Below are 127,406 nucleotides of genomic sequence, written 5' to 3'. Positions count from 1 at the left end.
ATGTAAACACCACCATAGACACAGACAACCATTCACACCTACGGTCAATTTAGAGTCACCAGTTAACCTAACCTCCATGTCTTTGGACTGTGGGGGAAACCGGAGCACCCGGGGGAAACCCACGGGGAGAACATGCAAACTCCGCACAGAAAGGCCCTCGCCGGCCACGGGGCTCGAACCCGGACCTTCTTGCTGTGAGGCGACAGCGCTAACCACTACACCACCGTGCCGCCCTGCATAAATTACTTCTGGGTAATTTGTGCTTATGAAGTCTACATTGACACCAAACTGATCCCTCTTCTAATGACCATCACTTGGCTATAATTATGAAATGGTCCTCAAGAGAATTCAAACGAGTGGAGAGTTTCACAAATATATAGCGTACCGGTCAAAAGTTTGAACACACCTAATTCATTGGTTTTTCTTTATTAATTAAGGCACTTCATGTCTTACGGTAATGATAGACTGTCATTTCTCTTTACCTAGTTGAGTGGGTCTTGACATAATATGGATTATGACAGGAATAGGGCTATTTACCGTGTTATTATTTGCTGTTTGATGGTCTCAAACACATTAGAGAGGCAAGCAATTCCAGGAATTAACTTTTGACAAGGCACAACTATGAACTGACTATTAAGTGACCTACCTCATGAAGTTGGTTAAAATAAACACCAATACTGTGTAAAGCTGTCAAGGAAAAATGATGGCTACTTTGAAGAATTTAAAATATGAAACTTTTTGTGTTTTTTTTTCACCTTTTTTTGTTTGTTTACCACAAAAATATACAGCTCTCGAAAAAATTAAGAGACCGCTTCAATTTTTTCTTAAATCAGCATCTCTCTCTCTCTCTCTCTCTCTCTCTCCATATATATATATATATATATATATATATATATATATATATATATATATATATGGCAGCCATGTCATTCCGGTGATTTCCAACTTGTTTTACTGAATTAGGTACTGATTAGTTGATCACCTGAACCAAAGCTTATTTAATGAGGAAAAGTATGAAAAGCACTGCTGTGGTCATCACTATCCTCTTGCAATAGGACCAGTTTGGATAACAGAAATAGTGCTAGGACTACCATAATTTAATTGGGATACAAAAACGTCTATTCATCATGCCAAAAGAGTTAAAAAGAAAAGCTTTGAGTGAGAAGAAGGGTTTGATTCTGGCTTTACTGGCAGATGGATACAGGGAGCATCAGGTTGCTTCCATCCTCAGAATTTAAACGATGACAGTTCATAAGAACAGGGTCAAGTAGCAGACACTGGGGATAACAAAACTACAGATGATCTGGATGATCGTCGACTCCTTCGAATGTCACGCAACAACCGTAGGATGACATCAAGTGACCTGCAAAAAGAATGGCAAATGGTGGCTGGGGTTAAGTGCACGGCAAGGACTGTTTGAAACAGGCTTCTCCAGGTGGGGTTGAAGTCATGCAAAGCCAGACAAGAAGCCCTTCATCAATGAGAAACCAAAAAGATCCAGGCTGAGGGTTTGCTAAAAACCATACAGATTGGACTGGAGAGGATTGGAGACTCTTCTGAGTTCAATTTTCAGCTTTTCCCATCACCTGGTCGCCTAATGGATAGACAGAGACCTGGAGAGGCCTACAACCAACAGTGTCTCGCACCTATTGTGAAATTTGGTGGAGGATCAGTGATAATCTGGGGGTGCTTCAGCAAGGCTGGAAAGGAGCAGGTTTTTGTTTGTGAAGGACACATGAATCACCCCATGTTCAAGGTTATCCTGGAAGAAAACATGCTTCCTTCTGCTCTGACAATGTTCCCTAACTCTGAGGATTGGGTTTTCCAGCAGGACAATCAAGGTGTGGATGGAGGACAAGAAGATCAAGACCCTGTCATGGCCAGCCCAATCTCCAGACCTGAGCACCATTGAAAACCTCTGGAATGTGATCAAGAGGAAGATGGATGGTCACAAGCCATCAAACAAAGCTGAGCCTGATTTAATTTTTGCACCAGGAGTGGCATAAAGTCACCCAAGAGCAATGTGAAAGACAGGTGGGGAGCATGCCAAGACGCATAAAAGCTGTAATTTAAAAGTCAGGGTGATTCCACCAAATGTTGATTTCTAAACTCATCCTAAGTTGAATCAGTATTGTATTGTTTAAAATTGAATATGAGCTTGATTTCTATGCATTATTCAAGGTCGGAAAACACAATCTTTTTTTTGTTTGTTTGTTTTTTGATCAGTTATTTTCTGCAATTAAATGCTCTAAGTGACAAAATTTAAGTGGAATTTCAATAATTTATGGTATAAAACAAAAAAAGTTCATGTTCCTCAAACACGTACCTATAAATAGTAAAACCAGAGCAACTGATTTTTGCAGTGGTATCTTAGTATTTCCAGAGCTGTATGTTCAATATGTTATTTCATAGTTTTGATGTCTTCAGTATCGTTCTACAATGTAGAAAAGTCAAAATGTGAATAACTAACTGGTGTATACTGATACGGTCCACTACGTGGCCAAAAATATGTAATAGACTGGTACCAAAATTCAAAAAAGTGCTTATTTAAGGAGTTAAAGGCATTTTTGAGACAAAGTCGGCAAACAGTCTTATTTTGTCAATTTGGGTGTGCCGAATTCAAATCTGCAATATGCCGAGCTCTATCTGACCTCTGTTGACCTCTAGAGGTCATTGAACTTTGGGCCTGTAAATGTCTCAGCTGAACCCAGTTTCTCAGCTTTCTAAGGAATGAAATGTACTAAAATGATTCATGAAGTTAGCAAATGGCCTTGTTTGTTAAATGTTTGGGTGCTGAATTCATTTTTCATTTGTAAAACGACATATGACCTCTGATAACCTCAAGGTCATTAAACTTGGCCTATAGGCCATGCATTTAACGGCATTTTTAAACTGACTTTACTCCCCCAAAAAGAATATGAACAGACAAAAAACAAATAGAAAGGAACAAATACAACATTAAATGCCAGTCCATGTACATGTGACTTACTTTTCACAATGAGAATGCCTAGGCGATCACCTTACATAACATTGCATTACATTTAGCGGTTATTGTTTATACAAAGCTACTGAAAAAAGGACAGATTCAGCAGCATACACAATGTGGGGGCATACAGGGTATACAGGTTAATCAGGGTTAGTATATATGAGAGTTTTTTTCTTTGTTGTTTGTTTTTTGTAAAGGCTTTACCCCGTTTAAAACAAAACAACAAAGAAAAAAACTCTCATATATACTAACCCTGATTAACCTGTATACCCTGTATGCCCCCACATTTTGTATGCTGCTGAATCTGTCCTTTTTTCAGGAGCTTTGTATAAACAATAACCGCTAAATGTAATGCAATGTTATGTAAGGTGATCGCCTAGGCATTCTCATTGTGAAAAGTAAGTCACATGTACATGGACTGGCATTTAATGTTGTATTTGTTCCTTTCTATTTGTTTTTTGTCTGTTCATATTCTTTTTGGGGGAGTAAAGTCAGTTTAAAAATGCCGTTAAATGCATGGCCTATAGGCCAAGTTTAATGACCTTGAGGTTATCAGAGGTCATATGTCGTTTTACAAATGAAAAATGAATTCAGCACCCAAACATTTAACAAACAAGGCCATTTGCTAACTTCATGAATCATTTTAGTACATTTCATTCCTTAGAAAGCTGAGAAACTGGGTTCAGCTGAGACGTTTACAGGCCCAAAGTTCAATGACCTCTAGAGGTCAACAGAGGTCAGATAGAGCTCGGCATATTGCAGATTTGAATTCGGCACACCCAAATTGACAAAATAAGACTGTTTGCCGACTTTGTCTCAAAAATGCCTTTGGGTGTCACAATTCTGGATTTTGGTACCAGTCTATAACCATCATAGCCATAGGTGATTTTTTTCACAAAGGTGATTCTATTTACAGCAGTACACATTTGATCTTTTTGAAGAAGATCCAATGTGAAGTACACTTCAAAATAAATGGAGCAGAAGCCTTGTGCCAGGAGGGAAGCCACAAGCAGCAAAGAAAAGAAAAGAGGAAAACCAAGCTTGTCACGAAGTCCATCACTCCGACTGGAAGCAGTATGGAAAGCCTCTGCTGAACGACGGCCAACCGAAGACGTCAGCACTGACATGATGGAGTACGTGCCAAATTACGATGATCGTAAAGAAGCAACCAGACGTAAATTGCCAAAGTGCACTGGGAAAACAGGTGTACTGTGAGAAGCGCAAGCTACACCAGAAAGTTAAAAAAGTTGGTTTGATCAAAATAAATTATCATTAAATCTGTCTAAAACAAAAATCATGTTATTTAATACCGGTAATTATAAAATAAATAAAGCAATAAATGTACAGGTAGATGGTGTTGATATTGAAAGAGTTTCTAATAATACATTTCTTGGGGTAATAATAGATGATAGAACTACTTGGAAATCACATATAAAATACATACTAATTAAACTATCAAGAAGCATATCTGTGTTGAGTATACAGTGCCTTGAAAAAGTATTCATACCCCTTGAACATTTTCATATTTTTTCACCTTACAACCACGAACTTAAAAGTTTTTTATTGATATTTTATGTGATAGACCAACACAGAGTAGCACATAATTGTGAAGTGAAACGAAAATGATAAATGGTCTTCAAAATTTTAAACAAATAAGGATCTGAAAAATGTGGTGTGCATTAGTATTCAGCCCCCTGTACTCTGATACCTCTAAATACAATCCAGTGCAATCAATTGCCTTCAGAAGTCATCTAATTCGTTAATAGAGTCCTACTGTGTGTAATTTACTCTCAGCATAAATACACTTGTTCTGTGAAGGCCTCAGTGGTTTGTTAGAGAACACTGAAGAACGAACAGCATCATGAAGACCAAAGAACTCCCCAGACAGGTCAGGGATAAAGTTCTGGAGAAGTTTAAAGCAGGGTTAGGTTATAAAAAAATATCCCAAGCTCTGAACATCTCAAGAAGCACTGTTCAATCCATCATTCAAAAATGGAAAAAGTATGGCACAACTGCAAACCTACCAAGACATGGCCGTCCACCTAAACCGACAGAGCGAGCAAGGAGAGCACTGGTCAGAGAAGCAGCCAAGAGGCCCATGATCACTCTGGAGGAGCTGCAGAAATCCACAGCTCAGGTGGGAGAATCTGTGCACAGGACAACTATAAGTCGTACACTCCACAGATCTGGCCTTTTTGGAAGAGTGGCAAGAAGAAAGCCATTGTTGAAAGACAGGCATAAGAAGCCATGTAGGGGACATAGCAAACATGTGGAAGAAGGTGCTTTGGTCAGATGAGACCAAAGTTGAACTTTTTGGCCTAAATGCAAAGCGCTATGTGTGGCGGAAAACTAACTAAAACTAACACTGCTCATCACCCTGCACACACCATCCCCACTGTGAAACATGGTGGTAGCAGCATCATGCTATGGGGATGCTTTTCTTCAGCAGGGACAGGGAAGCTGGTCAGAGTTGATGGGAAGATGGATGGAGCTAAATACAGGGCAATCCTGGAAGAAAACCTGTTGGAGGCTGCAAAAGACTTGAGACTGGGAAGGAGATTCACCTTCCAGCAAGACAATGACCCTAAACATACAGCCAGAGCTACAATGGAATGGTTTAGATCAAAGAATATTCATGTGTTAGAATGGCCCAGTCAAAGTCCAGACCTAAATCCCATTGAGCATCTGTGGCAAGGCTTGAAAATTGCTGTTCACAGACGCTCTCCATCCAATCTGGCTGAGCTTGAGCTATTTTGCAAAGAAGAATGGGCAAAAATTTCAGTGTCTAGATGTGCAAAGCTGGTAGAGACATACCACAAAAGACTTGCAGCTGTAATTGCAGCAAAAGGTGGCTCTACAAAGTATTGACGCAGGGGGGCTGAATACTAATGCACATCACATTTTTCAGATCTTTATTTGTTTAAAATTTTGATGACCATTTATCATTTTCGTTTCACTTCACAATTATGTGCTACTCTGTGTTGGTCTATCACATAAAATCTCAATAAAAAACTTTTAAGTTCGTGGTTGTAAGGTGGAAAAATGTGAAAAAGTTCAAGGGGTATGAATACTTTTGCAAGGCACTGTATATACACATACATTTTATATATATATATATATATATATATATATATATGTGTGTACTGGGCGGCACGGTGGTATAGTGGTTAGCGCTGTCGCCTCACAGCAAGAAGGTCCAGGTTCGAGCCCCGTGGCCGGCAAGGGCCTTTCTGTGCTGAGTTTGCATGTTCTCCCCGTGTCCGCGTGGGTTTCCTCCGGGTGCTCCGGTTTCCTCCACAGTCCAAAGACATGCAGGTTAGGTTAACTGGTGACTCTAAATTGACTGTAGGTGTGAATGTGAGTGTGAATGGTTGTCTGTGTCTATGTGTCAGCCCTGTGATGACCTGGCGACTTGTCCAGGGTGTACCCCGCCTTTCGCCTGTAGTCAGCTGGGATAGGCTCCAGCTTGTCTGTGACCCTGTAGAACAGGATAAAGCGGCTAGAGATAATGAGATGAGATATATATGTACCCATACCCACATATATACACTTATATTATCAATAGAATGTTATTGTAATTCCATAATTACGTATTATGAATAAATGAAGACCATTTATCATTTTCGTTTCACTTCACAATTATGTGCTACTCTGTGTTGGTCTATCACATAAAATCTCAATAAAAAACTTTTCAGTTTGTGGTTGTAAGGTGGAAAAATGTGAAAAAGTTCAAGGGGTATGAATACTTTTGCAAGGCACTGTATATGCATATGCATAATTGTATATAATATATCTGCATATTATGTGCAGGGTGATGAGCAGTGTTAGTTTTAGTTAGTTTTCCACCACACATAGCGCTTTACATTTAGGCCAAAAAGTTCAACTTTGGTCTCATCTGACCAAAGCACCTTCTTCCACATGTTTGCTGTGTCCCCTACATGGCTTCTTATGCCTGTCTTTCAACAATGGCTTTCTTCTTGCCACTCTTCCAAAAAGGCCAAATCTGTGGAGTGTACGACTTATAGTTGTCCTGTGCACAGATTCTCCCACCTGAGCTGTGGATTTCTGCAGCTCCTCCAGAGTGATCATGGGCCTCTTGGCTGCTTCTCTGACCAGTGCTCTCCTTGCTCGCTCTGTCGGTTTAGGTGGACGGCCATGTCTTGGTAGGTTTGCAGTTGTGCCATACTTTTTCCATTTTTGAATGATGGATTGAACAGTGCTTCTTGAGATGTTCAGAGCTTGGGATATTTTTTTTTATAACCTAACCCTGCTTTAAACTTCTCCAGGACTTTATCCCTGACATGTCTGGTGAGTTCTTTGGTCTTCATGATGCTGTTTGTTCTTCAGTGTTCTCTAACAAACCACTGAGGCCTTCACAGAACAAGTGTATTTATGCTGAGAGTAAATTACACACAGTAGGACTCTTAACTAATTAGATAACTTCTGAAGGCAATTGATTGCACTGGATTGTATTTAGAGGTATCAGAGTACAGGGAGCTGAATACTAATGCACACCACATTTTTCAGATTTTTATTTGTTTAAAATTTTGAAGACCATTTATCATTTTCGTTTCACTTCACAATTATGTGCTACTCTGTGTTGGTCTATCACATAACATCTCAATAAAAAACTTTTAAGTTCGTGGTTGTAAGGTGGAAAAATATGAAAAAGTTCAAGGGGTACGAATACTTTTCCAAGGCACTGTATATGCATATGCATAATTGTATATAATATATCTGCATAATATGCATAACTAGACCAGACAATTCCCCGGGGGAAATTGTGAGAGGATGCAGTGCGCGAAGCAATCCGGTCACGCATGTTTGCTGGCCGTGAATGTGTGACCTGCTATGAAGCTGTGTGACCTGCATTGTGTGACCTGCATTGTGAAGCTACAATGCCATGATTTGTGTGCGTGCTTGAGACAGCAGCCCCCCCTCTCTGCTCCCTTACTGGCCCCAGTCGGCATGGCGACAGGCCTGAACAGGAGAGTTAAGACACACACACAAGATTTTGTCAGGTGTCTGCTGTTTTTTTGCTAAGGAGCAGGCCTCGAACAACGACAAATAACTCGACAACGAAAGCAGCTATTCACAAAATTCTTTCACAGTGAGCGCTAGAAGGGTCTCCTGAATAAACTGATGTAATTTTTTGTCTGTAGTGTTAAAAATGAGTGACTTTTCTGTCACGTTTATAATGGGTCAATGAGCTAAGACACACAAGGTCTTGAGTTTTCTGCTGTTTTTTACTAAGGAGCAGGCCTCGAACAACGACAAATAACTCGACAACAAAAGCAGCTATTCACAAAATTCTTTCACAGTGAGCGCTAAAAGGGTCTCCTGAATAAACTGATGTAATTTTTTGTCTGTAGTGTTAAAAATAAGGACACTAGAGCGAGTTAAAAATGAGTGACTTTTCTGTCACGTTTATAATGGGTGTCAATGAGCTAAGACACACAAGGTCTTGAGTTTTCTGCTGTTTTTTTACTAAGGAGCAGGCCTCGAACAATGGCAAATAACTCGACAACGAAAGCAGCTATTCACAAAATTCTTTCACAGTGAGCGCTAGAAGGGTCTCCTGAATAAACTGATGTAATTTTTTTGTCTGTAGTGTTAAAAATGAGGACACTAGAGCGAGTTAAAAATGAGTGACTTCTGTCACGTTTATAGTCTTGAGTTTTCTGCTGTTTTTTACTAAGGAGCAGGCCTCGAACAATGACAAATAACTCGACAACGAAAGCAGCTATTCACAAAATTCTTTCACAGTGAGCGCTAGAAGGGTCTCCTGAATAAACTGATGTAATTTTTTGCCTGTAGTGTTAAAAATGAGGACACTAGAGTGAGTTAAAAATGAGTGACTTTTCTGTCACGTTTATAATGGGTGTCAATGAGCTAAGACACACAAGGTCTTGAGTTTTCTGCTGTTTTTTTACTAAGGAGCAGGCCTCGAACAATGACAAATAACTCGACAACGAAAGCAGCTATTCACAAACTTCTTTCACAGTGAGCACTAGAAGGGTCTCCTGAATAAACTGATGTAATTTTTTGTCTGTAGTGTTAAAAATGAGGACACTAGAGCGAGTTAAAAATGAGTGACTTTTCTGCCACGTTTATAGTCTTGAGTTTTCTGCTGTTTTTTACTAAGGAGCAGGCCTCGAACAATGACAAATAACTCGACAACGAAAGCAGCTATTCACAAAATTCTTTCACAGTGAGCGCTAGAAGGGTCTCTTGAATAAACTGATATAATTTTTTTGTCTGTAGTGTTAAAACTGAGGACACTAGAGCGAGTTAAAAATGAGTGACTTTTCTGTCACGTTTATAATGGGTGTCAATGAGGCCTCTCGGCTGCCCTCTTCTCAGTTTGAGGCTTCTCATTCAAAAACTGTAAATCCTATCGTTTAGGTAGACACATTGTGTGAATCAGGACAAGTTTTACTACTACTTTTGAGAAAATCATGTCTGTAGAGTGAAATTTGTGGCTGAAAACACAGTTTAAGCGAGAAAGTTTGAGCTTTTTTTTCAAGCTCTCTCCACTCTAAGTTAACGAGCTTCACTGGTGTGTAATGCAATAGACACCCATTCAAAAGCCGGATTTTCTCCCGGAACCCACATGGCGTTTGAGCCGGGACTGATCCGAAAGTGTAGAACCTAGCAGAAAAGTTGAATGCCAGATCCACAGAGGAGAAGTTTTCCTACGTTGTAGAGTTTGAATCACGTCTCTAGGTGAAAGCATACCAGAGCAGCGGACGTTTGAAAAACGTTGAAAAAGTGCTTTTTTTTCAATTAATTCCATAGAAATGAAAGGGGTTTTTTGGACGATTTTTTTCGCGACTACGTTGCAAAAAAATCGTATTCTGTAGAGAAAAGTAATAGCATAGCGAGTCCGATCGAGCCGCACGTTTTGATATATTGTTTGTCTGTGTGCGACGTACGGTTATTGAGTTATTCGAAATCGAAATTTGCGTAGGAATAAGAAGAAGAAGAAGAAGAAGAAGAAACACGTAGAAGAACAATAGTTGCAGTGCTTTGCACTGCAACCTATGGGCTCCCCTAGGGGAGCCCATAGGTTGCTGTGCTGCAGCACTGCATCCTAATTATGATATGGGTGTCTGTGTACGTATGGATGCGTATAGTTATAGGTAGGTGTATATGTATGTACTGTATATATGTATTGTATGTGTGTATATATGCATAAGTATCTGTATATATGATTTGATTTGATCGATATTATACCATGTTGGTATGTCTTGGTATGTTGGTATGTTTTCTTTTTTGTTTGTTGCTTTTGTTTTCTTTTGTATATATAGTTTATTATGGCGGAAAGTGACGTTTGATTAATGGTGGTATAGAGGGTTAGGATTTGATAAGTTATTACTTCTTCCTAATCCTTTCTGAACATCATGTTACTGCCTTGTGGCTGCACTATTCTGTTTGTTTATGACGGTGTTTTGATTTATTGCATTTTTAAATTTTTTTTTAATATCTTCTTTACTGTTCAGAATAAAGCAATCAATCAATCAATCAATCAATCAATCAATCAATCAATCAATCAATACACTATTGCTTTGTTCACAAAGAAATTGTTTCATGGCAGCCCATAGACAATGACTCCGAGATATGGACAGGAATTCCTCAACAATATTATAGAGTTACAGACAAGGATAAAAAAAACTAGACCGGACAATTCCCCAGGGGAAATTGTGGGAGGATGCAGTGCGCGAAGCAATTCGGTCACGCATGTTTGCTGGCCGTGAATGTGTGACCTGCAATGATGTTTCAATGTGATGATTATGTGTGTGATTGAGACAGCAGCCCCCCCCCCCCGTCACTCACTGCTCCCAGTCGGCATGGCGACGGGCCTGAGAAAGCACAGAGTGACACATAATCTTGTCAATTTTTGGCTGATTTTTGCTCAGGATCAGGCCTCGAACAATGACAAATAACTCGACACCGAAATCAGCTATTCACAAAATTATTTCACAGTGAGCGCTAGAAGGGTCTCCTGAATAAACTGATGTAATTTTTTGTCTGTAGTGTTAAAAATGACGACAGTAGACCGAGTTAAAAATGAGTGACTTTTCTGTCACGTGTATAATGGGTTTCAATGAGGCCATTTGGCTGCCCTATTCTCAGTTTGAGGCTTCTCATTAAAAAACTGTAAATCCTATCGTTTAGGTAGACACATTGTGTGAATCAGGACAAGTTTTACTACTACTTTTGAGAAAATCATGTCTGTAGAGTGAAATTTGTGGCTGAAAACACAGTTTAAGCGAGAAAGTTTGAGCTTTTTTTTCAACCTCTCTCCACTGTAAGTTAACGAGCTTCACTGGTGTGTAACGCAATAGACACCCATTCAAAAGCCGGATTTTCTCCCGGAACCCACATGGCATTTGAGCCGGGACTGATCCGAAAGTGTAGAACCTAGCAGAAAAGTTGAATGCCAGATCCACAGAGGAGAAGTTTTCCTACGTTTTAGAGTTTGAATCACGTCTCTAGGTGAAAGCATGCCAGAGCAGCGGATGTTTGAAAAACGTTGAAAAAGTGCTTTTTTTTCAATTAATTCCATAGAAATGAATGGAGGTTTTTCCGACGATTTTTTCGCGACTATGTCACGAAAAAATCGTATTCTGTAGAGAAAAGTAATAGTATAGCGAGTCCGATCGAGCCGCACGTTTTGATATATTGTTTGTCTGTGTGCGACGTACGGTTGTGTGACCTGCTATGAAGCTACAATGCCATGATTTATGTGTGTGCTTGAGACAGCCACCCCCTCCCCTCTGTGCTCGCTTACTGAAGCCAGTCGGCATGGTGACGGGCCTGAGCAGGTTAAGACACACACACAAGATTTTGTCAGGTGTCTGCTGTATTTTGCTAAGGACCAGGCCTCGAACAACGACAAATAACTCGTGAATGAAAGCAGCTATTCACAAAATTCTTTCACAGTGAGCGCTAGAAGGGTCTCCTGAATCAACTGATGTAATTTTTTGTCTGTAGTGTTAAAAATGATGACACTAGAACGAGTTAAAAATGAGTGACTTTTCTTTCACGTTTATAATGGGTGTCAATGAGGCCTGTCGGCTGCCCTCTTCTCAGTTTGAGGCTTCTCATTCAAAAACTGTAAATCCTATCGTTTAGGTAGACACATTGTGTGAATCAGGACAAGTTTTACTACTACTTTTGAGAAAATCATGTCTATAGAGTGAAATTTGTGGCTGAAAACACAGTTTAAGCGAGAAAGTTTGAGCTTTTTTTCAAGCTGTCTTCACTCTAAGATAACGACCTTCACTGGTGTGTAATGCAATAGACACCCATTCAAAAGCCGGATTTTCTCCCGGAACCCACATGGCGTTTGAGCCGGGACTGATCCGAAAGTGTAGAACCTAGCAGAAAAGTTGAATGCCAGATCCACAGAGGAGAAGTTTTCCTACGTTTTAGAGTTTGAATCACGTACAGAATCGTATTCTGTAGAGAAAAGTAATAGCATAGCGAGTCCGATCGAGCCGCACGTTTTGATATATTGTTTGTCTGTGTGCGACGTACAGTTATTGAGTTAATCGAAATCGAAATTTGCGTAGGAGGAAGAAGAATACAGAAGAAGAAGAAGAAGAAGAGGAAACACGTAGAAGAACAATAGTTGCAGTGCTTTGCACTGCATCCTAATAAATAAGTGAAGCTCTGGAACGACTGTGCACTACTTCAACACAAGTTTTGTGTTTTTTAAAAGTTGTCCAACTTTTTTTTTTGTTCCACAAATGGGGAAAAACAACAATTCTGTTTTTACAGCAACACTTTGCAATTGTTAAAGCTAGACGGCCTTTCGATTTCATAAAATCTGTGAAATTTTGTTCCCTCTGAAATTTGGTCATTGTGATATATGTTTATTTCTGTAATATATCACAAAATATCAGGCCATTCTGTGGCTTGGAAGTTATTTAATTTGAGGGGATTCCCGAGCAAATAATGTCCATGAACACGCTCGCTTCATGCAGTCAAGCAGACAGAGGAAGTCCGGTGTGCGCATGCGGAGGTTTACCATCTTATTATTTTCCTTTTTTTTTATTTTTCGTTCGGGTTTTACGACAGCTGGCATCCAGTGTTGCATTACTGCCATCTACAAGTTTACCTTGACCGTGCACTGACAGTTGCTAAACGAACAACTGATCACACCGAGGTGCTCGCTGACCGCCAATATTTATGAGTTTGGTCCTGCGTTTCCTTTCCTTCCCTTCATATATAACCAATGGCGGCTGGTGAAAAAAATTCTTGGTGGGGCTGGTGTGGCAATCGATTTCCCTGCCTAGTCCAGTATAAGCATTCAAATGAACAGTCAGAAAATGACAACAATTCCACAATAATAATTTAATTTCCTTCTCAAAATCAGCAGTTTCATAGATAAAGTAAATTAACAATTTACAGCTATATTAGGCTCCATTTATGCTTTGGAAAGGAACGATATCAAATACAATACAGTATTCAAGTTCTTGAGAGAAGTTTACAGCAAGGGTATGATTTCAGCTGAACCTATACAAATCAACAGTGTGTGTGCATGTGTGTGAGAGAGTGAGTGTGTGTGTGTGAATGAGTGAGTGATTGAGGGGGGGAAGGTTTCTAAGGTGAGTGTGGGACTGAGTGATTGTCTCATCTCATCTCATTATCTCTAGCCGCTTTATCCTTCTACAGGGTCGCAGGCAAGCTGGAGCCTATCCCAGCTGACTACGGGCGAAAGGCGGGGTACACCCTGGACAAGTCGCCAGGTCATCACAGGGCTGACACATAGACACAGACAACCATTCACACTCACATTCACACCTACGGTCAATTTAGAGTCACCAGTTAACCTAACCTGCATGTCTTTGGACTGTGGGGGAAACCGGAGCACGCGGAGGAAACCCACGCGGACACGGGGAGAACATGCAAACTCTGCACAGAAAGACCCTCGCCGGCCACGGGGCTCGAACCCGGACCTTTCTTGCTGTGAGACGACAGCGCTAACCACTACACCACCGTGCCGCCCCTGAGTGATTGTCTCATCTCATCTCATCATCTCTAGCCGCTTTATCCTTCTACAGGGTCGCAGGCAAGCTGGAGCCTATCCCAGCTGACTACGGGCGAAAGGCGGGGTATACCCTGGACAAGTCGCCAGGTCATCACAGGGCTGACACACAGACAACCATTCACACTCACGGTCAATTTAGAGTCACCAGTTAACCTAACCTGCATGTCTTTGGACTGTGGGGGAAACCGGAGCACCCGGAGGAAACCCACGCGGACACGGGGAGAACATGCAAACTCCACACAGAAAGGCCCTCGCCAGCCCCGGGGCTTGAACCCAGGACCTTCTTGCTGTGAGGCGACAGCGCTAACCCTGAGTGATTGTACTGTATGAAAAGAAATAGAAAGAGAGAGAGGTGGTGTGTGTGTGTGTGTGTGATTCTAAGGTGAGTGTAAGATTTCTGTGAGAGAGTGACTATGAAATGAGGTGTGTGTGTTCTGAGCTAGGTGTATTTCTGTGAAACGAGAGAGAGAGAGGGAGTGAAACACAGTGTTGACACTCTTGTTGTGAATATAAACTATGACAAGAAAGATGTGTGATTATCTCATCTCATTATCTCTAGCCGCTTTATCCTGTTCTACAGGGTCGCAGGCAAGCTGGAGCCTATCCCAGCTGACTACGGGCGAAAGGCGGGGTACACCCTGGACAAGTCGCCAGGTCATCACAGGGCTGACACATGAACACAGACAACCATTCACACTCACATTCACACCTACAGTCAATTTAGAGTCACCAGTTAACCTAACCTGCATCTCTTTGGACTGTGGGGGAAACCAGAGCACCCGGAGGAAACCCACGTGGACACAGGGAGAACATGCAAACTCTACACAGAAAGGCCCTTGCCGGCCACGGGGCTCAAACCTGGACCTTCTTGCTGTGAGGCGACAGCGCTAACCACTACACCACCGTGCTGCCCCTGTGTGATTATTGTCCAGTATAAACCAAAAGTCTAGTTTTGAACATCACCTCTAACCAAAGACAGACAGAGAGAGAGAGCTACATTTTCTGTAGCAGGGGCGAAATTTTCAGCGCCCCAAAACCATTAAATTCAGCAATGCTGATTGACCAAATATTTATTATTTTTTCCCTAGCAACCATACATGATTGGCTATTTCACTGCACTTCTGGGGCGCTTTGACGAGCGCCCAAGAAGAGAAATGATACGAGTCTGTCGGTGGAAATTCACTGTTGAATGAGAGTCAGTTGGTGGAAATGTTGTTTAAATAATTCAGATTGGATGTAGGCACACACTATTAAGTAAAACTGACATTGATAATAAAATTTGTAAAAAAAAAAATATATATATATTTTATATTTTTTCCCCTCCACATCTGGGAGGGCGGCGCCCGAGCACCCCCAATGGGCCAGCCACCACTGTATGTAACATAACGTCTTTTTATTTTTTTCGCGGTGCGGTTTCCATCAAATCCTGTGCTCTGATTGGCTGGCGAGCGGGTCCGTGTACGGACCCTGGTTACAGACCTCTGGCAACTCGCTCGTTCACAACAACAACAAACATAGTAGAATTTTTTGTCAACATTTATCTTTTTTTTTGAATAAGATTTATTTATAGGATTATCAAAAATCTTAACAATGTTTGCCAGCATTTCTCAGGAGAATAGCATTAATTTTACAGCATGGATAGCGATAACGACAGTGTTCACAGCGAAAGCGAGTTTTACTACCCTGAGGAAGAAGAAATAAAGTAAAACATTTCAGGAGAAAGCTAAAAACCTCTAACTTGCTAACGCCAAGCAAGAACATGGCTGAATCCTGAATGACTCAATTTTGTATAAATAGGGGACTACATAGGCGGCAAAATGTAGTTTTTTTCCTGCCATGGAAGTGCACTTGTATACCGAGGAGGAAGCCATTTGCATTACAGCCGTGAATGAGGATTCAAAATGGCGGCTCGGCTCGGTTTTCCCTTTCGGGCGCTCTCGTTTTCTGTTAGAATTTGGTAAAGAAAAAAATAAATATATTACAACCCCGATTCCAAAAAAAGTTGAGACAAAGTACAAATTGTAAATAAAAACGGAATGCAATAATTTACAAATCTCAAAAACTGATATTGTATTCACAATAGAACATAGACAACATATCAAATGTCGAAAGTGAGACATTTTGAAATTTCATGCCAAATATTGGCTCATTTGAAATTTCATGACAGCAACACATCTCAAAAAAGTTGGGACAGGGGCAATAAGAGGCTGGAAAAGTTGAAGGTACAAAAAAGGAACAGCTGGAGGACCAAACTGCAACTCATTAGGTCAATTGGCAATAGGTCATTAACATGACTGGGTATTAAAAGAGCATCTTGGAGTGGCAGTGGCTCTCAGAAGTAAAGATGGGAAGAGGATCACCAATCCCCCTAATTCTGCGCCGACAAATAGTGGAGCAATATCAGAAAGGAGTTCGACAGTGTCAAATTGCAAAGAGTTTGAACATATCATCATCTACAGTGCATAATATCATCAAAAGATTCAGAGAACCTGGAAGAATCTCTGTGCGTAAGGGTCAAGGCCGGAAAACCATACTGGGTGCCTGTGATCTTCGGGCCCTTAGACGGCACTGCATCACATACAGGCATGCTTCTGTATTGGAAATCACAAAATGGGCTCAGGAATATTTCCAGAGAACATTATCTGTGAACACAATTCACCGTGCCATCCGCCGTTGCCAGCTAAAACTCTATAGTTCAAAGAAGAAGCCGTATCTAAACATGATCCAGAAGTGCAGACGTCTTCTCTGGGCCAAGGCTCATTTAAAATGGACTGTGGCAAAGTGGAAAACTGTTCTGTGGTCAGACGAATCAAAATTTGAAGTTCTTTATGGAAATCAGGGACGCCGTGTCATTCGGACAAAAGAGGAGAAGGATGACTCAAGTTGTTATCAGCACTCAGTTCAGAAGCCTGCATCTCTGATGGTATGGGGTTGCATTAGTGCGTGTGGCATGGGCAGCTTACACATCTGGAAAGACACCATCAATGCTGAAAGGTATATCCAGGTTCTAGAGTAACATATGCTCCCGTCCAGACGACGTCTCTTTCAGGGAAGACCTTGCATTTTCCAACATGACAATGCCAAACCACATACTGCATCAATTACAGCATCATGGCTGCGTAGAAGAAGGGTCCGGGTACTGAACTGGCCAGCCTGCAGTCCAGATCTTTCACCCATAGAAAACATTTGGCGCATCATAAAATGGAAGATACGACAAAAAAGACCTAAGACAGTTGAGCAACTAGAATCCTACATTAGACAAGAATGGGTTAACATTCCTATCCCTAAGCTTGAGCAACTTGTCTCCTCAGTCCCCAGACGTTTACAGACTGTTGTAAAGAGAAAAGGGGATGTCTCACAGTGGTAAACATGGCCTTGTCCCAATTTTTTTGAGATGTGTTGTTGTCATGAAATTTAAAATCACCTAATTTTTCTCTTTAAATGATACATTTTCTCAGTTTAAACATTTGATATGTCATCTTCTATTCTGAATAAAATATGGAATTTTGAAACTTCCACATCATTGCATTCCGTTTTTATTTACAATTTGTACTTTGTCCCAACTTTTTTGGAATCGGGGTTGTATTAACCAGCTTAAGGTCGATCCGTATCGTGAAATACAGTGACCTCGGTCAGTACTTTCACGACCTCGGTCACGGTATTTCACGATACGGACCTCCCAGCTGGCAAATAACATGTATTTCTTCTCGCTTTCCGTTACTGTAGTCGGTCTTTCACGGTTCATTCGCATCCTCCATTTTTCTCTCCTGTTTCAAATTTGTATCCCATAATGCCTTGCGCGAACAGAAAAAGCCCACTATGTCTAGGGTTGCCACCATTCAGAAATGAAAATAAGGGATGCTCACCACGGCTCCTTGGGGCCATGACCACCACGGGCACGACTCCTATGGGGTGGGGTGCCCGCAGCAGTGGTATGTTTTATTTTGTAGGTGTTTTTAGTAAAGGGGTGATCAAGAAAGCAATTACTCATACTTAAAGCTTGAAATGCTTTATTGCCAATGCTGTAAAAATGTATAATGTACAAGTGGGCAACAATGAACTTTTAAAATATAATCTAAATATATTAAGAACTTAATATCACTGTAAATGTAAGTGCATAACTGTTCTTAGTGTAGGGACTCTCTTTGTGAACCTTGGGGACATTTTTACTTAGAGAGGAAAAAAGAGAACAAAAAACAAAAACACAGCAAACATGTATGTCTGCTTATTCAAGAATGCAGAAAACAAGAAAGTGCAAAACATTACTCCTTCCCTCAACAGTCCTGAGTTCATCAGGAACTGTTGTGTTTCTCTTGTCTGTGCAGTAGACCAGATTTAAACAGTCAACAGATTTCCCTCACTTCTTGACAACTCTGTCATCCTTTTTAACACGTCCAGTCGGACGGATGAATGATCATTAATTCAAACAAACAATCAATCAAACAAACAACAATCCCATAATGTCCCATACCGTATCACTCTCAGGAGATGATTGGGGTATAAAGAACTGTGACACTGACGCTTGTGTCCTCTGTGTTCTTACATATCTGCAGTGTTGCTCTCCTGACGAATGCTGTCTAATGTCAGACAGCCCACCGTACGCCACTGAAAACACTCGCCGACAGACTTTACAGTTTACTCTGTAGTCGTCTCCACTCACGCTGTCCAGCCAAGGATGTGCCTCTTCCCATTCACGTGTGTATTTTTGTAAGCGTTTACGCTTTTGAGGACGTGGTGGAGTCCCGGGTGCAGCAGACATTTTTAAAAGGCCCGGGTTTTTTGAGCAGTGCCGGTGCGTGTTTGTCTCTAGGCAACCGTGACAGCTCCACACGCAGTGACGCAGGCAGCCAGGCAATGTAGTATTTCCTGTTTTATTTTGTTCATTATTGTTAGATTTAGTGTTGATATGTGTGAAACAGACGTGTATTGGACATTTATGAAAATACGGAACAAATCGCGTCCCGTATCGGTTCAATACGGGACACAAAATTTAATTAGCAAATAAAGGACAATTCCGTATTTTATGGGACGGGTGGCAACCCTAACTACGTCATGCATGACATAGTATCTTGAATTAGGTCATGGTGAAGCAAGAGAAAATAGCGGAGAATTTACAGCCACATGGCCCTAAATTCATTAATTGTTCTATTTTTAAAAAAAAAATACAATTGTAAGTCTACGATTCGAATTGAGTAGCTTTCGGTCCACTGAGAAAAAATAACTGGGTGTCAGGGAAAATTCTTTTTATGACCTACACTTGAAAAATCTGAAAGGCAGTCTAGCTTTAAAGTGCCATTCCACCATTGGATGTATTTTTTTTGGCATAAAATACAATATATTTTATGACAACATGACTAGACAGAGAAATCTTTTAGCTTCAAAATGATATATCAAACATCATTTTTTGACAACGACAAGTATATTAATTTTGCGACCAAAGTCACCTACCCTTTTAATTTCCGCGCGGTCGTGAAACGTGATGTCATCGGCAGGTTCCCCTTCTTGTGTACCACGTCACGTGTGACGTGGCACAGATTATCAGCAATGGCGGATAGAACGCGATTGTCAGCTTTGGAAAAGAAGCGAAGGAAAATGGCAAGTGATGCCCAAAGGAGACGGTCGATGGTGAATATCGGCACAGCAATCGACAAGTGGAAATCGCATTCTATCCGCCATTGCTGATAATCTGTGCGTACACAAGAAGGGGAACCTGCCGATGACATCACGTTTCACTACCGCGCGGAAATTAAAAGGGTAGGTGACTTTGGTCGCAAAATTAATATACTTGTCGTTGTCAAAAAATTATGTTTGATATATCATTTTGAAGGCGGCACGGTGGTGTAGTGGTTAGCGCTGTCGCCTCACAGCAAGAAGGTCCTGGGTTCGAGCCCTGGGGCCGGCGAGGGCCTTTCTGTGTGGAGTTTGCATGTTCTCCCCGTGTCCGCGTGGGTTTCCTCCGGGTGCTCCGGTTTCCCCCACAGTCCAAAGACATGCAGGTTAGGTTAACTGGTGACTCTAAATTGACCGTAGGTGTGAATGTGAGTGTGAATGGTTGTCTGTGTCTATGTGTCAGCCCTGTGATGACCTGGCGACTTGTCCAGGGTGTACCCCGCCTTTCGCCCGTAGTCAGCTGGGATAGGCTCCAGCTTGCCTGCGACCCTGTAGAAGGATAAAGCGGCTAGAGATAATGAGATGAGATGAGATATCATTTTGAAGCTAAAAGATTTCTCTGTCTAGTCTCATCTCATTATCTCTAGCCGCTTTATCCTTCTAGAGGGTCGCAGGCAAGCTGGAGCCTATCCCAGCTGACTACGGGCGAAAGGCGGGGTACACCCAGGACAAGTCGCCAGGTCATCACAGGGCTGACACATAGACACACAACCATTCACACTCACACCTACGGTCAATTTAGAGTCACCAGTTAACCTAACCTGCATGTCTTTGGACTGTGGGGGAAACCGGAGCACCCGGAGGAAACCCACGCGGACACGGGGAGAACATGCAAACTCCACACAGAAAGGCCCTCGCCGGCCCCGGGGCTCGAACCCAGGACCTTATTGCTGTGAGGCGACAGCGCTAACCACTACACCACCGTGCCGCCCCTCTGTCTAGTCATGTTGTCATAAAATATATTGTATTTTATGCCAAAGAATACATCCAATGGTGGAATGGCACTTTAAGGCCAGAGTTTCCATTGAGAGTTAGAAAAACAAGAATAAAAATATATTTGAAGGTTTTTCCCCCCTGGGCCTTGTACTTTAGTGTATTCTAGACAGGAAAACAACAGGCTTTTTTTTTTTCCATCACTGGAACATGATTAAGGTCTGAATTTAGGGTTAGACTCGTGTACCATGTTTTAATATGACTTCTGTCTGAGACTTGTGCAAAAAAGGAACCATGTTTCAGTCAGGAAATGAATTCAAATTCGTTGTTTACCACAAAGATTGTTTATTTAGGCATTTAGCTTTCAGTCGACTTCCTGTCAGTGCAGTCGCTCGCGAGTGGGCGGAGCCTCTGTTTGTCGTCATCACACTCGCCCTCCCACCGATCATCTGGTGCTGATGATGGTGACGAGGATCCGAGTGATGCTGCTGATGCTGCTGATGGTGATGAAGCCAACTGTAAAGCAAAGAGCGGAGATGATGCCAGTGACGCTCGAGTTCTCTCTGGTGCTCATGTAATTGTGTTTTTGAACAATAATAAGCGATGGAGGGCATTTCATCTTCCCAGCCTGAGCATCTCGTGCTGTTAGTGAGTAAGCTGAAGGAAGTGTTCGACATGTGTGATGAAGATGAAGACGGATTTATTCGAGTTGAACACTTCGTGCGTCTCGGAAGGCAGTTCGGTCAAACGGATGAGGAGGTAAAACTGCCTTCTTCTGACTTATATAGTCTTCATCATATATCTCGGCTGTTCTATGTTCTGTTACTCTTTGTGATCTATGTTGGTTTTGTGTTGTCACACTTATTAGTAATAATGGTTATCATCATTACAGATGTGTGTGTGTGTGTGTGTGTGTGTGTGTGTGGTCTCAGTCAAACAGGTTGGCATTACTCATTTTTGCCATGCATCATTTTATTCACCCAGCCAAATGGATTAGACATGATGCTGCATGTGTGACACAAATTTTCTTGCCCTCATTCTCCTGAATGATTGATGGATTGCTGTTTTCCTCTTGTTGATTATTTGCTCGCTGATTATTTGCACGAGCCTGATCAGTGATTAAATACATGATGACGATAAGGTGATTAATTGTATGTGGTTATATAAATCATCATCATCATCATATTATTATTATTATTATTATTATTATTATTAGAGTGACGGCTACAATTATCGACACCTGAACCATCTTTTGGCTATTGCAAAAGTAGAAAAGACTTTCAGTACGTAAATTGTGCATGAACAATTACTCAAACTTCCACTGGAAAAAACCCCAGTTGATTCTCGATTACTTGGCGTATCAGATCACGTGACACCGTTCCACAATTATCGATTATTTATAAAAATAAAAATAAAAATCAGTATGTGGTATTAAGTTAACAAAACATAGTTTTTATTTAAAATTTATTTTACATAGACTTATATTTAGTACAAAATATCTCATCTCATCTCATTATCTCTAGCCGCTTTATCCTGTTCTACAGGGTCGCAGGCAAGCTGGAGCCTATCCCAGCTGACTACGGACGAGAGGCGGGGTACACCCTGGACAAGTCGCCAGGTCATCACAGGGCTGACACATAGACACAGACAACCATTCACACTCACACCTACGGTCAATTTAGAGTCACCAGTTAACCTAACCTGCATGTCTTTGGACTGTGGGGGAAACCGGAGCACCCGGAGGAAACCCACGCGGACAACATGCAAACTCTGCACAGAAAGGCCCTCGCCGGCCACGGGGCTTGAACCCGGACCTTCTTGCTGTGAGGCGACAGCGCTAACCACTACACCACCACTACGCCCCTAGTACAAAATATCTTTTATATAAATATATCAGCAGTGGCACGGTGGTGTACCGGTTAGCGCTGTCATCTCACAGCAAGAAGATCCTGGGTTTGAGCCCAGTGGCTGACGAGGGCCTTTCTGTGTGGACTTTGCATGTTGTCTGCGTGGGTTTCCTCCGGGTGCTCCGGTTTCCCCCACAGTCCAAAGACATGCAGGTTAGGCTAATTGGTGTCTCTAAATTGACCGTAGGTGTGAATGTGAGTGTGAATGGTTGTCGGTGTCTCTCTGTCAGCCTTGCAATGATCTGGCGACTTGTCCAGGGTGTACCCCGCCTCTCGCCCGTAGTCAGCTGGGATAGGCTCCAGCTTGCCCGCGACCCTGTAGGACAGGATAAAGCGGCTACAGATAATGGATGGATGGATAAATATATTGATGTCTGTGCTTACGTAAATGAGGAAGTAATTCTCATGTTTGTAAACAAATGAACTGATAATGTTCAACCTGTGTCAGAAAATCTTTTTGTTCCACTTTTTACCCACTTTCTAAGTATTTTCGTAGATCACATTTTGTTCATCATTCATTGTTGTTTGTATTAATTTCTAGTTTTGTAGTTTACCAATGTCAACAGGCAATTGACATTGTAACCACATGAAAATTCAGGTCAAAGGTCGCGTATCATTCCTCGAACCAAAATATAAAACGTCTACATATTGTAATATGTGGTAGATATTTACAACAAACTGCACAAAATATATATATTTTCTGAATGGAATCGAAAAATCTGAATATTTCAAGCATGTAATGTTTTATATGCTTGGAATTTAATTCTGGTCTAATTCTATTTATTGCAATAGGATTCCAGATACTCTATAAACATTCCATTCTGTTATGAATCAGAAAAAAATATATTATAAATCACAGCACTTTTATTTTTTTAAAGTTATTCATCTACTTCAACAGTGTTACACAAAGATCGATCCATAACAGTTATAAATGTCACTTAATTCCACAAAGTGTCGATAATGGTGGACACCAGTGAAAGTGATCACTATTATCGACACCTGACGTGACTTCTCAAACATGCGTTTAGATACAAAATGGTGACTGTCAAATGAAAGAGTAAGAAACAAAGTAGGTTTTGACAAGGAGATCATGAAATATCGGTGAATTTGATCAGTAAAAACATGTCCATGATCTTTCCACCATGCTTACCTGCGATGATAATGTCCGGGTTTTCCTCAAATTCCTGATCGTTCTAAAAAAAATTCCATCTCAGGTAACGAGCTGTGTCATCAGACGACAAGATCAAAGGGCAAGGGCGGGTCTTCCGGTTGATTAATTAACCGATATATATTGGCTGTTCCTCGTTTCCGAGATTCATATTCCTTCAGATAACTTACGACGATGCCTCTGGTGACTGGCAAGTCCAGTTTTCACATGAAACATTCTCCCACAGAGTCTGCACTGGATCTCTGGGGGTGAACGTGGTAGAGTCTGTCTCATCTTTCTTCTCTTACATTTCTCTTCTATATTGTGGCGTTGGTCAGCTTCAAACAGCTCAGCAGCAGTTGCAGTTGTCTGCCGCCAGATTTTGCGATCTTGAGCAAGGTCTTCCAAGGACTTTGGATCTATGTTTGCCTCCTTCAGTGTTTGTTTGACCTGGCCTTTATACCTTCGTAAGGGGCAACCACCAGGTCTTTTCCCAGAGCTGATCTCATAAAATAAAACTTGTTGGGGTAACCTGGATTCACTCATGCAGAGTACGTGACCTGTCCATCTGAGTCTATGTTTGACTATCACAGCTTCAATGCTGGCCATTTGAGCTTTGTCTAGGACTGCAGGGTTGGTAACATAGTTCTCCTATTTAACGTTCAAAATTAATCTCAACTTCCATTGATGGAATTGTCCGAGCTTCTTCATATCTTGGAGATACAGGGTCCATGTTTCACAACCGTAGAGTGATGTTGAGACAACAACAGCTTGATACTCCATGAGCTTAGTTTGTTGTCTCTGTTCTGGAAAACGCGCTTAGATAGTCTGCCAAAGGCTACATGGGCAGCATGGATCCTGTTCTCAACATCTCGCTCGGAACTGCACTGATTTGAGAGCATGCTTCCCAGGTATGACAAATGGTCCACTTGTTCAAGTGGTGTGTCAGATACATACACATCAAATTCTGGAATAGTCGATCCAGGTGCAGGTTGAATTAAAACCTTTGTCTTCTGGGCGTTGATGGACAGTCCAAAACGATCATATGCATATTTAAAGGTATGAATGGATTCTTGTAATTCCTCTGGTGTATGGGCCGGTGAAGTACTGTCATCAGCATACTGAAGTTCTGTAATCTTGTTGACTTTGGTCAGTTTTTGCGAGCGGAGTCTTGAAAGGTTGAAGAGTCCTCCATCAAAGCGGTATCTAATCTCCACTCCCGGATTGTCTGGTGGGATTTCGTAAAGCACTGCAGCGAGGTACATGGAAAAAAGTGTTGGAGCAAGTACACACCCCTGTTTGAGTCCGTTGGTAATTGGAAGCTCTTCAGAATTGGTGTTTTGATGGCATACCTGTCCAATCATCCCATCATGCAGTTGTCGAATAAGTGCTACAAAGTGATCAGGGCAGCCAAAACGTTTCAGGACCAACCACATAACAGTTCTTGGTACAATATCAAATGCTTTTTCAAGATCGTAAAAAACAAATAGTAGAGGTTTTTGTTGCTCTCTATGCTTTTCCTGTATCTGTCTTGCACAGAATATCATGTCGATAGTTCCTCTGGATGCTCTAAATCCATATTGAGATTCAGGTAGAATATCTTCAGAGACAACTAGAAGATGGTTAAGTAATATTCTGGCAAAGAGCTTGCCTGTGATAGAAAGCACAGATATTCCTCGATAGTTTCCGCATACTCTGCGATCTTCTTTCTTGAAGATGGTAACAATGATAGCATTCTTCAGGTCTTCTGGTATTATTTTCTGTTCCCATATCTTGAGAATAAGGTTGAAGATTCTCATTTTCAGTGGAAGGCCTCCAGATTGAATAAGTTCCAAGGGAATGTTGTTGGGTCCAGGGGACTTCTTTTGCTTCATTTTCTTGATGGCATCAATAAACTCACAAAACGTTGGTGGATCAGACATCCAGTGCTGGATGATGTGTTGAGGAATGTTTTGTAAGAAATCTTCAGCTGCTGTAGAGTTTCTGTTAAGGAGGGTGGCAAAATGTTCTTTCCATCATTTCAGGATATTTTGGCTGTCAGTGATAACTGTAGTATTGTCAGCTGACCACAATGTTCCGAGAGAAGATCGAACCGGTCCATAGAATTCCTTAGTGCCAGCATAGAAGTTTCTTGGATCTCAGGCATCAGCATAGCTTAGAGAAGAGGTTGAAGAAAGCATCTGTAAGAAATGCCGTTGGCGTGAACTTGATTAAGGTGGATCACAACTTGCCAGGGAGTGACCCTCACACTTGATTCCGTGCCATACTCTGTGGCCCATGTAGTATGGGACATGCAGGTTCAGGTCACGAAGCTGCAGTGGACTGCCGTTTTTCATTGCGCCTTCCTAGCCAGTCCACCTGGCGTAGCCCTCCTCCGCTGGTACAACTGCTTGTTCCACCGTTGTTCCACTGTTGGGTCTTGAAAGGGGGTGGGTTGCGTTTGGTCTGGGTCCTTGTCTTTGACCTTACTGCCAAGGGTGGCCCTACCAGGAGTACAAGACTCCCGCCGGCATTGCTTGCAGAATCAATGGACCGCTCAAGCCCTCCACCACGAAAAGGAGCAACCATTGGAGGGAATTAACCGATAATAACTGTTATAACTGAAACTCACCTTTGTAAAATTGTTTTTTATTGGTAAATCTGAAAAGGTATCGATAATTGTGGACTGTCGATAATTGTAGCCACCACTCTATTATTATTATTAGTGTTGTATGATTGCATTTATATAAACATACAAGCTTATAAACAGGATTTATATCACCCTTTTTTCTTCAAACTTATGAATCTTTTTCACTTTGTACCTCTCAGATGTACCTGAACGTCTCCCTGTAAAAGAGCCACAACACAAACTGACCTGATTAGCATACAAGAGTTGAACAGAGTTGACTATTTCTGGCCAGCAGCACTCAACAAGATCTTCCCTGCAATTAGTGCAGGATTGCCATGTAATATAATTCATTACACACTTTCTGGATGAAAACAATGAAGCTTTATATCTTCTATGAATGAGGGAATCTTCAGTGACCCTTGTGACATGAAAGCATTATTTGTTTTCTTCTTTGTGTACAGAGAATGGTTTATGAACATGGCTGGTTATGTAGGTTAGTTCAATTAAAGGTCTAGTGCTAGATGGACTGTTGCTTTAATGCTAGCTCTTTTAGTATTTATTTCATTTTATTATTTAATGCAGTTAGACAGACAGGCTGACAGATAGACAGACAGTTATGAATACTGGAGGAGAAATTGTAGTGTTCCAGAACAATGCATAAAGATGCACAAAAAAGTGATAAATCTATTTACATATCCTGCAAGTAAATTTAAAAAAAAGGCAAAGGAATGTTCCTCAGGATTCTGATATCCTTTGTACTCAGGGTAAGTGTGTAACAGTGTAACCAGGCTTGCAGTACTCGAGTCCAGGACTCAGATTCGAGTCTGATTCATGCCTTAATTTTCAGGACTTGTGACTCGACTTAGACTTGAGCACTGATGACTCGGACTCATGCATTAACTGCATTCGGACTCATAAATTGGAGACGAGGACTCTGATTTTTTCTTTATTTTTTGTAACATGCCATAATAATTTGGCATAAGATATTTATATCTCCATTAATTTTTATACTAATTACGTGCAAGAGTGTCACACCTGTGCACCTTGGCGCGTGCATCAGACAGACTCTCAGGCGCCCTCTGGACTCTCGCGCGTGCGCCGTAAACGACTCACACCTGCACAGGATTAAGGCACAATCAGTGCACCTATATGAAAACTGTGAAAACACACTTACTTTGCGAAGTATTGAGTTGCATTGCTGACACATTACCGAGCCTTATTTCCTTGTTTTGTTTCCTGTTCCCTGATTTCCTGTTTCTCGTCTTTGATTCTGCCGAGTCTACGATAGCCTGTTTGTGCCTCGCTCGATCTATTGTCTGTTTCACCATTTTACAATTTTGTCTGCCATTCTGGATTGTTTACCTGTCTTCACGTGTATTAATAAACACACCTTCTGCACTTACATCCATCTCCCAGCCATCTCTGACAGAATACTTCGCACTCCCTGACAAAGAGAAGCACATTCACCTGTTCATATGTCATGTTCAGGAACAAACTAATGGCAATGGTGCTGAAACAGCCACCGTTAAATGGTCGACTCAGACTCGACTCGAAATTTTCTTTAATGACTTGGACTTGACTCGGACTTGAACACTGGGGACTCGAAACTGGACTTAGACTCGAGGTTTAGTGACTCAACTACAACACTGAGTGTAACAACACCATCCTGGTGCACTGAACATCTTGTACACTCATACTGTGAGTAAAGTGCTGTTTGTTTGGCCGGTAAAGTGCTTAACGTGTTTCCTTTACACATTTAGTGATGGTGAATATCAGCATCTTCGTTAGAGACACAGTGAATAACATTGATTATGTTGTTACAATGGCATCTGCCAAAGGGTGGGATACATTAGGAAGAAAGAGAACAGTCAGTTCTTGAAATTGATGTGTTGGAAGCAGGAAAAATGGGCAAGCCTAAGGATCTGAGCGACTTTGACAAGGGCCAAATTGTGATGGCTAGATGACTGAGTCTGAGCATCTCCAAAATGACACATCTTGAGTGGTTAGTACCTACCAAAAGTGGTCCAAGGAAGGACAACCGGTGAACCGGCAACAGGGTCATGGGTGTCGAAGGCTCATTGATTCGCATGGGGCACGAAAGCTAGACCATATGTTCCAATCCCACAGAAGAGCTACTGTAGCACTAATTGCTGAAAAAAAAATTAATTCAAAACATTCATATTCCTACTTATGCTCCTAAGTGTGTGTAAATTATAGATAAAAAAGGTGTAAACCTCGTTTGGTCAACTTCAAATTGTAGAACTTGCTTGATCTCCCGGCCTTGTCAAGAGTAATTTGTAGAAGTGCTTTGGAGTCTCGATCATAAACACATCTTCATGCTAGTTCAAGAGGTCACAGACTAAGAATACCAACAGAGCAAGTTTTAGGAAACAGAACCCCATCAATTAAGACAAATAAAATTAGTCAGTTATAACTAAGGAAGTGCTGGCATATAAACGAAGGATGGGTTGGTTTCTCTTCACATGCCCATGAGCAGTAAACAAATGCCACAGCTGATGGAGGATTCTGTACTCATAATGAAAACTAGCTTATAAATCGGTACTTCTTTTAATGCTGTGCAACACTTTATTAGCTCCAGCACTCAGTGATAAGTGACGGATCTGGTATGTTTCAAGCTGCGATTCACCGTCTGCTCCCTAGTGTGACAACATCTGGCTTTCTAAAAGACATATATACTTTTATAACACATAATGCTTTTCCAGAGCATGCATTAGTGTGTAAGAGGTGTCTCGTAGACAGATGCATACATGCTTTGAATTAAAAAAAAAGTATCCTTGTGTAATGTACTTGGTGTCCATGATCATCTGGATGCAGTAGAATTTTTTTCTTCAACCATGTCAAACCATTTTCTTTTCACCTCAGTTGTTTCTGCAATTCAGTGCTGTTATGTGTGTGTGTGTGTGTGTGTGTATATATATATATATATATATATATATATATATATATATATATATATATATATATATATATATATATATACACACAGTGGGGCAAAAAAGTATTTAGGCAACCACCAATTGTGCAAGTTCTCCCACTTAAAAAGATGAGAGAGGCCTGTAATTTTCATCATAGGTACACTTCAACTATGAGAGACAGAATGGGGAGAAAGAATCCAGGAAATCACATTGTAGGATTTTTAATGAATTAATCGGTAAATTCCTCGGTAAAATAAGTATTTGGTCACCTACAAACAAGCAAGATTTCTGGCTCTCACAGACCTGTAACAACTTCTTTAAGAGGCTCCTCTGTCCTCCACTCATTACCTGTATTAATGGCACCTGTTTGAACTCGTTATCAGTATAAAAGACACCTGTCCACAACCTCAAACAGTCACACTCCAAACTCCACTATGGTCAAGACCAAAGAGCTGCCAAAGGACACCAGAAACAAAACTGTAGACCTGCACCAGGCTGGGAAGACTGAATCTGCAATAGGTAAGCAGCTTGGTGTGAAGAAATCAACTGTGGGAGCAATTATTAGAAAATGGAAGACATACAAGACCACTGATAATCTCCCTCGATCTGGGGCTCCACGCAAGATCTCACCCCATGGGGTCAAAATGATCACAAGAACGGTGAGCAAAAATCCCAGAACCACACGGGGGGACCTAGTGAATGACCTGCAGAGAGCTGGGACCAAAGTAACAAAGGCTACCATCAGTAACACACTACGCCGCCAGGGACTCAAATCCTGCAGTGCCAGACGTGTCCCCCTGCTTAAGCCAGTACATGTCCAGGCCCATCTGAAGTTTGCTAGAGAGCATTTGGATGATCCAGAAGAGGATTGGGAGAATGTCATTGTAGCGCTTATGAAGTGTGGGTGGAGCACAGAAGACGGCAGGACAACGCTTTAGATGCAGAAAAGGCTTTTTTATTTCCCAACTTTTCAGTTTTAAATCGCCGATTCCTAGCATGCGGCATAACACACACACACACACACACACACACTCTGGGTTCTTGTCCCGGGATGCGCTCCCCTCTGCTCTCCCTCTGCCTCCTTAAATAGGGAGCGGTTACTGGGAAAACACACAAAACACAGGTTAATTACCGTCAGGTGAAGCGATTCTGCCACTCACCTTCCCTGGCTCTGCCCTCCTGTCACAGACCGGTGCTTGACCACGCCCCCGCTGCCACATACCCCCACCGCCTGACTCAGGCCGGGCACCCGTCCGGCCCGCAGCCGACTCCCCCCCCCCTTGACGGGAGAGGAAGTCCACCACGACCATCTGCACCCCCGGCCTGTGGACCACCTTGAAGTTGAAGGGTTGGAGTGCCAGATACCAACGGGTGATCTGCGCGTTGGCATCCTTCATACGGTGGAGCCACTGGAGGGGCGCGTGGTCCGAACAGAGGGTGAAAGGGCGTCCCAGCAGGTAGTAACGGAGGGCGAGGACCACCCACTTGATCGCCAGGCATTCCTTCTCAATCATGCTGTAGCGCCCCTCACGCACCGACAGCTTTCGACTGATGTACAGGACGGGGCGATCCTCCCCCTCCACCTGCTGGGACAAAACGGCCCCCAGCCCTCTGTCCGACGCATCCATCTGTAACAAAAAAGGGAGAGAGAAGTCAGGGGAGTGTAAAAGCGGCCCCCCCACACAGTGCAGCCTTTACCTCAGAGAAAGCCCGCTGGCACTGCTCTGTCCACTGGACCGGATCTGGCGCCCCCTTTTTAGTGAGGTCAGTCAGCGGGCTGGTGACGTCCGAATAATTAGGTATAAACCTGCGATAGTAGCCGGCCAGCCCCAGGAACTGTCTCACCCCCTTTTTGGTCTTGGGCCTCGGGCTGGCCGCAATCGCTGCTGTCTTATTAATTTGGGGACGCACCTGCCCGTTGCCCAAGTGGAAGCCCAGATACCGTACTTCCACCCGCCCAATCTCACACTTCTTCGGGTTGGCAGTGAGACCCGCCCGCCTCAGCGACCTAAGGACGGCCCTCAGGTGTTGCAGGTGCTGCTGCCAGTCATTACTATAAATGATAATATCGTCCAGATAAGCGGCCGCATAGGTGGCGTGGGGCCGGAGGACCCTGTCCATCAGCCGCTGAAACGTAGCGGGTGCCCCAAACAGCCCAAACGGAAGTGTGACGAATTGGTGTAAGCCGAACGGTGTGGAAAAGGCCGTTTTCTCCCGGGATAATGGAGTCAAGGGGATCTGCCAATATCCCTTCGTCAAATCCAGTGTCGAGTAAAAGCGAGCCGTGCCTAGTCGATCGAGCAGCTCATCAATACGAGGCATTGGGTATGCGTCGAATTTAGACACTGCGTTGACTTTTCTATAGCCCACACAGAACCGGACCGACCCATCGGCCTTAGGTACCAAGACCACCGGGCTGCTCCAGTCACTGTGGGACTCCTCGACGATGCCCATTTCGAGCATGGCCTGAAGTTCTTCCCGAACTACCTTTTTTTTGTGTTTGGGTAGCCTATAAGGGCGGCTACGCACTACCACCCCTGGGGGCGTCTCTATATGATGTTCTATGAGGTTAGTGCGACCAGGCAGGGGCGAGAACACATCCGAAAACTCGGCCTGCAACTGGGCGACCTCCGTGAGTTGGGTCGGGGAGAGGTGGTCTCCACAGGGGACCGGAGAGGTACGTGATGCCAATGTCTCTTTTTGAACCTCCAGCCCCAACTCCGCCTTCTCCGGAACTACCGACACCAAGGGGACCTCCTCGTTCCAGAGTTTAAGAAGATTGAGGTGGTAGATCTGTAGTGCCCCCTCCCTGTCCGTTCGCCTTACCTCATAGTCGACGTCCCCGACTCGCCGTGTGACCTCAAAGGGTCCTTGCCACTTGGCGATTAATTTGGAGCTCGACGTGGGCAACAGGACGAGTACCTTATCTCCCGGAGTGAACTCTCTAAGGCGCGTGCCCTTGCTGTACAGGCGGGCTTGCCGTTCCTGGGCCTGCCGCAAATTCTCCTGAGTTAGGTGGGTGAGCGTGTGGAGTTTTGCGCGCAGGTCCATAACGTACTGAATTTCATTTTTACTCTGTGAAGGTCCCTCCTCCCAATTTTCCCGCAGTACATCTAAGATGCCGCGCGGCTTACGCCCATATAATAATTCGAACGGGGAGAACCCTGTGGAGGCTTGGGGGACCTCTCACACTGCAAATAACAAGGGTTCGAGCCATTTATCCCAGTTATGTGCGTCCTCACTTACGAATTTTTTGATCATATTCTTGAGGGTGCGATTGAACCGTTCAACTAAACCGTCCGTTTGTGGGTGATAAACGCTGGTGCGGATCGGCTTAATACCCAGTAGCCCATACAGTTCGCTCAGTGTTCGTGACATAAACGAGGTGCCTTGGTCAGTCAGAATCTCTTTCGGGATTCCAACCCGGGAGATGACGTGGAAGAGGGCCTCTGCAATACTGCGTGCTGAGATATTGCGAAGAGGCACCGCTTCCAGGTATTGCGTTGCATAGTCCACCAGAACCAATATAAAGCGGTACCCTCGTGTTGACCGATCTAATGGCCCGACGAGATCCATCCCAATTCTTTCGAACGGGGTCTCGATTAATGGTAGGGGGCGCAAGGGCGCTTTTGGAATGGCTGCTGGATTTACTAACTGGCATTCGCGGCACGCCGTACACCACTTACGGACGTCGCCGCGAATCCCCGGCCAATAGAATCGGGCCATTATCCGGGCTAGTGTCTTATCCTGCCCTAGGTGTCCAGCCATGGGATTAAAGTGAGCCGCCTGAAATACCTATTCCCGGCGGCTCTTTGGAATTAATAACTGTGTGACTCGCTCTTTCGTCTGAGTGTCCTGCGTCACTCGGTATAATCTATCCTTCAAAATGGAAAAATAGTGGAAGGACGGGGTGGCGTTCGGCTGGAGCGTTTGACCATCGATTACTCTCACTTGGTCAAACGCGTGTCGCAGAGTCTCGTCTCACGATTGTTCCAATGGGAAATCCGCGAGGGATTCCCCAACAGAAAGAGGAGGAGCCGGCGGCTCCTCGCTCTGTCGCGGAGATGACGTAGACGGCTCTGCGACCGCAGCTCCAGCCAAAGCGACACCGGGATCTCCCCCTGTCAAATGGCAGGACCCACTCTCTACTAGGCGCGTCATTAAACCCTGAAATCCCGGCCAATCAGTCCCCAAAATTAAAGAGTGGGTAAGGCGAGGATTAACCGCCGCCTTCACTGTAGATTTTTCCCCTCTGAAATATATGTGGACCGACACCAAAGGGTATCTGTGAACATCCCCGTGCACACACAACACCTTCACCCCCTGTGGTCCCCCCAATGCCTCGTCTTGCACCAGGCTTTGGCGGATCGAGGTCTGATTGCAACCAGAATCCACCAACGCCTGATATGTAGCCCCTTGTACACTCACCGGTATGCGATACGCTCCGGCCCGATCGAGGGCAGCTTCTGGCGCGTCGGGGATCCGCACCACCGCGCCCACCTCCATTGCTGTGCACTGTTGTTGCAGGTGGCCTGGTTCCCCGCAGCGCCAGCAAACCGGCCCGGGCCTTCCCTCTACAGCTGTGCTCTGGGGCTCACTCACCTGAGGGGGGGGAGAGACAGACACAGAAGGGAGAAACGGGAGGGCACCACGGGTGTGGCGGGCCGGCTGGGGTGGAGCCGGTCCCCGCCTCCGTGGTGGGGGAATGGGGCGAGGACGGGACACAGAAGAGGGGGGAGAAAGAGAGAGAGAAGAGGAGAGAAGAGACGACGTCGTCGGCCGTCCTGCCACCGGAACAGCCGCCAAATGATCCTCCGCCAGTCCTACGGCCTGATCCAGCGACGCCGGGTGGTGGCACTGGACCTACTCCGCGGTTCCGGCTGGTAAGCGGGCGATGAATTGCTCCAGCACCACCTGATCGATGATTCCCTCGGCGTCGCGATCGTCGGCCCTCAGCCACTGCCAGCAGGCGTCCCGGAGCTGCTGGCCGAACGCGAATGGCCGGCCGACTTCCTCCAACCGCAGCGCGCGGAAGCGCTGGCGCTGTTATTCGGGCGTGCGCCCCACGCGCTGGAGGACGGCCCAGTGAAGGTCCGCGTAGGCCAGCTGGCGGTCGGCGGGGAGCTGTAGTGCGGCCAGCTGTGCCTCTCCCGTCAGGAGGGGGAGGAGGCGCGCCGCGCGCTGCTCCATCGGCCACCCCGAGGCTTCGGCGACCTGCTCGAACAAGGTGAGAAACGCCTCGGGGTCGTCCTGCGGGCCCATCTTGGTCATGGTGAGGGGAGACGGGCCCGCGGCCGGGGCGCTGGTGGACCCCGCCGATGCGAGGAAATGCCGGAACGCCTCACGATCTTCCTGCTGGGCCAGCACCAGGGCTTCGAAGTGTCGCTCCTGCTCCTTTCGGAGCGTGACGAGTGCCTGGTGCTGGCTTTGCTGAGCCGTGGCGAGGGCGTGGACCAAGTCCGCGAACGGGGAGGATTCCATGGGGCTGCAAGGTTGGTGCTCCACCTTAATCCCGGGTTTCAGCACCACTGTCACACACACACACACACACACACACACACACACACACACACACACACACACACACACTCTGGGTTCTTGTCCTGGGATGCGCTCCCCTCTGCTCTCCCTCTGCCTCCTTAAATAGGGAGCGGTTACTGGGAAAACACACAAAACACAGGTTAATTACCGTCAGGTGAAGCGATTCTGCCACTCACCTTCCCTGGCTCCGCCCTCCTGTCACAGACCGGTGCTTGACCACGCCCCTGCTGCCACAGTCATATGGTCAGATGAAACCAAAATAGAACTTTTTGGTAAAAACTCAACCTGTCGTGTTTGGAGGAGAAAGAATGGTGAGTTGCATCTAAAGAACACCATACCTACTGTGAAGCATGGGGATGGAAACATCATACTTTGGGGCTGTTTTTCTGCAAAGGGACCAGGACGACTGATCCGTGTAAAGGAAAGAATGAATGGGGCCATGTATCATGAGATTTTGAGTGAAAACCTCCTTCCATCAGCAAGGGCATTGAAGATGAAACGTGGCTGGGTCTTTCAGCATGACAATGATCCCAAACACACCGCCCGGGCAACGAAGGAGTGGCTTTGTAAGAAGCATTTCAAGGTCCTGGAGTGGCCTAGCCAGTCTCCAGATCTCAACCCCATAGAAAATCTTTGGAGGGAGTTGAAAGTCCATGTTGCCCAGCGACAGCCCCAAAACATCACTGCTCTAGAGGAGATCTGCATGGAGGAATGGGCCAAAATACCAGCAACAGTGTGTGAAAACCTTGTGAAGACTTATAGAAAACGTTTGACCTCTGTCATTGCCAACAAAGGGTATATAACAAAGTATTGAGATGAACTTTTGTTATTGACCAAATACTTATTTTCCACCATAATTTGCAAATAAATTCTTTAAAAATCAGACAATGTGATTTTCTGGATTTTTTTTCCTTATTTTGTCTCTCATAGTTGAGGTATACCTATGATGAAAATTACAGGCCTGTCTCATCTTTTTAAGTGGGAGAACTTGCACAATTGGTGACTGACTAAATACTTTTTTGCACCACTGTATATATAAATAAAAGACGATATGTATATGCATTTCATATATGTATAGACTATATAGTAGAAGAGCGCTAGAAAAGACGTGGAAGATGAAGACAGCAGTGGTCTTCATGGTGATCGGAGTCTTCGGTGCAGTGACCCCCAAACTGTGAGAGTGAAACACTCACAGAAACATGTAACTTTAGTAAAAGGTTGATAAATGAGACCTATTTTTGTCAACTTATTGTCAAAAGTGAGACGGCGTTTCAATTTCATCAAATCGGTGAAATTTAGTTCCCTCTGGAATTTGGTCATTGTGATATATATTTATTTCTGTAATATCTCACAAAATATATCAGGCCATTCTGTGGCTGGGAAGTTATTTAATTTGAGGGGATTAAAGCAAATAATGTGCATGAAATCGCTCGCTTCGTGCAGTCAAGCAGGCAGAGGAAGTCCGTGTGCGCATACGCAGGTTTACCTTGACCGTGCACTGACAGTTCTGTCATTTTGTCGCAAAATGAACAGCTGATCACACCGAGGTGCTCGCTGACTGTTGATATTTATTAGTTTGATCCTGCGTTCCCTTTCCTTCACAACATAACGTCTTTTCTTCTCACTTTCTGTTCCTGTAGTCGGTCTTTCACGTTTCATTCGCACACTCGTCCTCCATTTTTTCTCCTGTTTCAAATTTGTATCCCACAATGCCTTGTGCCAACAGAGAAAGCCCAGCACATGATGCATGATGTAGTATCTTGAATTGGGTCATGGTGAAGCAGAAAAAAATAGCAGAGAATTTAGGGCTATTAATTGTTCTATTTTAAAATAACCTAATAAAATTGGAAGTCTGTGATTCAAATTCAGTAGCTTTCGGTCCACTAAACAAAATAACTGGGTGTCAGAGAAAATTCTTTTTATGACCTTCACTTGAAAAATCTGAAAGGCAGTCTCATCTCATCTCATCTCATTATCTCTAGCCGCTTTATCCTGTTCTACAGGGTCGCAGGCAAGCTGGATCCTATCCCAGCTGACTACGGGCGAAAGGCGGGGTACACCCTAGACAAGTCGCCAGGTCATCACAGGGCTGACACATAGACATAGACAACCATTCACACTCACATCTACGGTCAATTTAGAGTCACCAGTTAACCTAACCTGCATGTCTTTGGGGGAAACCGGAGCACCCGGAGGAAACCCACGTGGACACGGGGAGAACATGCAAACTCCGCACAGAAAGGCCCTCGCCGGCCACGGGGCTCGAACCCGGACCTTCTTGCTGTGAGGCGACGGCGCTAACCACTACACCACCATGCTGCCTGAAAGGCAGTCTAGCTTTAACATTTACTAGCAGATTCCAGTGTCAAAGCTTTGTAACACTTAGAGCTAAAATTATATTTTTAAAAAATGATCCGTAACATGACAACCTGTCTTATTAACTTTAATAGAGAATAAAACACAAGCAGATGAGGAAATCATTCTTTTCGCTATGATCATGTAAGTGGTAACATGAACTAACCTGTTTTGCACACGTTCCGCAATATTAAATGTAACTACTGTATAAACTGATTTTTAAAAAGTATGATATGTGGTTCTTTAAGTCATAAAAATGGATAATCATTGCAAATTTCTTTTGGGTCATGCTGTTGTCAGAAAAGACTTAATTTCTTAAAATTTTCATCATCACCGTTGATTAATTTCCTATAACAGCACTCCATGGTGTGATTTATTCCTTTTGTAACTAAGATATGAATTCCTTTGTGCTCTTGTATTTATTCCTTCGCTTATTTGTCCTCGTTCTTTTCCAGATCAAAAAGTTTGCAGAGTGTCTGGACCCGAACGCTAACGGCAAGATCAGCTTTGAAGATTTCTGCCATGGGGTGTTTGCCATGAAAGGTAACACTGTGAGAGGTTTCGCTCTCATTTGCATCCACGTTGGTTTATGTGATCTTATTATTATGGAATAGAGTGCCAACGTGTAAAGGATTCTGACTGCACATTGTGCTTAGCTTGGCCATTTGTTCGAGATCCTCGTTAGTGCGATAGCTCAAGAATGACTGGTTGAATGTTTCTAGGGTTTATCACAAATTATCATTTTAACCAGCAGATTAACTGTTTAGATTTTGGAATTGATCGAACTCAGGTCAAGGTCAAATATCTGACAGTTTTTCTTCAATCACTTCCTTCCTGTTAGTCATACAAACAAGTTACTAATGCGTTCATGTTCAGGAACTCAAGTCCCACTTTTGGCTAGCTCCAATTTTTTTCCTTTTTTTTTTAACAGTGGTTGTCACTGATCTGTATATGTGTCTGTTTGTGGTTCCACGTGTTTGTCCAAAACATCAAGATTCTCATTAGCGTGATATCTGTGGCTAATGAGAACAAGTAGCTGAATGTCAAGGTCACAGCAAGGCCAAAAACTGTCTGAAATAGTTTTCCTTCGATAGCTTATTTCATATTTGAACAGCCATTTTCAGGTTAGCAACAAGAAGGACTCGATTTGTGGGTGGCGAATGCGTCCGTGTCATAGTCGTTGGCGTCAAATTTGACTCGTTCAGTTTCAGATTCAGTTCAATTCAGGGTTTCTTCTGAAGCTTTCTTCCTCATGTTGTCTCAGGGAGTTTTTCCTTGTCGCCATCACCTTTGACTTGCTCATTAGGGATACATTTATGAATTCATATATGTAACATTCATATCCGGAACTTATACATTTCTCGAAAGCTGCTTTGTAACATTCATGTGCACAAAATATTCCAGTTTTTGCCCTTATTCGGAAAAAAAGACAATATTCCGACTAAGCTGTTTACACGGCTTATGAAAATTAATATTCTACTAATATTCCCGTTTACATGCAGCCGTGCATACTCCGATTGTCTAGTTGGTTTGTGTACAACGCACAAAGCTGACCGCAAAGACGGATATTCCGAATGCGCTGTATACATGTCCAAAGAATGCTCCTAAAACCTGAATAATATTGACATATCCAATATGTCTTAATTGGAAAAACGCGAAATTCGAAATAAGGCCAAATTTGGAACCTCCAAACAGAATATGCTGTTTACCCGACCCATATCAGATTCTGAATAAAGTCATGTTCGGGATAATAGTGGAATATTAATGTGTATGGAAAATGTACTGAATGTCCATTGTTAAAAGTGCCATACAAATACAATTGAATTGAATTGAATAATATTTTATTAACTCTAACTTTATGCTTTGGAGTGAAACTGTCAAAACTGCTCCACTGATATGGCTGCGCAACACACTAACGGAAATGGCACCAGAGGAGAGACAGTGTGTTTGGTTGTGTGTTGTTGGAGCTCATCTCCTGGTGCCCTGAGCTGCTAATGAGGCCCCAGGACACACACACACACACACACACACTTTCTCTATGCTATGTATGGGTTTATGTAACCTAAAAGCCTGCAGGCTCTTACTAATTCATGCTGGTGCTCTTAGGCATGCTGCTATTTCTCTGTAGATGGGTTTGAAATTTTTTTTTTTTTTTGTATTAGCAAACTTACATAGCATATTACAATATTTGTCAAATCGTGACCAGATTGATGAGATTACCTTCGCTGAAAAGGACTTCTTCAGAATATGGAAGCTGAACAGTGGGAGACAGAAAAGCTGCTTATTTACTGTACATGACATGTCACATAACTGATTATCAACACATGCCTCGTCTATCCATCCATCCATTATCCGTAACCGCTTATCCTGTGCAGGGTCACAGGCAAGCTGGAGTCTATCCCAGCTGACTATGGGCAAGGAGCAGGGTACACCCTGGACAATTCGCCAGATCATTGCAGGGCTGACACATAGAAACAAACAACCATTCACACTCATGGTTAATTTAGAGCCACCAATTAGCCTAACCTGCACGTCTTTGGGGGAAACCGGAGCATCCAGAGGAAACCCATGCAGACACGGGGAGAACACACAGAGAAAGGCCCTCGTCAGCCACTGGGCTCGAACCCAGAACCTTCTTGCTGTGAGGCAACAGTGCTAACTACTACACCACCGTACCACATGTGCCTAGGTTAGTATGTTCAAAATGTTGATCATTCTGAGCTTCATAAAGCATTTGTTCCAGTTTTATTGGCTAAATTGCATTCATTACTTGGGAAACTGGGAATTTTCCAGAAGCTGCAGCCTGACACCGAGTGACATCACAATGTAAACATCTCATGGCCTTGTGATAAACATGACAAATAATACGGTGTTGAGTATGAGGAAGGACAGCACAGTGGTACAGCTTGTAGAGTCGCGATGGACTGTGATGGCGTGTCAGTCAGGGTGTGGCCTCATCTATGCGCTTAGTGTTCACAAAATTTCCATGCATACAGACATGACTTTGTATTTCCTGAGCATGAGTATTAAATGAGCAAAACGTCAATCTTTGAACAAGAGCTTGTCTTTTAACTAGTGTCAGTTATCAGCAATGAGTTTTTCGAATAGCCAGTTATTGTTAATACAGTTATATAATATTGGCTCATTAGGACACAACATGAACACAAGATTTTATTTGTCTTCAATGCTTTAGGTTGCGATGAGATCCTGAAGAATGTTCTGGATTCCGACACCATGGACACACAGACATATCAAACAAACAACAACTTATACTATCAGGTAGGAGGATGTTTCCGAACGTGTGATGTGTTTTTGCTCGTTTGTTTGTGTCTCATTTAAATCAGATAAACAAGCCATTTAGTTGGTCATATTAAAGTGGCTTTAAATGCTTAATTCCTCTTGGATGGCTTATTGTAATGAGATGGATGGTTTATTGGCATGTACCCTGTGGATATGGGCATGAATTGGAGGACGCTAATAATGATGCACTTTTAGTCGCCAACAAAGTGAGAACTTATATGGAGCTGTCAGGTCTTCGAGTATGCACTGATCAATCAGATAATCAGATGGATATTGTTTTCTTCTCCCTCCCTGTAAAAGATGTGATTTAACACAGAAAAGTAAATAGACGTATACATCTCACACATACCCCTTTTCCACCAAATCAGTTCCAGGGCTGGTTCGGGGCCAGTGCTGGTGCTGGTTCACAACTCGTTCAACTTGCGAGCCAGCTGAGAACCAGTTTGCTTTTCCATAGCTCGCGGTGCTAAGGGAAGACACGTCATTACGTCGCTGTATACGTCAGTTACGTCGCTGTATACGTCATTACGTCGCGGTATACGTCAGTTACGTCGCTACGTTTGCATAAACCTTGGCGCGAATATCGAAGCAAAAACAACACGGAAGAAACAACAACAACAATAATAATAATGGCTGACTTCGCGTTTGTACAGCTGCTGCTTCTCGTTGCTTAAAAATGGCGATCTTTCGCGGTCTTGTTATTGTTGTTGGTCTTAACAACTCCGCCCCTCCGCTGACGTAAGCGGTTCTTTCCTCTGGCCCAGCAGAGAGTTGGTGCTCGCCTGGAACCGGTTTTTCTGGCCCCAGAGCCAGTTCTTTGACAGTGGAAACAGAAAACCTGGTTCCAAACTAAGCACTAGCCCCAAACCAGCCCTGGAACTGCTTTGGTGGAAAAGGGGCAACACGCACGTACACATTTGTGTGTGTACTTGTGTGTATCACCACTAGGTGTCAGTGTTCAAATTAAAAAGTTGAGTAAAAGTAGATTTATTTTTTATGGAACACTGCCATCTAGTGGTGACAGGCTACACTTGCAAGATGCGGATTTCAGATTGAAAAATATTAGGCAAGGCAAGGCAAGTTTATTTATATAGCACATTTCATACACAGTGGCAGTTCAATGTGCTTTACAGAAGTAAAAACAGAACAGTAAACAATAGAAAATAAAATTACATAAAATAATTGGGGAAGAAAAATAATAAGAATTAAACAATAGTAGAAATAAAATAATAAAATGAAATAAAGTTCAAAAAAGGAATCAGCCTCGAGATTAATTATTATGGGTTTAACTCATAAAGCGCGAGGATCTTCCACGAGGATCACCAAAAATCGTCCTGCAGACACAATCTACGAGGATCACCAAATAAAATCGTCCCGCAGACAAAATCTATGAGGATCACCAAAAATCGTCCCGCAGACAAAATCTACGAGGATCACAGTAACAAAGAATTAAAGTAAAAGTAAAATCATTAAAATCCAAGATTAAAAAGAAATTAAAATAAAGAAAGTAAAATAATTAAAATCAAAATTAAAAGAAATTATGTTAAAGGAAATTAATTACTTAGGTAAAAATTAATCAAGTGAAAGCATCTGAAAACAGCTTTGTCTTGAGCCTGGATTTAAAACTAACAACAGTAGGAGCATTTTTGATATCATCTGGAAGTTGGTTCCAAAGCTTAGCAGCATAGCAACTAAAGGCTGCTTCACCACACTTCGTTTTGACAGCTGGTATTACTAGCAAGTTTTTCTCCTGTGATCTTAGAGACCTAGTTGGTGCATATAATTGAAACATATCCAGTAGGTAGCTGGGTCCCATCCCATTTAATGTTTTAAATAGAAGTAGTAGTGCTTTAAAGTCAATTCTATAGCTCACTGGGAGCCAGTGCAGAGACCTTAGGATTGGAGTGATATGGACTACCCTTTTTGTTCTTGTAAGAACCCTTGCTGCTGCATTTTGGATTAGTTGAAGCTCTTTGATGGTCTTTTTTGGAAGACCTGTGAAAAGGCTATTGCAATAATCAACCCTACTGGAGATGAAAGCATGAATAAGTTTTTCTAGATCATGTTTTGACATGGGCGGCACGGTGGTGTAGTGGTTAGCGCTGTCGCCTCACAGCAAGAAGGTCCTGGGTTCGAGCCCCGGGGTCGGCGAGGGCCTTTCTGTGTGGAGTTTGCATGTTCTCCCCGTGTCCGCGTGGGTTTCCTCCGGGTGCTCCGGTTTCCCCCACGGTCCAAAGACATGCAGGTTAGGTTAACTGGTGACTCTAAAATTGACCGTAGGTGTGAATGTGAGTGTGAATGGTTGTCTGTGTCTATGTGTCAGCCCTGTGATGACCTGGCGACTTGTCCAGGGTGTACCCCGCCTTTCGCCCGTAGTCAGCTGGGATAGGCTCCAGCTTGCCTGCGACCCTGTAGAAGGATAAAGCGGCTAGAGATAATGAGATGAGATGTTTTGACATGAGACCCCTGAGTTTAGAAATGTTTTTTAGGTGATAGAATGCAGACTTTTTTACCACTTTCATATGACTGTTGAAGTTAAGTTCGCTGTCAATAAGGACACCAAGGTTTTTGACAGTATCCTTTGCTTTAACCCCCTTAGTTTCAAGAACAGTGGCAATCCTAAGCCTTTCCTCCTTTTTGCCAAATATAATTGCTTCAGTTTTATCTGCGTTCAGCTGAAGAAAATTGTGAGACATCCATTTGTTAATTTGGTCAATGCATCTATGAAGAGACTCAAGAGGGGCATAGTCATTAGGTGACATAGCTAAGTAAAGCTGAGTGTCATCTGCATAGCTATGGAAGTTTATTGAGTTATTCTTAATAATTTGTCCAAGTGGGAGCATATAAAGGTTGAATAGTAATGGTCCCAGGATTGAGCCCTGGGGAACCCCACAGTTCAAGGACATGGGTAATGAACTGTGGCCTCCAATGGCCACATAAAAAAAACTTTGTTGTAGGTAGGATTTTAACCAGTTGATTACTATACCAATAAATCCAACCCAATGCTCCAGTCGATGTAACAGTATGGAATGATTTACCGTGTCAAATGCAGCACTTAAGTCTAAAAGCACCAAGACTGATGTTTTACCAGCATCAGAATTGAGACGTAGGTCATTCATGACTTTAGTAAGAGCTGTTTCAGTGCTATGATTGGCACGAAAACCTGACTGAAACTTATCAAAACATCCATTTAATGTCAGGAAGGCAGTTAATTGATTAAGAACAATTTTTTCAATTATTTTACCAATGAATGGCAAATTGGATATGGGCCTGTAGTTGTTGAGTACTGAGACATCCAGGTTATTCTTTTTCAGTAGGGGTTTTACAACCGCTTTTTTCAGAGATGAAGGAAACATGCCAGTTCGTAAGGAGGTGTTGATAATCTGAAGTACCTCGTCTGATATTAGGTGAAGAACAGATTTGAAAAAGACTGTAGGTAAAATGTCCAGTTCAGATGTGGAGGAGCTGAGACTTTGTACTGTTTTTCTCAGAGTCTCAACATCAATTAAACTAAATGCTGACATTGTATTACGACCCCCTCTCTCTAAAAACTATCATTAGTTTATTAGTACATGAATACTGAATTTTCCTAAGATTGAAAGTATTATTGTTTACAAAAGAAAGAAGAGAATGATTCTTTGGAAGAGAAAAAAAGCAAGGAAGAAAGATTGTGCTATTATAAGAAGAATGTGGTGGGAGGTGTGTTTTTTTTTAATGAGCGTGCATTTACAATGATTGGAATTCAAATTTCCCAGCAATCTGTCAAATTTATGAACATTTATGAAGACACTTACTGTCTTCGCAAATGTGTCTATCAAAAGTAGATCACTTTAAGACCATAGCTGATGTTATTTGGGCAGTAATTAATTTTCAGTACAGCAATGACTCTCTCATGTATAAGTGTAGCAGCGAAGCTATTATTTTAAAAATAAATAAAAAAATACATAAATAAACCCAGCTAAGCGCTTCCTGTGGTCATTACCTGACACTGATAAATGGGTGGAGGATGGATGCTGTACGGTGTCTTGGAAAAGTATTCATCCCCCTTGCTATTTGTCCTGTTTTGTCACGTTACAAGCTGGAATTAAAATGGATTTTTGGGGGGTTAGCACCATTTGACTGACCATTTGAACATGCCTACCACTTTAAAGGTGCAAATTGTTGTTGTTGTTTTTTTATGTGTGCCACAAACAATAATTAAGATGAAAAAACAGAAATCTGGAGAGTGCATAGGTGTTCACCCCCTTTCATATGAAACCCCTAAATAAGAACTGGTCCAACCAATTCACTTCATAAGTCACATAATTAATTGATTAATATCCACCTGTGTGCAATCAAAGTGTCACGTGACCTGTCACATTCCGTCTGAATAAATCAACCTGTTCTGGAAGGACCCTGACTCTGCAATAGAGGTCTGCGCGGGTCGGATTTTTCAGTCCCGCTCCCGCCCCCGCCCGCGCCCGCATTGTGCAGTCCCACTCCCGCCTGCGCCCACAAAGAATTATGATTTTCAGTCCCGCGCCCGCAAAAAATTATGATTTTCAGTCCCGCTCCTGCCCGCACCTGCCATATTTTGTCCCGCTGCCGCCCGCAAATCCCGCATGATGCAGGCGTTCGCGTTATTTCTCAGGAAAGTTCTTGTCTTGACACAGCGTGATGGTGCCCCGCCCCCTACTTTGTGTGGATTTGAGCATAAATATCTACAGCTCACATTTGTTATTGTTTACCTTGTTTCTGAATTCAGCATGTAGTATCTCTAATAATAATAATTAGCACTGTCAAACGATTAAAATATTTAACTGCAAATCGCACATTTTTATCACATGAGAAACCATTGTAATTCTCTGATCAGCATAAAAAAGTGAATGGACTTGCTTAGTACCAATGTTGTGGTTTTTTTTTTTATTGCAAAGCAGAGCTAGTAAAAGAAGTGAATTGATTTACTGCTTGCATTAGTCTACAACTTTAATCAGAGAGACATGTTACACAGTGACGGTAGGCTTGACTCAATGCTATCCCAGAAATCCTTCCTGTAATATGCAAATTTGGCTGCCTCTGATTGGACAGCCAAATTTGCATATTACAGGAAGGATTTCTGGGATAGCATTGAGTCAAGCCTACCGTCACTGTGTAACCTGTCTCTCTGATTAAAGTTGTAGACTAACGCAACAAGTAAATCAATTCACTCATGGTTCTCTTGCTAGCTGGGTATGAACTGCAAGTCATTAGAGTGATCAAAGAATTTCCCCTTAAGGTGATCAATGGCAAGTTTGAAATGCCATTTCTCACTCAATCTGACTTTCTCTGCAAATTTAGGCATCTTAAAATGTTTTTATTAATGCCAAATACAATATCCAGCACAAATTATATATAATAGACATAAATTAACAATTTATAAATTTTATATCAAGCACGTTTTTAGTTAGCGGGACTGCAGCTTATCACTGCTCCCGCCCGCGCCGCACGTGCATATGTGCACTTCCGGTCCCGCCCGCGCCCGCAATGAGCTTTCAAAATTTGTCCCGCGCCGCACTGCTTTGCGGCGGGTCCCGCGAGTCCCGCGGGACTCCCGCGGGAGTGCAGGGCTCTACTCTGCAACACTCCTAAGCAAGCAACATGAAAACCAAAGAGCCTCCAAACAGGTCAGAGACAAAGTTGTGGAGAAGAATGGATCAGGGTTGGGTTAGAAAAATATCCCAAACTTTGAATATCCCATGGAGCACCATTAAATCCATGATAACAAAATGGAAAGAATATGGCACCACTACAAACCTGATAAGAGAAGGCTGTCTACCAAAACTCACAGACCAGGCAAGGAGGGCATTAATCAGAAATGCAACAAAAACACCAAAGATAACACTGAAGGAGTCACAAAGATCCACAGCGGAGATGGGAGTATCTGTCCATAGGACCACTTCAAGCCGTACACTCCACAAGCGGGGCTTTATGGAAGAGTGGCCAGAAAAAAAGCCATTACTTAAGAAAACACATTTGGAGTTTGCCCAACGGCATGTGGCAGAGTCCTCAAACACATGGAAGAAGATTCTTTGGTCAAATGAGACTAAAACTGATCTTTTTGGCCATCATGGGAAATGCCATGTGTGGTGTAAACCCAACACCCTGAGAACACCATTTCTACAGTGAAGCATGGTGATGGCAGCATCATGCTGTGGGGATATTTTTCATCTGCAGGGACAGGAAAGCTGGTCAGGACTGAAGGACAGATGGATGGCACTAAATACAGAGCGATTCTGGAGGAAAACCTGTTTGAGTCGGCCAGAGGTTTGAGACCGGGATGAAGGTTCACGTTCTAGCAGGACAATGACCCTAAACATACTGCTAAAGCTACACTGGAGTGGTTTAAAGGAAAACATTTAAATGTCTTGGAATGGCCTAGCCAAAGCCCAGACCTCAATCCAGTTGAGAATCTGTGGCATAACTTGAAGATTGCTGTACACCAACGCAACCCATCTAACTTGAAGGAGTTGGAGCAGTTTTGCCTTGAGGAATGGGCAAAAATCCCAGTGGCTAGATATGCTAAGCTAATAGAGACATACCCCAAGAGACCTGCAGCTGTAATTGCAGCAAAAGGTGGCTTTACAAAGTATTGACTTTGGGGGGTTGAATACCTATGCACACTCCAGATTTCTGTTTTTTCATCTCAATTATTGTTTGTGCCACAATAAAACAACAATTTTCACCTTTAAAGTGATAGGCATGTTGTGTAAATCAAGTAGTTTTAACCTGTACATGTAGAAAGTGGATTGATAAAGATACAGTCATGTGAAAAATTAAGTACATCCCATGGAAATTGTAAACTTTTCTCAACATATTTAAACAAGCAAACATTTCACTCTTTTGACACAGTATGTACAGATAAAGGTGCTATACTCCAACAAAACAACAAGGAAACTTAACTCTTTCGATCATTTATTCAACAAAAATATCAATTGATGTAATATTCTTCTGTGGAGAAAGTACGTAAGTACACCCTTGGCTTCAGAAGCCAGTATTGCCCCCTTTAACAGAAATAACTTCTTGTGGGCATTTTGCATCATTGTCCACCAGTCTCTGAAATTTTTGACCACTCTTCCATGCAAAATTCCTTCAGTTACAAGATGTTTGGGGGCTTTCTTGTGTGAACCGCTCTTTCAAATCTTCTCACAACATTTCAATGGGGTTCAAATCTGGGCTTTGACGAGGCCATTCCATAACCCTCCATTAATTCTTTTTGAGCCATACTTTGGTGGATTTGCTTGTGTGCTTCAGATCATTATCTTGTTGAAAGGTCACCTCCGGTTCAACTTCAACTTTTGAACAGATGGCCTCACATTATCTTCAAGCACTCTTTGATATGATTCAGAATTCATAGATGAATCAATGAATGCAAGCTTCCTAGTCCCTGAGGCAGCGAAGCAACCTCAAACCATAACATTTCCACCACCATGATTCACAGTTGGTATGAGGTTTTTTTCCTGAAAAGCCATTTTGGTCTGTGCCATACATGTGTCCTCTTTATGTGGCCAAACAACTCTACCTTTGATTCGTCTGTACAGACCATGTTATTCCAATGGCCTGGTTTTTTGCCAATATGTTCACTGGCTAACTGTAGTCTTGCTTTAACGTTCCTTTTGGACAGCAAACAAATGTTCCTGGCACGGCTCCCTTGCAGATCAAATTTGTCCAGTGTCTTTTTGATTGTAGATGTGTGCACTTCTACACCAGCCATTGCAAGAGTTACCTGATGAAATTTTGGGGTTCTTGGGGACTTCTTTTAGCATGAAACAGTCCGCTGTTGGACTGAATTTGCTAGAGTGGCCTGTCCTGGTCAAATTGGCAGCTGCTTGAAACCTACGTCGCTTATAGATGATTTTCCTTACAGTAGAATGATTTATTTTTAAATTCCTTGCCAGATTCATCAGCATCCAAAACCTTTTTTATGAGGTCCTTAGAAAGCTCTTTAGATCTTGGCATGATGACACCACACACTTCAAAAACAAAGAGAACATCACACCCTAGATAAGGCATATCAGGTGAAAATTCAAATTCAGTCCAAATTGCTTGAAACTGCTCTCACTGAATTTAGAATTGAATGCAGAACAACATACTTTTTACGTAATTAAAATGTGTTTCTCCGTTCTTGAGACATTACCAATCAAAGATTGAAAAAAATAGCTTAATCTTTAGAAAACTGCCGTAATATTCTGTATGAGGGTCACATGGTCCAAAATGGGCCTCATTAACGAATGAGATCAAATGTTTTTTCTTTATAACTTTATTTTTGAAGATATTTACATGGAAATTTGCAAGCACATAGATGGTTGTATACTGAATACAAAGTTTGAAAAATTAATAAAAACAAATTCTGCAAATTAGTATATAATTTGTACTAATTATTCTAATTAGGTAAAACCATTAAATCGGTACACTCAGTAAAAAAGTAACAAGTGTTGCCAGGCAAAACAAACCTCGTCTGGCAGCACTTATTTTATATCTATATGTTGATTATGGTAATATTTCTCAATCATCAGCTGTCAGGTTATAGTCCTATGAAAATCCATGACCTTGAGTTTGACATTTCAGTATCATTCAAGGTCAAAGGTCATGGTGCCAAATGAAAGCCCATATGGCACTTCCTATAAGTTTATAATGGTAAACATCTGTCTGCCATCAACCGTTTTCAAGTTATAACCTTCTGAAAATCCGTGACCTTGAGTTTGACCTTTCAAGGTCAAAGATCATGAAATGAAAGCCTATATGGGAGTTCCTACATGCTCATAATAATAAACATTTGTCTATCGGCAACCGTTTTTGAGTTATAATGGGAAAATATGCAAATTTTAGCAATGACCTTGACCCCCTGACATTTGACCCTCAATCGCTAAGAAAACTATGAGAAACACCCCATCATGTAGCATATCAATGAAAGCAGGATTGAAAGATAAACATTTTGGAATTGGTTTGAAGTAAATATGATGAATATGAAGGAAGATATTGTGGGGAAAAATAAAATGATTTTGATCTTTTTGGTGACCTTGACAGGATGACTCTCAAAATGTTGGAGGTTCTATTTGAGATTAATGCCCATCGATCCGCAAAGTTTCATGAAGATTGGTCCAGCTGTTGTCCTGTAATGTTGCTAACTAACAAACAAAGAAACAAACAAACAAACAAACAAACAAACACACAAACAAACCCCACCGAAAACATAAAAGTTTTTTTTCATAAAAAAAAACTACAGTTATATTCTATAATAGTTATTTATTTACATGGATCAGTTTTCTTTGAGCGGCACGGTGGTGTAGTGGTTAGCGCTGTCGCCTCACAGCAAGAAGGTCCGGGTTCGAGCCCCGTGGCCGGCGAGGGCCTTTCTGTGTGGAGTTTGCATGTTCTCCCCGTGTCCGCGTGGGTTTCCTCCGGGTGCTCCGGTTTCCCCCACAGTCCAAAGACATGCAGGTTAGGTTAACTGGTGACTCTAAATTGACCGTAGGTGTGAATATGAAGATGTGTGAATGGTTGTCTGTGTCTATGTGTCAGCCCTGTGATGACCTGGCGACTTGTCCAGGGTGTACCCCGCCTTTCGCCCGTAGTCAGCTGGGATAGGCTCCAGCTTGCCTGCGACCCTGTAGAACAGGATAAAGCGGCTAGAGATAATGAGATGAGATGAGTTTTCTTTGAAAAAATAAGGAGGTAAAGCTATGAAAACTCACTTCAAAGTCTCCCGTGAAGCATAACATCAAAACTAGCAGACGGAAATTTTGCTGAATCCTTCATCAGAAACAGTGAGAGCGAGAGAACATCTGTAAAAAAAGTTATCTGATTGGTATTCATGAGTAATCCAGTCAGAAACTGATCAGAAGAGAGAGAGAGAGCCTGAGTGCTTGACTCAAAAAGCACTGGCAGTTTCCCAGCATCATGCGAGCAGAGAGCGAACTCTGTCGCACCAACTTCAGCCTGCCGTTACTCCCAAAGTACTGAACAGATCTTAATGAGATAAATTTCTTTGGAAAGCAGAGATTATAAGCTTTTTAATGATAGAAAATATTCAAGAGTTAAGCAATGACAGATTTGGAAACACAGATGAGCGTCTGCATGTGCAATTTTTAACAGCACGGCCAGCGAGCGTCTGATATGCCTACCTAGATGTCAGGTTTAAATAAGATGGGTTCCACCTGCACCTCCATCTGCAGGAGGTTCTAATTAACGGCACATAATCTGGAACAACTGATTCTAATTTTATGGACTTGAAAATGTGATAAATGTAAGGGTGTACTTATTTTTTCCAGGGTGTCCTTACTTTTTATGACTGATATTTTTTGTTTTTTTAAATTTAAATTATGAAAATGATGACAAAATGTTAATTTTATGTGTCATTTGTTGGAGTATATTCTCCTTTATCTGTAGGCACTGTATCAGAAAGCGTGAAATGTTTGCTTGGTTAAATATGTTGAGAAAAGTATGGGGTGCCAAGTGTCACCGGGCCCATTTCGTGGACGAAATGCATTTCGTCCAGTGCCAAGTGTCACCGGGCCCATTTCGTGGACGAAATGCATTTCATCCATCACAGAATGCATTTCGTCATCACAAAATGCATTTCGTCGGACGATGACATGCATTTTGTCCCACGAAATGCATTTCGTCCATCACAGAATGCATTTTGTCATCACAAAATGCATTTCGTCCGACGAAATGCATTCTGTGATTGACGAAATGCATTTCGTCTGACGAAATGCATTCTGTGATTGACGAAATTCATTTCGTGATCTACCATACTGCATTCTGTGGACGAAATGCATTTCGTGATGGACTAAATTCATTTCGTGATGGACGAAATGCATTTCGTGGTACGAAATGCATTTCGTCCATCATAGAATGCATTTCGTCATCACAAAATGCATTTCGTCGGACGAAATGCATTGCGTCATCACAAAATGCATTTCGTCCCACAAAATGCATTTTGTGATGACGAAATGCATTCTGTGATGGACAAAACCCATTTCGTGATGGACGAAATGCAATCTGTGATGGACGAAATGCATTCTGTGATGGATGAAATACATTCTGTGATGGAAGAAATGCATTTTGTCCGACGAAATGCATTTTGTGATGACGAAATTAATTCTGTGATGGACAAAATGCATTTCGTGGGACGAAATGGGCCCGGTGACACTTGGCACCCCATAGAAAAGTCTACAATTTCTATAGACTGTCCTGATTTTTTCACGTGACTGTATGCCTTGTGATGCTGTTTAAAACACCATCACGACTCCACTGCCTGAAACACTCATAGCAGCATCACATACTATATGGACATAGCTGGCTAGTTGATCGAGAGACTCAACATCATGGCAATGTTAATAATGTTAGATTAGGCCTGTTTATGAATCCAAATGGCTTCAGACTCCATGCCTACATAGACACACAAGTTTTATATGCCCTACTTAGTGTGCTCTATGCTCACTAGGGAGCCTAAAAAAAATAATGCTCACACAGTATAATATAATTGACGACTTGTTTAGAGATAATAAAGCACAGGGCTCTTTGTTCTCGAGTCTACAGGGGAGTTTCTCATGGAAAGCATGCTCAGAGTAAATATACTGTATATTAATGTAATGTATAAGGCCTTTTCATTTTTCAGAGGCGATTAAAGGAGACAGCATGTTAATCTGAGACACTGCTTACCCCAAAGAGAAAATTATTTGTGCAGAAGTTAAAGCAAGACGGCCTTTCGATTTCATAAAATCGGTGAAAGTTAGTTCCCTCTGAAATTTGGTCATTGTGATATATGTTTATTTCTGTAATATCTAAAAAAAAAAGCAGGCCGTTCTGTGGCTAGGAAGTTATTTAATTTGACGGATTCCCTAGCAAATAATGCGCATGAAATCACTTGCTTCACGCAGTCAAGCAGACAGAGGAAGTTCGTATGCGCATGCGCAGATTTACCTTTTCCTTCTTCTTTTGAGTTTTACGGTAGCTGGCATACACAGTGTTGTATTACTGCCATCTACAGGTTTACCTTTGACTGTGCACTGACAGTTCCATCATTCTGTTGCTAACTTAACAGCTGATCACACCGAGGTGCTCGCTGACCGTTGATATTTATTAGTTTGGTCCTGCGTTTCCGTTCCTTCGTATATAACATAACATAACATCTTTTCCTCTTGTGTTCCGTTACTGTAGTCGGTCTTTCACATTTCATTCCCACACTCGCATCCTTCATTTTCTCTCCTGTTTCAAATTTGTGTCCCATAATGCCTTGCGCGAACGGGGAAAGCCCACCATGTGATGCATGATGTAGTATCTTGTATTGCGTCATGGTGAAGCAGGAAAAAATAGCAGAAAATTTAGAGCCATGTGGCCCTAAATTCATTAATTGTTCTATGAGAAAAAAAAAACTAATAAAATTGGAAGTCTGTGATTCGAATTCAGTAGCTTTCGGTCCACTGAACAAAAATAATTGGGTGTCGGGGAAAATTCTTTTTATGACCTACACTTGAAAAATCTGAAAGGCAGTCTACCTTTAAGAACACTTATAATGAGCTGTAAGTTTAACAGATGAGTGTTTGCTCTGCTTATCCTTCAAACCATGGGCATGTTTGGCAAAATAAAAAAAAGGGAAAAAACAAACAAACAAACAAACAAACAAACAAACAAAACAACTCATTGGTCTTATTTTATTAATTCAAATAGCAAATTTAAAGCATGATAAATTAGTCTATATCACTTACATATGTAACGATTTCATGATCTCGACCTAGTATCTTGTGTCTTCATTAAATTTTGCACATAGTTAACTGGGTGAGTGTGATATAATAATAATAATAATAATAATAATAATAGTGGGCGGCATGGTGGTGTAGTGGTTAGCGCTGTCGCCTCACAGCAAGAAGGTCCTGGGTTCGAGTCCCGTGGCCGGCGAGGGCCTTTCTGTGTGGAGTTTGCGTGTTCTCCCCGTGTCTGCGTGGGTTTCCTCCGGGTGCTCCGGTTTCCTCCACAGTCCAAAGACATGCAGGTTAGGTTAACTGGTGACTCTAAATTGACCGTAGGTGTGAATGTGAGTGTGAATGGTTGTCTGTGTCCATGTGTCAGCCCTGTGATGACCTGGCGACTTGTCCAGGGTGTACCCCGCCTTTCGCCCGTAGTCAGCTGGGATAGGCTCCAGCTTGCCTGCGACCCTGTAGAAGGATAAAGCGGCTAGAGATAATGAGATGAGATAATAATAGTAAGGGTGGCACGGTGGTGTAGCGGTTAGCGCTGTCGCCTCACAGCAAGAAGGTCCGGGTTCGAGTCCCGTGGCCGGCGAGGGCCTTTCTGTGTGGAGTTTGCGTGTTCTCCCCGTGTCTGCGTGGGTTTCCTCCGGGTGCTCCGGTTTCCTCCACAGTCCAAAGACATGCAGGTTAGGTTAACTGGTGACTCTAAATTGACCGTAGGTGTGAATGTGAGTGTGAATGGTTGTCTGTGTCCATGTGTCAGCCCTGTGATGACCTGGCGACTTGTCCAGGGTGTACCCCGCCTTTCGCCCGTAGTCAGCTGGGATAGGCTCCAGCTTGCCTGCGACCCTGTAGAACAGGATAAAGCGGCTAGAGATAATGAGATGAGATGAGATAATAACAGTGGCGAATGGTTACTATTAGAGCCGGGACTTCAGCTCAGCCAAAACTTAGCCAGACACACCAAAAAGCAACAGGGCAAAGGATTTTGCAAGGGATTAGTGGCAGGCTGTTAGCTCGCTCCGTTGTGTGTAGTTGTCGATGTTGATTTTAAAAGTAACTAAGTAAATTACATCGGGAAATGAATACTTAAATCTGAGTGAGAAATACTGGATGAGTGTGTGTAAAGCCAGTATCTCACTGGGCTGTGACAGCCTGCGACTAGTTGGAGACACAACAATTGCGATATGCGAATTGTCGACAATTTTCACTTGGAATCACACTGAATTGATATTCGCATATTTTATCGCAATTGTTGTGTCTCCAACTAGTCGCAGGCTGTCGCAGCCCAGTGAGATACTGGCTGAACTCGCATTTCCTGTCTCACGGAAACTGACTTGAGAAGGGTTCGTGATGGCTTTGCGACACCAGCGACGCATTTGTGGCTATGTTGCACAAATTTTTTGAACATGTTCAAAATTTCAGCGACGAAGGAGCGACACTTTGCGACTCATGCAAGGAAATTGAGAATCCCGCGAATGTTTCAAGACACTTTTGAAACTCTCTCGCGAATGACGTTCGCAATTTGTCGCAAACTGTTGCAGCCCAGTGAGATACTGGCTTAACTGACTCTAGCTAGTCAGTTACTCTAATAATAACTAAAAGTCTCTGTGTGGCTAATAGATGATGCAGAGGAGGTAGAGAGTTGATCTGTCAGCATTTATTCTGGAAAACAATGAATGACAGGGCAATCAACACACGGAGACGGGGAAAAACTTCTGGCATCCCTATACCTGACTCTTCACACAGAATTTTACCATGCTAATTTACATATTTGATCCGATACAAACAGTGGATGTGTGTCAGAATGTTCTTACATCAAAAAATAAATATCATATCTTGGGAAAAATAAAATATATATTGTATTAATGAATATTGTCCATGTAGGATTCACGAAACCAGCTTCCCCCTTTCCAGACATCCCAAGCACAATAATGTCCACAGGTGTGTTACAGTAATTAACGCCCCATCAGAAACAATAGTGGAACCATTAACATTAACGGAACCCAACTAATTAACATATTTTACAAGAGAGGGATTTGGAGAAGTTCACAAAAAACCCCAAAACTTTATTCATATGAAATTATGACATTGCTACATGTGCGTGGAAGAAGAGTCTGGAGACAGAAATCTTAGTTTCTCGGTCGCTAGCCTGTGTTACTTGCTCTCGATAGCACTGGCATGACTGCTTTATTCGTATTCACTAACACTACTGATGAACGCTACACTGGCTGGAAGGTGACTTCACTCCTGCACTCACAGCGCTGACTTGTGGTTAAGCTCGTGTTGGCCTTCGAGAAGGCTTAGGATGATACATTTTTGGTCCCTCCCACTATAAATCAAAATCTGATTGGTTAATTCATCTGTCAGTTCCGACATAAACATACACTGCCATGGCTTTCTGTCCTGGCAATGAAGTCCTAACCAGTGAGTGAGTCCTAACCAGTGAGAAGAGCTCTAAACTCTTCTCAGGCTAGAGACAACAAACAAAAAAATCTCATCGGATAACTTGATTTTAATGTTTTCAGGACAGTAATCCTTTCATTTCTGAAGCAAATCTTATCTCATCTCATTATCTCTAGCCGCTTTATCCTGTTCTACAGGGAACACAGGCAAGCTGGAGCCTATCCCAGCTGACTACGGGCGAAAGGCGGGGTACACCCTGGACAAGTCGCCAGGTCATCACAGGGCTGACACATAGACACAGACAACCATTCACACTCACATTCACACCTACGGTCAATTTAGAGTCACCAGTTAACCTAACCTGCATGTCTTTGGACTGTGGGGGAAACCGGAGCACCCGGAGGAAACCCACGCGGACACGGGGAGAACATGCAAACTCCGCACAGAAACGCCCTTGCCGGCCACGGGGCTCGAACCCGGACCTTCTTGCTGTGAGGCGACAGCGCTAACCACTACACCACCGTGCCGCCCCATTTCTGAAGCAAATGTGATAGAAAATGAGGCCAAATTCAAGCTAGAAGAGAATAATTCTAATGAAATTATGAAAGAATGAAAGCAATATGTTGGGGCCTTCTCTGAAGGCCTAGAAGGCCCTGACGGTTCTCCTCTGATTATTATTAATAATAATAATAATAATAATAATAGGGTGGCACAGTGGTGTAGTGGTTAGCGCTGTTGCCTCACAGCAAGAAGGTCCGGGTTCGAGCCCCGTGGCCGGCGAGGGCCTTTCTGTGTGGAGTTTGCATGTTCTCCCCGTGTCCGCGTGGGTTTCCTCCGGGTGCTCCGGTTTCCCCCACAGTCCAAAGACATGCAGGTTAGGTTAACTGGTGACTCTAAATTGACCGTAGGTGTGAATGTGAGTGTGAATGGTTGTCTGTGTCTCTGTGTCAGCCCTGTGATGACCTGGCGACTTGTCCAGGGTGTACCCCGCCTTTCGCCCGTAGTCAGCTGGGATAGGCTCCGGCTTGCCTGCGACCCTGTAGAAGGATAAAGCGGCTACAGATAATGAGATGAGATGAGATGAGATAATAATAGTAATAATAAAAATGCAAAATAATAGGAGGTGCTAGATCAAGTGCCATTTTATAAGCTGCAAAGCCACATTGTAAAACTAACAATTTTCTGTGATAACAGTTAAGACGAGAATTAGAGATATCTTCTGATTCATGTCTCATGATATTAGTCTTGTTTTAGTTTTCATTTGTAAATTGTTTCTTGCTTTTATGTTGCATCATATTACACAGGGGGAAAAAAACACCATTTCTTTCTTTAGTCTGCATTTCCTGATCTTTTTAGGTGGTTTAAAGGCAAGTGCTTTTGAAACACTGCTGAAAATCCCTCACACGTTTGTACTTCAGAAAAAAAAAATCTGGCAACCTTGTAGGCATGAACTGCATGCAGGCAATTTGCATCTAAAAGTGGAGCCGACTGTAGATAATCGATTTAAGCAGCTGTGTAATGCATTTTTGAATACACATACCTTTCCCTGCATAAATATTAACCTCAAATCACCAACTCATAGTCTGCATGTATGTATCTATTAGACTATAGTGGTGTATAGGAAAAGCAATGGATGTTTGTACGGTTTACAAAACGTTCAAGGATTTGAAATATTAATGATCAAATTACTGAGCTCTCCGTACTGTAGTGATGTTCATTTGGTCGTTCAGTCTGTAGTGCACATCTGTTAAATATAGATGGAAGTGAGAAGATACAGATGATGAATGGATCATGACCTTCACCAACAGTGAGAATACAAAGAGAGCCGACTGCAGGGCTGTGTGGTGTGCATGCGTGTGTGTGTATGTGTGTGTGTGGGTGTGTGTGTGTGGGTGTGGGTATCTTTATGGAAAGATTAAAGCCCTGAGGATCAGTCACTCTCGAACCATCCATCCACACACTACAGAGTGACACACTTCTAGTTAGTCAAAATGGCAACAGTAATACACTGACAGTCAAGCTAACGGTGCACTTCATGTGTGTTCATATGTGTGAACGTCATACTTCACATGTCTTTGTGTGTGTATATATATATATATATATATATATATATATATATATATATATATATATATATGTGTGTGTGAGAGAGAGAGAGAGAGAGAGAGAGTGTGTGTGTGTGTGAGAGAGAGCGAGAGCGCGTGTGTGTGTGGGGGGGTTCTGGTGCGTGAGGTTATTTTCAATGTGTGAACAGGAAGTGGTATCGATGAACCACACCTACACTGAAATAATACCGTTTGCACCCCTGTGTATGTTCCCTCCATCACTCCTAGCTTTAGTTCTGCTGTCTGTCTGTCTCCAGAATAAATTCAATGTGCTTTGGAATATCTGTCTTTCTCTCCATCTATGCTTCTCTTGCTCTCATTCCTTCTTTCTCTCTACTTCTCTGTGCTCCATTTTCTCTTTCCGTACAATTTGCATCCATGTTTTAACAACCCTGTGTGTACTGTGTGTGTGTGTCTGTGTGTTTGCACTGAGCTCCTCGGACTTAAGGGAAATTGGAAACTGGGGCAGAACTGACGCAGTGTGGGAAGGAGAATGAAAAAATGGCTCCTCTTTCTCTTACTGCTATTCCAGCTGATAACAACCATAAAGTGCCATGTGCTTTCCTGGATATAAAACCCTCCAGAGTGAAAGACGCACCATCTAAATTCTTTGAAGTGTTTTTAATTTATGTAAAGGTTGTGTTTCCTATAAATTCCAGCTCGACAGCTATCTAAAAGACAATGTGGAGAACAGAAATTTCACACCTGGTCGCTCTTGGTGTGTGCATTTTTATTTCCAAATTTGTGTTCTCTGTTGATTTTTTTAAATCAGATCTGTTTATCTTGTATGGCGGCACGGCGGTGTAGTGGTTAGCACTATTGCCTCACAGCAAGAAGGTTCTGGGTTCGAGCCCAGTGGCCTACTGGGGTCTTTCTGTGTGGAGTTTGCATGTTCTCCCCATGTCTGCGTGGGTTTCCTCCGGTTTCCCCCACAGTCCAAAGACATGCAGGTTAGGTTAATCGGTGGCTCTAAATTGACCGTAGGTGTGAATGTGAATGGTTGTTTATCTCGATGTGTCAGCCCTGCGATGATGTGGTGACTTGTCCAGGGTGTACCCTGCCTCTCGCCCATAGTCAGCTGGGATTGGCTCCATCTTGCCTGCATCCCTGCACAGGATAAGCGGTTACAGATAATGGATGGATGGATTTATTTGATTATGAAATATTCTTGATTTCCTTCCCACAATTACTGGCTCATAGTCGCACCAGTGGGATTTAGCCACGCTTCATCTCTGCCTGAAGAGATGCCTGATGCAGCAGTCCTTTAGTATGTTCAGCTCTCTCAGCTCTGCATCAAACAGACCAGCTTCCAAAGCTTCAACTTTCATCCTCACAATGCCATCAGCACCATTGTGTTTGTCATCTTATTGATCTCGAACTAGACAAACTAAGTGTTTGCCAAAACTCAGCATGACTACGTTGTCTGGGTATATTGCACTCTGGAACCCTGGAAGATTTTTTTTTTTGGAGCTGACAGCAAAACCTGAAGTTTCAAAACTTTGAAACTTTTTTCCTATTGAACACCACCACAACTGCACAAGGAATGTTCCTTTGGGTCATCGCTAATGAAGCTTCATGAACCAGCTTCACCTGGAATGCTTTCCAGTTAACATGTGTGTCTTGTCAAAAGTTACAACGTGAGCTGGCCTGGTGGTTAGCGTGTCCGCTTCTCGATCGGGAAATCGTGAGTTCTACTTGTGGTCGGGTCATACCAAAGACCATCATACAAATGGTGCCTACTGTCATTTGGCAAGGCACACTGCAATACAGATGTGAGTTGGGAGTCAAACTCTTGCACTTGCCAGAGGACTAGCCCCCCACTGTAACCCTAGCTGTATAGGCGAGAGGCCGAGGACTACGGAAGCAGAGATCGGCGCCGCCCAATGCGCCTTAATGGCCTGGTTAGTAGTGGGACGGGAGACCACCTGGGAAGACCAGGGCATGGCTCAGGAAGGACTTTAGAAACATCGATAATAGATCACCAACCAACAAATTAGCACCACGATCACTAAGCTTCTACGGCATGTTGTGGCCATATGGCAACAATTCATCCATCCATCCATTATCTGTAGCTGCTTATCCTGTTCTCCAGGGTCGCAGGCAAGCTGGAGCCTATCCCAACTGACTATGGGCGAGAGGTGGGGTACACCCTGGACAAGTCACCAGGTCATTGCAGGGCTGACACAGAGATAAACGACCATTCACACCCACATTCACACCTACGGTCAATTTAGAGTCACCAGTTAACCTAACCTGCATGTCTTTGGACTGTGGGGGAAACCGGAGCACCCGGAGGAAACCCACGCGGACACGGGGAGAACATGCAAACTCCGCACAGAAAGACCCTCGTCGGCCGCTGGGCTCAAACCCAGGACCTTCTTGCTGTAAGGCGACAGTGCTAACCACTACACCACCGTGCCGCATGGCAACAATTATTTTATCTTATTTTTTAATAGGCAGTACCATGAAACTTATGTTTTACGATTTATTTGTGAAAAGGGGGACTTTTATTTCAATATGAAACATAGTTGTCAGGTCATGTGATCAGGAAGTTCTGGTAGAACTTCCTTTTTCAGCAGAGCTTGATGCCATGAAGGCTATCACCTGAGGGCTGTCAAAACTTAAGCATTGTTCAGTATTTCGACAAAAGTCCTTCAAGAAATAAAAATTAAAACATTAGCCGTGGTAAGTAAACATTTAATTTTTATCATGAAAAACAAATTTAGATGGAATGAGTCTTTTATAATCTAGTAAAATGTAATTGTTGCCATATGGCAGCAACATATAAATACGTCACTGAAGTGTGTCCATTCGACTGATTGGAACGTAATAGGTTTATATAAAACTAGAATACTCTAAGAATATATTTACAACTTTAGACACTTTTAAGTTACAAAACCCCAAACATTATTTATATTTGTGTTTGTCATTTTAGAGATTTTGTAGTCTTATAAGACATTATAATTGTCAGTTTATTATTATTACCATATGGCCCAAATTATAGTTGCCGTTATATTATTTTAGCAGTGTAAATATTTGGTTATGAATTTCATGAATTACAATTAAGATTTTTAACAAAAAAAAAAAAGATTTTACAGCACTGTCTACCATTATGCATTGTTGCCATATGGCAACAATTTACCAATCACCCCCTTTCCATATTAAGTAAGAAAAATGTATGAAACATTTTAATGTATGGATAGTAATTCATGCAGTAGAGGGCTAAACCCGTCATAAATATTTCAGTGTTTCGATATAAATATATGGGGCGGCACGGTGGTGTAGTGGTTAGCACTGTCGCCTCACAGCAAGAAGGTCCGGGTTCGAGCCCCGTGGCCGGCGAGGGCCTTTCTGTGCGGAGTTTGCACGTTCTCCCCGTGTCCGCGTGGGTTTCCTCCGGGTGCTCCGGTTTCCCCCACAGTCCAAAGACATGCAGGTTAGGTTAACTGGTGACTCTAAATTGGCCGTAGGTGTGAATGTGAGTGTGAATGGTTGTCTGTGTCTATGTGTCAGCCCTGTGATGACCTGGCGACTTGTCCAGGGTGTACCCCGCCTTTCGCCCGTAGTCAGCTGGGATAGGCTCCAGCTTGCCTGCGACCCTGTAGAACAGGATAAAGCGGCTAGAGATAATGAGATGAGATATAAATATATTTCATGTGTTTGACAGTGAAGTTTTCCTTTAAAGTGGTGTGTCAGAAGACCGTTTATGTGAATGAACTATAAGGCGCTATATTCAAGTAGAACTAATAAACACGGTTATTTGTACCTTATAGTTACCTATCTACAGATGTATGAGGCTGCGTGTGATCACATCTCATCTCTGTCTCGGCTTTAATGGAGAATCGTGTGTGTAAGTGTGTGCAGTGGAACGCTTACACGCTCCAGTTGATGTCAGGGGACGGCCCAGCTGAATAGTTGCCTAGCAACAGCAGAGTGTGTGAAATAGAAAAAGAGAGAGGGAGTGTGTGTGTGTGTGTGAGAGAGAGAGGAAGGAGTGGCCAGAACTGAACAACTGTTGGCAGATTGTTGGTGTGCTGTGTGTGTGTGTGTGTGTATGCGCGCGTGTTTGAACGTGCCTGGTAACGGTGTGTGAGCTCAGGAGCAGTGTGTGTGCATGTGATTTCTTGTATGTGTGGGTGTCTAAGCAGTGAGATGCTCTGAGCCCACACGTATTGGAGGTGGGCTGCAGTGTGTGCATGTGTGTGTGTTGCGGATTTTGATCTCACCTGTTGGAGCAAGAGGAGGACGTGCACTGGATGTCCACGGATGATGGAGAGATGAGAGAGGGAGGGAGAGACCACGCCATCCTGACACCAAGGGTAAGAGACAGAAAGAGAGTGGGAGAGATGAGGGGTGCGGCATACAAGTAGGCTCTGTTGTTTTAGTCCTCTGTGTGTGTGTGTGTGTGGCTGTCTCTTTTATTTGATTCATCCAAAGTAATTTCATTGTCCAAAGTCTAAATATAAACTGGTATTTGTCTATAGCCAACACTTGGGTTATATCAATCTTGGCAGCAGGCCACTCCCACACAGTAGAATCGGGTTAAGAGTGCACGTGAGCTTTTTATTCATGCTCGTGTCGCATGGCATGGTATGCAATCAGTAACTTTTCAGCTTGCTCATAACAGATTCTTCTCAGCTTTGGCTTTGCTCTGCTTTTTGCCATGTGCATACATGCTCAGCTCACTGTTCAAAGAGTGAGAGAGCAGGAAATCATATAAATATTTGTACGTGAGGCAGTATGGGCTGTTACACCTCAAACCCATGCGAAACCACACCCCACTTGCAACAGACCATCACCGCCCAGTGCAGGCTAGGGAGTTGTCCAGCTCCGCTCCTTGATTAGAGAGAAAGTCAGCCAATACCAACTCAGCCTCGGGATCTCAACCATGTTCTACACGTTGGCATCCTTAATGTCACACCAGTAGAACGTGGCAGGAAGAGATGATGAAAGGGTGTCCAGAAATTTCCGGAACAGTAAGAAATAGCCTCCAGCTGGGATTGGAGTCCCAACTCATCACTCTTTGCCACCACCATCACCAGAGAAACAGGCACTGCCTATCTCCGTTACTTACGGAGATTGTGGTGATAATCAGTCGTGTCCATTCACAACACCTCATAGTCTTTCCCAACCCATGGTGTGACCTCTAAAGGCCCTTGCCACCAAATTGTACCATTTACAAGAGCCGACTTAGGATGTCTTGTGGGAGATTATGTGAAACAGTGCCACAGCCATGCTCCCAGTGGCACTCCTTCAAGACACTGTGGCACTTTGTGCAGGAAGAACTAATACAAATACATACGCAAGTGGTCAACAGTGTGACGGCATAATGAGGTCGATACCAGTTCTTTCAAAGGGGAACTCGGTAAGAAGAAGACGCCAACTTTCTTTCTATTGCATCTTTTGTATCACAAAACAAGACAAAAAGCCAAGAAGCCTCTTATTTATTACACGTACACTCAAGCACAGACTTAAGCAAAGTGAAATGTCTCCTCTGCATCTAACCCATCTGAAGCAGTTAGCACAGACATGCACACACAAGTGAGCAATGAGCACACACACATACCCAGGGCTATGCTACAGTGCCTGGGGAGCAATTGGGGGTTAGGTGCCTTGCTCAAGGGCACATCACTCCAACCTTCAGCCCATGGCCACCCCATGTTAACCTAACCTGCATGTCTCTGGACTGTGGGGGAAACCGGAGCACCCAGAGGAAACCCACGCAGACACGGGGAGAACATGCAAACTCCACACAGAAAGGCCCCTGTTGGCCACTGGGCTCGAACCCAGAACCTTCTTGTTGTGAGGTGACAGTACTAACCACTACACCAGTGTGCCGCCCATTAAATAAAATTGTGAGTAAATCAATCCACAGCTCAATATGATTGAAATCAAAGGAAGTATAATAATATCGTGTAAACCAGGGGTTTTCTAAGTGTGGGAGAGTCAGGCCCCCCTCAGAGAGCAAATAAACAACAGCGCCCCCCCCCTTACAATTTTTGTTGTTGCTATACTTAATGTTCCATTCGGATTTAAAAAAAAAGGTTGTTTTTTATTTTTTTTCTTTTACACATTTTAAACATCTGTGCTTTTTGAAAACATTTTTTACACATTTTAAACATCTGTGCTTTTTTAAAAACATCTTGTTTTACACATTTTAAACATCTTCTTTTTTAAAAACTATTTTTTTTACACATTTTAAACATCTGCTTTTTTAAAAACATTTTGTTTTACACATTTTAAACACCTGTGCTTTTTTAAAACCTTTTTTACACATTTTAAACATCTGTGCTTTTTTTAAAACATCTTTTTTTACACATTTTAAACATCTGCTTTTTTAAAAACATCTTGTTTTACACATTTTAAACATCTGTGCTTTTTTAAAACATCATTTTTTACACATTTTAAACATCTGCTTTTTTAAAACATCTTGTTTTACACATTTTAAACATCTGTGCTTTTTTAAAACATCTTTTTTACACATTTTAAACATCTGTTTTTTTAAAAACATCTTGTTTTACACATCTGTGCTTTTTAAAACATCTTTTTTTTTTTACACATTTTAAACATCTGTGCTTTTTTTAAAAAACATCTTGTTTTACACATTTTAAACATCTCATAGCATCGTTAGCTAGCACCTCTTGGCAGACAACGCACTGTGGCAGTGGAGCATCTTCAGATCCAGTCCATGAAAATCCAAACTTTAAATAATCGTGGTCATACTTCCTTCTTTTTTTGCTTGGCCCAGACTCTGTCTCCTCACTCACTGTAGCTTTAGGTACTAAAAATCAATCCATTTTGTCTCTGGCAAAGGCTAGCTGAAGTTCGCTAAATGTCCGCAATAGTAACTTATTCTGGTTTATTTTTCCTCATGTTTCGCCCCCCTGAAGAACTCTGGTGCCCCCTAGGGGAGGCGCGCCCCACACTTTGAAAAGCCCTGGTGTAAACAAGACATTAGGTATCTAATAAAAAAATAGACTTTTTTGGTCATAAATTTGGTGCTCTGAATCTTCTGGTGTGATGCAATTAGCATCTTTTTAGTATGTCTGCTTGCTCACATTAAAGATAAGGGTAAGTATGCTATACTTTAAACACTATATAACACTGCATAATGCATTTAATATAATGCAGTTGCTGAAAGAACTAAAAAAGGAACGTGTGCTTTGGAATGGTATGCGGAAATCCCACATCACAAAAAACAGGAAACTGCTACAAAACACCAGTGTTGTAGTCAAATCACTAAACCTCGAGTCCGAGTCCAGTCTCGAGTCCCCAGTGTTCAAGTCCAAGTCATTAAAGAAAATTTCGAGTCGAGTCCGAGAACAAGACTCCAACCGCACCATTTGACGATGGCTGTTGCTGCCTTTATGTGAAACTGTCTCTGCTGCTGTGTTGGACTAACGTTCCTGCTCGACTGCGCCATTTTCGTTAATAGGCTCCAGATAAAAAGCTTGTTCATCGCTCAGCAAGCCCCGCCCACTATCAACAGGGCAAATAACATGAGAGAGGGTTAACACTAGCTAGTTCATCGCTCAGCCAGCAAGCCCCGCTATCAACAGAGCAATGAACATAGCGTGTCACTTCCTTCTCCGGGTGGAGTCTTGCCAAATGACGATTGAAGTTCGAGATTGTCTCCTTGATAGTTCTTCTACATATGGAGCACATAGTAGTGCGGGTTTTTTTCCCACTGCACGAGAAGTCTGTATAAGCAAAGTGGACAATCCTAGGGGTGTTCTCTCCAGGTATTTTAGCGCCATTAACATTAGTTTGTTCCTGAACATGACGTATGAACAGGTGAATGTGCATTCTCTTGCATTAAATTAGTATAAAAATTAATGTAGATATAAATACCTTCTGCCAAATTATTATGGCATGTTTCAAAAAATAAAGAAAAATCCGAGTCCTCATCTTCTATTTACGAGTCCGAATGCAGTTAATGCACAAGTCTGAGTCCTAGTCATCGGTGCTCAAGTCCAAGTCAAGTCACAAGTTCTTAAAATTAGGGCACGAGTCGGACTCGAGTACTACAAGCCGGCAAAACACATATTGTAAATTTCTGGGACTAGCTTGCTAAAGAACAGGATAATTACTGAAGAATATGAGAACATCGCTGCACGGAAGTGAGCTGACACCTCAGAACACGGGGTGATAAAGATGGATGACCTTAAGCTTTATGTCGCGGGTAATGGAGCAAACGTCACACTTCATTACCTTTGCAAAGTTACTCGCCACTCACAGCCATTTCTCAGTGTTATGCTTACATGCACACACAGTACACACGCTTACTCGCACACCAAGAGGAACATCATCTGGACACTGGAACATAAAATAGCTGCAATCAGTAGCTGTCCTTTTAAGTTATTTTATTATTTTAACCACAAAGCCAAACTATTTAACTGAAGGAACTGTGTGTGTGTGTTTAAGCTAAACCCAGTTGGCTCCATGCTACCGAATGAATGAGTGCGAGTCTGAACTGTGTGGTAATCTGTGACGGGAATGAGGTCAAACTATTGGCATGCTAATTAGCTTGTGTTTTTGTGTATGTATGTGAGTCTTTCTTTGTGTGTGTGGGTGTGAGTGCTTATTGTCTTGTCTCCATTCTTGAACTGCCGTTGGTGACCCCATTGCTTGTCCAGCTTGCTTGTTGCATCTCACTACAGTCTAAGTTGAAGATTTTTTGCCAAGAAAGTTCTGTCACTTCCCATTACTCTCTTAAATGTTATCATTTACAGCATATAGCATATAGCTGTTTATTTTTCTGTCCTCAGTCAAACGCTCCTGGGTCTGCAAAGGCTCTCTGCCCTCTTCCGCATACATGAACTCACAGATGCCTGCAATTGGCGAGTCTTGTTGTGATTGACAGCTGAAAGAGTAATGCTGTCCCTCCCACTCAGAGCGCACAGCCAGTTTTGTTCTCTTGGCATCTTCCCTGGGATTAGAACTTGTGATCTCCTGAGGATAAGGTGAAGACGTTTCTGTTGCACCATGTTATAGAAACAAACGAAGAAAGTTTGTGACTGGAACGATTGCGTTAGGATTCGAACGTGTGTACACAGTGCACTTTTACTGAGCTTCATTTTAAATGATGTTGCTGACTGGTCAACAGCTGTGACATAATTAAAATTGCAGCTGCTCAGCTCGCTCAAGATTACTGTCTGTCCTGGTTCCCCATTGGTGGAATGACCTTCCCATTGAGGTCAGAACTGCCGACTCCTCCCTGACCACCTTCAAGCGCAGGCTGAAGACTCACCTCTTCAGGCTGCACCTCTCCCCTTCTTCCCTGCCCACTCTGTCACTGGGTTTTGGTCTTGACCAACCCAGGCTGTGTACGTTTTAGCCTGGGGTTAGCTGTTTTGAGTTCTTTCGTTATACTTCATATGCAGTCCCGTCGCGAGATCTCAGTCTTAAGGGGGGCTTATGAAATCCACCAGGGGGGCACCACTATTATTAGCTTATTTTTGCACACTATTCGGGCAGCCCTAATCCCGCACAGTAATCATCACATTAAACATAACCAACAGCAAACATGACCGGACCAGCAACAGCCTGCAACATCAGTCCCCTCTCTCTCTCACACACACACACACACGCACGTGCACGCACACAACAAGTACACATAACTTATTAGATCACAAGCAGCATCTCAAACTAAACAAAAAAAAAACGCCACGGCGGGTGCATTTCAAAGCAACCAAGAGGGGTAGCTACCAATTGCCATTACACACACGCCAACAACAACAACTGAGTGTGCACATGACATATTAGATGACAAGCAGCATCTCAAACTAAACAAAAAAACACCACGGCGGGTGCATTTCAAAGCAACCAACAGAGGGGTAGCTACCAAATGGGTTGATGGTCTTCTTTGCCAACGACATCATGTGTTGGTTTATCCGAAGTTGCCGGTGTTGGGGTTTTGAACCAATTACGTATATCCATATTTAAGAAAGCGCGGAAACTAGCTGCTGTCTGCTGGCATAAACTCGCGCTTCATTTTCCACCCAAAAATGCGGGTAACTGATTTGGCAACACTGACTGACATAATTACGTAGCCAAACTTTCCAACAAACTCACACGGTTTTAATATGTTTAATGTCTTAGTGATTGTGCAACACTGGAAGTTTTAACCCAAAGCGAGTACAATAAAATGAAATTAGGATTTTATTTATCTATTTATTTATTTGAGATCTGTGATTGTGATCTGGCTTGGGTGGGCGGGCCGGGCGGGCCCACGCATATTGGTGGGCGGGCACTGCCCCCAATGGCCCGCCCACAGCGACGGGTGTGTTCATATGGTTGGTTTGTTTCCTTGGCTGTTTGAGTATTGGGATTTCAACGGCATATTCCACTAGGTATTGTTGTTGCCACTTGTTCAGTTGGCACGAGAACTTTCTTGTCTAGAAGTTCCGCACGTCGTGTACCTGACTTTTGCACTCGTTGTACGTCACTCTGGATAAGAGTGTCTGCTAAATACCATGCAATGTAACGTAATGTAATGTAAAGCTAACAACTAGAATTCGTCAACATTGCGTCTGAGTGATTCAAGGGGAAAGCGTCACACTTTCATCTGAATTTTTTTTTTATTTTTTAAAGCTATGAATAAGTTGTGTGTGACTGATACCCCTTTTCCACCAAATCAGTTCCAGGGCTGGTTCGGGGCCGGTGCTGGTTCACAACTCGTTCAACTTGCAAGTCAGCTGAGAACCAGATTGCTTTTCCATAGCTCTCGGTGCTAAGGGAAGCCACGTCATTACGTCGCTGTATACGTCAGTTACGTCGCTCCGTTTGCATAAACTTTGGCGCGAATATCGAAGCAAAAACAACACGGAAGAAGCAGCAGCAGCAACAACAACAATAATAATGGATGACTTCGCGTTTGTACAGCTGCTGCCTCTCGTCACTTAAAAATGGCGATCTTTTGCGGTCTTGTTATTGTTGTTGGTCTTAACAACTCCACCCCTCGCTGACGTAAGCGGTTCTTTCCTCTGGCCCAGCAGAGAGTTGGTGCTAGCCTGGAACTGGTTTTTCTGGCCCCAGAGCCAGTTCTTTGTCAGTGGAAACAGAAAACCCGGTTCCAAACCAAGCACTGGCCCCGAACCAGCCCTGGAACTGCTTTGGTGGAAAAGGGGCATGAGTAACTGAATGGGTGCACTTTGATTGACTTGACTAGGTTCCCATCTTGGGTGTATTCCTGCTTTGCACCCTGTGTTCCTGAGATAGGCTGCAGATCCACCATGACCCTGAACAAGATAACACGGCTAGTGAAGATAAATAAAAGAAATAAAAATGTTTATGAAAAAACATGCGAAGACGAAGAATGAGCATCTTGTAACAGAATGCAGATTGCACAAGTTATTTAAAGTAATAATGAATAATTGGATCAATAAATCAATCCACCTGTTGTATGTGTGAGATCAGAGAGAGAGAGAGAGAGAGAGAGTGTGTGTGTGTGTGCATATGCTGATTGAGTGGAGACTACCTGCTCTCTCTGTGTGTGTGTGTGTGTGTGTGTGTGTGTAAAGGTCAAGGAACAATAACACGGCTTCTATTGAAATTCCTCCTTGTCACTCCTGCTGGGATTTTAGTGTTCACCTGACAGCGATGGCTATTCGTAGAGCTTTACCCTTGGAGGAGCAAAACATTACAAAGCACATGGATTACTTGCTGATTCCGAAACACAGAAAACGAAACAGAGAGAAACATAATGAGAAGAAAAATAAGTAATGAGGAAAAAAGAGAGAACGAATAAACAGAGGACAGTGGATCGTACATTACATATTACTTTCTCTCACACACACACATACACACACACACACACACACACACACACACACACACACACACACACACACAGTCCTTGTAGTAATAAACTGCTGAACGTTTGTTCTAATATCCCTGTAAATTCAATAAAGCACTCACTGAGACGGGAAAGTAAGTCCCAGTGGGGTGGTGTGATGCATCCCAGATATGAAGCACATTATTTTATTCTATTACACATTCCCTTTTTTTCCCTTTCTGTTGCAGTATTTATCCTTTTACAGTTACATTTATTGTTGTACATAGTCTGCGAAGGATGTTCTCTCACTCACATTCACTTCTTTTCCCCCTCTTTTGCTTGAAGACATTGTCTGGGTTGTAAAACCTAAAGGAACGTCGTCATATCAATGGTCACAAAGCACTGACGGTGATCTCAACATTCTCCTTATGTCAGTCCTCACCCGAGCAAACAATTCTTTCTCTTGACAGCACTTTTTGTTTTGTTAGACTTGTATAAAATTACATGGAATGACTTTAATCGGCATGATCTAAGATTGTTCATGAAAGGATTAAAAAAAAGTTTTATTGAATAAACAAAGAAAAACGTGGAACAGTTGATATTGCGATGCTTTCTGTAAGATGGTTATTTTTATTACTGATACATTCATGGAAGGAGTCTCCTGTGTCAGCGCTTTATGGCCCAGTAACATGACAACCTGCCTTTTTAAAAAAAAAAAAATCTATTTCTAGAGAGTGTAAAAAATAAAGGCTGGTGTGAGTACAACTCTCATATATATAAAAAATGGCATGCCGTTCAGGAAATTAATCTTTGAATATATTGAATGAAACTTTGAATATATTGAATGAATCCCCGAATATATTGAATGAATCCCCGAATATATTGAATGAAACTTTGAATATATGGAATGAATCCCCGAATATATTGAATGAAACTTTGAATATATGGAATGAATCCCCGAATATATGGAATGAAACTTGGCTGACGTCATGAAGGCACTGCCGCCGTCCTGCAGCAAAAATGAGTCAGTCGGCTCGGGATTTGGTTGCGGCTATTTTAAACAATAAAGACATTGTTAACACTCTGGCGAATGCTTGTGGTTTTATTAGTGTTTACTTCTTTTATGTGCAACGAAGCTACGGTGACAGTCATTTCCCTCGTGGATCATATTTGTATAACGGTATTTTCTGTATATAAAACTAATTTGTAAATTTTGTTTGTTGAGTTTTACAGCGTTTCTCAATATACTCTAATACTCTCCTCTGAGTCAGAGTTTTTCTTGGACCTGTTGTCTGTCTGCCGAGCTGTGGGAGCGGGGGCAGAATACAAAGTTTCATTCCATATATTCAAGGTTTCATTCCATATATTCAGAGTTTCATTCAATATATTCGGGGATTCATTCCATATATTCGGGGATTCATTCCATATATTCGGGGATTCATTCCATATATTCAGAATTTCATTCAATATATTCAGAGTTTCATTCCATATATTCGGGGATTCATTCCATATATTTGTGGATTCATTCCATATATTCAGAGTTTCATTCAATATATTCGGGAATTCATTCCATATATTCAGAGTTTCATTCCATATATTCAAAGTTTCATTCAATATATTCGGGGATTCATTCAATATATTCAGAGTTTCACTCAATATATTCGAGGATTCATTCCATATATTCAGAGTTTCATTCAATATATTCGGGGATTCATTCCATATATTCAATGTTTCATTCAATATATTCGGGGATTCATTCAATATATTCAAAGATTAATTTCCTGAACGGCATGCCATATATATATATATATATATATATATATATATATATATATATATATATATATATATATATATATAAAGAACAAGAACTATCCTGTCTCGCAGGCAACTTTAAATATAACTCTGAATGGTGAATAATTGGGCAATGTATCATTCATTAATAAATTCAAAATGGTTTAGAATTTAGTCAAGTGTTGGCAAAACTGTGTAAGAAGAGGAATAAGACACTTCAAGATTATGCTATTACAGGAAACTAATCCACCTTGTATTACACCACATCATGGTGGATTATTTTACATTACAGGCATTTAGCATTTATCCAGAGTGACATACAACATACCCAGAGCAGTCTGGGTAGCAATTGGGGGTTAGGTGCCTTGCTCAAGGGAACGTCAGCCATTCCTGCTGGTCCAGGGAATCAAACCAGCAACCTTTTGGTCCCAAAGCTGCTTTTCTAACCATTAGGCCATGACTTTCCCAATTTTTCAATAGCAGCATTATGTTTTATTCCTTACTCAATCAATACCTTCTGACTATGGAAGCCCCTAAAGGTCATGATGATTTTTTTTTTTTTTTTAAGAGCTACTTTTGTGTTCCTTCGCAATACTTTTGCATTCCCTCACAATAAGCATGAGAGTAAGGCTTTGAAGAAGAAGCCTTTATTTATCACACATACACTCAAGCACACCATGAAATGTCTCCTCTTCATTTAACCCATCTGAAGCAGTGAACACACACATGCACATACAAGTAAGCAATGAGCGCACACACTTATCCAGAGCAGTGGGCAGCTATGCTATAGTGCCCGGGGAGCAGTTTGGGGTTAGGTGCTTTGCTCAAGGGCACTTCAGCCCAACTTTCAGGCCATGGCTGCCCCCTGTTAACCAAACCACATGTCTTTGAACTGTGGTGGAAACCCACACAGATACGGGGAGAACGTGCAAACTCCACACAGAAAGGCTCCCGTCGGCCACTGGGCTTGAACACAGAACCTTCTTGCTGTGAGGGGACAGTGCTAACCACTACACCACCGTGCCACAAAAGTAGCACCAAAAAATGCCCATCATGACAAGTCAGAATCAGTGCTATAGTATAAGAGCAAAGGGATAGATTTTTTTTTGATGGTGTAGAGTTTGATCTGTGGCCAGTCGATAATAAAACTGGCTCCAGCCATTGGCGGAGATAATGGGTTGTGCGATTAGAAAGTGCACATTGCCATCTCCATTATATTCAGTCAGCATAGTAATGCAGCAGCAGTAGCAGAATCTGTAATTCACTATTAAAGTCTCGACAGGAGGGTAATTGCTCATTGAACACAGCCTAAAAAAGCATCATGAACCATCAGCACTTTCCTCTACAATCTTTCAACCACAGAAATATAAAGTTTTCCTCCCCTCCGCCTGCTCTGTGACTTTATCAGCTTGAGAGGAATTAGTTAACTGAGCACAACCATGAAGGATCAAGTTTACTCAGTAGGCACTGCAGCAGTCTGATACAGTTTTCTCTTCAAAATGGAGGATGAAGCTTGTTTATAAGTTTGTAACAAGGTCACAATGCTTCCAAACCCTAACGTTTGTGTGAGTGGGTGTGTGGTTTGTGTGTTTGAGATTTATTCTTCCAGCTCCTTTCTGTGTACGTGTCAGATAATGGAGCTGCGCTGCTACACTGCTAGCTTGTTAGCAAGCCAGCGAGTTAGCGTGCTGATATAATCGTCCATAGTGTAAAGAAAAAAGTTCTCCAACCCCTTTTAGGTCAAGAAAGGTAGCGTTTACAATAAATTTGACCTTCAAACTGCAAACTTGATCATATTTTGTGACAATACTTTACCTCATGTTAGCAAACATGCTAGCTGTAAAAATAAAACACTATCAAAACCTGCCTATCTGGAGCAGAACACATCACATAAACGAAGGGAAATTCAAGCAAGAAATAGGAAGTGTGTGTGTGTGTGTGTGTGTGTGTGTGTGTGTTAGTGTGCTTATTGGCTTGTTACCAAAAGGATGCGACAATGCTCAGCATATATTTTTGTTCATAGCAATAATTTTATTTAATATTCATAAAAATGCACATCTTTGCAACACCTGGCAAGCATGAATCTAACTTTTATTCTCTAGTTTGAATTTATTCAATCTATGAACACGTAAGGGCGGCACGGTGGTGTAGTGGTTAGCGCTGTTGTCTCACAGCAAGAAGGTCCGGGTTCGAGCCCCGTGGCCGGCGAGGGCCTTTCTGTGCGGAGTTTGCATGTTCTCCCCGTGTCCGCGTGGGTTTCCTCCGGGTGCTCCGGTTTCCCCCACAGTCCAAAGACGTGCAGGTTAGGTTAACTGGTGACTCTAAATTGACCGTAGGTGTGAATGGTTGTCTGTGTCTATGTGTCAGCCCTGTGATGACCTGGCGACTTGTCCAGGGTGTACCCCGCCTTTTGCCCGTAGTCAGCTGGGATAGGCTCCAGCTTGCCTGCGACCCTGTAGAACAGGATAAAGCGGCTACAGATAAAGAGATGAGATGAGATGAACACGTAAAAAGAGACTTTCCACATGAGACTTGTGCTTGCATCGCATGATAAGTAGCTAGTTAGTAGGCTAATTAGCAGCTAGCATATAAGTTAATGCTTTACGCAAATTAGCCCAACCGCAAGAGGAACAAGGGTGAAGTAACAAAGAACAATGACTTTTTAAGTATCTGTATTTTACTTTAGTTTTCCTTTCATTTAATCTTTTTTTTTTACTTTTACATACTACATTTCAAAAGAAATAGCTCTACTTTCTCCAACCTTAATTTCAAACACTACATTTCTCTATAATCATACTTTTATATTTGTAAAGTCATCAGGCGTTTTTAGCATCAGGACATTTACATTTTGAACCAATTTTAAACTTTAACAGCGAGGCGGCACGGTGGTGTAGTGGTTAGCACTGTTGCCTCACAGCAAGAAGGTTCTGGGTTCGAGCCCAGCGGCCGACGGGGGCCTTTCTGTGTGGAGTTTGCATGTTCTCCCTGTGTCTGTGTGGGTTTCCTCCAGGTGCTCCGGTTTCCCCCACAGTCCAAAGACATGCGGGTTAGGCTAATTGGTGGCTCTAAATTGACCGTAGGTGTGAATGGTTGTTCATTTCTGTGTCAGGCCTGTGATGACCTGGCGACTTGTCCAGGGTGTACCCTGCCTTTTGCCCATAGTCAGCTGGGATAGGCTCCAGCTTGCCTGCGACCCTGTAGAACAGGATAAGTGGCTACAGATAATGGATGGATTAAACTTTAAACAGATGATAACTTTATCAAGGTAGTTTGATTTGTGACAGCTAGCTATTAGCATAGAGCTAGTTTTTATCATCAGAATTAGCAAGTGTTAGCTAAAATCAGGATGATTAGGAATGAAGTGCTTGTTATGGTTCCCTGGTGAAAGGGGCACTAATTTATCATCCCTTTTTTATTTTCATACTTTTTATATTTACTGAGTTTTCTACAGTTTTCAATTTAAAGGCACCTGAAGAATTTGAAGTACTTTGACGCTTTAACATATTTGACCAGGTAACATACTTTAAAGTGCATATCCTGGACCAAGGGCGGCACGGTGGTGTAGTGGTTAGCGCTGTCGCCTCACAGCAAGAAGGTCTGGGTTCGAGCCCCGTGGCCGGCGAGGGCCTTTCTGTGCGGAGTTTGCATGTTCTCCCTGTTTCCGCGTGGGTTTCCTCCTGGTGCTCCGGTTTCCCCCACAGTCCAAAGACATGCAGGTTAGGCTAACTGGTGACTCTAAATTGACCGTAGGTGTGAATGTGAGTGTGAATGGGTGTCTGTGTCTATGTGTCAGCCCTGTGATGACCTGGTGACTTGTCCAGGGTGTACCCCGCCTCTTGTCCGTAGTCAGTTGGGATAGGCTCCAGCTTGCCTGCGACCCTGTAGAACAGGATAAAGTGGCTAGAGATAATGAGATCCTGGACCAATTCAGGGTTTTTTTTTTATATGAAAGTATGTCCCTCTACACACTCATCCAGAAGGGTAATTTTGCACAAGGCCATATGTCTCCAGCAGAAAAAAATAAAATAACAAAACGCGTCTGGAAAAATCCCAAGGGAGTCTGGAGCCAGATTCGTGACGTCAGCTGCGGAAGCGCCAGCAGGCTGCAAGAGCTTACACGGTTTCAGTGCACAGCCTGTATAGAGATCTTGCAGTCACGTGACCGGAAAGTACACAGCCGCCATCTTGTCGGTCAACAGCACAGCTGAATACTGCTGCACTCGTGTACAGAATGGATCAATTTCAACCGACGGACTACACGGCTCATTTTTCTAATGAACAGATAACTAGATATATGTCTAAAATAAACGATCTACAGATTAGTGACCCTTATGGCTTACCGGACGTAGTTTTCACGACCGTGTCAGTGGATATGGAACTGCCAGAGGTGGAATACCCGGACGTGTATAATTACCTCATCAACTTTCCCTCGCTGTTCAGTGGTGAAGCACTGCGTGCTTATAAATCTCTGCACAGTTATCTTTACAGAAATTCAGGATTTGTCAGCGACTCAGATGTGGCATCTTGTAAACAAGAAAATGATCCTCACTGGATGGGTAAGTCACTTAAGTATTGAGTATAGCACTGACCAGCCGATTATAGAATAGAATAAGGTAATTCCAGCTGTAATTCCAAATCGTCCGTCTTGTTTACCTGGCGTTGGAGAGGGTAGAGGCTTTGCAGTGGAGAGTTGAGTGGCTGTTTTCTGAGCTTAGTCAACAGGCTGGCTCTGCAGCCTCGCTTTTGCTTCCTCTCCCGGCGCCGCCTCCTTAGCTTTGCTTCCAATAACAATCCATGGAGACCCCGCTGGTCTCGCTATCTCGTCCGGAATGCTTTTTTTTTTTTCTCGTCCGGAATGTTGTGCATGCGATGGAAATCGCTACAAACCGTCATTTTCTGCTGGAAACCAATGTCCAGTAAGTCCATACGGTTGTAGTGGATATTGAAGTCCGGTACAGACGAACAACACACAAAAATACACACAAAAAACATAAACGTGCACAGGTAGGGAGAGCTTGTAGCCGCAGCCGTTGTAGTAGAATTGTATATAGTAGGTTTTTCCAGAAGAAAAGGTAGAAGCAGAAGTAGAAGTAGAAGGTGGAAATATGGCGTTTGACCGACAAGATGGCGTCTGTCACAATCTGGATCGGCTGTGACATCACATGCAAGTGCTCCATAGACCAAGTTTAGCAGCTAGTGATTTTCCATTGAAATATGGAATTGTCACCTGAGCGCAATGTTGCTTCACCTTTGGATGAAGAATATAATGAGATGTCAGAATTGGGGCTTCATCTGTTTGGATTTGAGGATGATTCAAGTACTGAAGACGACGGAGACAACACCGGGGATGTAAATAATATGGTCGTTTTCTCATAAACAAACCAGCGCTGATGTAGGATTCAGAGGGAGGCGTCCCGCACGCGACGTCACGAAAATCAATTGTTTGCCGGGAAATCCAAATGCCGAGTTTTTTCAGAGGTGGACGAATTCGCCTCAAATGGCTTGATTTCAACTGAATTTTTCTGGTATTGCGCAAGGTAAAAAAAAATTGCAGAAAATGCAAAATGTGACAGATTTTTGACCAAAGTTTAATATAAAATAGGAGAATTACATTGATCTTGCTCCTGAATTTATCTGTGATCTGCACTTTAAAGATAACATAGCTATAGTTTTATTACATGCTCATCTAAAGTTTACATTTGTAAATTGTCTGGTGGCTTACAGTTATTTCTTAGTGCTAAATCTGACAAATGTGTCTTTCCAGTACTTTGAGTTACATTAGCACCAGATCAACACAACATTAAAATAACCTCCATGAGAAAAGCCCCATGAGAAGTGGATAGGTGTGTTTTTAAGTGTTTTTTTTTTTTTTTTTAATTTGGGGAAGAACATGAAGTAGTCATGAACTTTTGGGAACGGAGTAATTTTCTCTGCTCTGTCACCTCAAATTTTATTGAGGAGATGAGCAATTAAAAAATTAATTACAGCTCATTCTTCACTCTTCATATATATATATATATATATATATATATATATACATATACACACACACACACACAATATCCTCTCTTTCCTCTTTTTCTCTTTTGTACTATGCCTACTGTATACATCTCCTTCTATCTCTCTTTCTATTTCTGTCTGCTCAGTGGTAAAGCCTTCAATTAGCTGTGTTTGTGTTCAGATTGCGATGATTTATTATTGTGTACTCAGATCCTTTTATTAGATTTCAGATTGCCTTTATCTAAGTGTGTGTGTGTTTGAGTAGGTGGCTGGGTGTCAGTATTCTATAAACGCTTCAGAGAAACATTGATGTGTCCGCAGTCACTGGATCTCAATCTATTGGAACTTCTGTCGAAGATTCTGGAGTGCCGTATTTAATAGCATTCTGCACCATAATCATCAAAAACAACAGTTGAGGGAATATCTTTTGAAAGAACAATGTTCAATGCTCCAGTACGGTTCCAGAGACTTGCAGAATCAATGCCAATGCACAGTGAAGCTGTTTTAGTGGCTCAGGATGTAGCGGCCAAAGAACTTTGTACTCGGGTGAAAGTATAGATACTGTGTCAAACTCTTACTTCATTAAAAATGGAAGTGTTCAGGCAAAGACATCAAATATTAAAAAGGTAAATGTTTTTAACTGATGCAGTTGTCATGTTCTCATCTCATTATCTCTAGCCGCTTTATCCTGTTCTACAGGGTCGCAGGCAAGCCGGAGCCTATCCCAGCTGACTACGGGCGAAAGGCGGGGTACACCCTAGACAAGTCACCAGGTCATCGCAGGGCTGACACATAGACACAGACAACCATTCACACTCACATTCACACCTACGCTCAATTTAGAGTCACCAGTTAACCTAACTGCATGTCTTTGGACTGTGGGGGAAACCGGAGCACCTGGAGGAAACCCACGCGGACACGGGGAGAACATGCAAACTCCACACAGAAAGGCCCTCGCCGGCCACGGGGCTCGAACCCGGACCTTCTTGCTGTGAGGCGACAGCGCTAACCACTACACCACCGTGCCGCCCCTAAAATGTAACTTATATTACTTATTTAAAATTGTGAGATTATTTTAGTTCGATCACATCTATGCTGTTTTGTATGAAGAGATCATTCAGTCTCTTTAACGACATGGTGCAACATGAAAAGGTCCTAGCTGGTGACGAATTGGCATGTTTTGTGATAGTTTCTTTCTACACTGATGAACTTAATTGGATTCAAGGAGTAAAAAGGTTTTTTTTTTTTGGAAATGTAATTAAGAGTACAAGTATTCAATTTCAATATTCCTCAAGTAAATGATGAATATACCAAATTAGTACTTTTGTAACAAAGTACAACTTCGAAAGTACTGTCCGTCCCTGCACCTTACTAAGATACTTTATGCAGGTTTTAACTCAAATTTATCACCCATAGATAAAAAGATCTTCAGAGAAACCAAGAGTCTGATCAGTTTGTCAAACCTCTTTGACTTTCTCATCAGAATTGGAAGGATTTCTCCTTTCCATTGGCAAGACACCACAGCAGCATTGGACACAGCATTAATGGCATCTCAATTTGCATTGCTGGTTGTTGCTTTAGATAAAATTAAGTATAGAAACTTAAAGACGAAGAGCATATATGATACAGCGCCCTCCACAATTTTTGGCACCCCTCATTAAGATATGCTCTTAGGCTTCTAATAACTTAATTTTTTAAAATAATATAGGACAACAGTGCAAAGAGAGAGAGAAATCCAACCTTTAATTCAAGTGCATTTATTCAGTGGGAAAAAAATTCCACATTAAGAAATAATTCTTTTACATGAAATCATGTGTGCCACAATTATTGGCACCCCTGATGTTAATACTTTGTACAACTCCCTTTTGCCAACAAGACAGCACTTAATATTCTCCTATAACATTTCACAAGATGGGAGAATACAGAGAGAGGGATATTCGACCATTCCTCTTTGCACAATCTCTCTAAATCGTCCAGAGTCCTGGGTCGTCTCCTGTGCACTCTCCTCTTCAGCTCACCCCACAGGTTTTCAATTAGGTTGAGGTCTGGGGACTGAGATGGCCATGGGAGGAGCCTGATTTTGTGTCTGGTGAACCATTTTTGTGTAGATTTGGCCACATGTTTAGGGTCATTATCTTGCTGAAAGACCCAGTGACGACCCATCTTCAGCTTTCGGGCAGAGGCTACCAGGTTTTGATTTAAAATGTCCTGGTATTTCAAAGAGTTCATGACGCCATGCACCCTAACAAGGTTCCTGGGGCCTTTGGAAGAGAAACAGGCCCACAGCATCACCGATCCTCCCCCATACTTCACAGTGGGCATGAGGTGCTTTTCCGCATACTCTTCCTGTGATTGTTGCCAAAAAGCTCTATCTTGGTCTCATCTGACCAAAGCACACGGTCCCAGTTGAAGTCCCAGTACCACTTAGTGAACTCCAGACGTTTACGTTTATGCTTGTAAGTGCGAAAAGGCTTTTTCCGTGCATGCCTCCCAAACAGCTTGTTGGCATGTAGATAGCGCCTGATGGTTGTTATGGAGACTTTGTGACCCCAAGATGCTACTCTCTGATGCAATTCTCTAACCGTGAGCTTTGGAGAACTTTTTACTTCTCTTACCATCCTCCTCACTGTGCGTGGCAGCAAGATAAACTTGCATCCTCGTCCAGGCTTGTTTGCCACTGTTCCAGTTGTTTTAAACTTCTTGATGATTCCTCTGACTGTAGATATGGGCCGGTGTAGGCGAGTGGCTATTTTCATGGAGCTGTTGCCTGACTTATGAAAGTCGACACACATCTGTCTTACTTGAATGGTGTGTTCTCTTGTCTTTCCCATGTTGAAGAGTGGATAAGAGAAATAGGTCTCTGTGTCACATCATATTTATACCCCAGGGAAACAGGATGTGATGAATTACTAATTAAAGGTTCCTAGATACTCTGATCAACTGAATAAACTACAGTAGAAATTACAGAAATGCTTCAATTACATTTATTTTCTAGGAATTATGGGTGCCAATAATTGTGGAACAGGTGATTTTTATGAAAAATAACTCTTTCTTAGTCAGGGATTTTTTTTTAAATTCACTTGAGTTAAGGGTTACATTTTTCTACAATTTTCAGTTTGAGATTATGCTTCTGCAATAAAAAATTTTAATTTATTTTCAAGCTTTTAACACATCTTAACCAGGGGTGCCAATAATTGTGGAGGGCCCTGTATGTACTCTAGCAACTCTAGAACCCAATGGAATGAATGTCATTTAAGTTAGTCCTTGGATTCTTCTTTAGTTAATAAGTTATTTAGTTTACAATTTAGTTTGATGGATAGATACTATGCCCTCCATGATTATTGGCACCCATTGTAAATATTAGTAAAAAGGGTTAGAAAAAAATCCACCTTTTGGTGAAGTTGCTTCATCTCGCTCTCAAAAAATGAGAAAACTCAAACCTATTCAGAGGAAAAACAAATCCCTCATCGAAAAATAATTATTTTCAACAAAAACGCATGTGCCACTATTATTGACACCCCTGCATTTAATACTTCGTACAACCTCCCTTTGCCAGTAAAACAGCACTGAGTCTCCAATAACATTTTATAAGGTTGGAGATACAGAACAGGGCATCCAAGACCATTCCTCTTTACACAATCTCTCCAGATCATCCAGGGTCCTCGTCCCTCTCTTGTGCTCTCTCCTCTTCAGCTCACCCCACAGGTCGTCAATGGGGTTCAGGTCAGGGGACTGAGCTGGCCATGGCAGAAGCTGGATTCTATGGTCAGCGAACCATTTTTGTGTGGATTTGGACATTTGCTTTGGATCATTGTCCTGCTGGAAGATCCAATGACGACCCAGTTTTAGTTTCCTGGCAGAGGAGCCAGATTTTGATTTAAAATGTCCTGGTATTTCATGGAGTCCATGATACCATGTACCCCAACAAGGCTTCCAGGGCCTTTGGGGGGAAACAAGCCCTAAAACATCACAGAACCTCCACCGTATTTTACAGTTGGGATCGGGTTTGTTTCATTTTAGCCATCCTTCTTTTCACGCCAAACCCACCTTGAGTGTTTATTGCCAAAAAGCTCCATTTTTATTAAATCAGACCAAAGAACACAGACCATAGAACCAATCAAAGTTGAAGGAGCATTTCGCAAACTTCAGGTGCTTACATTTGTGGTTAACTGACAGAAAAAGCTTTGTTTTTCTGGCAAACCTTCCAAATAACCTGTTGGCATGGAGGTGGAGTCTGAGGATGGTTTTGGAGACTTGGAAACACCAAGATTTTACCTTTTTCTTGTAATTCACCAACAGTGACCCTTGGGATTTTTTTTGTGTGTTTTTTTGCCTCTCTTACCATCCTCCTCTCTGTATGTGAGGGCAAAACAAACTTGGGTCTTCTTACAGGCAAGTTTGTAACAGTTCCAGTTGGCGTCTACTTTTTTTTTTAATTATTGCTCTAACAGTAGAAGTGGGCATTTTCAGGCGAGTAGCTTTTTTTTTTAATTATTATTTTTATAATCATTCCCTGACTTATGAAGGTCAACACATTTCTCCCTCATTTGGTTTGTGTTCTCTCTTATCTTTCCCATGTTGATGGATGACTAAGGCAAACTGGCCTCTGTGTCACCTCATATTTGTATCCAGTTAATTTCCAGGGGTGCCAATAATAGTGACACATGTTTTTGCTAAAAATAATTTCTTGATGAATTTTTTTCCTTGAATAAATTTATTTCAATTAAAAGTTTGATTTTTCTCTTTTGTTCAGTGGTGAGATGAAGCTACTTCAACAAAAGGTGGATTTTTTTTCTAAATCTTTTTACCAATTGTTACAAGGGGTGCCAATAATCATGGAGCCAATAGATAGAACCCTAATTCAAAAAAAAAATGACACTTTGTAAAACATAAATTAAAAACAGAATGTGAAGATTTGCAAATCGTGGAAACCCTATATTTCATTGAAAATAGAACAAAGGCAACATATCAAATGTTGAAACTGCGATGTTATTGTTTTTTGAAAAATATATGCTCATTTTGAATTTGATGTAAGCAACGTGTTTCAGAAAAGTTGGGACGGGGCAACAAAAGACTGAAAAAGTTGTGTAATGCAAAAAAAAAAACAAACAAACCCTAATTTGGTTAATTGGCAACAGGTCAATAACATGATTGGGAATAAAAAGAGAATTCCAGAGAGGCGGAGTCTCTCAGAAGTAAAGATGGGGCGGGGTTCACCGCTCTGTGACAGACTGCATGGGCAAACAGTGCAACAATTTAAGAATAACGTTCCTCAATTTAAAATTGCAAAGAATTTGGGGATCACGTCGTCTATGGAACAGAATATCATTAAAAGATGCAGAGAATCTGGAGAAATCTCTGTATGCAAGAGACAAGGCTGAAAACTGACATTGGATGCTTGTGATCTTCAGGCCCTCAGGAGACACTACATTAAAAGCAGACACGTGTCTGGAGTGGAAATCACTGTATGGGCTCAGGAACACTTCAGAAAACCATTGTCTGTGAAAACAGTTCATTATTGCATCCACAAATGCAAGTTAAAACCAGATATAAACATCCAGAAACACTACCGCCTTCTCTGGGCCCCAGCTCTTTTACGATGGACTGAGGCGAAGTGGAAAATTGTCCCAAGGTCTGACAAATCACAAGTAGAAACTCTTTTTAGAAATAATGGACACCACGTCCTCCAGGCTAAAGAGGAGAGGGACCATCCGGCTTGTTATCAGTGCACAGTTCAAAAGCCAGCATCTGTGATGGTATGAGGGTGCATTAGTGCACATGACATGGGTAGCTTGTACATCTGGAAAGGCATCATTAATGCTGAATGATTTATACACGTTTCAGAGCAACATGCTGCCATCCAGACAAAATCTTTTTCAGGGAAGGCCTTCTTTCTTTCAGCAAGACAATGCCAAACCGCTTTCTGCACATATTAAAACTGCATGGCTCTGAAGTAAAAGAGCCCAGGTGCTAAACTGGCCTGCCTGCAGTCTAGACCTGTCTCCCATTTAAAACATTTGGCGCATTATTAAGTAGAAAATACAACAAAGGAGACCCCAAACTGTTGAGCAACTGAAATTGTATATCAGGCGAGAATGGGACATTTCTCTTTTCAAAACTACAGCAATTGGTCTCCTCAGTTCCCAAACATTTACAGAGTGTTGTGAAAAGTAGAGGTGATGCAACACAGTGGTAAACATGCCCCTGTCCCAACTTTTTTGAAACGTTTCTGACATCAAATTCAAAATGAGCATATATTTTTCAAAAAAGCAATAACATTTCTCAGAATCAGCATTTGATATGTTGTCTTTGTACTATTTTCAGTGAAATATAGGGTTTCCATGATTTGCAAAATTATCACATTCTGTTTTTATTTACAGTTTACATAGCATCTCAACTTTTTTGGAATTGAGGCTATAGATAGATATTGAGTGCATGGTCCTTCACACACAATGAATAATAAACTATGAGCACATTAGGAAATAAAATAACCACTATCAGTTGTATTACTCTGAGAACATCTCCAGCCATTATCAAGAATTCTTGATGGAATTTTGTGTTTTCACTTTTCCTCCCAAAATGGATGATATGAAACACTGCCTCGCTTTAATACATATAGTAAACATTCAGTGGTATGGGGAAAATGGCATATAGAAGAATGAGTGCAAGAGTTGAAAATTTTTGTCTGAATTATTAAACTCCTAAATGCATTCAGATGTTTCTGTCCTGCTCCATCTCAAATTGCACAGTGCACTAAACCCTGTATGGAAGAAGACACAGTAAGAGCTAACTATCATTTGATTATACACACAAATAGCTACACAAATAATGGTATTAGGTATGAATTAAATTTTGCAATGGTTATATTGTTATAATGAGAAGTTGTCCTTAGCAATGATATATACACGTTTCAGAGCAATATGCTGCCATCCAGACAAAATCTTTTTCAGGGAAGGCCTTCCTTCTTTCAGCAAAACGATGCCAAACTGCTTTCTGCACATAAAACCCCAGTTCCAGAAAAGTTGGGACACTGTATAAAACATAAATAAAAAGAGAATGCGATGATTTGCAATTCATGGAAACCCTATATTTCATTGAAAATAGTATGAAGACAGCATGTCAGATGTTGAAACTGAGATGTTATTGTTTTACGAAAAATATACGCTCATTTTGAATTTGATGTTCGCAACACGTTTCAAAAAAATTGGGACGGGGCGTGTTGACCACTGTGTTGCATCACCTCTACTTTTCACAACACTCTGTAAACGCTTGGGAACTGAGGAGACCAATTGCTGTAGTTTTGAAAGAGAAATGTCATCCCATTATTGCCTGATATACAATTTCAGTTGCTCAACAGTTCAGGGTCTCCTTTGTCATATTTTGTGCTTCATAATGCGATAAATGTTTTCAATAGCAGACAGGTCTGGACTGCAGGCAGGCCAGTTTAGCACCGAGACTCTTACTGTGGAGCCATGCAGTGTTAATATGTGCAGAAAGCAGTTTGGCGTTGTCTTGCTGAAAGAAGGAAGACCTTCCCTGAAAAAGATTTTGTCTGGATGGCAGCATATTGCTCTGAAATGTGTATATATCATTCAGCATTAATGATGCCTTTCCAGATGTACAAGCTACCCATGTCATGTGCAATAATGCACCCTCATACCATCACAGATGCTGGCTTTGGAACTGTGCACTGATAACAAGCCGGATGGTCCCTCTCCTCTTTAGCCTGGAGGACGTGGTGTCCATTATTTCTAAAAAGAATTTCTACTTTTGATTCGTCAGGCCTCAGGACAATTTTTCACTTCGCCTCAGTCCATCGTAAAAGAGCTGGGGCCCAGAGAAGGTGGCAGTGTTTCTGGATATTGTTTATATCTGGTTTTAACTTGAATTTGTGGATGCAGTAATGAACTGTTTTCACAGACGATGGTTTTCTGAAGTGTTCCTGAGCCCATACAGTGATTTCCACTCCAGACACGTGTCTGCTTTTAATGCAGTGTCACCTGAGGGCCTGAAGATCACAAGCATCCAATGTCAGTTTTCAGCCTTGTCTCTTGCATACAGAGATTTCCTCAGATTCTCTGAATCTTTTAATGATGTCATATACTATAGATGATCTCATCTCATTATCTCTAGCCGCTTTATCCTTCTACAGGGTCGCAGGCAAGCTGGAGCCTATCCCAGCTGACTACAGGCGAAAGGCGGGGTACACCCTGGACAAGTCACCAGGTCATCACAGGGCTGACACATAGACACAGACAACCATTCACACTCACATTCACACCTACGGTCAATTTAGAGTCACCAGTTAACCTAACCTGCATGTCTTTGGACTGTGGGGGAAACCGGAGCACCCGGAGGAAACCCACGCGGACACGGGGAGAACATGCAAACTCCGCACAGAAAGGCCCTCGCTGGCCACGGGGCTCGAACCCGGACCTTCTTGCTGTGAGGCGACAGCGCTAACCACTACACCACCGTGCCGCCCACTATAGATGATGTGATCCCTAAATTCTTTGCAATTTTACATTGAGGAACGTTATTCTTAAATTGTTGCACTGTTTGCCCATGCAGTCTTTCACAGAGCAGTGAACCCCTCCCCATCTTTACTTCTGAGAGACTCAACCTCTCGGCAATGCTCTTTTTTTTTTTTTAATCCAGTCAAGTTACTGACCTGTTGCAAATTAACCAAATTTTTTTTTAGCATTTACACAACTTTTTCAGTCTTTTGTTGCCCTGTCCCAACTTTTCTGAAACATGTTGCTGACATCAAATTCAAAATGAGTATAGATATATTTTTTAAAATCAATAAAATTTCTGTTTCAACATTTGATATGTTGTCTTTGTACTATTTTCAATGAAATATAGGGTTTCCACGATTTGCAAATTATCCCATTCTGTTTTTATTTACAGTTTACACAGCATCCCAACTTTTTTGGAATTAGGGTTGTATTAAAACTGCATGGCTCTGAAGTAAAAGAGTCCGGGTGCTAAACTGGCCTGCCTGCAGTCTAGACCTGTCTCCTATTTAAAACATTTGGCGCATTATTAAGCAGAAAATACAACAGAGGAGACCCCGAACTGTTGAGCAACTCAAATTGTCAGGACAAATTCTCAGTATAACGATATAACCATTGCAAAATTTATTTCATACCTAATACCGTTATTTGTGTTGCTATTTATGTGTATAATGAAATGACAGTTAGCTCTTATTGTGTCTTCTTCCATACAGGGTTTAGTACACTGTGCAATTTGAGATGGAGCTAAATATAAATTGCTAAACAGCTAGTTAGCGTTGTAGTTGGCTAATATCACTTCTATAGCCAGGTTCTCAACTTGCAGACCATGGTCTATTGTAGCAGAGCACATACACTTATGAAGACACTGGTCGGTTTTCTAAACACGTACCAGCTTGGCTTCTGTAGCAGATTTGGCATTACAGCTTATCCGCTCACATGCATTTCTATAAGTTACTTACAACCCCGATTCCAAAAAAGTTGGGACAAAGTACAAATTGTAAATAAAAACGGAATGCAATGATGTGGAAGTTTCAAAATTCCATATTTTATTCAGAATAGAACATAGATGACATATCAAATGTTTAAACTGAGAAAATGTATCATTTAAAAAGAAAAATTAGGTGATTTTAAATTTCATGACAACAACACATCTCAAAAAAGTTGGGACAAGGCCATGTTTACCACTGTGAGACATCCCCTTTTCTCTTTACAACAGTCTGTAAACGTCTGGGGACTGAGGAGACAAGTTGCTCAAGTTTAGGGATAGGAATGTTAACCCATTCTTGTCTAATGTAGGATTTTAGTTGCTCAACTGTCTTAGGTCTTTTTTTGTCGTATCTTCCGTTTTATGATGCGCCAAATGTTTTCTATGGGTGAAAGATCTGGACTGCAGGCTGGCCAGTTCAGTACCCGGACCCTTCTTCTACGCAGCCATGATGCTGTAATTGATGCAGTATGTGGTTTGGCATTGTCATGTTGGAAAATGCAAGGTCTTCCCTGAAAGAGACGTCGTCTGGATGGGAGCATATGTTGCTCTAGAACCTGGATATACCTTTCAGCATTGATGGTGTCTTTCCAGATGTGTAAGCTGCCCATGCCACACGCACTAATGCAACCCCATACCATCAGAGATGCAGGCTTCTGAACTGAGCGCTGATAACAACTTGGGTTGTCCTTCTCCTCTTTAGTCCGAATGACACGGCGTCCCTGATTTCCATAAAGAACTTCACATTTTGATCCGTCTGACCACAGAACAGTTTTCCACTTTGCCACAGTCCATTTTAAATGAGTCTTGGCCCAGAGAAGACGTTTGCGCTTCTGGATCATGTTTAAATACGGCTTCTTCTTTGAACTATAGAGTTTTATCTGGCAACGGCGGATGGCACGGTGAATTGTGTTCACAGATAATGTTCTCTGGAAATATTCCTGAGCCCATTTTGTGATTTCCAATATAGAAGCATGCCTGTATGTGATGCAGTGCCGTCTAAGGGCCCGAAGATCACGGGCACCCAGTATGGTTTTCCGGCCTTGACCCTTACGCACAGAGATTCTTCCAGATTCTCTGAATCTTTTGATGATATTATGCACTGTAGATGATGATATGTTCAAACTCTTTGCAATTTTACACTGTCGAACTCCTTTCTGATATTGCTCCACTATTTGTCGGCGCGGAGTTAGGGGGATTGGTGATCCTCTTCCCATCTTTACTTCTGAGAGCCGCTGCCACTCCAAGATGCTTTTTTTATACCCGGTCATGTTAATGACCTATTGCCAGTTGACCTAATGAGTTGCAATTTGGTCTTCCAGCTGTTCCTTTTTTGTACCTTTTAACTTTTCCAGCCTCTTATTGCCCCTGTCCCAACTTTTTTGAGATGTGTTGCTGTCATGAAATTTCAAATGAGCCAATATTTGGCATGAAATTTCAAAATGTCTCGCTTTCGACATTTTGATATGTTGTCTGTTCTATTGTGAATACAATATCAGTTTTTGAGATTTGTAAATTATTGCATTCCGTTTTTATTTACAATTTGTATTTTGTCCCAACTTTTTTTGAATCGGGGTTGTAGCTGAAGGCAGCTCATTAGGCCAGAGGCCAGCTACAGTACAAGACTAGCTCCAAACCTTCGTAAGCAAGGAAGTTTATGTAACTAAACTTTTACACATCTTCATTGAAGACCCCTGACCTGCTCTATCTATGCTCTGCAGGTAATGTTTAGCCTCTTAGTGTAACAGCAGCTTATTTAATCAATAGTTAGTAGAGTAGTGTATATTGCATTTGGCCCACACTTTAGCATGGAAGACTTTAGGGTGGCCATTTTGGGTTGTTAAAGTTAGGGGTCCAGAAGAAGCTGTTCTGACAGCTAAATCATCTCAAGTATATAATTATACCTCTGAACATGTGTAATGTACACTGGTGAGGTAGACATTGACCCAAAAAGTTTTTTTTTTTTTAAATTGGTGCTGGTTTTGTCCTCCATCTAGTGAGAGTCTGCATGATTTATAGGAGTGTGTGTGTGTAATAGTGGCCTAGTTGGGTGTGAACAGTAACAGCCAGCAATAACTCACAGAGCTAATGAAACCTGCTATAAATATCTCAGTTAGAGGAGTACACAGAAAGAGAGAGAGATGTGATGGTGTATCTAGGCAGATTGAAGAGAGATTAAAAAATATATACAGTACATAGCGAGGGATTGTTTAATACAATACCTATGCATAGACAATGTACTCCCGAAAAAACACACAGCAGTGTCCTGAGTATAGAAATGTACTGGCTCACATTCGTCGTCTGTTTGGTATAAAGGTTTATGAATACATGCGCTAATGCATTAATGCAGTCTGCCAAATTATATTACAGTGAGAGTGAGCGCATCAATCTCCTCCATTAATATTAATCAGTTTGTTCTGATTGGCTGAGAGTCGTAGAGAAGAGAGGTGAATGAAATTGGCACAGCAAAAGCCCCACAATATCTGAAACACTGGCCTTTTTCCATTTAGATTCTCGCTACCACATTTGTATGTGGTTTCAAATCAGAGTAAAATCAGATTTCAGAAATTTCAAGTCCTGATGTCTCTTTTTTTTTTTTCCTTTCAGCACCCGGTCTGTGTGCTTCTCTACATTAGATATTTGTAACAAGAAGGATCAAGCAGTTATGCAAGATGTCCAATGCTGAATGAATGAAAACCAAAAAAGTTTAAATCACACACACGTATCCCACACTGATACATTATTATATTTACTTCACAGGCATTTAGTAGACGCTCTTATCCAGAGCTACATACAAAAAGAACCTGACATATTCACAGCAGTGGGCAACCCAGGAAGCAGTTGGTGGTTAAGTACATTGCTCAAAGGCACTTCAGCCATTTCTGCTGGTCCAGGGAATCAAACCAGCAATCTTTTGGTCCCAAAGCTGCTTCACTAAACTTTAGGCCATGGCTTCCTCGAAATACATAAATCTAAATCCATCCATTATCTGTAGCCGCTTATCATGTACAGGGTCGCAGGCAAGCCGGAGCCTATCCCAGCTGACTATGGGCGAGAGGCGGGGTACACCCTGGACAAGTCGCCAGGTCATCGCAGGGCCGACACATAGACACGGACAACCATTCACACTCTCATTCACACCTACGGTCAATTTAGAGTCACCAGATAACCTAACCTGCATGTCTTTGGACTGTGGGGGAAACCGGAGCACCCGGAGGAAACCCACGCGGACACGGGGAGAACATGCAAACTCCACACAGAAAGGCCCTTGTTGGCCGCTGGGCTCGAACCCAGGACCTTCTTGCTGCGAGGCAACAGTGCTAACTACTACACCACCGTGCTAAATCTCAATCCATCATATTTCATTGTGTCATTCTGTCAGAACAGCTGTTGGGGAGTGTATTTATTTACAACCCCGATTCCAAAAAAGTTGGGACAAAGTACAAATTGTAAATAAAAACGGAATGCAATGATGTGGAAGTTTCAAAATTCCATATTTTATTCAGAATAGAACATAGATGACATATCAAATGTTTAAACTGAGAAAATGTATCATTTAAAGAGAAAAATTAGGTGATTTTAAATTTCATGACAACACATATCTCAAAAAAGTTGGGACAAGGCCATGTTTACCACTGAGACATCCCCTTTTCTCTTTACAACAGTCTGTAAACGTCTGGGGACTGAGGAGACAAGTTGCTCAAGTTTAGGGATAGGAATGTTAACCCATTCTTGTCTAATGTAGGATTTTAGTTGCTCAACTGTCTTAGGTCTTTTTTGTCGTATCTTCCGTTTTATGATGCGCCAAATGTTTTCTGTGGGTGAAAGATCTGGATTGCAGGCTGGCCAGTTCAGTACCCGGACCCTTCCTCTACGCAGCCATGATGCTGTAATTGATGCAGTATGTGGTTTGGCATGGTCATGTTGGAAAATGCAAGGTCTTCCCTGAAAAAGACGTCGTCTGGATGGGAGCATATGTTGCTCTAGAACCTGGATATACCTTTCAGCATTGATGGTGTCTTTCCAGATGTGTAAGCTGCCCATGCCACATGCACTAATGCAACCCCATACCATCAGAGATGCAGGCTTCTGAACTGAGCGCTGATGATAACTTGGGTCGTCCTTCTCCTCTTTAGTCCGAATGACACGGCGTCCCTGATTTCCATAAAGAACTTCACATTTTGATTCGTCTGACCACAGAACAGTTTTCCACTTTGCCACAGTCCATTTTAAGTGAGTCTTGGCCCAGAGAAGACGTTTGCGCTTCTGGATCATGTTTAAATACGGCTTCTTCTTTGAACTATAGAGTTTTAGCTGGCAACGGCGGATGGCACGGTGAATTGTGTTCACAGATAATGTTCTCTGGAAATATTCCTGAACCCATTTTGTGATTTCCAATACAGAAGCATGCCTGTATGTGATGCAGTGCCGTCTAAGGGCCCGAAGATCACGGGCACCCAGTATGGTTTTCCGGCCTTGACCCTTACGCACAGAGATTCTTCCAGATTCTCTGAATCTTTTGATGATATTATGCACTGTAGATGATGATATGTTCAAACTCTTTGCAATTTTACACTGTCGAACTCCTTTCTGATATTGCTCCACTATTTGTCGGCGCAGAATTAGGGGGATTGGTGATCCTCTTCCCATCTTTACTTCTGAGAGCCGCTGCCACTCCAAGATGCTCTTTTTATACCTAGTCATGTTAATGACCTATTGCCAATTGACCTAATGAGTTGCAATTTGGTCCTCCAGCTGTTCCTTTTTTGTACCTTTAACTTTTCCAGCCTCTTATTGCCCCTGTCCCAACTTTTTTGAGATGTGTTGCTGTCATGAAATTTCAAATGAGCCAATATTTGGCATGAAATTTCAGAACGTCTCACTTTCAACATTTTATATGTTGTCTATGTTCTATTGTGAATACAATATCAGTTTTTGAGATTTGTAAATTATTGCATTCCGTTTTTATTTACAATTTGTACTTTGTCCCAACTTTTTTGGAATCGGGGTTGTAGTCAATATCAGGTGTTAAGTCATTAAGTGACCACAGATGAACTTTGGGATTAATTCAGAATTAATTTCAATGTGTGACCCAAAATGTGTGGTGGTTTTCAGTCAAAAACAGCAAAAAATAAATCAGCAAGTATGCAAGCAAGTAAATAAATAAGCAGGTAAATAAGTAAGCAAGCAAGTAAATAAATAAGCAAGCAAGTAAGTAAATATTTAGCCTTAAGAATATGATTCTAGAATTAAAAGCTAATTTTCCATTCTGTATTAAGCCATGGCTAGTTGAGAAAAGAAATATGAATAGTAACTGTATTAACTGCCATCAATGACATCCACCATATGAGATTTATAATAAATAAATAAAAACACCAAACAAACAAAAAACTAGCAGGCCAACAAGCTTTTTAGTTGCTGCTAATAGTTATCCGTTAGCACTAGCTTGTCCACCTGGTTAACATTTACAGGAAAACATCTTACAGTTTATTTGAGGCAATGTGTTACACTTATGGATTTTTACGCAGTTAAAATCTCCACAGGTGGCAACGATGGTGTGCTTTGCAACTGACAGCCACAAAATCTCACAAAATAAAATGAACAAAGCAAAAATCTGTTTGGGGCGGCACGGTGGTGTAGTGGTTAGTGCCGTCGCCTCACAGCAAGAAGGTCCGGGTTCGAGCCCCGTGGCCGGCGAGGGCCTTTCTGTGCGGAGTTTGCATGTTCTCCCCGTGTCCACGTGAGTTTCCTCCGGGTGCTCCGGTTTCCCCCACAGTCCAAAGACATGCAGGTTAGGTTAACTGGTGACTCTAAATTGAGCGTAGGTGTGAATGTGAGTGTGAATGGTTGTGGGTGGTAGAAAAGGGCAACTGGACTTGCTTGAAGATTCTTGAAAACGTTTCACCTCTCGTCCGAAAGGCTTCCTCAGTTCTGTCTGACTAATAGGGAGTATCAGATATTTATCCTCTCCTGGATCAGAATCAGAATTCTGATGACCAGCTCATCTAAGGTGTCATTGAGGCATCATGTTGGTGTGGGTCACTGGAGGCTGGGTGTGAACGGCGAGTCATTAGGGTGATCAAAGGATTGCCCGTTAGGGTGATCAATGGAAAGCTGACTCTCTCTGTCCTCCTGTGAGTCACCGAAAACAGCTGGGTCCTAGCGTACACCCAGCCATCTGGGAAGTGTGTCCAAGACCGCATTGTAGATGGTTAATAAATGATGTCTTAGACCCCCACTTCTGTTCAGTGATGGCCATTCCAGCTGGACAAAAATGGCTTCTTTAACTCCTCGCTCATACCAACAATCCTCTCTGGCTAAAATGCATATGTTACAATCCTGAAATGAGTGTCCTTTGTTGTTAAGATGAAGGTAGACAGCTGAGTCCTGGCCTGAGGAACTGGCTGTCCTGTGTTGAGCCAAGCGCCTGTATAGCGGTTGTTTCTTTTCCCCAATATACGAGTCCGTGCAATCCTCACTGCACTGAATTGCATACACTACGTTGTCCTGTTTGTGTCTGGGTATTCTGTCCTTAGGGTGGACCAGTTTCTGCTCCAAGGTGTTACTGGGTCTGAAATGTACCAGAATGTTGTGTTTGTAGAAGATCCTCCTGAGTTTCTCAGATAGACCAGAAATGTAGGGAATGACAATGTTCTTGCGTTTGTTCCTGTTATCATCCTTGTCAGTTATGTTCCTTTTTATGCTCTTTAGGAGTCTGTGTCTATGTGTCAGCCCTGTGATGACCTGGCGACTTGTCCAGGGTGTACCCCGCCTTTCGCCCGTAGTCAGCTGGGATAGGCTCCAGCTTGCCTGTGACCCTGTAGAACAGGATAAAGCGGCTAGAGATAATGAGAATGAATGAGGTCTCTGGGTGTTAACTTGTTGATGCAATAAAAATTAGTTCATATACGTGGGTTTTTTTTTTTCTGTTAACTTGAAATTTTAAATGAAAACTTAACTTAAATCATTATAACCACAGTCTTTAAATAAATACGACACAGCTATATGATGTGTTCTTGTTTTTTTGCTGTGAAAAAGTAGTACATAGTACTGGATTTGTTTACATCTGCTTGTGAGTGGGGTTCAGTATAAGTACTGTGCATAGTACTGTATGTCGTTTTGAACACGTTGTGTTTGTGTAGAGTGGGGATGAGTGTATACAGAGTGTGTGATAACAGACACTGAGTGTGCATGAATCAGTATTAAGTGTGTTGTGCGTGTGTACTGTGTATGCAGAATGGTGATGAGAGTGTCGTTACGCAGCCCTGTCTGTTGTACCCTCTGGACTCTGAAATGGACAGCAGTACGGGGTCCGAGTCGTCTGATGTTCGCCATGACGACAAAGAGGAAGTCCTTGGTGGACTGTTTCTACCAGGAAACAGGTGAATATATCAGGAGGAAAGATGGTGATGGTGGCAGTTAAGTAAAAATTCAAATCCTGCAGTTAAATAAATCATTTTCTCTGCAGTTCAAGTCAGCTTGTCTCGTCGGCAGCAGCGTCTGTAATTTCAGCGGAGGAGCAGTTTGAAGATTACGGAGAAGGAGAAGATGTGGATTTTATTCCTAGTAGCCCCTGTGCTGATGATGACACACGGACTAATGGATTTTCTGACCTGGGCTCCTCACTGCCTTCCAGGTCAGTCCGTCTGAACCAGTCAGCATGTCCTGAAACTATCAAACCACATTTCAGTTAATAGCCATACATAGCCTACGTACAAATTACATTTCCAGTTGTAGTGCTCCACTGTTTTAGGCTTCACTGTTAATGATGAAAGTAAATAAATCAGTGCAATAATCTGTGCATCATATTACACGACAGTACCAGTCAAAAGTTTGGACACACCTACTCAGTCATTCATAGTTTTTTCTTTATTTTGACTATTTTCTACATTGTAGAACAATACTGAAGACATCAGAACTATGAAATAACACATGGAACATGTATGGAATAATGTGGTAAACAAAAGTGTCCAAAAATAACTCCCAACCAAAATATCCATTCCATCAATCTCTTATAAGTAGCCGCTTATCCTGTTCTACAGGGTCGCAGGCAAGCTGGAGCCTATCCCAGCTGACTATGGGCGAGAGGCGGGGTACACCCTGGACAAGTTGCCAGGTTATCGCAGGGCTGACACATAGAGACAAACAACCATTCACACTCACATTCACACCTACGCTCAATTTAGAGCCACCGATTAGCCTAACCTGTATGTCTTTGGATTGTGGGGGAAACCGGAGCACCCGGAGAAAACCCACACAGACACGGGGAGAACATGCAAACTCCATACAGAAAGGCCCTCGCTGGCCACTGGGCTCGAACCTGGACCTTCTTGCCCCAACCAAAATATGTTTAATATTTTAGATTCTTCAAAGTAGCCACCTTGATGACGCTTTGCACACTATTGGCATTATCTTAACCAGCTTCCTGAGGTAGTCACCTGGAATGCTTTTCAATTAATAACTGCGCCTTGTCAAAAGTTAAATAGTGCAATTTCTTGCCTTCTTAAAGGAACAGTCCACCGTACTTCCATAATGAAATATGCTCTTATCTGAATTGAGACGAGCTGCTCCGTACCTATCCGAGCTTTGCGCGACCTCCCAGTCAGTCAGACGCGCTGTCACTCCTGTTAGCAATGTAGCTAGGCTCTGCATGGCCAATGGTATTTTTTGGGGCTGTAGTTAAATGCGACCAAACTCTTCCGTGTTTTTCTTGTTTACATAGGTTTATATGACCAGTGATATGAAACAAAGTTCAGTTACACAAATTGAAACGTGGTGATTTTCTATGCTATGGAAAGTCCGCACTATAATGACAGGCGTACTAACACCTTCTGCGCGCTTCGGCAGCGCATTGATATCTGAGCTCCGTATCAATGCGCTGCCAAAGTGCGCAGAAGGTGTTAGTACGCCTGTCATTATAGTGCGGACTTTCCATAGCATAGAAAATCGCTACGTTTCAATTTGTGTAACTGAACTTTGTTTCATGTCACTGGTCATATAAACCTGTGTAAACAGGAAAAACGTGGAAGAGTTTGGTCGCATCTAACTACAGCCCCAAAAAATACCATTGGCCATGCTGAGCCTAGCTACATTGCTAACAGGAGTGACAGCGCGTCTGACTGCATCTGACTGACTGGGAGGTCGCGCAAAGCTCGGAGAGGTACGGAGCAGCTCGTCTCAATTCAGATAAGAGCATATTTCATTATGGAAGTACGGTGGACTGTTCCTTTAATGCATTTGAGATCAAACAGTAAATAATACAAATACAGTAAATAGCCCTATTGCACAACTGTAGTAAAGAGAAACGACATCCATCATTACTTTAAGACATGAGTCTTTTAATGAATAAAATTTTTTTAAAAAGTAGGCGTGTCTAAACTTTTCACTGGTACCTTTTCACTGGACATACAAATTTTTGTCTCATCACTGATTCTGAAACTGAGAACACAGACGCTCCTTATAGCTAAATGAAAGATGGAGGATGCGATATGCACAGCAGCATCGCTGAGGTTTTTCCGCCATGTTCAATTCCATTCACAATGATAGTATTTGGGAGGTGCTTTTATCCAGTGCTAATATTGATCTCATTTATACAACTGAGCAGTTGTGGGTCAAGGGCCCAGCAGTGGCAGGTTGGCGGTACTGGGATTTGAACACAGCAGCAGCTAGGAAATGTACTATGACTGCATTCAGCTCCTAGAAACTAGCTACCAGTTAGGGTCTGTTTCTGTGCCTGAATATTCAACAGTGTTCTAGTGAACACATGGTGCACTCTGGAGAGTCTCTAGGACAATGGTTCTCAGCCTTTTTTGCACCGTGAACCAAGTTTTAACATGCCAGCTCGGTCATGACCCTATATAGTAAATTAGTAAAACGAGCACCAGCTTTCTCAAATTCAACATCATGCCAACTACAATTTGACAAAAAAAATGTTTTTTAATACATCACTTTAACATTTTTAAGAAGGAGAAAATGGGTAGCGGGGGCGGCACGGTGGTGTAGTGATTAGCGCTGTCACCTCACAGCAAGAAGGTCCGGGTTCGAGCCCCGTGGCCGGTGAGGGCCTTTCTGTGCGGAGTTTGCATGTTCTCCCCGTGTCCACATGGGTTTCCTCCGGGTGCTCCGGTTTCCCCCACAGTCCAAAGACATGCAGGTTAGGTTAACTGGTGACTCTAAATTGACCGTAGGTGTGAATGGTTGTCTATGTGTCAGCCCTGTGATGACCTGGCAACTTGTCCAGGGTGTACCCCGCCTTTCGCCCATAGTCAGCTGGGATAGGCTCCAGCTTGCCTGAGATCCTGTAGGACAGGATAAAGCGGCTAGAGATAATGAGATGAGAGATGAGAAAATGGGTAGCATCATTTAATATTAATTATGAAATATAATTGTCAATTTACATTTTTTTGAATGATCAATTTCTTCTGAATGAGAAACCTGGGGATGCCTTGTTTTAAGAATTTCATCAAAATTTGGGGTAAGTGAGGACAAAGCAATCCAGAGGTCATGTTCAACATTCAGTTTGTTTCTACTTTTGTTCTTTAGCTGGGTGAGAGCAGAAAAGCAGACTTCACATAAATACATGGTACTGAATGGCAAAAGCACTCTGACTGCATGGTTAGCAAGAGCAGGATACTCGCGTGCAACGCTGCACCAGAACTGAGGGAGACTCAATTCTGAGAACTTCTTTTGAAGACCACAATCATAAGATAACTCAACCAGTTGAGTTTCTTCCTCAGATGGCAAAATTAGTTTCCACGTCAACTCCGAATGGCTCCCTTGTCCACTCATGGTCCAACACCATCTCCTCTTCTGGAAAGTAATTGCAAAACCATGTGTGAAGTTTCTCCAGATGGGCACAGATCACCCTTTTCACCACTGAGCTGTCTGAGTCTGTTTTTTTTTTTTTTAAAAACCTCATGACACAAAGGCGGTCGCTTCACAGCAAGAAGGTTCTGGGTTTGAGCCCAGTGGCCGACAGGGGCCTTTTTGTGTGGAGTTGGTATGTTCTTCCCGTGTCTGCGTGGGTTTGCTCCGGTTTCCCCCACAGTCCAAAGACATGCAGGTTAGGCTAATTGGTGGCTCTAAATTGACTGTAGATGCGAGTGTGAATGCTTGTTTGTCTCTATGTGTCAGCCCTGCACAGGATAAGCGGCTATGGATAATGGATGGATGGACCTCATGACACACATTTGGTAACATATCCAGCCTGCTGTTGGTTACATGCTTGGTCCACAGAGTCAACTTTTTTTGGAAGGCATTATGTTATGTCCGTTTGCTCAAATCGGTTATGCTGCCTCCCTTGTAATGACCCGTTTAGTGTGTTCAAATGATCAAAAAACATCTGTAAGATAAGAAAGATGAACAATCCACAGGTTATCATTGAAATATTCTGCTTGGTCTGACTTCAGCCAGAAAAGCTGCCAACTCGCTGCAAAGCTCATAAACACAGGATAACACTTTGCTTCTGGAGAGTTAGCGGACTTCCACATGGTAGAGAAAGTGTTTGTGCCCACTTCCCATCTCTTGACAAAAAGCTTGAAAACACCTACCGTTCTTTGTGCTGTGCTTGATGTAATTAACAACTTTCGCTACCTCTAGCAGTATTTCGTGACGATCTGGCACCATGTCTTTCGCAGCTAATGCTTCTCTTGGTAAAAAAACTGGGGTTCCACATTGCATTCAGTGTAGCTACATCCAGAATTTTTTTTCACAACTCCTGAATGTTTGCCCATCATCGAGGCTGCTCCATCCATTGTCATGCCAATGCACTTTGCCCAGCTCAGTCCCACTGAATTCAAATATGTATCCATTGCAGAAAGACATCTCTGGTGCTGTGGTGGATTTTGGCAAATTCGCACTGAACAAAAAGTGCTCTTCAAAGTCATCATTCCACACGTGCTGCACAAATACCAGCAGAATTGCACAGTTAGCCACGTCGGTGGATTCATCGAGCAAAAGAGTCGCTAGCTGAGAGACGTTCAGTTATCTGGTGCTCAATGTCCTCAGACATGTCACAGAACCTCTGATAAAGTGCACCATTTGACAAGGGAATTTTCATTAATTTTTTCACTTCTGATTCACTTAAAAGTTCAGTACATATGTCAATCACACAAGAAAGTATGAGTTCTTCTGAAATAGTATGGGCCTTTTTACACTTAGCAATTCGATATGAAAACAGATAGGAAGCACGGAGTGCCTGTTCCTGTACTGTACATGCATGTTCAAGTGTCTTTTGGGAAGCCTCAAAATTTTGACTTTTGCGTTTAAAAAAAAAAAAAAAAAAGTCCAGAGGCTTATCTTCGTAGTTGGCATGTTTTGTTTCTAAATGCCTCTGTAACTTTGAAGGTTTCATGCTTTTGTTAGCAAGCAGGTTCATTGCACAGGACACACGGTGGTAAATCCATATCTGAGACAATCCGGGGCGGCATGGTGGTGTAGTGGTTAGCACTGTCGCCTCACAGCAAGAAGGTTCTGGGTTCGAGCCCAGCGGCCGATGGGGGCCTTTCTGTGTGGAGTTTGCATGTTCTCACCGTGTCTGCGTGGGTTTCCTCCGGGTGCTCCGGTTTCCCCTACAGTCCAAAGACATGCAGGTTAGGCTAACTCGTGTCTCTAACTTGACCATAGGTTAGGGTGACCAGACGTCCCGGTTTTACCAGGACAGTCCCAATTTGGGGTTGTGTGTCCCGAGTCCCGACAAAAGTCTGTCGGGACACGGATATGTCCCGGTTTTCGCCACTCGCGACGTTTGTGACTGAGCAGCATGGGAATCATTAGCGGAGAAATGTCTGCATTTACTATTTTGATGAATTGACAGGAATCACAAACTTTCCTGGTTACTGCCCCCTGGCCCTGTGGCATGGGTGTTTATTTAGCCACATTATTCCAGACAACAGAACGTGTTGCCATGCAACAATAAAATAAACATTAACTGGCGCGAATGTTCTTTGTCTAGCAGCTAGCAGCAGTAATGCCGCAGCAATTATGCCGAAAAGAAAATGCACCTTTTCCTATGCTGCAAATGCTGTGCGCTCCTGTGGGGGCTTTCCTCGGGCTGTCGCCCCTCTCCTCCTTTATTGCTGTTTTGTTTGAGTGTATATTTACGGAAGCCGCGAGAGGCCCTTCATATAATCTTTTTTTTTTTTTTTAATTCACCTTGTTATCCTGAGATAACGACAATTAATTCAGGATCTCGAGAAAACAACACAACTAATTCGAGATCTCGAGAAAACAAAACCGTTATTCCGAGATGACAATTAATTCAGGATCTCAAGAAAACAACACAACTAATTCGATATCTCGAGAAAACAAAACCGTTATTTCGAGATCTCGAGAAAACAAAACAATTATTCCGTGATCTCGAGAAAACAAAACAATTATTTCATGATCTCAGCTGGATCACTGCATCTCCATCGGTAGAGACGAAGCCGGGCCAGTCTTCTGCGGAGGTGCCACGGACTAATTTTGAAATTTTCCCTTCTTAAAAGACTTAATGCAATCTCTCCCTGTGTCAACCCCTGATCAAAATATTGCCTTATTAGGTGATCGATTGTTCCAGACATTCTAATGACCAAAGTTGCGTCTATACAGAATGAGAAATAGCCCCAAAGTCAGCATATCACAAGTCTCTTGGCGCACCTGAATGAACCATTTCTTAGCTGTTTACTCGAGATCATGAAATAATTGTTTTGTTTTCTCGAGATCTCAGAATAACGGTTTTGTTTTCTCGAGATCTCGAATTAGTTGTATTGTTTTCTTGAGATCCTGAATTAATTATGTCGTTATCTCGGGATAACAAGGTGAATAAAAAAAAAAAAAGGATTACCGTATATGAAGGGCCTCTCTCGGCTTCCGTAGTATATATTCTCAAGTCACTTGTCTCTTTTTTGTTTCTGTTTAACATACCATTCTGACAGTTTGGCCATATTGCTGTGTTGAACAGCTTGTTGCACCTTCCATTAAAGTGTTCACTTTTGTACACATCTTCTTGCTTTATTCATTCAGTTGTGGGGAATGGTTAGTAAGGTTGATTCTGACCTAGGCTATGTTGAGGTCACATATCTACTTTTTAAGTTCATGCTATAGTGCATACAATTTTAGAGATATAGCCTGCATGTGCATATGCATTCTTCTTGGTGTTCTCACAAGCAGGTGAAATAAATCAGTTTAAATTTGGCCTATGGACATAGCCTGGCCTATTCTCAGCCATTACAAAATCTGTTGTCTGACCATAATTTAACTGATCTGTATACCACTATGCTACTAGATAACAAAATGCCTGTTTGTTTTATTTCATGTGAGATGTTGATAAATGTGAGCTTCAACAAAATAAGAGCACCTCTCTGAGTGTCACGTTTACCTAAAAAAAAGGTGTGCGTGCACGAGCATGGTCGCGTGCAAAAGTGTCCCGGTTTCAGACTAGGGAAATCTGGTCACCCTACCATAGGTGTGAATGGTTGTTTGTCTTGATGTGTTAGCCCTGCGATGATCTGGCGACTTGTCCAGGGTGTACCCTGCCTCTTGCCTGTAGTCATCTGGGATAGGCTCCAGCTTGCCTGTGACCCTGCACAGGATAAGCGGTTATGGATAATGGATGAATGGAAAATCCAGGTCATATGTCCTTTTATATTGTTGTTGTTTTGGTTTTTTTAGGTTTAGATGAATTGTCCCCTGAGCTGGTGCTTGGTCTGGAATGAGCTTTGCCAGTAGATTGCAAGAATTTGTCCATTTTTCTAACGATAGCCTAATATTGTCAAGCCTACATGTGAAAGTTTAGTGCACAGTGCACTTGCCAATCAACCCGTATCACACGTCTGACTCATGTGCCAGTGCATTTGAAATTAAACAGCTAGAGTAGGCTTATGTGATTGGTTGAATGAGTGTTCAGTTTGCGCGAAGCAACTGTAGATGAGCAATTCCAGCGTTATGGATGTGACATTTGGACTCAAAATGGCAACAACTGACCTAGTTAATTTTTATTCCTTTCCAGTATTTTAAAATTTGTTGTATATTTTTAAGACCTCTCATATTGGAGAAGTCATGGGAAAAAAATAATTCCCATAGTACATTTAGAACTCTAGAAAATGCCAAAAAAGACATGCGTTATGGATGTGACGGAAAAAATACCCCATTTCCAGGGTGACTACACATATTCATCAAACTTTGTGAAATTGCAAACATAATATCCAAATGCAGGCATGCATTTAATAAAGGAGTCTTAGCTGAAAATAAAAAAAGCCTTTGTTTAAAATATTTTCTATTTCAAGCAGAATCTAGGAAGAAAAAATCAGCGTTATGGATGTGACATAATTCCGTTATGGATGTGACGCATCTGAAATAGACATGGCATATGTTTAGAAAATCAGCAATTTAACCACCATAACCCTTTGAAAAACACTCTATCAGCTAAAACTATCAAAGTTCTTAAATAATATTTAGGATGGCTATTGTTTTGCTGTTTTTTGGATTTTAGCATACATTTCTGTGGCTTGTGGCAATAATATAGAATTGTACATGATCAAAGTTGATTTTAGCTTGGGTTTTACATTATAAGAAAGAAAGACTGACCGTGACATTAGGTTGGTTACAAATTGGTTCAACTTATTCACATGTGTAAAATACAGGCCTAGGTGATATCTCTGGGAGTGGTTTTGATGTATTACATGTTGCTTTATTTTTGCATGGTGAGGTTGACATTTACATGGAATTGCCCAGATCCAGGATCGGTATATAGACTATGATGGCACTGGGAAATGTGATCGTGGATCAGCGTTTAGGAGCTGGCTAGTTTTAAAATGTTTAACTTCCGACTCTGACTCGCGACCCTTTCTGGACTTGCCACAGGTTGAGAAACGCTGGTCTAGGACACCTAGAAGTGAACATAAACAGCAGGGACACAGATTTATTCACAGCCACTTTATAGTACAATATCTATCAGTTGAGCACCTGAACAAATGAACCTTAGCGTAAAAGTGGATGGACAGTTGCTTCCAAGCTCTGAGGTTTGACTTTTGTGCTTCATGTTCAAGCAGAACACCAAAATAACACTCCTACGCTCCACAGTGACAACTGCAGGATACATACCACCAAATCTGTGTGTGACTCATTGGACAAGTCACCCAGATCTGGCCACATGCACCCTACACTTGTCTTCCTGGAATGTGGGAGTGTATTCCATTTTCATTACTGTCCTATCTCCTCTAACAGGGTTTTAGATGAATGATATTTTTAGACCCCGGCCTATGAATTTTTGACAACAAAGGAAGTCTGGATAAGGGCGTCTGCTAACTGCCATGAATGTAAATCTAAATGTAAATGAAGTGTCATGTTGTGTTCTTCTTGGGCATGAATCGCAAAACACAACCTTCCAGTCTGGCCAGCAACAGATAATTTCTGCTCTCTGGAGCCACCTAATCCATCCTGATGCCCTACTTCTGTTTGGATTTCTCGTATCTGAAAATCATTCGCTGCTGCTGAGGATGGCCCAACATTTACAGCCTAAAGATCACCAAGAAATTACTGTGGGATGGTACCAAATAGAAACCATAAAGATGGCTGTGGATGTTCTTTCGTGGATAGCCTGAGGACTGCAATTGCTAAGAACAGTTTTGCAGTCAAGTCACCACCATTAAACAGTCGATAACTTAAGTTTGATATAATAGACATTAATTTATGACTATAATGAATTCATAAATGACTCTCTGATGTTCACACACAAGTTACTCATAAATTCATAAGTTCCATCCATCCATTATCTGTAGCCGCTTATCCTGTTCTACAGAGCCGCAGGCAAGCTGGAGCCTATCCCAGCTGACTACGGGCGAGAGGCGGGGTACACCCTGGACAAGTCGCCAGGTCATCACAGGGCTGACACCAAGACAAACAACCATTCACACTCTCAGTCACACCTATGGTCAATTTAGAGCATTCATAAGTTCCTCTTTACACAATTGCACTTTTTGACTATAGCCATAAAATTAAAACCACTGACAGGTAAAGTGAATAACATTTATCTTGTTACAATGGCACCTGTCAAGGGGTAGGATATATAAGGAAGCAAGAGAACAGTCAGTTCTTGAAGTTGATGTGTTGGAACCAGAAAAAATGGGCAAGCGTAAAGCCAGTATCTCACTGGGCTGCGACAGCTTGCGACAAATTGCGAGCGTCATTCGCGAGAGAGTTTCAAAAATGTCTTGAAACATTCGTGGGGCTTCTCAATTTCCTCACATGAGTTGCAAAGTGTCGCTCCTTCGTCGCTGAAATTTTGAACATGTTCAAAAAATTGGCGCGACACAATTTCTCTCAAAATAGCCGCAAATGCGTCGCTGGTGTCGCAAAGCCGTCGCGAACCCTTCTCAAGTCAGTTTCCGTGAGGCTTCCTCTACTTCCATGCCTGCCGAGGGAAAGCCGGGCTGCAACTAGTTGGAGACACAACAATTGCGGTAAAATATGCGAATATCAATTCAGTGCGATTCCAAGTGAAAATTGTTGCTAATTCGCATATTTTATCGCAATTGTTGTCTCCAACTAGTCGTGGGCTGTTCCAGCCCAGTGAGATACTACCCTAAGGATCTGAGTGACTTTGACAAGCGCCAAACTGTGATGGCTCGATGACTGACTGGATCTGAGCATCTCTAAAATGGCACATCTTATGGGGTGTTCCCGGTATGCAGGGGTTAGTACCTACCAGAAGTGGTCCAAGGAAGGACACAGGGTCATGGGCGTCAAAGGCTCATTGATTCGCACGGGGCATGAAAGCTAGCCCATATGATCCAATCCCAGAGAAGAGCTCCTGGAGCATAAACTCGTGCAAAAGTCAAATGCTCAAATTATTGGCATTGTATGACTGCTATTTGTGAAAAGGAATCAATTTGGAATTTGGCCGAACTGTCTGAATTAATCCAAGTTGATTTGCAAAATATTGGCTTTCCTTATGGTTTGCTTTACTTTTCTACAATACAAATGCATAGTGTTGAATATTTTCCGTAAAACGTGAGTAAATAATCCCACGTTATTTTATTAAAAAGCAAATTTAAAAATGACCACTGGATGAAAACCCATCTATCTTGTGTAAATAAATGTACAAATTTTGTTGTCCGGTGGTCAAGTGTTTGAGAGACGATTCCTTGCACTTGCGGTCGGGTTCCTTGGGGTGGTACACACACATCGTTTTTTGAACTTAGACGTCATACAGTCAAAAGCCATCAAAAATCAGGTCAATGCATTTCTCTTAAGTATGGGGCTCTGCTCCGCTATTAACATTTTACAGTTAGAAATGTTTGTCCATAAGCCGATGTAAAAAGAAATCTGACTGTGGTGCTTTTATGCATTTCAGAATTGATCACTTTCCCTAATTCTAGTATTACTTTAGTTCCTTCACTGTTACTACTACCATTTCATAACCTGTGACATGAGTGTCAACACATTTTAGTTATGTGGAAAATAACGGTTTGAGAAGCCCTGAGGTAAAGATGTCTCCAGCTGGCAGATACTGATCCTCAGAACTCCTTAACCAAGCCACGGTGTTGAAGCTGAATGGAGATGACCAATGGGCTGGTTAGTCATTATATTGACCAGAATCTGAGTGTTCATGTCCATCATGGTGGTCCATTCCTGGTTTTTAATACACACATGACTACCTCTCTCCATGTCTCTTTGGTCTTTCTATTACTTCATTATTAGATGACTGTTAGATGAGTGTTACCGTCTTGAGGCTTATGGTGCAGTTTCCTTGATAGAACTTGGTGCAAACAGAAACAGTAATATATTTCATGATTTCAAAACTTATGTACATTATATCTCTACATGATACCTGATAGATTTACTTTTCTTTCGTATACGTAGTGCTGGACATACGCCTCAAAAAATCCGACACTTTTACAACAGTGAGCTGCTGGATGTTTACTGCTCTCAATGCTGTAAGAAAGTGAACTTGCTTAATGACCTTGAGGCTCGACTTAAAAATCTCAAAGCCAACAGGTGAGTATTTATTTATTCCATCACTGATTAAACACTAATTAGGTGTTTCTGCATCCTTGCAATGCCAAATAGTTCATCCACATGGTATAGCACCTGTAGGCTACTGTCACTAACTGCTCTTGCTGCTTTGCAGCCCAAACAGGAAGATCTCCAGCACAGCTTTTGGACGGTACGTAATAATTTAATTTAAAATAATTCCTGTTGTATAGCGGCATGGTTCATTTTCCATTCAAAGCTTTTCTTTTTCAAAGCTTATTTTGGCAGCCAGTTGCACCAATTGAACTTAAGTTTGATTGTAACTTCGTGCAAATCTAAATCGCTCCTTGGTTCGAGTTTATGAATTGAACTCAACGAAAAATGGTGCTTTCATACCCATTAGTCTGTTTACCTCGTCCAAGTCAGAGTGAAATCTGACACTGTTTGTTTGCTGTTTGGTTTCATGCTATGCTGAACTAAAAGCCAAAGTGTTGCCCAAAATACACACCATGTTTGGTTCACGTCCTGCAGTTAGGTCAGTTCAGAGTTTACCATCAGCTTTTACTGTGAGTGTCTGATCCAGCAGCAATACCCGTGCATCACCAGTACTGCCGTGTGGTTGTGTTCAGATCATAAGCAGCGCATAATATACAGAATGTCTTCATGACCTAATGTTATCTAGCTAAAATATAATATCTGGTTCAAGGGAGAAGAGTGCAGTGCAGTGAGTGTGTATATGGACTGTAAAGGGCTTCCTAGAGGCTCGACCTCATCTCTGGATCTAACTTCAGCTAGCTGCCTAAAATATAGTGTCGAGAGCCAAGCTGTAAGACATGACTGTTTCTCTTTTTTTTTTAATACCTGGTGTGCATTCTCTGATTTTTTTTTTTTTTTCCTCCCAGTCTGTCAAAAAATAATGATGGCGCACTAGGCTGCATATAACAGAGTTTGAAATACAACCCCGATTCCAAAAAAGTTGGGACAAAGTACAAATTGTAAATAAAAATGGAATGCAGTGATGTGGAAGTTTCAAAATTCCATATTTTATTCAGAATAGAACATAGATGACATATCAAATGTTTAAACTGAGAAAACGTATCATTTAAAGAGAACAATTAGGTGATTTTAAATTTCATGACAACAACACATCTCAAAGTTGGGACAAGGCCATGTTTACCACTGTGAGACATCCCCTTTTCTCTTTACAACAGTCTGTAAACATCTGGGGACTGAGGAGACAAGTTGCTCAAGTTTAGGGATAGGAATGTTAACCCATTCTTGTCTAATGTAGGATTTTAGTTGCTCAACTGTCTTAGGTCTTTTTTGTCGTATCTTCCGTTTTATGATGCGCCAAATGTTTTCTATGGGTGAAAGATCTGGACTGCAGGCTGGCCAGTTCAGTACCCGGACCCTTCTTCTACGCAGCCATGATGCTGTAATTGATGCAGTATGTGGTTTGGCATTGTCATGTTGGAAAATGCAAGGTCTTCCCTGAAAGAGACGTCGTCTGGACGGGAGCATATGTTGCTCTAGAACCTGGATATACCTTTCAGCATTGGTGTCTTTCCAGATGTGTAAGCTGATCAGAGATGCAGGCTTCTGAACTGAGCGCTGATAACAACTTGGGTCGTCCTTCTCCTCTTTAGTCCGAATGGCACGGCGTCCCTGATTTCCATAAAGAACTTCAAATTTTGATTCGTCTGACCACAGAACAGTTTTCCACTTTGCCACAGTCCATTTTAAATGAGCCTTGGCCCAGAGAAGACGTCTGCGCTTCTGGATCGTGTTTAGATACGGCTTCTTCTTTGAACTATAGAGTTTTAGCTGGCAACGGCGGATGGCACGGTGAATTGTGTTCACAGATAATGTTCTCTGGAAATATTCCTGAGCCCATTTTGTGATTTCCAATACAGAAGCATGCCTGTATGTGATGCAGTGCCGTCTAAGGGCCCGAAGATCACGGGCACCCAGTATGGTTTTCCGGCCTTGACCCTTATGCACAGAGATTCTTCCAGATTCTCTGAATCTTTTGATGATATTATGCACTGTAGATGATGATATGTTCAAACTCTTTGCAATTTTACACTGTCGAACTCCTTTCTGATATTGCTCCACTATTTGTCGGCGCAGAATTAGGGGGATTGGTGATCCTCTTCCCATCTTTATTTCTGAGAGCCGCTGCCACTCCAAGATGCTCTTTTTATACCCAGTCATGTTAATGACCTATTGCCAATCGACCTAATGAGTTGCAATTTGGTCCTCCAGCTGTTCCTTTTTTGTACCTTTAACTTTTCCAGCCTCTTATTGCCCCTGTCCCAACTTTTTTGAGATGTGTTGCTGTCATGAAATTTCAAATTAGCCAATATTTGGCATGAAATTTCAAAATGTCTCACTTTCGACATTTGATATGTTGTCTATGTTCTATTGTGAATACAATATCAGTTTTTGAGATTTGTAAATTATTGCATTCCATTTTTATTTACAATTTGTACTTTGTCCCAACTTTTTTGGAATCGGGGTTGTAGTGAAAATGGATACACATGGGTGGTGCAGTGGTTAGCACTGTTATCTCACAGCAAGAAGGTTTTGGGTTTGAACCTGGTGGCTGACTGGGCCTTTCTGTGTGGAGTTTGTATGTTCCCCTCATGCCTGCATGGGGTTCCTCCAGATGCTCCGGTTTCCTCCACCAGTCCAAAGATATGCAGGTTAGGTCAACTGGCTACACTAAATTGCCCATATGTGTGAATATGTCTGTCTGTCTGTCTGTTATATTTAACAGTTATTCCACAAAGTCGAGTCATACATGAGCTGATAGCGGACAAGACGCGTAGCGCCGAGTCGGCTATAAGCCGTGTATGATGAGATTGAGTGGAATAACGGTTTTATTCTATCCACATTCACTGTATTTTGAAAAACGGTGCATTTTTATTTTTTGCAAATTTGATAAATTAAAAACTTTATCCAAAACGTCCGACAAAATCATTTCTGCTTAGAATGTAAACAAACCGGCGAAATGACAGTAGCAATTTGTGAAAAATGTTATCATAATAATTCTTGAAAAATAAAAAAAGATACGTTCTTACTATCAAATACTTTTATTCCATATTTTGTTGCTTTTTTGTATTTTTTGGGGTTCTGTTTTTGTGTACGGTTTTTATTTCGTCCTCGGTTGGTTTAGCAACACGCCGCCATTTTGTTTTTCTCTACTCACGGTATATAAGCTGATATCCTAGTAGTAGAGTAGCCAATCAGAGCATGCGATTGCTCATATCCAGGGAATGCGGATAGAATAAATAACTGTTAGCCCTGTGATAGATTGGCGACCTGTCCAGGGTGTACGCATTCCCTCACCCAGTGTCAGCTGCTAGACAAGAGTACAAACTCCACAATGGGGAGTCATCTATCATTCACTAGCTTCCCTCAAAAAATTTGAATAGACTGGTACCAAAATTCAAAAAAGTGCTTATTTAAAGAGTTAAAGGCATTTTTGAGACAAAGTCGGCAAACAGTCTTATTTTGTCAATTTGGGTGTGCCGAATTCAAATCTGCAATATGCCGAGCTCTATCTGACCTCTGTTGACCTCTAGAGGTCATTGAACTTTGGGCCTGTAAACGTCTCAGCTGAACCCAGTTTGTCAGCTTTCTCAGGAATGAAATGTACTAAAATGATTAATGAAGTTAGCAAATGGCCTTGTTTGTTAAATGTTTGGGTGCTGAATTCATTTTTCATTTGTAAAACGACATATGACCTCTGATAACCTCAAGGTCATTAAACTTGGCCTATAGGCCTATAACGGCATTTTTAAACTGACTTTACTCCCCCAAAAAGAATATGAACAGACAAAAAAACAAATAGAAAGGAACAAATACAACATTAAATGCCAGTCCATGTACATGTGACTTACTTTTCACAATGAGAATGCCTCGGCGATCACCTTACATAACATTGCATTACATTTAGCGGTTATTGTTTATACAAAGCTACTGAAAAAAGGACAGATTCAGCAGCATACAAAATGTGGAGGCATACAGGGTATACAGGTTAATCAGGGTTAGTATATATGAGAGGTTTTTTTTGTAGTTGTTTTGTTTTAAACGGGGTAAAGCCTTTACAAAAAACAAACAACAAAGAAAAAAAACTCTCATATATACTAACCCTGATTAACCTGTATACCCTGTATGCCCCCACATTTTGTATGCTGCTGAATCTGTCCTTTTTTCAGTAGCTTTGTATAAACAATAACCGCTAAATGTAATGCAATGTTATGTAAGGTGATCGCCTAGGCATTCTCATTGTGAAAAGTAAGTCACATGTACATGGACTGGCATTTAATGTTGTATTTGTTCCTTTCTATTTGTTTTTTGTCTGTTCATATTCTTTTTGGGGGAGTAAAGTCAGTTTAAAAATGCCGTTAAATGCATGGCCTATAGGCCAAGTTTAATGACCTTGAGGTTATCAGAGGTCATATGTCGTTTTACAAATGAAAAATGAATTCAGCACCCAAACATTTAACAAACAAGGCCATTTGCTAACTTCATGAATCATTTTAGTACATTTCATTCCTTAGAAAGCTGAGAAACTGGGTTCAGCTGAGACGTTTACAGGCCCAAAGTTCAATGACCTCTAGAGGTCAACAGAGGTCAGATAGAGCTCGGCATATTGCAGATTTGAATTCGGCACACCCAAATTGACAAAATAAGACTGTTTGCCGACTTTGTCTCAAAAATGCCTTTGGGTGTCACAATTCTGGATTTTGGTACCAGTCTAGAATGAATAAATACCTGGTCAGCAAAAAAAGCTAAAACTCCATCAATCGAGTTTCCTCTTGTAGTATCATCTTTCACTCTCACTTGCAGTTATTTAGATTCTCACCGTCTCTCCTGCCAGTTACTGTGTCATAAGACTTCTTTTGTTACCAAAGTAATGACATTTAATGTATCTGAGTGTAAAGATTTCATCTCTCTCTCTGTCTCACAGACAGCTTTTCCATCACAGTAATTTCAGCAGTAGTCATGGCAGCACTGAGGACTTATTCCGTGACAGCATCGACTCCTGTGATATTGACATCACTGAGAAGGTACAGAAAAGTACATCGCTATACACACAGACAGTCAGTGGTGTGTCCCACATTCTAGACCACATCTGTCAGCCAGTATATCACTGAAAGCTGTTCCATTTTGAATACAGCTGAGAATTGCAGTCTTTATTAAGGTTTTAAGAGGTTTCAAGGATGCAACCAATGTGTCCTTTCCAGTCTTCAGTTGCACACAATGCTCTGTACACATCCCAAAAAAAATCTTTCAGGCTTGAAGCAGGTACCGTATGTGAGAAGGTATGCTTTTATATCTTGCTGGGGACCAGTATCCCCACTATGATAGGAATATCTGATCATTTTGACCGTTTTTGTGGTCCCTGTGAGGAAAAAATACTTTTTGAAATGCAGCTTTAATTTAAAAAATAATAATAAAATAAAAGAGCCAAAAGTTTTCCTTTAGGCTAAGGTGAGGGTTAAATTTAGGTGTATCATACTATTAATTACCTGCAATAAAAATGAGGTCCTCACTGTGTGTGTGTGTGTGTTGCCTCAGGTAAGTTACCTGGAGAAGAAGGTGACAGAGCTGGAGAATGACAGCATGGCAAACGGAGACCTGAAATCCAAACTGAAACAGGATAACACGCAGCTGGTTCACAGGTAGACACGTCACCATATAGCATAGGCATGGAACGTAAAATATGTCTTCAGTATACTCCTAAACATAACCAAAGGACTTGTAATGCTACATTCAGACATTAATTCCTTGCGATAACAGTGATGTGAATGGAAGGTCCTCACAATGTTTGTGTGTGTGTGCAAGCGCGAGTGTGTTTTGTGTGTTCATGATTTTAACAACATCCACATTGAAGAATCCTTCTTCTGCTATTTTCGGACTCCTCACAGTTCCTGAGTTGAATACTGATGCCAGTGTTGTTAGCGGCCAATGCTAACTGTAATTACAAAGTAATTGTAGTCATCCAGATTCTTTTCTTGGTAATTTAATGACAGATCTGAGGGAAATGTTGCTATTTAAAACAGTTCTGTCTCATTTTGCAATGTCATTCTGGCATTACGTCTTCCGTTGTCTGGATAAAAGATTAGCTAGTTAGCTACCATTGTTAGCCATGGTTATTTATTGGCTAGTTTGTTGTAATAGCTATATTTCTTAGTTGCGTAGCAACAGTGTTCTCCAAAGTATTCATAAGAACTTCAGAAACATGAATATGCATAAACGCAAGTACCACACATGTACTGTACTTCACAGTGCACATCTCTCTCTCTCTCTCTCTCTCTCTCTCTCTCTCTCTCTCTCTCTCTCTCTCTCTCTCTCTCTCTGTGCAGAGTACATGAGCTGGAGGAGCAGATTAAGGACCAGGAGGCACGAGCAGAGCAAAGTTTGGAGGAGGAGCTGAAGAGACACCGGGAGATTTTCAGTAAGATGGAGAAAGACAAGAGCAACCAAATAGAGCTCCTCTCGAACAGGTACTTGACTTTGGGGTGGTGGGGCTTAGCGGTCGGGAGACCTTGAACATGAGAGGTAAATGAAATGACAGAGTTTGCTAGTTAGACAAAAGGTTCATTTTTAAAGGTGACCTATTATAACCCTTTTCCACAAATTGACACAATTCCCTGAGGTCTTAATGAAATGTCTGTGACATGCTTTGGTCAAAATACCATGAGGATAAAGCACCACAGCTCCCTTCTCACCCTGTCTAAACAGCCCTGTTCAGAACGGTCGATTTGAGTGCCTGCTCCTTTAAATGATAATGAGTCACTGCTCACCCCACCCCCTTCTTCACCAGCCAATCGGTTAACACTTTCCTCGTGAATAGAAAGTGATGCCTAATGGAGCACTTGCATGTGACGTCACATCCGCTCCAGATTGTAGACAAACGCCATCTTGTCGGTTAAACGCCATATTTCCGCCGTCTTTCCGACACTGACTTTCATTATTTTTCGCCGAAATATTCAAATATTACCGTGCCACAATGCCGGAGAGTTGCATGGCATATAAATGCCACAACAGGAGAGGTCAGAAATCGGGAAGTTAGTTTCATAGGCTGCCACGGGACCCTGACAGGCACGCAAAATGGATTGCTGCTATCGGCCGGGCTGATCCAAACAACAAGAACAAGGCATGGGTACCGACTGGAAGGAACGATCACTGGCGCCTGTGCAGTGACCGTTTCATCTCAGGTTCGTCATGTATTTATTTCAGTATATCCATGTGGTTACTTGCAGCATAAGTTTATGACTTGCTCTAATAAAAAATTCCGGGAAGTGGGAGCCTGAGAAAAGGGTTGGGGCGGGGTGGATTGGGTCTTTAGCGGTGTGGTACGAAAAAAAACAGTAAAGAACTTATAAGAATTTACCACTGTCTTAGTAGTAAATCCTTATAAATATAAGGATAAATCCTTATAAGGATTTATAAATAAATATATATGCCATGTATGATTCAACCATAATCGGCTGGTCAGTGCTATGCTAGATACTACTGATATATCTAGCATCAGTTCTAGTGCTCAATACTTAAGTGACTTACCCATCCAATGAGGATTGCTATTTTCTTCTTTACAAGATGCCACATCTTAGGGGGGCTGACAAATCCTGAATTTCTGTAGAGATAACTGTCCAAAGATTTATAAGCACGCAGTGCTTCACCACTGAACAGCGAGGGAAAGTTGATGAGGTAATTATACACATCCGGGTATTCCACCTCCGGCGGTTCAATATCCACTGACACGGTCGTGAAAACTCCGTCCGGTAAGCTATAAGGGTCACTAATCTGTAGATCGTTTATTTTAGACATATATCTAGTTATCTGTTCATTAGAAAAATGAGCCATGTAGTCCGTCGGTTGAAATTGATCCATTCTGTACACGAGTGCAGCAGTATTCAGCTGTGTTGTTTGCCGACAAGATGGCGGCTGTTAACTTTCCGGTCACGTGACTGCAAGATCTCTATAGGTTGAAGCCAGGTTTCAAGCCGTGGGTGGAGATACTCAGATAATGAGGTAGCATAACTCTAATGAGTTCTCCTTGTGACATAGCAAGGGGAGCCAAATCTGAACCAAATCTAGGCTGCCCAAAAAGCAAACAAACAAAAACTGTCTGGGTTATCTTATTTTGAAGTTTGTGGGTTCCTAGGCACTCCAAATACCCAAATGTATGTACCCAAGCACTGAAAAAGTGAGTTTTGTTTTAAATAACATGTCCAATTTAAAGAAATTCAACGGGAAGCAGTGAAGATTTGTGAATCAAAGCATGTTTTTTGTTGATTTATGCACACAGCGGGTAACTAAAATGCATTAAAAACTAGAATTTGTTTCGGCTCATCCAACTTCCTGAGACCAAGTACAGCTGTGAATTACAAGTACTTGTGCTGTATTATTTTGAACATAAGAGGATGAAGTATTTTGAAACATAGTCACTTGAAATCGATAGGCGTGACATACTGTATAACTCCACATGCAGAGATGGCCATTCATTTTGTACTGTTACAGGAATATTGTAAAGTCCTTGTTCATGGGGATGATGTCAAACAATATTTCGAATCTTTGTAGGCTGAGACCAAGTTTATGACAAGACTGAATCATTTGATTTGTGGTCTTAAGACCAGTGAGGCTCTTGAGTAGCACCATTTTGTACACATGCTCATTGTTCTCGAGCAGAAGCCGTGTACTTCTATATTTTATTATTTTTCGCATTAGTGTAAAAGAAATTTTCAATTAAAGGAGTGATATTCCTGCAGGTGTACCACAGGCAGCTAATGTTAAAATATATTACTGTTAGCTTGGCATAATGACAGCAGAGAGCAGATTAAATATCATTAGCCATGTGGTTTATTGGAATATAATCAGTTACGTTCTAATCTATTATATTGATGCAGTGTTCAAATGAACGTTATGTAATTTTTTTTAAATTAAAAAAATTCCTCAGAGTCCAGCAGCTAGAGGAGGAGAACTCTGAGATGAAGGTAAACGTTTGCCGATTAAAGTCTCAGACTGAGAAACTGGACCAGGTGAGTGATGTCATCACTCTCATCGTTTCCATTGTCAACATAATTACCAGCTTCTTTATCGCCATCATCGTAATTGTGACTTACAGAATAATTAACACTAGCTTTTCCTTCATCATGTCTATCTTTGCGGCAGGAGAAGCAGCGCATGACTGATAAACTGGAAGACACGAGCCTGCGTCTAAAGGACGAGATGGATCTGTATAGGAAGATGATGGACAAACTGTGGCAGAACCGACATGAATTTCAGAAAGAACGAGAGGCCATGCAGGAAGTGAGACACTGCCGTTCAGCGGTCTATTTTTGAAAAGGGATACATGTATAAGTGTTTAGCTGCATCAGAAATCCTTATAAGAATCGATATGAATGCCAAGAATCTGAATATTTATGACTGGAACATAAATGATCGCTTTATATTACTCTACTCGTTCTAATACGTTATTGTTCCTATAACAGCTCATTCACAGTGACTTGTATCGTGAGCACGTCACATAATCTCAACTTAATAATAATAAACAGGTTAAAAAAAAGTGTTATTTAACAAAGTAAAGTGTAAAATCATTGATACATCACTTACATTATAGTAGCAACAGTATATACAGTCGTTCCCTCACGCAAACGCCTCTGTCCTGAAGACCTGAATCTCGCCAACGTTCTATATTATTAAATGTAACGATGAATTAATCATCATGTCATTCATTAAAAATTAAAAGTTGTAAACGCTGCAGTTTCTCAGTTACTTGACAAGCATTCTTTTTAGCTTCGAGAGAGAAAATAAAACGGAAGACATTACATTACATAACATGAAATGTAACTATAAACAGAAAAACATATGTCGTCTTGTTCTTTTAATTTAAAAAAATTGAATTGTTGGCAAATTTTAATATCGTAGCACACTTTAATAAGCACATAAAAAGAAACATAATACATGTATAGACAGTCGTTGCTTTAGCCAAGTGCTACCAGGCCACGGCAGTTACACACGTCAGAAAGATCTACTAGCAGCTAACATGCAGTAGTAAACAGGCAGGCAAGGTGAGGTAAAAAAAAAACCTCTACTGGCATGAATGCAGGGTTTTACATGTTTTACTCTCCTAACAGTTCTTATGGTCTTTTACTGACTTGCATCAGATCTAGGCTCCTCTGTTTGTACATGCATCATTTTTCCTTATGTATGTGTGCAGTTGATAGAGGACCTGCGTCGGGAACTGGAGCATCTGCAGCTGTTTAAGTTGGAAACAGAAAAACCAGGACGTGGCAGAAACGCTCTGTCTGAATTCAGCGCTAGGACACGCGAGATCGAGCTTGAGCACGAAGTCAAACGCTTGCGACAGGTATAAAAATTCTTCACTATTATCTGTAATTGTGTTATGTTATCTCGTCGAAACACTGCTGTTCCAGCATCGTAGCAAACTGCAGAAGAATCAAATTACAGCGCATATCTTGCAGCATGATCTATAGCAAAACCGTATCTTGTGGTGTTCCACATGGGAGCTACTTGGGTCCTCTTTTATTTTCAATTTTTATCCCCCACTGGCCAAAAGGCCTGAAGGGGGATTTTGTCATGGTGATTTCTTTCCTTCCATCCATCCGTCCATCCTGGGAAGGGTGCTCACCTTCTGAAATCGACTCCTCTCACAATTTTTGGAGGAATTTCATGAAACTTGGCAGGATTCTTTGTGATATGTCGGTAATATGCATATTGTAATTTCGTTAAATTGGGTCACATTTTACCAGAGTTACAGCCCTTGATTAAAAAAATTATACTTGGACAATTTCATGAGAGTGTGTTTTCCTTCTGAAATCAACTTCTCTCTCAATTTTTGGAGGAATTTCACGAAACTTGGCAAAAGGCCTTGTTATATGTCGCTAGTACGCATATTGATATTTTGTTCAATTCAGTCACATTTTACCAGAGTCGTGGCCCTTGATTAACAACCTTGTACTTTCACAATTTCATGAAGGTGTGTTTGCTTTCTGACATCAACTCCTCTCACAATTTTTGGACAAATTTCTTGAAGCTCGGCAAAAGGCCTTGTTATACGACGGTAATACGCATATTGCGATTGAATTTCATTTTGAAAATTTTGCCCGAGTTTTGACCCTCGATTAAATAACTTGTACTCTGACGATTTCATGAGGGTGTAAGTTCTTCTGAAATCAATTCCTCTCACAATTTGTAGAGGAATTTCACCAAACCTGGCAGAAGGCTTTGTTATATGACAGTTATATGCATATTGAAATTTCGTTTAATTTGGGCAAATTTTACCAGAGTTATGCCCTTGGTTTTTAACAAACTTTTACTTTGGCAATTTCATCAAGATGTGCTTGCTTTCTGAAATCAACTTCCCTCACAATTTTTATTCTTTTGTTCTGTTATTTTCTCTTTGTGTATATCATACTGACTTTTTTCTTTTTGTGTTTGTACATTACTCCTAATGTAATATTTTTGTATTATCTGTTTTTATTTGAGTGTAATGTTTTTCACCGTGGACCCCATGAAGACTAGCAACCACTTTGTGGAAGCTAATGGGGATCCAAATAAAGAATAAGGATAAAGAATTATATTTTACGAACCCCCACCCCTCTATATCGCCTAATCATTTTTTTTTCTCCACCCTGGACAGGAAAACCACAAACTACGGGACCAGAATGATGATCTGAATGGACAGATTCTCAGTCTCAGTCTGTATGAGGCTAAAAACCTGTTTGCTTGCCACACTAAAGCTCAGAGTCTCGCTACCGAGATTGACAACGCTTCCAGAGATGAGGTAAGCCAAAACACTCACATGCTAGTGGTTTGGGACACGAATACTGTGTCAGAATGAAAAACAAACGGGTAGTATAAAGATAGCTGGTTCTCAGTGTCATATTTAGTACTGTTGTATTAAAAAAAAATTCACTCACTAGTCATCCTCGCGTTCTCCCCGCACCTGCATCCAGGTTCTCTGCTTTCCTCCCACAGTCCAAAGACATGCAGATTAGATGAACTGTCTACTCTAAATTTCCCATAGGTGAGAATGTGAATGGTTGTGTTATCCCTGTGATAGGTTGGCAACCTGTCCAGGGTGTACCCTGTCTCTCGCCCAATGTCAATTTTGTTTATCACGCAGCATATTTTTATTGCCGGGCAAACAAAGAAACATAGCTGCAACAGTTAATAATGAAAATCAAGATGACTGCAGTCAGTAAAATTCTCTCTGAAACAATAAATTTATTTTATACCAGCAGATCACGTTACACCCAAAAACTGAAACATGCAGGCATCACAGATCCATATAATTTACCCACAAATGTATGTATTTATTTATTATTTATTCTGCACGCTACTCTCATTGCTCACGTGTGTGTGTGTGTGTGTGTGTGTGTGTGTGTGTGTGTGTGTGTGTTTTCACTGCTTCAGATGAATTAAATGCAGAGGAGGATTTTCTTTGTGCTTGAGTGGACGTGTGACAAAAATAAAGGCTCTTACTTTACATACACATGTATTTATTCCACTTGAAAAGTGTACAGCAAACCAGCTACCGGATTTGGAACACTAGGACATCCTGAACTATTCAGTATTTGGGACTTCTAAGTATGCCAGACATGCTAAAGGCATACAAAAGTACAGGTGCCTACCGATATTTTGAGGAAGGTTTTGCGCATGCCGGAATGTTATGGGAAATTCCCGATAAAGAAAAATACCTTACTTTGACAAATGCAAGCTCAAACACGGACTTCTAAAAGTAATAAGCAAACCAGGGCCTAGATCTAGCATGTTTTATGGTGTTTAGCCTAATCTACATTATCTGTACAGAACAAATATGCTGCTAGTCTGGTCAAGGATTGGGTCGAATAAAATACATCATGTCCAAAACCCACATCCAGGTCGACATTTTAAAGTTCATACATTTGCGATTTGGTGTGGTTTTTTTTGGAGTGCAGTAGAGCTGCAAAGTATGACACGCTTGAGTATGTACCAGTAGAGCCAGACTATGCAACCTGTTAGAAGCTTTACTACCTAGACCAAAGTTCTGTCCATGTTACGCCAACTTAGGGACTTGTTGAATGTTAACTTGAGTACACGTAGGCTAGAGCTTGATCTACGGGATTTTTATAACTAAATGGCCTTGAGCTAGAAAAAATGTTCTGAGAAATAACGGCTGCACAGAGCTTTCATACTAACCTGATATAAAATGTTCGCTACACACAGGAATGCTTTGTTAGCATCCGGTCTTCCCGTTTAACTGCAACTTGCTATTTTTCTCATCTTTCTGGGCTCGCCAGGAAGCAGTGAAAAGTTAGACCATGCTTTTCTCCACGTCTGTTATTACATCCAAAAGCTCAACAGGTCTCTGGCATTGTTCTTTTCGATGTAACTCCTACAAGTTTATCTGCAGATGTTTACTGAATTGGGCTTACAATCACTCATGTACACTTGTGCCGGTTGTTGTCAAACACAAAGCTTGCCCGGCAGTATGGCTGGATAAACAAATTTGCAGTTATGATGACGTCATGTGAAAGGCCTTTTTAGGAAATTCTTCCAAGCTAACAATGGCCTAGCAGTTTACTAGTCAATGTTCATGGCCTCAGTAATCACCTCTCTGAAAATAGGTCTAGCGAGAACTTGCATCACGTGCCACACACTGGATGTGTACAATCTATTATACTCTTAGCATTGGCCAAACCACTCCAATCTACAGAAGTGGCTCCCTCTGTGAAGGAGTTGATCAACACTTTGCTCCTACTGGCAGGAGGTCTAAGAGCAGATCAAATAATTCTCGGGTACCCAAAGCTCTGTTATAGCTTTGTATCCAAAATAGAAAAAGTGAGATCAGTGCATCCATTAAAATAACAATTATGAAGAAGCCTCATTAATGTGTTCGAGCATTCCATCCATCCATCCATCCATCCATCCATCCATCCATCCATCCATCCATCCATCCATTATCTGTACCAATCATCTGTCAGGGGTGCAGGGAAAGCCGGAACCAATCCGAGCTGACTTCAGGTGAGAAGCAGGGTACACGCTGGGCAGGTCACCAATCTATCACAGGGCTAACACAGAAACGAACAACCATCCACATTCAAACCTATGGGCATTTTAGAGTAACATGTTAACCTCATCCATACGTCTTTGGACTGTGGGAGGAAACCAGAGCACCCGAAGGAGAACACACAAACTCCATATAGGAAGGCCCTGGTTGGCCGTGAGTTTCTCATCCAGAACCTTCTTGCTGTGAGGCGACAGTACTAACCACTGCGCTGCTGTGCTGCCTCTAGCATTAATGAAATACAGCTTCTCCTTAAAATACACCACCTTCCGGTTGGAACACTCAATTTCAACTCAGTTCAACTGAACAAGAGACTGTTTATGATTACAGCAGCAGTTCTAAGGTACAAATCTATGGTATCTTGAAGAAAGGGTGAGTATGAATTGTTTTTAGGAATTGGAAATATTTACATTACACACATGGGACTAGGCAGATCAGCAGAAGTTGTGTGTCAGCACTACTGAGACATATATACAGTAGTACAGTGTCTTGCAAAAGTATTCATCCCCCTTGGTGTTTGTCCTGTTTTGTCGCATTACAAACTGGAATTAAAATGGATTTTTGGGGGGTTAGCATGATTTGATTTACACAACATGTCTACCATTTTAAAGGTGAAAATGTTGTTTTATTGTGATACAAACATGGAAAAAAATGGAAAAAAAAAACAGAAATCTGGAGTGTACATAGGTATTCACCCCCTTTCATATGAAACCCTTCGTAAAGAAGTGGAATCAGTACTTCTACTTTTACCAGAGTATTTTTTACACGAGTATCCGTACTTCCACTTAAGTAAAGAACGCGTGCACTTTTGTGACCTTTGCTTTGTCTTATCCCTTTTGTTGAAGCACATGTCCTGATGACACTGTGATGGATTTGATCTAACATACAGCATGTTGTCAGCTTTTAAACAGTTTTGTGAAATTTCTGCCAGCTTGAGTGAATGCTGTCCTTAAAGGGGGACGTTTTCAGACCTATGGTCCTTATGTAGATCTTTCCATTTCGACTGGAACTTATTAGAGAGATGAATTCTAGCATTTACATTGAAGCTCAAAAGACAAGTCCTAAAACAAAAGACCCAGTGAGCGAAGCCTTTGTACTGTATGTGGTTGTATTTGTAGACGCGTGTTTGTACTGATATATGTTTCTTGTCCTGTAGCTGGTCGAGGCTTTGAAGGAACAGGAGGAAATCAATTTCCGCCTGCGGCAGTACATGGATAAGATCATCCTGGCTATACTGGACCACAATCCCTCCATCCTGGAAATCAAGCACTAGAGCTGTCCTGAAGAAGGAAAGGTTGGCATTTTGTGCCACCTTGTGGCTGGGGGAATGAGGCACACCCACATCTGTATCAGGATCACACACTGATGAGATGAATAAAAGAAAACCAAAACAAACGATTCATCTAGAACATAATGTAAAATGTATTCTTCATCATGCACTCAATATTGTGTACACACACTTCACTCGGGTATAATGGTCAGTTTGCACTGAGAACTGTTTGGATTGCAGCTGTTATCTCGTACTGCTCCATATCATTGTTCTTCATAAAAATCAGTCCAGGATGGTTGGTGGTTATTGGCTGAAAGCAGCAGGGACCAAAAAAAAAAAAAAAAAAATCAGCTAACCATATAGCACCTTTACCGGTGTCTCTTCTCGAACGTTTTTTTTTTTTTAAACTGAACAGTTTTATTTGGCTGGTTCATGTCTCTGCTCATACAGATTTAACCAGTTAACACAATGAACCAATATTAAACACTTAAACGACAACATTGTTCTCATTATCATCACTCAAACTGCAACTACCACCTGCCTTTTAGTGCCATCTGATTTTTTACTACGTCAGCATGCACAGGACTGTGTAGTCTCAGTCTAACCCCTGTAAATAAAACCATAGTCTAGTTGTACGATATTTAGTGTACCTCTAGAACACCATGTTGTTGCACTCTAAAATATGTCACATTAGAGAGAAATATGATTTATCTCATGCTGTCTTGAGGTTTTTAAGAGTTTAGGATCTGTTGTAAAATGTATAGAAATGAATCTGCTCCTATTTAAAGAAAAAAAACGAGCTTTGCTGGTTCACTGAAACAGCACAAGCTTCATGTCCGTGTATGAGAGGAACATACTGAGCCATAATCAGTTCTTAGATATTCTATTATTATTATTATTATTAGACAGGGTTCTTTTGCAGCTTATTCGCGATGAGAAAGGTTTGGGCCCCTGAGATTACTGCACATGCCTGTGTGTGTCATGTACATGGAATAGACCTTTGGGGAAATGCGATTTCTGTTCTCTGGCAATAACGAAATGCTGAAGGTTCGCCATCATGCTATACAGAGTCATTCAAAGGAGAGGATGCATAGACAGTGTAGCTGATGTCCCTAAACAGACTGATGTCCTTCATGGGTCTAAACTAAACTAAAATTAAATTTAAAAAATAAAATATTTTGTCTCAAACACAACAATGTTGGATAGTAGTAGTAGTAGTCTCATCTCATTATCTCTAGCTGCTTTATCCTGTTCTACAGGGTCGCAGGCAAGCTGGAGCCTATCCCAGCTGACTACGGGCGAAAGGCGGGGTACACCCTGGACAAGTCGCCAGGTCATCGCAGGGCTGACACATAGACACAGACAACCATTCACATTCACACTTACGGTCAATTTAGAGTCACCAGTTAACCTAACCTGCATGTCTTTGGACTGTGGGGGAAACCGGAGCACCCGGAGGAAACCCACGCGGACACGGGGAGAACATGCAAACTCCACACAGAAAGGCCCTCGCTGGCCACGGGGCTCGAACCCGGACCTTCTTGCTGTGAGGCAACAGCGCTAACCATTACACCACCGTGCCGCCCAGTAGTAGTAGTAGTAATAATATGCATTAAATGAGTTTCCCTGGTGAGTCAGAAAAACAGTTACATCATTTCAAAGAATAAAAATGACAGAACTGAAGACGAAAGAGAAAATAAACTGAAGCACAAGTTAAGTGACAAGAGCTCAGTCACAGAGCAATAGACGTGCCGATATGGCCGGAGTTTCCCAAAAGCATCGCAGCACAAAGATCATTGTTAAATGGTAGAGCGAGCAACACAATGAATGCTCTCTGTCCTAGTTAAGACGCTCTTAGTGTCAAGAGGCTTTTGGGGAAAAAGCCCAACAATAATTTTTAATTGACTTTGCTAACGTTTAAGCATTGTTTACAGTAATGTCAGAGCGTTTCAGTACGTTCAGCTATGCCTGTGTTATTGAGTAGCATTTCAGTTAGCTCTTATAGCGAAGTGAAAACGTGAAGCCTAATGTCTTACTTACACTGCTTGTCTAGTCATGTTAAGCCAGTATCTCACTGGGCTGCAACAGCCTGAGACAAATTGCGAATGTCGTTCGCGAGAGAGTTTCAAAAGTGTTGTGAAACATTCGCGGGATTCTCAGTTAACTTGCATGAGTCGCAAAGTGTCGCTCCTTCTTTGCTGAAATTTTGAACATGTTCAAAAAATTTTCCCGACAAAATTTCTCTCAAAATAGCCGCAAATGCGTCACTGGTGTCACAAAGCCGTCGCAAGTCAGTTTCCGTCAGGCTTCCTTTACTTCCCTGCCTGCCGAGGGAAAGCCGGGCTGCGACAGCCTGCGACTAGTTGAAGACACAACAATTGCGGTAAAATATGCGAATATCAATTCAGTGTGATTCCAAGTGAAAATTGTCGCTAATTCGCATATTTTATCGCAATTGTTGTGTCTCCAACTAGTCGCAGGCTGTCGCAGCCCAGTGAGATGCTATCCTTAGTCAGCTGAACGTAAACGGGTGTGATTTCTGCCAGCTGTCAAACACAAAGAAGGATCAATTTCCTGAATCACTAGTTCCTGATTCAACTTTAGGAAAAAACCTGTTTTTTTTTAAAATGCGCGTCATATTTCTAATGCAACATTTAACTGAGGACTCAAAGGCAACTATCATAGAGTTACACGGTGCTAATCAAAGTAGCTAAGAAATGTTTGTGCGCATTCTTCCTCAGTCAGTCAGAGTGACAGTTCAGGCTGCTGAATGGGGCACTCGCTCCTTAAAAACCCCTTTGAATTTTCCAAAAATACGGAGACTTGGAAGACAGTGGCTTCCTCCCGATATCGGCCTCGGAGAAGTCATGATATCGTCATGCTTTTCGGATTTCGATATTGCGCTAGTTGTATCGTCGAACTGATGATCGGCACATGACTACACATTTGCACAAAACGTAGCGTTTACACGTTGTTGTCTGTCAGCAAGTGGAACAGGATACATTCATCTTTATTTTGAGAAAGGAAAGAAAGATACAGGCTATGTGTAAAACATCAACAACAAAAAAAGTGATGACATTATTTTCATACATAAGTGTAAAAGAGCTTGGGGTTGAAATGAACCCCAAGCCCTCTGTCTCTTCCTGTGTAGTTCACAAAATAAAAATAAATAAATAAATAAATAAATTAATTAACATTTTTTTCCTCATCTTTTCTCCCCCCCCCCCCCCAAGTATGGCCTAAGTAGTCACCAATTAAGAATTAATTATATTATTATTTCTTAATTCTTAATTAGACATGAAATCTAGTCTTTGAGACCGAGATAATACAGGCATGTAAAAGTACATTAGACTACTGTATTTAACTTACACACCTACACACAGCATTCTTATTACAGCTAATAAGCAACAATTACATTTCAATATGAGATCGGAGGAAGCAGTGCGTCAGTAAGTAAAACAAAGATTCAGCAATACAAATTAGAGCGGCGGCTACAATTATCGACACCTTCACGATCTTTTGGCCGTTGCAAAATAAGAAAAGACTTTCAATACGTAAATTGTGCATAAATTATTACTCAAACTTCCACTGGAAAAAAAAAAAAAAAAAGAGTCGGTTCCTGATTTACTTTAGCGTATCAGATCACGTGACACCGTTCCACAATTATCGACACCTTTGTCCACAGTTATCAACACTGTTCCACAATTATTGACATCCAGGTGATTTTTGTTTATTAAAAAAAATAATCGGTATGTGGTATTAAGTTAACAAAACAGTTTTTACTTAAAATTTTTTTTACATAGACTTTTATATTTAGTACAAAATATCTTTTATATAAATATATGGATGTCGGTGCTTATGTAAATGAGGAAGTAATTCTAATGTTTGTCAACAAATGAACTGATAATGTTTAACCTGTGTCAGAAAATCTTTTTGTTCCACTTTCTAAGTATTTTCGTAGATCACATTTTGTTAATCAGTCATTGTTGCTTGTATTAATTTCTAGTTTTGCAGTTTACCAGTGATTTCAAACAATGCTCTAATTTGTTGCAATTAGCGTCAGATTGGTGAAGTTTCAGTATTTTCAAACCAGTGATTTTTTTTTTTTAATTGAGATTTTAAATTTACATCTAAAAATATAAAACATCTACTGATATTGTAATATGTAGTAGATATTTACAACAAACTGCAAAAAAAATATATTTTCTGAATGGAATAGAAAAATCTGCATGTCTTTTTTTTTTATATGCTAGGAATTTAATTCTGGTCTAATTCTATTTATTGCAATAGGATTCTGAATCCTCTATAAATATTCCATTCTGTTATGAATCAGAAAAAAAAATCGCAGCACTTTTTAAGTACTTCATCTACTTCAACAAAGTTACACAAAGATGGATCTGTAACAGTTGTAAATGTCCCTTAATTCCACAGGGTGTCGATAATGGTGGACGCCGGTGAAAGTGATCACTGTTATCGACACCTGATGTAACTTCTCAAATGCACATTTAGATACAAAATGGCGGCGGTCAAATGAAAGAGTAAGAAACAAAGTAAGTTTCGACAAGGAGATCATGAAATATCGGTGAATTTGATCAGTAAAATGCACTCATGTCCATGATCTTTCCACCACCATGCTTACCTGCGATGATAACATCCAGGTTTTCCTCAAATTGCTGATCGGGCTAAAAAAAATTCCATCTCGGGTAACGAGGTGCGTCATCAGGCGACAAGATCAAAGGGCGATTGATTGATTAATTAACCGATAATAACTGTTGTAACAGAAACTCACCTTTTTTTTTTATTTTATTGGTAAATCTGAAAAGGTGTCGATAATTGTGGACTGTCGATAATGGTAGCCGCCGCTCTAATTACTATTTCATTTGTGGGGTTTAGATCTGTCCGTAACAGCTGACTGAAGTTATTTTACTTTATCATGCTAGTTATTTAGCATAATAGCTTTGTCATTCAAACTAAATGGACTAGACACACATTGTGTATCCTGATTAAAAATTCTCTCTCGCTCTCATTTGCATTTCGCTGCAAGTGTACATCGTTCACTTGATGGTGTGAGGGGAAGCCGACAGGGTAGCTTTGTGTGTGTGTACACACACACACACACACACACACACACACACACACACACACACATATATATATATATATATATATATATATATATATATATATATATATATACAGGGTGCGATTTGTCAAAAAACCAGAAGGGGGGATGTTTTTTTTTTAATCATGAAACGTCACAAAATTAAGGTAACAATAGGCTAACAGCTCAATAACATCCGATGATATCAAATGAATAACACTAAATGAAAACGAACACTAAACCAGAGATAGTAAATTCATCTTCCTTTCTCCCTGACTAAATACACGAACACTAACACACAACAAAGTTCGCATTGCTTGTCGCGTTGCTGTGATGTTTCTCTCCCTCCGGATTAAATGGACAGTGACTCGAAAATCACTAAAATGCATGAATACTAAATGAACAGTTTGCTCTGATGGCGCAGTTCACATTGTGCGCAGCTTTCCGATTTAAACTGTTTTTTCTCATCCTTATACTTCCTGTTTCATGGACTGTAACGGATTTGCTTATTTAGTAATTTTAATACAGAATTTACTTTGAAATTATAATCAGAAACTCCAACGTCCCCCTAAAAAAAAAACGGCCGTGAAAAAGGCGGCATCCGCCAAAAGGCGCGCTGTTTGCATCCCTGCATAGAACGCAAAGATATTGTTATTATCTACAATGTATCTATTTGCTGTGGACGTTCGTGAACATCAAAGCTGCCACTTCGGGTCATTTTGAAAGTGAGTGCAATGTAGACCATAGAAAACTGTGTCACAACATGCCTGTCATGTCAACTTGTTTTTTTGGTTTGTTTGTTTTATTGACGGGGTTGTCCCCGAGGATTTTTTTTCAGCAGAGATAAAAACCAGAGGGGGGGATGATCCCCACCATCCCCCCCAGCAAATCGCACCCAGTATGTATGTGTGTGTGTGTGTGTGTATGTATATGTGTGTGTGTGTGTGTGTGTGTGTATGTATGTGTGTGTATATATATATATATATATATATATATATATATATATATATATATATATATATATAGCCACACCTCTCACTGAGACGTCATGCATATTTAAACTAAGCAGCATCCTGAGTTGAGCGCTGTGATCTTTGATTGCTAATTTAATGCTACTAATTATAAGAAAATAAATTCATTCCTACTTGAAAATTCAGATACATTATTCATTCCTGATCTTCATATTTTAAAATTCTTTTAGTCCCAAATTTTTATACAGAAGTACGTGTCGGTATCAGGATACTCTTGATGTTAGATAGAT

The 127,406-nt window shown here is 41.7% G+C and overlaps 1 protein-coding gene across 1 annotated transcript; it reads left to right on the top strand.

The window, feature by feature from the left end:
- Positions 1-61,758: 61,758 nt before the first annotated feature.
- rab11fip4a (RAB11 family interacting protein 4 (class II) a) lies at positions 61,759-122,500 on the top strand. Its single transcript, XM_060901309.1, has 13 exons — positions 61,759-61,982; positions 93,971-94,116; positions 94,203-94,370; positions 105,575-105,709; positions 105,843-105,878; positions 110,664-110,763; positions 111,275-111,378; positions 112,063-112,203; positions 114,660-114,741; positions 114,875-115,012; positions 115,923-116,072; positions 117,366-117,509; positions 120,931-122,500. Exons 1-13 carry the CDS (start codon positions 61,920-61,922, stop codon positions 121,045-121,047), a joined length of 1,524 nt encoding a protein of 507 aa, XP_060757292.1. The 5' UTR covers positions 61,759-61,919; the 3' UTR covers positions 121,048-122,500.
- Positions 122,501-127,406: the final 4,906 nt, after the last annotated feature.

Source organism: Neoarius graeffei, chromosome 20, assembly GCF_027579695.1.
Source record: "Neoarius graeffei isolate fNeoGra1 chromosome 20, fNeoGra1.pri, whole genome shotgun sequence".
Lineage (NCBI taxonomy): Eukaryota > Metazoa > Chordata > Actinopteri > Siluriformes > Ariidae > Neoarius > Neoarius graeffei.
This window is presented reverse-complemented; position numbering and strand designations above follow the sequence as displayed.

Coding starts and splice junctions, on each gene's coding strand:
- rab11fip4a (XM_060901309.1), top strand. CDS start 61,920: ATGTCCACGGATGATGGAGAGATGAGAGAGGGAGGGAGAGACCACGCC. Junction 114,742..114,874: donor AGACTGAGAAACTGGACCAG/GTGAGTGATGTC, acceptor TCTTTGCGGCAG/GAGAAGCAGCGCATGACTGA. Junction 116,073..117,365: donor AAGTCAAACGCTTGCGACAG/GTATAAAAATTC, acceptor CACCCTGGACAG/GAAAACCACAAACTACGGGA.